At 36.8% G+C, this 106,454-nt stretch overlaps 9 protein-coding genes across 17 annotated transcripts; 5 read left to right on the forward strand and 4 right to left on the reverse strand.

Moving 5' to 3' along the window:
* Positions 1 to 29,333: 29,333 nt before the first annotated feature.
* On the reverse strand, positions 29,334 to 29,802 carry LOC126752915 (uncharacterized). The gene has a single exon (XM_050463956.1). The coding sequence runs from the start codon at positions 29,800 to 29,802 to the stop codon at positions 29,563 to 29,565; it is 240 nt and encodes a 79-aa protein (XP_050319913.1). The 3' UTR covers positions 29,334 to 29,562.
* A 135-nt stretch (positions 29,803 to 29,937) lies between these two features.
* LOC126752916 (uncharacterized) lies at positions 29,938 to 30,379 on the reverse strand. The gene is made up of 2 exons (XM_050463957.1): positions 30,103 to 30,379; positions 29,938 to 30,037 (listed from the first exon to the last, which is right to left on the reverse strand). Exons 1-2 carry the CDS (start codon positions 30,153 to 30,155, stop codon positions 29,938 to 29,940), a joined length of 153 nt encoding a protein of 50 aa, XP_050319914.1. The 5' UTR covers positions 30,156 to 30,379.
* A 4,559-nt stretch (positions 30,380 to 34,938) lies between these two features.
* On the forward strand, positions 34,939 to 35,462 carry LOC126752917 (uncharacterized). The gene is made up of 2 exons (XM_050463959.1): positions 34,939 to 35,195; positions 35,355 to 35,462. Exons 1-2 carry the CDS (start codon positions 35,149 to 35,151, stop codon positions 35,455 to 35,457), a joined length of 150 nt encoding a protein of 49 aa, XP_050319916.1. The 5' UTR covers positions 34,939 to 35,148; the 3' UTR covers positions 35,458 to 35,462.
* Positions 35,463 to 35,612: 150 nt separating this feature from the next.
* On the forward strand, positions 35,613 to 36,068 carry LOC126752914 (uncharacterized). The gene has a single exon (XM_050463955.1). The coding sequence runs from the start codon at positions 35,627 to 35,629 to the stop codon at positions 35,870 to 35,872; it is 246 nt and encodes an 81-aa protein (XP_050319912.1). The 5' UTR covers positions 35,613 to 35,626; the 3' UTR covers positions 35,873 to 36,068.
* A 34,163-nt stretch (positions 36,069 to 70,231) lies between these two features.
* On the forward strand, positions 70,232 to 72,435 carry LOC126752906 (glucosidase 2 subunit beta). Its single transcript, XM_050463943.1, has 2 exons — positions 70,232 to 71,405; positions 71,465 to 72,435. The coding sequence occupies exons 1-2, from the start codon at positions 70,379 to 70,381 to the stop codon at positions 72,079 to 72,081; spliced, it is 1,644 nt and encodes a 547-aa protein (XP_050319900.1). The 5' UTR covers positions 70,232 to 70,378; the 3' UTR covers positions 72,082 to 72,435.
* An 85-nt stretch (positions 72,436 to 72,520) lies between these two features.
* LOC126752913 (ragulator complex protein LAMTOR3 homolog) lies at positions 72,521 to 73,264 on the reverse strand. Its single transcript, XM_050463954.1, has 3 exons — positions 73,074 to 73,264; positions 72,817 to 73,009; positions 72,521 to 72,752 (listed from the first exon to the last, which is right to left on the reverse strand). The coding sequence occupies exons 1-3, from the start codon at positions 73,115 to 73,117 to the stop codon at positions 72,615 to 72,617; spliced, it is 375 nt and encodes a 124-aa protein (XP_050319911.1). The 5' UTR covers positions 73,118 to 73,264; the 3' UTR covers positions 72,521 to 72,614.
* Positions 73,265 to 73,745: 481 nt separating this feature from the next.
* On the forward strand, positions 73,746 to 77,511 carry LOC126752905 (serine/threonine-protein kinase TBK1). Its single transcript, XM_050463941.1, has 9 exons — positions 73,746 to 73,948; positions 74,016 to 75,042; positions 75,115 to 75,266; positions 75,329 to 75,456; positions 75,526 to 75,601; positions 76,070 to 76,194; positions 76,251 to 76,428; positions 76,496 to 76,780; positions 76,853 to 77,511. The coding sequence occupies exons 1-9, from the start codon at positions 73,865 to 73,867 to the stop codon at positions 76,982 to 76,984; spliced, it is 2,187 nt and encodes a 728-aa protein (XP_050319898.1). The 5' UTR covers positions 73,746 to 73,864; the 3' UTR covers positions 76,985 to 77,511.
* Positions 77,512 to 79,399: 1,888 nt separating this feature from the next.
* On the reverse strand, positions 79,400 to 82,084 carry LOC126752904 (conserved oligomeric Golgi complex subunit 5). Its single transcript, XM_050463940.1, has 4 exons — positions 81,991 to 82,084; positions 81,354 to 81,924; positions 80,214 to 81,284; positions 79,400 to 80,138 (listed from the first exon to the last, which is right to left on the reverse strand). Coding segments are annotated over exons 1-4 (2,217 nt in total). The 5' UTR covers positions 81,993 to 82,084; the 3' UTR covers positions 79,400 to 79,565.
* Positions 82,085 to 82,580: 496 nt separating this feature from the next.
* Positions 82,581 to 105,712, forward strand: LOC126752901 (zinc finger protein 473). Of its 9 annotated transcripts, none has more exons than XM_050463927.1 (9): positions 82,581 to 82,746; positions 87,207 to 87,527; positions 91,224 to 91,748; positions 92,352 to 92,532; positions 92,653 to 93,909; positions 95,394 to 95,561; positions 95,633 to 96,370; positions 96,430 to 96,639; positions 98,062 to 105,712. In XM_050463927.1, exons 2-9 carry the CDS (start codon positions 87,327 to 87,329, stop codon positions 98,583 to 98,585), a joined length of 3,804 nt encoding a protein of 1,267 aa, XP_050319884.1. In that variant the 5' UTR covers positions 82,581 to 82,746; positions 87,207 to 87,326; the 3' UTR covers positions 98,586 to 105,712. The 9 variants fall into 9 exon arrangements, with proteins under 9 accessions (XP_050319884.1, XP_050319889.1, XP_050319887.1 ...); XM_050463932.1 differs by having other exon boundaries at positions 87,221 to 87,527; XM_050463930.1 differs by having other exon boundaries at positions 87,259 to 87,527.
* The last annotated feature ends 742 nt before the right edge of the window (positions 105,713 to 106,454 follow it).

The raw sequence follows: 106,454 nt of genomic DNA on the forward strand, positions 1-106,454 counted from the left end.
TTGTAAGGTTTGTAAATATCTTGATAAAATGTTCAAACACTAGATCACTAAGAGGCTCTATAGCTTTCAGAAATTTAATCCCGAGTATAAGCTCTTAGCTGCCACTTCTAAAACAAAATCGCTCGCGTCTTCTTTATGTTTTCTAGAAGACTTTATAGTAAGGAACATGTAAGGAACACTTATCCTTGCTGTATACATTAAACTTAGATTATTGTTGCTATATTCCTTATACTCTCTGTTGCTTCATACGGAGTCAGCTTACACCATACTTGTCCTCGTAGACTTGGTCACTTAATTTACCCCTAGAAGGTACTCATTGTGGAGCTTCAAAGTGTAACAAATCGTAATATTTCTATACGCGTAAACGCTCATAAACGCTTGGCTTAGTTCGATGCAATTTAACGAACGCTAGATGTCGAGTCGAGGTAATTAGGTCAAGATGGGTTCACGCAACGATAAAACGCGCATTAACACTAACTCCGCACGCCAACCAGGCAGCTAAGCGCTGGGAGTTGCAAGTGGGCAGGCGAGCGGGCGAACGAGAGACCATAGTCACGTCAACAAGGCGAGCAACAGAATCCAAACAGCGGCTCAATTACAACTTCAATTTGCCGTTGGCACATTTAATTAAATTCCAACCTGCAACATAGCCAAGAGGCATGGCAAGTGGCGGGCGCGCACATGCGGGATGGCAAGTGGTAAGTGTTGTTTGTGTCTTACCGCCAGTCAGTCATGGACGAGAGGGAGGGTGGGCGCTTGTTTAAAAATTTATGTAATTAAGTGCCGCAATGCCGCTGCGTAAACAAATCAAGTCGCTATGAGCTGAACTCAACTGAATTGAGTTGATTTGAATTGCTTTGCAATGAGTCACGAGGCGGGGCGCTGAACAGTGTCGGGCTGATATCAGTAAACATATGTATATGGGCCCGCAAGGTGCACTAACAGCCTATAGCTGAGCATATTCACATATTTATTCGCTGTACGCACTAAAATAACAATACAACAACAAAGCAAACATAATTCCACAAGCGAAATTAGCTGGCTTCCCGGCCGAACTGACAAGCTAACCGACTGACTGCTGACAGATATTTACTTTAATAGACAATGCAGCGACAACATGCCCCAAGTAGTACACTCTTACACACTTGCTGAGACACGCTTACCAAAAGCAGCCCAAAAAGTCCGCAACCCTTCTGCCACTCTAAGTGTTAACTGTAACGAATCTGTTCTACAATGGATATGCTTTCATCTCTAAGTCTACGAAATCAAATTGTCACTTTCTACAAACGGTAGAAAGCCTATTCGTGTGGCACAGCCACATACTTAGACGCACTTGCCGACACAGCTCGAAGTATGGGAGAGCCACACTGCTTGTGTGCTCCTCTGTCTGACGGCGCTGCTTGGCAACATATTGATAGACAATAATTTGTCTTAATGAAATTTTCGCTATTATTTATGTGATTGCCGAGACGTGGTGCATGTGTCCCAAAGTCCGTCCTCCCAGCGCGCTTCATGTGTATGAATGTGTGTGTTTCCCATACAACGTGTGCTAGTGGTAATTAGTTCATTTTTCACTTATTGGCCACTGTGTTGTTGCCAGCTTTGTTCTCACTTCTCCTACTCCTCGCGTAATACACTTTGCTGGTTATTATCCCGGCCCTCGCCTTGCGTGAGCTGACTGCGTGCGGGTGAGAATCGAAGCCGAAACTTCGAAGCACTTAAGTCAACTTTTGTCCGCGTTAATGGGGTTGGCAACATGAAAATGAAGGCGGCATTCAAGTCGGTGGCGGTGGTGGGAAGGACGGCGACAGATGATGGATGTTTGTTTCTGGTATTGTCGTGTTATTGTTTCTAATTTTCAAGAATTCATGGTGGATGCAGAAAATAAGTGAATGTGTAAACCGAAATTGTATTAACATAATTTGAAAATATGTAACCTCTTAATATTCCTACAACAAAATATTTTTGATCCGACTTTGAACTTCGCCGTTTAATTCGTAATGCTTTTCCTAGCGACACCTCAAAGTGGCTCACAAAGGAAGCGAAGACGCGGGAATGCTGCTATTGCAATGGACAAAGGCATCCTCCGCCAATTTTTTGTTTTGACGGTACCGAAATGTGGACACTGGTAAATTAAAGGATGACTCCAGAGAACAATGGTGGATCTCGTCCAATATGCCGTTCGTTCCGTTTATCGGGCATACGTTCTAGATAAGAGTAAATAAGTTTTATTTTTAGTGAAGATCTAATACCATACAAAGGGTAATTCATTTCGAGGTTCCCTACTTTTTCAAAGAAAAACTACAGAAACTACAAATAGGAATGGTTATTATCATTCGAGAGAACATTATTTGGCATTTCTTTTTTATAGTCTTGGAACCAGTTGCTGCGGAGTATTATATGTAGTTTTGTTCACCTAACGGTTGTACGTATCACCTAAAACTAATCGAGATAGATAGAAGGATATGTACATATATATAAATGATCAGGGTGACGACAAAAGTTGAAATTCGGTTGACTGTCTATCTGTCCGTCCGTCCGTGCAAGCCGTAACTTGAGTAAAAATTGAGATATCTTTATAAAACGTGGTATGTAGGTTTCTTAGTACAAAAAAAAAAATCGAGTTCACAGATGGGCGTAATCGGACCATTGCAACGCCCACAAATCGCCATTAACCGAAAACATATAAAGTGCCATAACTAAGCACTATACATATGAGGATATAAATTTTGAAAAAATAGGTGTGGCCCGCCCTCTAACAAGTTTAATGTATATCTTTCCTCAACCACTAATGCTACAACAACCAAATTCGCCCAAAACGAATATTACAAGAACTCCTACCGATAGTGTGAAAACGGATGAAAACCCCGCTCACTCCCCATATCACGGTACTGTTAAAAACTCCTAAAAGCGCGATAAATTAATAACTACATACGCCAGAGGTATGACAAGGCGTTATACGGGCGTGGCACCTCCCACTTTGTGGTGAAATCCCATTTCTCGGGACTCTATTTCGACTAAATTTAAGCGAAATCGGACAATAACCACGCCTACTTCCCATATAGCACAATTTAAAATTCCACTTGATTAATTTACTTTTCAGTATAAAAATCAAGAAGTAATTAATATAACGCTAAGCTCTAATACTGCTTTTATAATATCCCACTTTATGACCGAAAAATGTCCATATCCAACCAAAAGTATTCAAGCCCGTAGGTACCGGATATGTTGACCTTAGTACCTCGTTCAATGTCTAAAATATATAATTGAAATTCTGGGATAGTACTTCTCTGACAATGGTATGTTTGTATGTCAAAAATGGGTTGAATCGGACCAATATGTCCATTAGCCCCCATACACCTAATATAAAGATAATCGAACTTCGGGGGACTTTTTAGCGCATATATCGGTCAATATGTGAGCTATCTCAATGAAAATGGGCTAACGTGTTTTACTTAGCACTCACTATTAGTTAATAATAGTGTATCTTTGAGCGAAAACTTAATTTACCCTCTATATAACTAATATCAGGATTTTCGAACAACCGGCTGACTTTACTCTAAATGATTAATTTTTTAGTAAGTGACATTTAAATATGTAGTATGTGGTATTGGAAAAAATATATAAAATCTGATCGATACTACCCCAACTTCCATATGTTACGTATAATTATTTTCGTTTTTCTAACGAACCCTAAGGGTCTGTCAGTATAGAAAAAAAAATATAGTACATATATGTATACACAAAATTGCTTGGATTTCGATCCTGAGGTTGACGTTTTACACCTTAAAGTATTTCCCTGGCTTTGATTCTTGTAAGTTGCAAGAGTATAAAAAGTTCGGTTGCAGCCGAACTTAGCCCTTTCAAATGTTGACTGCGGCTACGACTCCATCTTTTGGGTCAAATTTTCGACGACTCGTTAGAACATTTCGACTGGTAAATGGCAAATGACACGCGTCATATTTTACGCCAAGGCCTGAATCGAAGGGATTGTCCGCATAGACTTTAGACTTCACATAACCCCACAAGAAAAAGTCTAAGGGTGTGATACGAGTATAACACGATCTTGATGAGCAATCGACCAGGCTCGTAAGCCTATACTCATGAGTGCTAACGATATTCAAGTTTTTACATATTATCTTATATAGATCTCTAACATGATTACTGTTGGTTCTGTTTTTTCCAGATTGGACAAAGAAGCAAAGCAAATAAGTCTGGTAGTGAACGAGGACAAATCGAATATCTCCTGTCATCAAAAAAACAGTCGTCGCACTATCGACTTGGCTCCCACGTCACTGTTGACAATCATAATTTGGAAGTCGTAGTTAATTTCGTCTATCTTGGAACCAGCATTACCAGCCTCGAAATCCAACGCAGAATTACTCTTTCCAACAAGTGCTACTTCTTACTTAATTGAGAAGAAAACTAACAAAGATCAAGTTCTACAAGTCACTCATCCCCGTCTTACTATATGGTGCAGCAGAATGGACGATGACAACATCTGATGAGTCGGCGTTACGAGTTCTGCGGAAGACTTATGGTTCTTTGCGCATTGGCAATGGCGAATACGGCATTCGAAGAAACGATGAGCTGTACGAGTATACGACGACATTCACATAGTTCAAGGAATTATGAGACAGCGGCTAAGCTGGCTAGTTCATGCGTTCCGAATGAATGAAAACACTCCAGCTCTGGGAGTATTTGACGCAGCACCAACTGGGGGAAGCAGAGGAAGAGATTTCCGTTGGAAAGACCAGGAGAAGAAGGACTTGGTACTTACTTTCATACTTATGGGAAGTGAACCAATTTTTATCCTCTCCGAAATGTGCACGAAAGTCAATATAGGAATACTAAGAAATAGCTCAAATACATCATAGGATTCACAGGTCTCATATGAATACATTATAACGATCGAAAGAGCTCTCATAGACGTAAAGTAGAAATATACCTGTATAATACTGAAACCTATAACCTACGATTTTAGTTGAATACTAGAGTATACCCTGCGCAGAGGAAACATTTTTGAAAGAAGGAAAAATATATCACATAGTTGCTAACCGATATTATGTTAGATAGTAATATTAGTTCATCAGGTGTTTACAATTATCCAGATCAAGAGATGAAGATATTGGAATATTTGTAGATGAAGGCAACAAAAAATACCTCAAAAGATAGACAGTTTATGTCGAAAACATAGTATTCACACGTACACTGACCTTATCTGTGGGAGAAAAACAAGAAACTTATTCAAGCAAACATCAGTAAAAAAGAGAAATTATATACGCTTCTAGGATCTGGACAATTTGACTCTTCCATGCATCTCTCTCTCTCTTTCTACTTCTTTTCTTATTTTTCTTTTTATTTTTACTCATTCTCTAATTTGTCTGAGCAGAAATATCAAGTCTATTATTTCAGTCACTTTACCAGTGAATATCATGAGTTATCCCTGCAACGAGGTTAGGTCACATTTAAAAATTGCAGCTTTCAACGAACTTCCGGTACAAATCAAAGCAAAGCAAATTAGATGCAATACGTGAAAAAATCATCCAACAAGCCATCCCGTCAGCAGATACCAAGCCAGGGACTTCAGCGTTTCATCAGCCTCATGACTACAACCATCCATCACCCGGCAGCCACCCCTAAGTGTGGCCTACATTCAAACGAAAGTAGAAGTATTAACCTCCGGAAATGTACGAGTATAAGTGTATCCCGCAAGCACAAGAATCCATCGGCATACACACATGCATACCATACATATGTACGAACACATATTCCCGCATTTGTATACAATTATGATTGTGTTATGAGCTGTTTTTGAGGATAATGCAAACGGAATTGTAATTGCACAACAAAAACAAAGTGAAAACCAATTTGAACTGTAGTGTCGATGGCAGCAGCAGCAACCCGCACAAAAGACTGGGGCAAAGGTAGCTACCACAAAAACAAGGAGCAACCGAATTGCAGTGTTTAAGAGAACACAATCAAAATGAACGGAAAAGTAAAGTGAGACAATACTTTGCACAATAGTATTCGCGACCTCTACGGCAGCCCCAGGCATGAATCCGATGAATGCTTACGTATCAACTTATGTTCTTGCATTCATTCATTCACATGCATTTATACATATGTACATATGTAGATTCGAAGGCGTTTGTTCTGGCTACATAGACACATATGTACGATTGTTCATACAGCCATTAAGAATTTCTGCAAAAGTGCACTGGTCACATTTGAATTGAAACGGATTTATTTGATAATTTCTACGTGGATTTTATTTAAGATAACCGATAACCGAATTCGGCTCTGGAGCATGAAAAAAACTTACAAGAAAAAATGAATTTCTCTAGTAAGCAAGAAATATAAAATTTCATTAAAAATTTTAACAGATGAAAGCAGATCAGTTATCCCCCCTCTATTTTGATCATTGATTTAAAAGTTGGCAAAAAACTCACCAATGACTCACCAATCAATGCAGAATGCGACGGTGCATTATCGAAGTGCAAAAACCAAGAGTTGTGCTCATAATTCCGCATAGCACTCAAATAGTATTCCTTGTTAACAAAACTTGACAACTTGACCTGTTGTGAAGTAGTTTTTTGGCTTCGGCTCACATTTGCCACCACATTCGGCCGATTGATCGCCTGTTTCCAGGTCATAAGCATAGATCTAAGACACATCGCCAGTAGCAACACGTTTCATAACGTTCTGATAGTCGAAAATTATTGTTTCACAGACTTTAATGCGATGCTGATTTTCGAAAAAATTTAGTGATTTTGGAACCAATCGTGCGGTCACTTTTCAAAATGGTTTTCACCTTCCAATATTCCAATCATCTCTGACTGCTAATCGTCGATTCCCAAGCACTAATTCCTTTATTTTATCGACGTTTTAATCATCAGTTGATGTTGATGATCGTCTTGGACGTGGTTCGTTATAAACGCGTTTCCGACCCTCTTTCAATAATTTGTACCAATCAACAACACTTGCTCGCGACAAACAATTACAACCAAAGGCCTTTTCTGAACGTTGCGGCGCTAGAAATTTGATTCCGCACACAAAAATTTAATGGAGCTTCTTTGTTGAATAATTTTACTCATCGGAAAATCGCCGAATGCACTTTATGTACTTCAGAAAGAGAAGCGTATACTAAACACTAATAATTAGTTTAATGTGACATTTGGCAGAGATGTCGCTGACAGCCATACCAACCTAGAGAAAAAAATTTCGACGAATGGGTTTTTGCTCGAAATTTTAATTAAAATATCTTACTGTCCACAGAGGTATGTGGCATATGGAAGCTGGGATAATTCGTGAACCGATTTCTTACACTTTCGACATTAAACTATAGTAACGAGTGATCGAAATAGAGGTCTCTCGCTATGATAACCCAGTAGTTGAAACCTAAAATTGAAGCGCGTAATATCGGTGACATTTCATTTCAAACAGACGGTGCCACTTCCCACACATCGCATAAATCAATGGATTTATTGAGAGAACACTTCGGTGACCAGATAATTTCCCGTCTTGCGCCGGTTTATTGACCACCAAGATCTTGTGATATCACACTGTTAGACTTTTCCCTGTGGCAATATATGAAGTCTTAAAGTCTATGCGGACAATCCCACTTCGATTCGTGGCTTAGAGCAAAACATCACACTCGAACGAGTCATTGAAAATTGGACTTAATGGATGGACCATCTAAGACCTAGCCGCGGCCAACATTTGAAAAGGCTGACATTCAAAAATTAAATGTCAAAGAATATTCCTTCGAATAATAATTAACATTCGCCATTAAATTAGAAGTGTTTGAATTTTTTCTTTAAAAAATAGGGAACCTCGAAATGGATCACCCTTTATAACCAGTATTGTAAATTTACTTCATAAGACATAAAGTCAATGTGATGTTTAAAGGTCCTTATATTATGCAGGTATGTAAGGAGAGGAAATATTCATCCGATTTTATAGACAATTTTAGACACACGGATACACTGTAACTAGAAAGAGACGCTTTCCGAGTTTCATAAAGCTAACTCAAATATTGACCGATATATGCTATTTTAAGTCAACGGGAAGTTCGAAAATCTTTGTATCAGGTATATGCGGACTAGGTGAACTATTGGCCCGTAAATTACCCATTTTTAACACAAGGGCATTATTATCGGCAAAAGGTTCTCTTCGAATTTCAATAAAAAATCTTACAAATTTGCCATATTTTCAATAAAAAGTCGGCCATAGACCACAGGGTCCACATTTGCACAGTATTTGGAGTTTGAAAAGTTTTAGTTGGATTTCGAAAGTTTCTAGACGTGAGGTGGCGTGCCTTATCCTCATTGGTTCTTGTGTATACAATAGAGTGCAAAAATCAGATGAAATTTAAAATTGTGGCATATGGAAAGTAAGCGCCCTTATTCACACTGCACAATAAGAATATAAATATAGTGTTACGCTCCGAAATCCTTCGAAACTAGAAGAGTAGTTCCTCAATTTTTATAACTATTATATTGTTATTTAGCGTGGTTAAGATGTTAAGGGGGTATTCTCATGTAATCACTTCGAAAATCATTTTTTTTTTTTATTTTGACAATAAAACCTATTGAAAACATGCTGTGAAAAATTCAGACCGAAATTCATAGTATTTGATAAGTTACAGCTCATAGTCGCCGACGTGTCGTAAGCGACTGTCTACCAGGCGCCAAGACAAGTCTGCAGCTGCTACGTTTCTAAACGCATTTTTCTCGAATCATCATTTTCCGAAACTGTCATGGTCCTAAAAAAAAGTATTCAATCGATTGCTTTAAAATTTACATATGTTCTTCTACTCATTTATAGTTATCGTCCTTACCAGAATTGTTTATTTTCGAAAATATTTTCATATTTTTTTAAACGATTTTTAACGAAAAAAAACAAGATTTTCGTGACTTTTTTTTGAAGTTCGACATTTTTTTGTTTTAATGAAATTGATTATATTTGGTAGGTACGATAGCCGCAGAACTACTGAATAATAATCCATTCATTTTTTTTTATTTCAGACAACATGAACAGCCGCTATCACCATGACCAGTGAACTACTTTTTTTTTTGTTGGAGACTACTTTGATTTAAAATAAATATATATTAAAAATGTAAAAAACGAAAAAAAAATTTTTGTACATTTCAAAATACAAATAAAATATATTAAAAAATTAAAATGATTGAATTTTGTTGTCGCATAAAAAAAAATTTCCTAAAAAGTGGTAAAATGTATGCGTTCACATGAGAGTACCCCCTTAACCACTAATTTTCATACTATACAAGTATGAAGACATTCTAGAAAACTTGTTTCTAGCAAGTTTGGTATTCAGTGATGACTATATAAATTTAAATATATGTGACCTGGTCTACAAAAGTGTTTAATGAGATAACAAGAAATATTTTTAAAACTTTTCCCAGCCCCTTTTTTGTAGACCAGGTCACATATGTATTTCAGTCATTTTTCTAAAACATTTTAAAAACTTGTTGAGTTTTTTTTCAATTCTTAGTAATCCCGCCAAACGATTTTCATGAATTATGGCAGCTGCTTTAAATTTTATGTGAGCTTTTACTCACTTTTTGTTCTGAAATGTGAACGCCTGCTCGAAATATACAACAAAAGCCTCTTGATATTTTGTTTCTACTCACATTAATGAGCGATACAGCCATTTAAGCGCTGCACTTTGCTTCAAGTGCCACATTTAAGCTTCACAATGACCAATATTCTTTTTGTCATAATCGCATTTATTGCTGCCTTTATGGTGGTTGTTGTTGCCCATATATATTAAGTTGGTGACCCTGATAAAATGCGAATTTGCCTAGCATTGCATTCGTTAGTGCAGCTTTAACGTCTAAATATGAAGACACCCTGTATGGTGCTGCTAATCGTACCAAGTACCAGGTAGGAAATATTTTTATTGTTTCTATTAAGCACATTCACTATAGTCACACAATTACGCCTGTGGGTTTGAGAATGAATAGTATTTTTATTACTCTGATCTTCATTTTCTGCCCTTAACTTCTTCTCCTTTAATTGTTTAACTAATTCGCTGAATTTCATTTGACGTACACCGAAAAAAATCTCATGAACTTTTGCAAAGTTTCTGGCAATTCTGCCTCTTACCTTTCTGAACAAGGCGTAACAGTAGTTTTCCTTTGAGGGAAAAATGATTATTTAAAACACGAAACAAAGTTATTTCTAAGTTTCACAGTACTCTAGTTAAAGTAAGCTTTTTAAGAAAAAAATACATTTTTTTGTGTGTGTTCAAGCTCTCGGTTAGGCCGAATTGATTTCATCCTATGTAGTACAAATCTTTTAACTTACATTATAAGTCATAAACTCACTTAGTTTCATTACAACATTTTGTTTTTTGTCCCAAATATTTATAATAAAATCAACATACAATAATATATTTAACTTAAAAGATAAACTAACTTTAAAGTAGTATTGCGGATATGAGAAAAACTTCAAGTCGTGTTTATCCTGTTATTGTGTTACGTTATATCATTACCAGGTATAAATGCTCTTTAAGTTTCATTAAGGTACCTCATAGATTGACCAATATATGCGGAACAAAATCAAGCGGTTCATTGAAAACCCTTATAACGGGTGATACAAGTAGAAGTACTTTTTCAATAGTTTTTTTTTTTACATATTACATGTAAGTCGTATCAAGCTGAAATGTCATTTTTGTTCAGTATTGTTTGGCATTTCATCATGGAAAGACTTCGGTAACAGTGAAATGCTCGAACGAACCATCGAAAATTGGACTCAACGGATGGACCATCTGAGACATAGCCGTGGCCAACATTTGAAAAAGATAATCGTCAAAAAATAAATGCCGAAGAATGTTCTTTCGAATGATAATAATAATTCCTCATTAAATTTGAAATTTATGTGTTTTTTCATTGAAATAAGTAAAGAAACTTGAAACGGATCACCTCTTATTAGGTTTATGTAGGCTAGGAGAAGTGTTGAACAAATTTTACCCATTTTTTGCTGTTATCGTTAAATATTTTTTCGATAGGTAATGCTGGACCTCTGAGTGCTTCTTCTTATTTATTGGCGTAGACACCGCTTCCGCGGTTATAGCCAAGTTTACAACAGCGCGCCAGTCGTTTCCAAGTGCAACCACCTTTTCTTCTTCTTTTGAGGCCAATGATATCAATATCACCGGCATATGCCAGCAGCTGTATACTCTTATAGAAGATTGTGACTGTTCGATTAAGGTCTGAAGCTCGAATAATTTTCTCCAGCAGTAGATTGAAGAAGTCGCACTCCCCTCGTCACCTTGTCTGAAGCTCGGAGAGGTTCTTCCCGATCCTGACGGAGCTTTTAGTGTTGCTCAACGTCACTTTACAAAATAAAAAACCAAATATTCTGTAGAAGTACTTGGTTTGGATTGTTCAGTTTGTATGACAGCTACATATATGCTATAGTGTTCCGATGTCGGCAGCTCCGACAAATGAGTAGCTTCTTGGGTAGAAAAGACAGACATACGGACCAGGCTAAATCGACTTAACTCGTCAGCCTGATTATTTAGTATATATGTACTATATATTTACTTGTATCTGTGTAGTACATATTAAAGAGTCTACAATAATTCTTTGTGGGTTTCATGAACTTCGTGGCAAACTTAATACACCCTGTTCAGAGCACAACAATAAAAATGCGTTATTTGTTGTTGTATGTATGCATGTGTACCTCATCGCAGAGTGTATTGAATATTGGTGGTATTGCTTGTTGTTGTATGGCATTTCGATTTGATTGTTTTGTCGCGCACATTTGCATGAAAATGACATTTTTGACAGCTGTCGATCACCGTTATTGCCCGCAACAAACATACAAAGGCCACGATATTAGGCATCAATTGCTCACCAACAAATTGATATTTTTTATTCACTGCATTTATGTATTTGAGTATTATGATTTTTCACTTTGCCCCGCAAGGGGATTGAATATTTGATGACTCTCATTTCGAAAATTGTTTAATAATTGACTGCTTTGCGACTTTATGATTTGAGACCTGCGCCCGTAACATGGAGATTCGTCTCGTTTATGATATGATACTATAAAATATGCTAATTTTCAAGAATTATGATTACGAAGACTCGGCCATGAATTATGCAAAAACAAATTTGAATGTCATTTTGATGAATATGTTGGGAATTGTTTGTTGATGATCCTAATTGTTTTACTCTCACGAGATTTAAATATTCTTCTTCTTCTTTATTGGCGTAGAAACCGTTTACGAGTTTACAACAGCGCGCCAGACGTTCTTCCTTTTCACTGTTTGGCGCCAATTGGAGATTCCAAGTGTGGCCAGGTCCTTCTTTACCTGTTTTCCAACGGAGTGGAGGTCTTTCTCTTCCACTATTTCCCCGGTGAGCACCGCGTCGAATACTCTTAGAGCAGAAGTGTTTTTCATCCATTCGGACGACAAGACCCAGCCAGCGTAGTCGCCGAGTGACTTGGAGAATTTGGTCTTTGTTCATCGAGAATGGACTTTACTTCCCAAGTGCCTACTCAATCCGAAGTGGCACCTGTTATCAAGGGTTATTCTGTGTTCGATTTCGAGGCTGAGGTTGTTTTGATGTTAATGCTACTGAGAACAGCTGCAAATCAAATCCCGTATCCTATAATTTTTGCATCGTTCAATGATTTACGATAAGATAAATCGTTCATTTAACCATCTGTCCGTCAGCAGCGATAGCAACAAAAAAATTTATCTTGATGACACATGGATTTCAATGGCTACTTTGTTGATTGGTGTTAAGATGAATTCCAGATAATCAAATTATCTAAACCTTTAAAACAAAACAGTGACGTAACTAGCCAAATTATGTTTTAAAGCAACGATGGTTTGTTTGATTACATGAGATATTTTGTCTTGCCCTCATTCACTACAAGACCCATTTGTTCCGCTTCCTTCTCCGGTCTGGTGAAAGCAGAACTAAAGGCGCGATTGTTGAGGCCAATGATATCGGTGTCATCGACGTACGCCAGCAGTTGTAGACTTTTGTAGAAAATTGTACCTTCTCTAGCAGATTGAAGAAGTCGCACGATATACATATACAGGTTTGAACTTACTGACATCGTCTAACACATGTAGAATCTAGGAAAGTAGACGTGAGACAGACGCTTGAACACCACTTCTGTTTCTGCCCGACCTTAGGTATCTAGAATCTTCGCAGTTCAAGGAGCTGGATGAAGTATAATATCAGAATTAGATATCAAGTCTCTATTCAACTGTCGCCGTGAACCACGTAAACTTCAGCTCGTATTACTACATCTACCTGTAGGTTTAAGTATGATGCGACAGCCAGTCAGTTAAACCTAACCTAAAAGTTAATGCTTTCCATGGCCCGGTTAGCTTTATACCAATATGTAAATTGTCTTAATGAATCTCAGATGGCATATGTTCTGAAAGCGATATGGGGTTTCAATCCATTTTGTCTTTCTATTTAACTTTAAAACTATTGATCAAAATGTGTTATATTTTAAGGAAATTGGATTGTATTTCTTAACAATAACGTAGTTTAGCATTGAATATGAATAAAAAGGGTCGAGGACTTTGCTCTAAACTTCATAACTCTATTGAGATAATATTGACATCATTATTTCGCTGACCTTTCCTATACACCCTGTCAAGAAAGTATTGGGAATTCTTAATTTAAATCTTCCGCTTATTTGGAAGACAGGTAAATTTTTACCTAGGTTGGTACAACTGTCCTTCATTATGATGCCAAAAATTAGCGCGATCTGTCAAGCAGTGTGTTTACAGCAGCTGTTTATGTCAGTCGACCTCAGTAGTGTTTGTCGAATTTTACAATGACCGAAAATATTGATCAATGTATTTGTGTTAAATTTTGTGTTGCGAACGAATTTTCGTGTGCCGATACATTGAAAATGTTGCAGAAGGCTTTTGGTGAATCTGCTCTACCAAAAACGCGCACTTACGAGTGGTACACTGCATTCAAGGAGGGTCGGGAGACCGTCGAAGACATGCCTCGTTCTGGACGGCCTTTAACGAGTGTGACCGATGATAACAATGAAAAAGTGAAGAAAATTGTTTACCGAAAATAGCCATGTGAGCTTGAGAGAGATTGCCTATAAATTGGAGATGTCACACAAGAGCGTTCTTACGATTATGTGTGAAAAATTGGGCATGCAACGTGTTGATGCAAGACTTGCTCCGATAGAGCTGAATTTCCTTCAAAAAAGGTATCGAGAGAACGTAGCTGAAGTCATACCGGATCGAGCCAATTCGGATCCCACCTTCATGGAACGCATAATTACTGGTGACGAGGGCCGACGAATATGACACTTTTACGAACCAGCAATCATCCGAATGTTGGCCCAAAGGCGCGCCAAAGCCGAAAGAACCACACCAAGGCCGGTCGAAAATGAAGGTAATGCTCGGTGTTATCTTCGTTATTCGTGGTGTCGTCCACTATGAATACGATCCAACTGTTCAAACCGTCAACAAAGAGTATTATCTTGGTGTTATGAGGCGCTTACGAGACGCTATCCGTCGTAAACGTCCGAGTTTGTGGGCCAACAATTCGTGGATTCTTCATCATGATAACGCACCATCGCACAAAACCATCATTGTGAATGAATTTTTGGCCAAACACTCAACAAATATCATTGAGCAAGCACCGTAATGACCTGATGTGGCTCCTGTGACTTTTTCTTATTCTTCACACTGAAATATCCACTTCGGGGAAAACGCTTCGACTCAATTGAAGACATCAAAACAAATTCGACGCGAGAGCTGAAGGCCATCCCGGAAAGTGCCTATAAAAAATGTTTTGACGATTGGAAGAAGCATTGGCACATGTGCATCGCTTCAAATGGATGTTACTTTGAAGGCGATAAAATAAATTTGGTTGATTATTGAAAAATTTTCGTTTTATTTATAAATTCCCGATACTTTCTTGACAGGGTGTATATATGTATTTATATTAAATCATCTTCTCAGATATTTGGTTCAAGAAACGCAATTGCATTCGTTGGATGCGGATTGTGGTAGTATCATCGGACCTTATTTTTTACCAAATGCCTTTATCATCAATAGTGAGGGTTGTAACAGAATGTTGACAAACTTTTTTTCTGGAATTTGATGAAATTGACACGGGCACATGGCATGCAAAGTTTGGCGACTAGTTAATTTCGAGAAATGGCCCAGTGAAATGGCCGCGAAGATCATGCGACTTAACGCTTCTAGATTATTTGCTATAGGGGTACGTTAAACAAAGGTTTACGTCAGCAACGCTCGAAGACAACATTCAGCGCATTATAAGTGAAATGCTCCACCGAGTCATCGAAAATTGGCATAAATGGGTGGAGATACGCAAACGGAGCCCTGTGGCCATTTAGCCGACATTTTGTTCAAAATATAAAAAAACAGAATTCATTTTGACCAAATTTGGAGTGTTTTACAAGGTCTGTCGCAAAAGAAACAGAACTTTTTAAATATAACTGTTTCTGGTGGCGCCTCCTATTGGTGGGTATATGAAATAAAAAGTTTGATCTCTTGTTGACATTTCGTAAAAATTTTAAGACAATTGGATAACTACAATCGATGTTATCGATCAAAAGTGACAGCAGCTTTTGGTCATCGGTCGTAAAATGCAAAGAGCAAATATTAAATTTTGTTTTAAACTTGGGAAAACGTTTACTGAAACATTTCAAATGATGAAAAAAGTGTATGGTGATCAGTGCCTATCTCGTAGTAATGTGCATGAGTGGTTTAAGCGATTCCAAGAAGGTCGTGAGGACCTCTGTGACGATCAGAAGTCGGTCGTCTTCAGAAGTCAAAAATAAAGACAATGCTGATTTGTTTTTACGATTCCGAGGGTATTGTACACCGAGAGTTCGTGCCACCTGGCCAAACGATTAATGCTGTGTTTTACCTTGGTGTTATGAAGCGTCTTTTGTCACGCATTCGTCGTGCTCGACCATAATACCGTGAGGCGGGGTCCTGGCGCCGTTTGCACGATAATGCGCCGTGTCATCAGTCGGCACTTGTCACTGATTTTTTGACAAAAAAAATTCCATATTAACCATTAATTACTCACCCTACTCACCTGATCTGGCATCCTGTGATTTTTACCTATTTGGAAAACGTCATTTGCTCATGAAAGGACACTGGTTTCAGGACATTTCAGCTATTCAAAAGGCGACAACCGATATTCTCAAGAGCATTCCGAAAAATGACCTTAAACACTCATTTGAAATGCTAATTGACCGCGCTAAACGCTGTATCGAAGCACAAGGAAACTACTTTGAATAAAAAATGTAACTTTTGAAAAATATTAATTTTTTGTTGTTTTTTTTTAACAGTCCTGTTTCTTTTGCGACAGACCTTGTATTTCATTTTTACATCACGTCGTTCTTGTTGGTAGCCCCTATATATAATATTTAAGTTAATTTGGTTAATTTTAATATAAATATTTCGCACATGGGTCAAAATATTGAAATGGAACTAAAAAATTTCTAGTATCGATCGTTCTCATATTTACGCTGGTTTGTGCCACCCATTTGGACTTGTGAAGGTAGACCTTAAAGAAATCGATTATGCTCTTTAATATTAAAATGCTTTTGATTATAATTTATTGGCGAATGTTGTCAGTTGGTATTTTTTCTTCTTCAGCAATATTCGCGAAGATACACACCCTCACTGACTCCTGCCTTCAGACAGCATGTTGCTGAATGTCGCAAGCACCCTTCGACAAGTAATCAAAAACCGTTCAGCTTGCGAATGTGCTACTGTCTTATTGAACACGCCTTCCGCTGCAGCTCCTGAAATTGCGTCCCTAGAAGTATACATACGAGTACATACCTGTGAAACACAAGTACTCCTTGGAGTGCATGCACGCATCATCTGTCTAGGTGCCACACCCCCCACCAGCTGATGGCGTTTCTGCTTAGCACGTACCAAAGGCGAAAGCCGAAGCCAAAGCAGAATAGCAGAGATTACATCAAAGAGGTGGGCACCGTGTTGCCAACAGCTGTCACTGCCAGCGGATTGAATTCTAAAGCGCGAGTGGTTTTTCCTAGTTCTCGTAACTCGAAAACTCGCGAGCGGGGTGCATATGTAGGCAATATGTCGGCTTGTAGGTGTGACTTGTAATCACTGTCAACGTGTGATAATGCGACAGACCGAGTGAGGGTACTGATAAATTGAGTGCGCAATGGTAGCGGGAATCTCTTCGGCTGGCTGTGTGACACCGCCTGTGTCTGCCAGTAACAAAATTTGGAAATTATTCATAACAATTTTGACTGTCAGCCCTGCTGTCTGCCATCGCTACTGCTGCCGCGGCTGCCACTGCGACGGTTTTGTTATCAGAGACTTTAATGAGGGTTGCTGCAACATACCGCAAACACAACAACAAGTTAGAGCGTAACGCACAGCCGACAAGCGTCACGAAGGCAGTAAGGCAATCCGCAGTCAGCAGTCGTCATCGGCAGTGGATGGGCAAGAGGAGAAGCAGACAGTAGGTAAAGCCCAACTTTGAATTGAAATGAGAATCTGTTTATTCGAAAATGTTTACCTTTTAATGAGCGAGGGCAAGCGGCGCTTGTTTTCCGTTACGTTAATAGGACAATGGAGAGACTTGTATTGTCCTCACAACTAGGATAACCGTAGGCAGCGAGATTTACAACACAATAAAATACTAATACAAAGCGAATTGAGTATAAAAGTGCAAGAAATAAATATATACATACATAGTAAGTAATTTCGAAAATTATTGTGGTTTCTCGGCACTCAGCCAATACTTGCCTAAGTACAAATAAATACGTATTTGCTCTTTGTAAGTGATAATGATGTCCTAATTGCTTATTTCCTACTCACCACTTGGAAAGTAACTTCCTTTGCCGTTGACATTTTATTTGTTTTGATTTTTGTTCTTTGAAAATTTGCGGCAGGCGAGATGTGACAGCAGTCAAGTAGCATCCGATAACGGAATCCTTGCAAGTGACACATTGGTAAGGACTTCAAAGCACACCTGCGGCGAATTTAATTACATCGCACCAAGGCAACACAGTGTCAGCGAGTATAATAACACGAAGCAACCGAAAAATTACAATTTTTATTAAAGTTTTGAATGAAGCTCCAAATTCTAAGGGCTTTTACACAATTCTGAGATGCTTTCAACCATTGTCGACGAAGTGATTTTGATTATGTGTGAAAGTTCATCACTTTAGCATACGTTTTGGTATTCAAAAAAAATTGAAAGTTTTGATTACAATCATAATTTTTAACTTTTGGAGCAAGAAAGCACCATAGTTTTTTCGAAGCAAAGATTGATTTGAATGTAAGCTGATTTTCTGAAATCTACAGAGCAATTTTGCAAGAACTATTAGGTTGCCTAAGTTCCCTCACAGTTCAAAGCTTAAATTTCCAAATCCATTGAAAGCCTGCAAAACCTTTTTATAATAGTATTGTAATATTTTATCATTCAGAAAAATAAGAAAAATTTTAACAAGACAATCGATTTCAACTATAGGCAAATTTATCTGTAGCGAACTTTTTCCTATGAAAACTTTTTTAAAAGTAATAATGCAAGGAACTATAAAATATTTCGATTTCATTTGAAGAATAAAACATGTTTTTCCGTTGAGCCTTGGGAAAAGCAAGTTGTAAAGATCGATCCATTTTGAGGTTCTCTACTTGTTTAAAGAAAAACAACAGAAGCTTCATACTTATTGGGAATGCTTATTACGGATATCATCCGAAAGAACATTATTTGACATATATTTTTTGAAGATTATCTCTTTCAAATGTTGGCCGCCACTACGTCTCAGGTGGTCCATCCGTTGAGTTCAGTTTTCGATCGACTCGTACAAACAACTGGTATAACTGAGTTATTTGTTCGAATTTTAAACTGAACTAACTATTGATCGTTCCTGGCGAGCGCAGTATTATCTCTGCCTGGGCTCGTTTAGAGAGACTCCTGACTCGTTTGCTTTTTTGTTGTCGAAAATATTCCTGTGGCCGGTGACCCAAATTATGGACAAGTGGAGTTGACTTGATAGGGCTTTCTTCAATCTTAGGGGCCGTCAGTTTCATTACAACAGTAATTAATATATATATGTATATTATATATCCCAAACGCTGTTTTTGTAAATGATCTCTTTATAAAGCCTTCTGTAGTTATTCAGTAGAACTTCCCAGGCCTTCTCTCTGCCTGGTAATTAAGTTTGGAAGACGCTACCTGAGTTAGGCGAACGGATACAAAGAGGGATATCAAAATAACTTCGTCTCGACACTACATTCCATTCAATTATGGACCCGCCAGTATAGATTGAGTAATATCCTTCTGCCCTACTAAACCACTTTTCCATTCACATATAAAGGGTATTCTCTCCTGCAAGTAACTATTGAAATCCAACCGTGGGAGGCTATAATCTGATTTATTTAGATTTGTATCAGGATGATGCAGAATTTCATAACTCTTATGAAAACGTCCTTGGGCAGTTGATGCAAAAGTCTAACATATTAAGCGCATCATTTTAACATGACTTAATAGCCTCGGTAACCCCTGGCCAGACATCACTCTGTATTCCACTTATTTTTTTGACTAAACTAGTTCTACATATCCGAGGCTGTTTTCTTCCTTTCATTAGGGGTTGGGGGGAAACACCCTGCGGAGCAATATTTCGCCTTCCCACTTTAACTCGCTTTCAGTCGTTTTTTCGCTACCCAGAGGATACTTGGTGTAAGACTGAAAGTCGTGAGCTGCTTGATCCATATGTGAAAGAATCGTTTCTGATCACTCCCAACTGAATGGCTCTCCGAGATATTTCCTAACGTGCATGAATTTTTACACATGACTCCATTTTGCTGCTGACGTACGCCAATGATATTGATATCATTAATCTCCGCAACCGCAAGTTAGTTCTCTCTTCTCCAGACTGGATAAGGAAGGGAAGTAAATGGGTCTGTTACTGAACGAGGGCAAGACGAAATATCTCCTGTCATCAAACAAATAGTCGTCGCACTCTCGACTTGGTTCGCACGCCACGGTTGACAGTCATAACTTCGAAGTCGTAGATGATTTTATCTATCTTGGAACCAGTATTAATACCAACAACAATGTCAGCATCGAAATCCAACGTAGAATAACTCTTGCCAACAGGTACTACTTCGGACTGGGAAGGCAATTGGGAAGTAAAGTAGTCTCTCGACGAACAAAGACCAAATTCTTTAAGTCACTTGTCATCCCCGTCCTGCTATAGGGTGCAGAGGCTTGGACGATGATAACATCAGATGAGTCGACGTTACGAGTTTTCCAGAGAAAGGTCTTCCGGATAATTTACGGTTCTTTGCATATTGACAACGGCGAATACCGCAGTCGATCCAAAGATGAGCTATACGAGATATACGACGACATTGCTATAGTTCAGCGAATTAAGAGACAGCGGCTACGCTGGCTAGGTCTTGTCGTCCGAATGAATGAAAACACTTAAGCTTTGAGAGTATAGGATGTAGTAGCCGCCGGGGAAGCAGAGGAAGATCTTCATTACGTTCGAAAGACCAGGTGAAGAAGGACCTGGCTACACTTGGAATTTCCAATTGGCGCCAAACTGCGAAGAGGAAGAACGGCTGGCGCGCTGTTGTAAACTCGACTATACCCGTGTTAGCGGGGTCTACGCCAATAAACAAGAGAAGATTTCACGATGCGTAAGAATTGGCCAAATGATGGTCGCATACCTCCACATGACTACATTCGGTTTTAAGATCCAGTTCCTGCTTAGTTTTCCAAAACATCTTCTACCGTAGTCCTCAATTTCTTATTGGGATAATACACATTGTGATGAGGATAATAGCTTCCTAAACACGCCACAAAACTCTGCGCCTGCTAAACTTTGCTTTGATACCCGCTGTGATGGATGATCAAAAGGCGAGAAATAAAGATATTTTGAGATTCCGTTATATCTGACGCCAATGCGCTGGTAATGTGAGTGTTTATTAGAGTGCATAAAAAACATTGAAAATATGATTTTATGGCACAAAAAGGGTTGCAAGGATATTTGCAGAAAATTGTGAAAAATATGGCGAATGGCGATACAACTTGTGTTGACGTTCGCAAATTAATCTCGACAAACAGCAGACTGATGGATATGACAATATTGTTTAACCCTTGGCCTATCACACGCACACACACTTAATTATTTTTAGTTATCAGTTTTTGCGCCTTAAACTGTGCAAATGCATTTATCTAACTACATGCAACTGTATGTGTTGTATATGTGTGTATATACGTGCATATGTATCACACATTTGCGTTTGGCTGTGATAAATCGCCGGCAATGAGCGTGCAACATGTGTCGGGCAATAAACGCATGGCAACACAAGTGCTTCCATATTCAGCATCATGTGTGTAAGTATGTTGTATGTCTGCATACAACTACACAAACACTTCGCACTGCCATTAATGTGCTTTAAAAATCTCAATTTTTAATGTTTAATCCTGTCAAGAGATCATACCTTGCAGTGTGTGCGTGTATGTGTGTTTTTATAAAGGTTATTGCCACGCTCCTGTTGCACGTGACCGACTGTCAGTTCGCTCATTCAACATACAACGAAGAGAAATGCTCGCAGTCATTTACCGAAGCCAACCGCCCATGGATTTCAATTTGAAAAGAAAAAGTGTGCTTAGTTGAAATTTCAAAAAAAAGCAAAAAAAAAAAAAGAAAGAAATGGCAAAGTGCGAAAAATGTTTATCGTCGCTGTGGCGGAACGTCGTTCGCACAATATGTTTCCTTTATTTATCGTTGTTGTTGTTGTTGCCACCACTATTGCAGCAATTGAAAAGCTAATGGATGCTGGCAGTGCCGAGAGATACACTTGTTCGCCCGCACGGCCGTGCTTATGTATGCGTAAGTGTGCGTGTGTGTACGAGCTTCATCAGCCATAACCGTCACGCTATCGATGGTGATGGGTCGCAACACTGACACGCGGCCGGCCAACAAGGGACCCACAATTGTGTATGTAGCATTATTGCGGCTGCTGCAGGCAGAGATCATAAACCACCATTGTCCTGTCGATGATTTAAAATGAAAATTGCCTTTTCCTCTTTGTGGTTAAAAGTTTCCTTCCGGCATAATGGTGAAAAAGTGGAACTTTTAAAACTACGAACTGGCGTTTGATGGACAGACAATGCAAGGCAAGGGCGTATACATAGATATATCTATTTTACACTCTCGCAACATGTTGCTACAGGGTATAATATTTTTGTTTGTATACTCTCGCAACAAAGTTGCTAAGGAGAGTATTATAGTTTTGTTCACATAACGGTTGTTTGTAAGTCCTAAAAGTCAGATATAGGGTTATATATACCAAAGTGATCAGGGTGACGAGTAGAGTTGAAATCCGGATGTCTGTCTGTCCGTCCGCCTGTCCGTCCGTCCGTCCGAAACCTATAAAGTGTCATAACTAAGCCATAAATAAAGATATTAAAGTGAAATTTGGTACAAAGGATCGCATTAGGGAGGGGCATATTTAGACGTAATTTTTTTGGAAAAGTGGGCGTGGCCTCGCCCCCTACTAAGTTTTTTGCACATATCTCGGAAACTACTATAGCTATGTCAACCAAACTTTATGCTGAAAATCATAAAATGCGTTAACCGACTAACAAAAAACGTCAGAAACAATAAATTTTACGGAAAAAGTGGCAGAAAAAAGCTGCACCCAGACTTTTTTTTAAAATTGAAAATGGGCGTGGCGTCGGCCACTTATAGACCAAAAACCATATCTCAGGAACTACTTAACCGATTTCAATAAAATTCGGTATATAATATTTTCTTAACACCCTGATGACATGTACGAAATATGGGTGAAATCGGTTCACAACCACGCCTTCTTCCAATATAACGCTATTTTGAATTCCAACTGATGCCTTTTCTGTATAATACGAGTATATACATTAGGAACCAATGATGATAGCGGAATAAAACTTTACACAAATACGGTATTTGAAAAATATGTAAATGACTGATAATGAAATCTCGATTATCACTTTATCATGCGAGAGTATAAAATGTTCGGTGACACCCGAACTTAGCCCTTCCATACTTTATCACCTAAAACTAATCGATATACATATATATATATATATATAAAACACGTTTACATAACGGGTGATCCAAGCAGATGAACTTGTTTTCAACAGCCTTTTTATAACAGATGACGCCTGAGTCGTCATGTTATTTTTGTTCAGTATTGTTTGGCATTTCATCATGGAAAGACTTACGTCTGAAGAACGTTATAAAAATGTTCAACTTTGTTACAAAAATTCACGTCCAGTAAAGAATGTCAACTGTCGGTCAACTTATGGTCAACATAATCGTCCTACTGAGCGTATTATTCTCAACACCATCACCCATATTAAGACCTAGCATTCATTAATGGATAATATTCGATCGAATAAACCACGTCCAACACGCAGTGTAGCCATGTTAACCGACCATTGAATGCCTGAAATTGAAACTCGTTATCTCGGCGACATTTCTCACACATGGTTTTATTGAGAGAACACTTCGGTCAACAGATAATTTCACGTTTTGGACTGGTCCATTGGCCACCAAGTTCATGTGATATCCCTGCTAGACTTTTTCCTGAGGGGATACGGACAATCCCGCTTCGATTGAGGACTTGAAGTAAAACATCACGATCGTCATTAGCCAGTTACCAGTCGAAATGCTCGAACGAGTCATCGAAAATCGGACTAAACTGGACCATTTGAGCTGCGGGCAATATTTCAAAGAGATAATCTTCAAAAAATAAATGCCAAGGAATGTTTAATGGATGTGAGGTACCTTAATGAAGCTCAGCTAACATATTTTTTTTCTTTTGTTAGTATTAGTAATATGTGTTAAAACCAAAAATAGTTAAAATATGTGATTATCTAACAGTAATAGAATACCAAATGCAATTGTAATCCATCCACAATTTCATCAAACAATGAACGTTGAACATTTTCGCCACATTTTTATACTCTGAACAGAGTACATTAGAAAATGTTTGATAGTCTCCTCCTCTTCTACCTCCTGTCAGCTTCTACAATAGTCGTTATATGACGTTCTTAGTCTACTGGCATTCCTGCCAATTAGTCTCCGATCTGTATAGTATTAGTAGCCAATGGGTTCTCACATCATTTCTTTTAAATTTGAATAGTTGGCATGTGCGGTCCATTCATGCCACGTTCGGCTGCTCGCTGAGCAAGTAGGGGATTTATTCTACCGGTACTAGGTAAATTTTTAAAATATTTGTAGACTAGATGTCCCTCTTTTCCTGAGTCTAATGTGGTGCCTGTTCTAGTTAATTAATCTGCTCTACAGTTCCTTGGGATAATACTATGTTTTGAAATAGAATGTTAGATCCACAAAGAGCTCAAGGCATTCTTTCACTAACTTAGACGAAACGCTAAGAAACTTTAGTGATTGCAAAGCCGGCTGGCGATCTTTATATAAAGATATATTCCTTCTTGTGAGTACATTTCTTGCCAGAACAATAAGAATATTTTAATTGCTGTGATCTCCGGTTGGTTTTCTTATATCTAGTTTTGCAGAGAAGACACCGCCATCCTCTCTGTTATCTAGTTTGGAACCAACCTTTTAGAATCTTGTTCCCGCCGCTACTGGAGACCAAATTAGATTCAACTCCGTAGGATTTCGAAAATCTGTGGTATTGCGAAGAAACAGGAACTTTTTGCTTAATATTAAGTTTCCCGAAGTTTTTAACACCCAAAAGAAAATTTCATAGAACCTTCTTCTTAATTGGCGTAGACACCGCTTACGTGATTATAGCCGAGTTAACAACAGCGCGCCAGTCGTTTCTTCTTTTCGCTACGTGGCGGAGTGGAGGTCTTCCTCTTCCTCTGCTTCCCCCGGCGGTTACTGCGTCGCATACTTTCAGAGCTGGAGTGTTTTCATCCATCCGGACAACATGACCTAGCCAGCGTAGCCGCTGTCTTTTAATTCGCTGAACTATGTCAATGTCGTCGTATATCTCGTACAGCTCATCGTTCCATCGAATGCGATATTCGCCGTGGCCAATGCGCAAAGGACCATAAATCTTTCGCAGAATTTTTCTCTCGAAAACTCGTAACGTCGACTCATCAGTTGCTGTCATCGTTCAGGCACTATATAGCAGGACGGGAATTATGAGTGACTTATAGAGTTTAGCTTTTGTTCGTCGAGAGAGGACTTTACTTTTCAATTGCCTACTCAGTCGGAAGTAGCACCAGTTGGCAAGAGCAATCCTGCGTTGGATTTCCAGGCTGTCATTGTTGGTGGTGTTAATGCTGGTTCCGTCATAGAAGTTTCAAGTTATATATACAATTAATTTTCATAATATGTTGAGTCCATATAGCTAAATCGGATATGGCCGCATCTGGATATGGATATGGATTTCCTCTTCTCACCAAAACGCTGCTCTTTTGTCGGAACTGCCGATATCGCACCACTATAGCGTAGAGCTCCCATATAAACTGAATGTTCGGAATCGATTGCTTGTATGAAAAGCATTGTCATTTGAAGAGATGTCTTCCTGAAATTTGGCATACATTATTTTCTAAGGTAATAATGCAATCTCCGAAGAAATTGTTCAGATCGCATCACTATATCATCACTAATCGAGATAAATGTCTTTTTACACTTCTTCATTCTATAAAATGTTCAGTCATAGCCGAAGTTATCTCTTCCTTACTTGTTTTAAATAAAAACTTATTAAACAAACTGTATATATGTATGTATGTATTTGCAGTGCAGCAGTGGCGATTTCAAGCGTTTTAATAACTTTTAAAGCATTTGTGTAGCATACTTTTAGGTGGAATTTTATCAAACGTGTTGATGCAATCATGCGGTGTTGCGTAAAGTCCCTCCAGGAAAGTTTATTGCACGCAAATTATTTATGTCAAATAACTATTGAATTGATTTTTTTTAATATTAGAATTTCATTTATGCTACATTTGTAGTTTTTATCAATATTATACATATGTATAATGATATTTTTTAACTTAAAGACATATTCGGTAAATGGGGTAGTATTTTCCCCACCTGCATTGTTTTTGCAAACGATGTATTATGGAAGGTAGGCGTACTGATGATCAAACTTTTCTCATTTTCATACCTCTGTACTTTGCTGGATTTGGGACAAGCCACGTAAAAAATACTACCAATGAAAAGAAGAAAACCGTCTCTGACAAGAGACCCCCATTTGATGACGACCACTGCAAACGTATTAAGGATTACGGTTTAAGGACATGGACCTGAAATGTCCGGCCCCTTAATTGGTGAGTGCCGCTGCCCAGCTGGTTGATGTCCTCGTAAGAGTGAGGCTGACATCACCGCCATCCAAGAAATGGTCCTTGTGGCAATTACCACAGTGGCCATATAAAGAAGCGCAAATTCGGTGTGAGATTCGAACCACAATCCGCATCAAAGCGGAGTTTTTTAACATGTCGCTGATTTGCCCACGCCCACGCCCCGACTGAAGATAAGGACGATATGACCAAAGATGCCTTATAATAGCGCTTGGAGCGCTCCTATGTGAGCTACCCCCGCTACGACGTCAAAATAGTGCTTGGCGTCTTTAACGCCAGGGTGGGCAAAGAAGGTATCTTAGCACTACGGTCGGTAAATATAACCTCCATGATGAAACATCTCCAAATGGATTAAGGCTGCTCGACTTTGCCGGGGCCCGCAATATGGTTATCTGTAGTATTAGATTCCAGCATATAAAAACTAATCAGGGTACCGGATTGAAAAGCCATCAACCAGATCGATCTTGCTGTGATAGACGGACTCGGCCCATATCTTGTTGCAGCGAGGATATGCACCAGCCTCTGTGCAGCGAAAAACGAGCGTCAACAAATACAAATAGGTTCGACGTCGAGAAACATCAAACACAACAGACAGCCGAACGATTTTCTACTTCACTTTCACCCCTGCTCTCTGAGAGCGCTCGTCAACAATTCGGTATGTGGGACGGCATTTCAAGCTCCTTACGTACAACTGCAACCGAAACCATTGGTTTTCGGAAAATTCAAAAGAACAGCTGATACGCTGACCTCGCAAACGTTACACAACACGTGCGGGATGGGATAGATACCGAGAGTTGAAAAGGGAAGCGATACACATTTGCAGACAGAAAAGGAGAGAGGCCGAAATGCATGAGTATGAAGAGCTTGACAAGCTGGCCGACAGGGGTAATGCTCGAAAATTCTACGAAAAAATGCGGCGGCTAACAGGAGGCTTCAAGACCGAAGTATGCCCTTGTAGATCTCCCAGAGCTGATCTAGTGACTGATGCCCAGAGTATACTAAAATTATGGAGGGTACACTTCTCCAGCCTGCTGAATGGCAGTAAAAGTATAACGCCTGAGGAAGGCGAACCCGCGAAGAACTGTTAAGGAGCATTCATCAGCTTCTTTGTAAAATATAGTCAGACGAAAGCATGCCCAACGATTGGAATTTAAGCGTGCTCTGCCCAATCCACAAAAAGGGAGCCACAATCTGTGCCAACTACCGTGGAATAAGTCTCTTAAACATCGCGTATAAGGTTCTATTGAGCGTATTGTGTGAAAAATTAAAGCCCACCGTCAACAAACTGATTGGACCTTATCAGTGTGACTTTACACCTGGAAAATCAACAATCGACCAGATATTCAGTATGCGCCAAATCTTGGAAAATACCTGTGAAAAGAGAAACGACACACACCACCTCTTCGTCGATTTCAAAGCTGCTTTCGACAGCACGAAAAGAAGCTGCCTTTATGCCGCGATGTCTGAATTTGGTATCCCTGCAAAACTGATACGGCTGTGCAAACTGACATTGAGCAACACCAAATACTCCGTCAGGATCGGGAAGAACCTCTCCGAGCCGTTCGATACCAAGGCGACTCCCTAACTGCTGGTGTATGCCGATGATATTGATATCATTGGCCTCAACACCCGTGACGTTAGTTCTGCTTTCTGCATACTGGATAAAGAAGCAAAGCAAATGGGTTTGGCAGTGAACGAGGGCAAGACAAAATATCTCCTGTCATCAAACAAACAGTCGTCGAACTCGCTCTCACGTCACCGTTGACAGTCATAAATTTGAAGTAGTAGATAATTTCGTCTCTCTTGGAGCCAATATCAACACCACCAACAATGTCAGCCTGGAAACCCAGTCCTCCCTCGACGAAAAAAACCAAACTGTTTAAGTCACTCATTATTCCCGTCCTGCTGTACATATGGTGCAGAAGCATGGACGATGACAACAATTGATGAGTCGACGTTACGAATTTTCGAGAGAAAGGTCCTTTGCGCGTTGCCAACGGCGAATATCGCAATCGATGGAACGACGAGCTGTATGAGATATATAACGATATTGACATAGGGCAGCGCTGACACTCTAGCTCTGAAAGTATTCGACGCAGTGCCCGCCGGGGGAAGCAGAGGAAGAGGAAGAGCTCCACTCCATTGGAATGACGAGGTGGAGAAGAACCTGGTTTCGCTTGGAATCTCCAATTGGAGCCACAATAATCGCGTAAGCGGTGTATGCGACAGTAAAGAAGATATCTATCACGATTAGTTTTAGGTGATACGTACAACCGTTAGGTGTACAAAATTATAATACTCTGTAGCAACTGGTTGCAAGACTATATATGTATAATTTTTTTCGTTTGAGTATTGATTTTTACTTGGAAAATCAACAATAATTAATATAGTACTTTTGGGGTGAGTTTAAATTATTTCTCATTTCAGTAAATTGGGAAAATTCCCTTTAATTTAAAAGTAATGGTACATCATCACACTGTCCCAATGTTATAATTTTGTTAAGCGCCAAGAATTACTGATGCTCCAGCTGAAATAGGGTGAATACATATGTATATCCCCGACAGCACTTAAGAACAGTGCTTAAAACAGTGATTCACTTTCCATTCTTTCCTTGATCTGAAAGTATGTAAACGGTAAGTAGTCATTGAATTAGAAGCAAAATTCATGAATATTTATTAAAAGGATGCTAAAAGTAACTTAAAGACCTTTGTAGATGTACTTCTCGTAGTAGCTTCTCTCCTCTTCAAACGGTTTAACTCTACACTTTCTCAATACTACCTTCCTAATGCGTAGTTTTGTTCTATAGCATGAACGAGAGAACATGCCCCGTCTTAGAACAATGGCTCAGCAGCAATAAGAGTAGAATATGAGTTATAGAAGCTTTACATCCAGTTCGTGCTCCTCGGCATAGTTCGTAATTAAGAATATCACGGTGATATTTTGTAGGCCTGAAGAATGCTCTACCTTTATACCTTAAACAAAGATTACTTCCATTTGCCATATGTAATTTTATTGATCACCAAATTGTTTGGTATTATAACAACTTTATAAGTACGTATGTATGTATGTACATGCACCGGTTTATGACTAAATTATATAAATCACATTATGAAAGTTCTTACTTAAAGCTCAACAACTTAGGAAACAGGCTTAACTAAACTAAAGGTGAGGTATGAGGGTGGGGATGGAATGCGAGCTTAACATAGCGCTTCCATGATCAGCAGAAATGCAAACTGTTGAATTTTTCACGATCGTTACGCACCATATTATTATACTTCCATTTATCCTCTGACGGCGACTTATGGCTGCCCCAATTAGTGGCAGTACTCGAGCTGCTCGATGACCGTTGTTCCATGGTGTATTTGGTAGCTTCGGTAAGTGGCTTACCATTCGTGGCGTTCGAGTTTGCTTGATCTGTTGGCGAAATGTGACGTTCCGTGCGCTCGGCGTAAACCATTCTGAAGGATGAGAGTGGAGGTAAAAGTGTATCTTCTGTAATAATTTCCCAGGTATTGTCAAATAACCAAATCGTATGAAGCCTACTGAAGTTTTGCTTGATTGCTCACGTTATCCAAGTAGCCCTAATACGAGTTCACGGTACGTGCTGGATTTGTGTTAGAACTTTAAGTTCTAAATTATTGCCGGTATTGCCGGTGCGTGAGCCTTTGCAGACAGCAAGGTTTTTGGACAAGCTGCAAGCATAGTGATTGGTAATTATACTATTAACGATGGAAATAAATTAATTTGTAATACTTACTGCAAGGTCTTCAGTAGCTTCAGCTTGGTATCCGTGGTCGAGGGTCTCAGCATTGACACCAATCGATTTGACAAACGTTCATCTGTTTAATGTATATTGTTGAGTGCAGCGACACTATTTTTCCCGTTAGCAACGTGTACAGCGAGAGTCTTTACTGCGCAGAAGCGAATACCTGCCGCGTTTGGTTGATTTGATAACTATTCGTTGTACAGAGACTGCAGCGCTGACGCCTTTCTCAGTGGCGCTGTTTCACCTTACTAGAGCGCTCACGTGCATTACAAGGCCCTTAAATATTCTCGTCGTGTTGCAGACAGCCGAAAGCGCCAGCTGCCAGACAACTGCAGCGCCAGCGCTGTTCTAAAGTCGTTGAGCGGCGAGCGGACAACTGCCAGCCGGGCAATGTATTGCATTATGACTATAATTTGGTGTTGTTGTATGCGACGCGTCTCAGTCTTTCCTTTGCAATAACAAATGCAAATCAGACACTCGACTGGTTTCGCAGCGAACTCAGCGCGAATTGCGGTGGGCGGTCAGAAACAGAGCATTCCGCAGCCAAGAGATACGCTGTAGACGGTTCGACGAAATAACCTGCTGTTGCTAAAGCTGCTGCTGCTGCCAGCCAGTCAACCAACCAAGCAGAGTGCGGGCCATTAGCCAACGGCAGGCAATGCAGGTGGATTATTCATACAAATACAACAAAAATACGTGGATTCGGGCAACGGTGGGTCTCAAGCGCTGACAGTATGCGAGGCCTTGTTTTTTAGCAACTGAACGGAAATAAATTTTAACTTCTTAGAAAACCAATAATTGCTTAGTATTTCGGGATAATCGCAAATTATCTAATTATATCAAAATGTTGTATTTTCAATATTAAATTTAGTAATAATATTTCGAAAACTAAATTTTCAATTTTTACCGATATTTTGCAGCTAAAGTCGGGTATATTTTATTTATGCAAATAAAAATAAATATGAATATGTAAGCCAGCAGTATTTCGGATAGCTGCTGCATAGAAGGCCCCTTTCGCGCTCACTTTATTATTATTCAGCCGCATGTGATGAAAGTTACCAGTCGCATTGCATCAGCCATTTTCTGACCAATGAATTACCACACGCATGACGACAATATACAAACACAAATACATACTTACAATAACATTGCATACATATATAGAATCGAAATCACACGTTTAAAGCGTGTGAGTTATGCAAAAATTGGTCAAAACCCAATACCAAGGAGAGAAACGTGTAGGGAAGCATCACATTCAGACCGTCTCATAAAGAACATATAACATTTGCTAGTATACATATATATATATGTATGTACATGGTAGATTTTTCTGTCTGTACTTTATTAAAATAAATTAATAATACGTCATATTGAGGAGTTTTGCCTTACACCCATACAGACATGCCATTTATATTCCGACATGACAAAATCACCATGGCGCAAAGTATATAAAGACAGACGCCCAAGCCCAGCTTTTATGCAAACATTTACCGACTGCTTGCGCATCCACTGCTCAGCTTTTGAGGAACTTTCGCGCAAAATTCACAAAATTCAATAAAAGGCATGGCCACATCATCTGGTCAACTCAAAAAATTCAAAAATAAAAGAAAAAAAAGAAAAAATTTAGACAAGGTTCAAGGTATATTCTGGAAATATAATACTTTGAACTAAACTAACGTTTATGAACTAACTGGACAGCAAAAATATATTCGTTCGCTTTGAAATCATTTAAGACGAAAAGCTCGATCATTAAAAAATAAAATGTCATAACTCAGTATTAATAGTTTCCACAATGCGATCCACAGAACATATGCTGCCTGAATATTTTGTCGTCTGAAGAAATCGATATCTTTCTCCAAATGGCGTAATTAATAAAATAGTTCCTTATAACACAGTCTTAACTAAAAAAGAACCATTTCCACTTTTCTCGGTAAAAAACTTCTTGTTGCTCCGAAATATTTATAATCTACCGAGTAAGCTATTTTCGTACTTCGCGCAAGTTATTGGTTTTAAATATTAGCTGAATTTTATAAAATATTCAGTACCCTTTTCATGACTTAATGAGTATACTTAAGTAATTAAGGAAACTATGAAAAGAAAGAAATGATGTTTGATGGTTATGGAAGGTCATTTAAGCTGTCTTATTCAGTTCTTCTTTTTTCAAGAATGTTTCAAAAAAAGACAGTATACCTCACTATCCGAACTTTTCAAGGATTAGTGTATTTATTCATTAACAAATTGGATGAAATTTCAAAAATACTTTCATTCATGTCCTACAATGACTTGTTTTAATGATAAATGTATGACAACAATTTCGCCTTTACTTAATGCTTGGAAAAAATTGTGTTCTCTATTATCAAATTTTTCAAATGGTTTGTCAATAAATTTTTTAAATAATTTTTTTTTTTTTTAATTTCTGGAATTATTAAATCTGTTTGTTTAAAGTCAAACAACAAATAATAAATCTTTAGTCTTTTTGAAATAAATTAAGCTGAATATTGTGGTTGACCCTTTTGATAAAGCCCTTTCAAACGGGCTTTAAAACCGCGACCGATTGGATACTTGTTCGTTAAAGACGGATAGTATGAAGTGGCGTACGTATCGTAGCTGCGCAAGTAAACAAAAATCAGCTGTTCTTCATAACCGCCAACGTCAAATGTCAATTGAATACGTTACCGTATGTAAAAGTTGAGAGTTGGTCTACCGGATGCTTCTCCGGTAGAGGACGCATTGTCTGTCGCTCTCCATATAAATACATACATTCAACTCAGTTGTCTATTGCATACTTCTCCGATACGGAATCAACGTAACCACTCTGACGCGGCCCTTTATTGCTGGATTGCAGCAAGAAATTAGCTAATGGGTTTGAATGTTCAGTTCGTATTTCTTTCTGTTGACCTCTACTTCTTCCTTTACCGTAGAAGTACTGAGGTCTTTGTGCATATTTTCATTTCGAATGTACCATGCTGAACCCGATATCGCTATAAGGTGTTTCGATAGGAACCTCTGTATTATGCCAATATTGAATGCAAAGTATTGTAATATTATTTTATTTCTATTTATTTCTATTATCTAAATTAAATATTGTCTTCAAACTCTTGGAATCTTCTTCGGAAAACTTTCACAAGTACTTCTTTAGATCCTTAATATCAACTCCAAAATACCATTATTATTATAACTTTTAAAGCAGTTTTCTTCACACAAAAGTAAAAGAACTAGTATTTAATAATCTGTTTTGTTTTTCTTTAGTTAAAAATCTGATTTATATAGTGTTTTACTTACTACTATGATCAAAAGGAAGATCAACGTGCTGGGTACACTATGAATTCTTCCCGCCGGACAAACTGTCAGCAAAGAGTATTATTGGAGCGTCATTAGTCAGTTGAGTTAAGCTATGCGTCTGAAACGGACGGAATTATGAGCGAACAAGTATTGTTCCATTCATCAGGATGTTACAACATGTTATACTACATTGGTTCTTCGTTAATTTTTTGTCAAAAACTCGACTCATATCGTTCGGCAACCACTTCGGCAACCACTGTAGTCGACTTTAAATGTCTCTGTGCAACTTCTGACTTTTTGCTTATTCAGCGAACTCATAAGGCCAATGTGATGCGCCGTTTTGACGCGATTGAGATAAAAACAGAATAGAAGCAGGTCTTGAAACCTATACCGGTAAAGACTGTTCGGACTGTTTTGAAAGCTGAAAAAGCATTGTCAAAAGTGAGTTTTATCGGATGGGGATTACTTCGAAAGGGATCAAGCTGATTTGGAAGAATAAGTGAAGAATTTACATTTTATGAACAAATTCTACTTACTTTCTGAACACAGTAGAAGTAATAACCAAAAATAAAAGACCTGTATATAAAGATGGCAAAGAAATGTTGAATTTGCTGTTGAATTTCCACGACAATACGCTTTACAGAAGAGCAAACACTAACCAAACACAACGTTTAAAATTAAACCACAGTCAGGATTCGGCCATGCGGCCAATCGTGTGGTAGGCGCGCACATAAACCACTCGACAACGCCTCCCGGCGTACGAATCGCTAATTTTATAATATATTCTTTATAATTAGGCCCTGATAAAACGACCCAATAAACAAATGCAGGACGGTCACGTGTTTTAGTACGTCAGAACAACAACTATATTAGCATAAACATGTGTATACCGAACTAGTTCTAGTTTAAAAAAATAACAAAAAACAAGAAATTAAATCAATGACGTGAAATATATACATACATCTATATATATAGGTATATAAAACTGTATATATTACAAAACCACTGAACTAAAAAATCACCTTTTCTCATTGATGTCAGTATTTCGTGTTCGTGACGTACAGTTTGTTTTTCAACGCACAAAACGCTTTGCAGTAAACAACACGCCTAAAAAAAGAGGCCAAGTGATGATTAAGACGGCAAAACTCATCTAACTTGGAAACCAACACTCGATCATAAACTCATGTAAGCATCTTTCACCTGAAATTGCCAAATCAACGAGACATTCTTGCTAATTAGGAAATCCCTCAACACACGCTTAGGGCAGACAAGATGTAAACAACCTGCAAATCAGTCCCGCTACTTCGTTATTGAGACGAAGCGTCTTTGGACCCGCAATTCGTTGAGTTTCGCACGTAAGCTCTTCGTAATTTATGCAAAACGAGAGTTCGTTTAAGTAATTTATACAAAACGAGAGTTCGTTTACGAAAAAATCATAATAAACAAAACTAGTTGACAACAGCCGATGTATTTTTAATTTGTTTTGACAAAACAAAACATGCCACGAGCACATGCCCGAGGCCATTGTATAAATCCGGCAGCTCAACCACGGCACCAAACAGTTCGTTGAACAAAGTCAAAGCGTTAATATCGTTTAAAACCTTACGCGTCTAAAACTCAAAATCAAAGTATCAACTTGAGCTTAAATAAGCTATCAGCAGATCAACCCAAAACACAACCATACACAAAATATTCGAAAATACATGTTAGCATTGAAAAATTTTCGAAACCGATGTCAATTAAACTTGTGTGTCAATGAATAACCGCGCAGATACCAAAGCGAAGCTACTTAACAACCTAAGGTAAGTTCGAGACTCACTTCCTTTAGTCCTTTCTTGGATTTCGAGCTTTGAGATGCACTTGCTTTAGTCCTTTCATGGATTTCGAGCTCTGCCACTCACTCACTTTAGTGCCTTCTTGGATTTCGTGCTAATGAACGACTCATTTACTTCCTTTTGCAGCCTTTCTAAACATCTATCATCCAAACAAGGCGGCTCACGTACCACCAACTGCGGTAATCGCCTAGAATTTGCATTACTAACGCTGCTACAGAACGTTCCTTGAATCACGCGCCACCCAGCACTCCCCCACAGACTGAGCATTAAGTTCTACGACTAAGCTCTACAGTTGCTTCCGTTAATAACCAACCCGGCTCATAGGTTAATACGTCGTTAGTTTTTCTAGTACAACGTTTTTTAAGTAAAAAGAAAATTTAGTAAACAACAACAACAAAATGGTCCAAAAACATCGTTCAGTTTCCAAAGCCACCCTCGCCAAGGATGTGAGCCCGATGCGCAACATGACAATCAACAAGCAGGCGCTCGCCTCGAGTCCCGCCAACGGCATGTCACAAAGCTTCGGTGGCCGCTTATGTGTGCCCTCGGCAACATCGAGTAGCTGCAACAGTGCCGACAAATGGAAATACAACAACATGGTGAACAATCAACGCGAACAATTCAACAGTTTGCACTTCTGCTAGGCGCCTGGCATCCTGGCTCCTCGATAGTGGGTCTCCAAAACTCAAGTTCGAAGAACATTTTTCGAAATTTGACTGGCTAAGGCAGCAAAATTGGCGGCTTCACACATGTTTGGGCACATGACATTCACACATATGTATAAAATATCATCAAAGTTGTTTGTTAGCATTCCAATAAATTATACATTTTATAGTTAAACATTAGAAATGTGTATAATCGTATGTGTAGGACCTGTTGTGATTTCGCTGGCAGTCAATGAATAAGCTGTCATTGACGGCGAGTTTATTTGCATTGCAAATTGAGTGGAAAATAACAGAAACAGCAAGCAAGCAGTTCGCAACTAGTTTTAGTTTGGCGAAAGTCTAGCGGCAAGTGAGCAAAGCGTTCTACAGTAAAGTAGAAGTGGAGAAGATTTTAATTTACTAAAATTCCGCTGCACACAGAGCAGCTAGCTACCACATGACTTAATGTGCTTTGGACCCATTGATGAAGGAAAGCTTTCTTGAATGAAAATCGTTTGGTTCAAAAGCATAATTTCCAACCAGAGTAAATTCATTTGTCGTTACGGCCTTTCATTGCAAAAATAGATTCGACGGAATGCGAATGGACGTTGGAACATTATCTAAGCGAATGCCCAGCCTCCAGCCGGTTGAGATCGCGTCCTACTGGCTTCAACTTAAGGAACACTGGGCAGCTGAGCTAGAAAAAAATTACTTTTGTCACGAAATTCACTGAGTTGCTGGATAAAGCTTAAATTCTTTACCCTCCGGGAGCACTATGAGTCTAATGACGGACCAGATGCAGCTGCCTGCGGTATAGAACTCACGCGCCTCCTTTTTCAACCAATCAACCTACGGTCTTTCAGCATTCAGTTAACGGCTCGTTAGTGTGGAGCTTCGGCGCCTTGAAAATATGCGTTTTTCCATCTTGAGACCCCACTTCGTGTGAAATATTTTTGCAACAGGCCATAACTTCAGTATAGGAAAGAGGAAATAGACGCTGGAAGCGAATTCCGGTGTGTGATGGACTATCTCACTGAATAGTTCCTTCAATTTATGAGTCATAAGTATCATAGGCATTGTCTACGCAAAAAAGTCTATATGTGTAGAGAAGATTAGCAAAGCTTCATTTCTATTAATGAACTAAAAAGTTGTTCGTGATTTCCGTCGTTAATCCCTAAACATTTCTCTTCATTAAGCTAATGTCTAATAGCTTAAAATCTGTATGTAACCACATACATACCTACCATATGTCTTGACACAGTCGTGTGCATAGCAAAGACAACCTCGTCACGTGTCGCATCTTATGCGTTTCTGCAGTGCAAAATTTCTACCGTTATGCTTTTTTCTTTTTTTTTTGGAGAAAGCCAATCCAGCACGCGATTTCGCTTCTTCACCAAAATGGCTGACGGCAGCACAAAGCGCACGCACGCCTGCAAAGTGCAAGCAAATAGCACAATAACAATTGTACATACTTTATATATATTATATACATACATACATATATGTACATGTGATATAGATATGTATGTGCACATTCGATGCGTGCATGTGCCTGTGCATGCAGAAATTTTGCAAATAAATTTTCACTTTGTTGTAATTTTTTTTTTCCAACTGCCACGAACCTTTGCCAAATTAAATTATTACATTGTACGCGCATTATTGTAATTGTTGTTGTGTATTTTATTTTGCAAATCCGCAAAATGGCGAACGCCGCTCATATTTCATTGTTAGTCGGTGTTATTGATGTCACATTTTGCATTGTGCTGAAGCCACAAATTGTATGCAGATTACCAGAGCCACACATACATATCCACATAGAAATATTCGTGCAAACATACTGACATGTATGCACATACATATGTACATATATATACAGTAATACACATATAGCTATGCTTACAAGTATATACATGAGCATTCATATCCATAGGCTCATAGTGATTCATACGATTTCCCCACCTTCGGAAGCTTCACCTTATGATTATTTATACATACACATACACATGTATATAAATACAACATAACCATAAATTATTTTGGAACTAAACCAAAAGTCACATTTATTCCTATTACAAAAAATTGAATTTGGCTTTACAAAAACACATAATTCAAATGTTTCCGGATATAAAATTTAATAAATCTTTATACCAAGTTTTCCAATAGGGTTATATGATTTCTAAGTATTGTTTCGGCCATTTTTAATACGTCATGATCTGAAATTTTTATACCCTGAACAGGGTATACGTAGGTTGCTATATATATTTCTGGCCTAATAATGTAAATAGGCATATTTATCAACAAAACTGGTTTCGTTTTTTTTTGTTTATTTTTTTTTTATTTTTTTGTCGATTGCTGTTTTGTTTTTTTTTATTTTTTTTACGAATTTCCATGATTCGTCACTTGTGACGCATAGATCCATGATTCTTATAAACGTCTTTTGAAGCACCGCGATCGTATTTTTCAGCATTTCTTTACACCAATCCACACGAGCCTTTTTTTGAGCGATTGTCAAATTGTGCGGGATCCAACGAAAACAAACCTTTTTTACGGCCAGGTGTTCATGCAATATCGAATGTATGCTGGTGGGAGAAATGCATAGGCATGCCTCTATCTGAAGGTATGTTACATGACGGTCTTGCATTATCAGTTCACGTACGGCATCGATGTTTTCTGGCAAAACGGCTGTTTTTGGACGACCTTCACGGAATTCGTCTTTGAGCGAGCGTCGGCCACGATTGAATTCGTTGTATCAGTTTTTCACAGTGCTATAGGATGGTGCTTCATAGCCATACAAAGATTTTAGTTCATCGATGCACTCTTGTCGTGATAATCCACGTCGAAAGTTGTGAAAAATGATCGCACGAAAATGTTCACGAGTTCCACGAGTTTTTTTTTGGCCGAGATGAATTTTTTAATTCCCTGTAAATAAAACAATTCACGATTAAATGACAAAACGTTCTGAGTGATGTTATGCTAAAAAATGTCAAACTTTCCAATGGAAATGTCAGATTACACCTGGCAACACTTAGTGTTGCCCTAGGCCAGAATATATACATACATATAGCAGCCCTCGGTATCTATCCCAACTCGCTCGTGTTGTGGTCGATCATAACGTTGCGAGGTAGGCAGTCTGTTTTCTCTTCGCTGCGACACGGCACTCCTCGTCGTACCAGCTGTTCTTTTGCATTTTCCGAAAACCAATGGTTTCGGTTGCAGCTATTCGTAAGGAGGTTGAGATGCTAATCCATAGTTCCCTTATATCGACGCTGGTAAGTGCTCTCAGAGAGCAGGAGCTCAAGTCGTGTAGAAAACTATTCGGCTGTCTGTTGTGATTGCAGCTTTTCGACGGCGAAACTTCTTTGTGACTGCTGTGAGACGTTCCTTGACGCACAAAAAGGGACGTGTGTCTTCCCTGCAAAATAGTGATCAGAGTCGATAATTGCCCTTTGAACGTGCACATGTCTAGAACACTGGATTCATGTCTTCCGCCTATCACAACATGATGGTTGCGCTATTTTCGATCCGAAGATAGCCAAGGAGATGGATTTTCTTGTGCCGGAAGTCTATCGGCCTCGGTCTATTTAGGCATGTCTTGTTATGAAGGCTTAATTTTCCAACTGTTATGCCAAAAACACCTTTACCCATGCCTCGTTTTGAACGACCTTCGACCTCTTCAACTGATGAAAATATTAAAAAAGTGAAGGATATGGTTTTTGAAAATAGTCGGGCAAGTGTTAAAGAGATGGTAAGAGAGCTCGACAACTCTAGCGAGTGCGTTCAAATTATTTTGGTGGATATTTTGGGTATGAAATGCGCTCTTGCCCGACTCGTCCCGTTAAAGCTGTTCGTTTTTCAAAAAGGGTACGATTGTGACCGAATTTAAAGCCAAAAATGAGCACCATCGACCAACCACTGTATTTACCAGATTTGGCTCCATGTGATTTTTTCTTGTTCCCCAAACTGAATTCTATTCCAAAAAGTGCTTATAAAAAGTACTCGAGAACTGAAAAAAATCTTTAGCATAAGTGTATTACATCTGATGGGGATTACTTTGAAGGCAACAAGATAAATATTGATGAATAATTAAATATTTTGCGTTTTATTTATAATTTCCGGGTAATTTTTTGTCACAAAATTTTATTTTATATGAAGTTTTATAATTTATTAAAATTTCAATATTTACTTATGTAAATATTAGATATTTTGCTGAAAAATATAAATTATTATTGCATTTATCCTTATCGATTTTTTATGAACCATAGAATATTCTAACCTGTGTACTCGTATATATTTACAACCATATCTACCATATAATTTACATTACAATGTACATATATGTACAGCATCTGTTATCTACAATTACAACGCTACCTTTAGCGGTCCATTAATTTCCTTACGTGATTAAACTTGCCCAGCAAAGCACGATAATATAATGAATATTAGTTTGTTTTGATTGTATGCAAATTTTTGTTTGTCAGTTTAAATTCAACTTTATTGATTTCAAAAACATATACATGCACATGTGTCTAGCAAACTTGAATGAACCAGTTATTACGCATATTCGATTTAAGTCGCACGGGTTACCGGCTCAGTTGAAACCAAGCGGTTCCAAATTTGCAATTATGAATAGATATTGGTTTCAGGTACAGTGCCTCACATGTATAAACAGATGAATGCATTGCCAATGATGACGCCATCCAATTATAAAATTAAAATCTTAAAAAAAGGAAAAATCTTCTATTTTATTTTTGGAAACTTAATAATAGCAAAAAATTCCTTTCACACAACTAACCTAAAAATTCCATGAAATAAACTCGTTGTTAAATTCCACTAGAACAAACACTGAATATTCTCTTCTGTATGTTAGTAGTTCTAGGTCAGTCTGTGATTAAGCAATTATTCAGTTACGGGCTAAAAGAAAAAATATTAACTATTTCGAAAATTGTGAGACGAATACTTGAACTGTCTATGAGTTAAAAAAATTTTGAGAAGCAAAGTATGATTAATAGCTTTAGTAAAGCTGGTCAAGGAAAGAAACCTAAAAACCAAAGAAAAATTTGTGCTGATAATTGTTGAAGAAGATTCTTTTCACTCGGCGGTAAATGTTAAATAGATATTAAGAAAGGTTTCAGCTGGAACAATTCGGCACACACTTAGAAGCTTCGATTTACACGGTTGAGCAGTTGTAAAAAAGTCGTACATATCCCAAAAAAGAGAAAGAAAATGATAAAATTTACGAAATTTCATTCAGAAAGGCCGCATGAATTTTGGCAAAGAGTAAGGGCAGAATTCACAGTTATAAGTTAACCATTGGTAAACTAAAATGTTAACTATTGGTTTACTAGTACTTAGTATTCACAGAGTTGAGTTTAAAAAACAAAAAAGAAAAAGTTCGGACGATTAATACAGTGCAATCGCGATTGAGGGAACTAATTCGTGCAAGGCCTGTTCCCTCAATCAAGATTGTTGCTTCAACTCAAATTAAGATTTTATACACTTTCTTTTATTATTTTTTGAAAAAAGTTAAATAGATTTTATTCTTGAGATCATCTTTGTACATTCACAAAATAAGAAAGCAAAACTTTATTCTGCTGAAAAAAAATTAACAACTTTTGTTTGCTTTTTTTTTCAACATCACAGCCTCCTCCCTAAAATTTTTAAGAACCATTATATTAGGAAGAGAATTAGTGTATTCTTCGGCCCACTCTATAGCCTTGTCAAAGACTGAAACGGCTTCTGAAGCGGTTATATTGCATTTTTCATTTGGTTCTTCGTCTTCTTCTGAACTTAAAACAGCAACGTCATCCACTATATTCAAGTCTTCAATAGGGTCATTCGTTGAAACCCAAGCAACCAAATCTGCTGTATTAAACGTAACCTGTGGAAACTATTTCTTTGTTAAATTTAGTACTTTCACATATAAAAAATGAGGGCTTACTTCTGGAACTATGCTCTCCAGCAAATTATTTATTTCCGCGTACTCTGTTGATTGTTGCTGAATTGTATTTGAACGTAAGACACTCAAGGGCTTAATTGTTCCCATGCATGTGCCAACATACAAACAGCGTCTTTTAAATTTAAATTCTTTAAATATTCATCTGTGTTCGCTTTTCCAAACGCTGATCTCAATAAATTTGGCTTGTAATGTAACTTTGTCAATCTAATTACATTTTGGTCCATCGGTTGGATCAATGGCGTGACGTTTGGTGGCATGAAGATAGTAAAAATTGATCCACAATCTGACTTTAAGTCTTCTACTCCAGGGTGACAAGGAGCATTGTCTAAAATCAAAACTGCTTTTAATGGCAGCCCTTGTTTTTGCAAGAAACGTGTAACCTGCAAAATGTTAAAAAAAATTTCAAGTGTTACAAAATTGACAAAAAGTTAGAACCATAAAATTACCTGTGACACAAAAGCATGATGAAATCATTCTTTGAAAAGTGATGCAGTCATCCAAGCGTTTTTAGAGTTTTTATACTCGACCGGTAGCTCAAAATTTTTAAATGATCGTGGTTTTTTTGCCTTGCCAATTACCAACGGTTTTAACTTGTGCACTCCACTTGCGTTTGTGCATGCCAAAAATGTCACTCGAGCTTTTTAAATTTTTCTGCCAGGAGCAGTTTTTTCAGAAGAACTTACGTAAGTTTTATCGGGTAAGGTTTTCCAGAACAAGCCGGATTCATCCGCATTGTAAATTTGGTCGTCGCATAAACTAAGCTCAGCCTTTAGTTTTTTAAGTCTATTTTTGAACTCTGGGACTCCATCGGGATTTGATGAAAATTTTTCACCACAGACTTTTAACAGACGAATTCCAAATCTTTTTTTAAATCCATTGAGCCAACCGCAACTTGCATTGAATCTGTTGCTTGATCCGTACATTTCTTCGAACAATTGCTTCGCCTTTACTCTAATAGAGGAACCGCCTATTGGCACATGCTTACTTCTTTGTTTAATAAACCAATATATATATATAGCCTTAATGGACTTTCTTTTGCTGTGCATTTTGGATGCTGCTTTCAAAATCTTTGACTTATTGTTTTTTATTCGGGTTATTGTGGACTTAGTGACTTTATATTCTTTTGCTAATTGCGAACATCCCGCCCCTTTTGAAATTTTCTCCAAAATTTCGGTTTTTGTGTTAAAAGTCAAAAACAACTTCGTTTTCTTTGCCATTTCAAATCAACTGATTTGGTATACGCATTTAAACACAAACATTACACGGCCGCATGCTTTTATTGCATAGAAAAAAGCAAAAAAAAAAAACGGTACAAAACATATGCATTGTTATTTATTTTTTGTTTTTGTTTAGTTGTTTTTGGTCCAGTTCCCTCAACTGAGTACTAATGAAACTGAAAAGTTCAATGAAAAAAATTACGTGTTCCCTCTACCGAGGTGTTCCCTCAATCGCGTGTTCCCTCAATCGCGATTGCACTGTACTTTCTTTTTGGCGACGATTTATAATTATATTTCAAATGTCTTCGATGCGACATCACTTTCAATATCTGATCCAATATTATATTCGCTAGACATTTTAAAAAATTATCAATGAAATCAATTGTCAATTAGACGTTCACAACATCAGCTGTTATTTAATTAGTAGTTAACCAACAGAGATTGGAGTTTAACTAATAGTTTACTAAACATTGTTAATAAGAAGTAGTTGGTTAAGCCGTTGGTATTGGTTAACAAATCACTGTGAATTCGACCATAAATGACATAATTTTTTTCGGTATTCTTAACAGTATCATTTTTCCTATTTCCAATACTATTTCTTCACAGACGAAAGCCAAAACTTAACCACTGTGGTGGGCCGGTAATGGTTTGGGGATGCATATACAACGTATAATGGATCGTTTTCAAAATTATGTTGATAGTACAAAAGAAAATGTAAAGCAGTCACTTTGTGGATTAAAGACAATTTTATATTTTAAGTTTTTTATGTATGAGGGTAATATTAATATACTGCTTGTACAAACAAACTATTTATTTATTGAAATCATTATCGTACATATCATTATAATATTTTGTATATTAATGTATTTTATACTAAACCCTTCAGAATTTATTTTAAATTAAATTATATTGAAAATAGTTGAATTGGCTGAAACCAGTTAAGATCACGTGTTAGAAATAATTTATTTTATAACCACATATATATATATAATACAAAGGTTTTGTTGAAAATCACTAAAACGATGCGTTAATCAACTAACAAAAAAGCGGATCATTTACTGGTCAATCTCACACTAAATTTTACGGAAGAAATGGCAGAAGGATATACTGGATGCCAGGCTTTTTTGAATTTTTTTCTACCCTAACCCCCTCAAACGTTGATTGACAAACAAAAATCCTGGCTCGCCCACTGTATGGACCAAAAACCATATTTTTTTAGGTTCCCAACATTTAACTAGACGTTTTTTCAATGAAACTAAACTTTCATATAATTTTTTTTCAAAAATAACCATCCATTTTCATAAAGTTGACTTTTCAAACTTGAAAAATTCCCCCGGCAAAATTATTATTCTCAGAAACTTTTTTTATTTTTATTGAAAAAATTCCAAATTTCAAATCACTATGTTTAATGTCGCAGAAATTTTTAAAGTTTTGAACTTTTTGAATATACCATCTGATGCCAACTTTTCTGTCGCATAATCAGCTGTTTATTAATATATGTCGGAGTATTGGAACCAATGATGATACAAAAGCGTTTTGCCAAAAAACACAAAAAAAAAGTGATCAGCGATGGAAAAACGTAATAGTGTGATTTATTTAAAATATGTAAATGATGGATAAACACCTTAGTTGAATAAAATTTTTGTTTATCGCACCATCACTCGACAATGATATGGTAGCATGTTCAACGCCATGTGGTCATCACAAGAAACGTCACGTGATATGGTTCCCTTGAAGAACCGACTTGTTCCACGACGAAGTGCCAATAAAACGGCTAAAGACCTGAAGAGACGCAGCATCCGACGATTGAAAAATGACATCAAGCCTTACAAGTTCCAAAAGGCCAATGATCTCACACCGAAGCAGCAACAAGTAAGACTTGAGTTGCTTCGCTCGGCCGAAAGCGGTCAAATTCCGAACATTGTGTTTTCTGACGAAAAAAATTTTCCAATTGACAATCGAAACTCTCAAAACGTTATCTTGACAGGTATATATACGTATACTATATATAATTCTTACTGACACATAAGGTTTGCTGGAGAAACAAAAATCATTATATGTAGTATATGGGCGTTTCGGGATTGTTTCGACCAGATTTTATCTAAGCGCGAGTTTACCAACACCAACATACTATTAACACACATCTCCGAATTCCCCAGATACTAAAAAACTCAATCATTTAGAGTAAAGACACCAGTCTCGGATTTTCGAAAATCCGTGATAGTAGTTATATAGAGGCGATTCGTTTTTTGACCGTCTCAAGTATCCGCTCAAATTTATCTATTTTACACAAATTTAGACAAAAAGATACACTGTTATGAGTAAAAAACGTTCTCTCATTTTTGGCCGATATATGCGGTATAAAGTCATCGGAAGTCCGAAAATCTTTATATTATGTATATCGAAGCTAAGGGAAGTATTTGTCCGATTCAACCCATTTTTGACATACAGACATATCATATTGTCAGATAAGGATAATCCCTGAATTGTATAAGTATTTTAAACATTAACCGATATTTTCGATTAAAAGTCAAATGGGGTCCAAATATTCAGTACTTAGTGGCTTGAACAGTTTTTGTTGGATATGAGCAATTTTTGGTCATGAGGTGACATACACTATTTTCATTATTCGTGCAAAATTTTATGCCGTTATATTAATTAGTTCTTGATTTCTGTGCTGGAAAGTGAAAGAATCAAATGGGATTTAAAATTTTGCTATATGGAAAGTAGGCCTGATTGTAGCCCATTTTTACACAGTGCATGGGAATATGAGCGGAATATGAGAAACGAGTCACGAGATATATGATTTCACCAAAAAGTAGGCGGTGTCACCCTCTTATATCATCTCGGAGTTAAAATTTAATATCCCTGGCGTATTTAGTTTTTCCTTTATCGCGGGTTTAGAAGTTTTTAACAATACCGTTATATGGGGAATGAGCGGGAATTTCAAATTTGAAGAACTAATATGGCATCAGGAAATTAAATGGCATACAAAGAGCAACCTGTGCGGAAGTTACCGAGACTATTAAGTCATGACCGACTGAAGCGCTAAACCTAAGTAGATCAGACTATATCCTCTAAGTTTTTTATTTCAATCGTCACTTTGGGGTGAGGTTACCCCCTAGACGTGAATGGAATAGAGGTTTAGCAAGGACGAGGATACTACCTCTATCTATAACGTCGGATTCAAAATGGACTGCGGAGTTGGTATATTCTTCAAATAAATCAATAATAGATTTATCACTAAAGTATTCATATTTAATAAATTTTAAATTGCTTTTAGACTTGGAGAAATTTGTGTCATCCTTTAGTGTATTTATTACAATATTTTTGTTATAAAAAATATTTGTTTAAAGCAGCAAATAATGACAAATAGCTCTTACCGTTTTTTGTCATGGTGCTTATTAAAAATAATCCCTTTTCTCAATTCAATTAATGGACAATCTGTTACACTGCCTTCACACGCTTTCATAAAATCCTTCGACATCCATCTCGACCATGGCCATCTATTATCTCCCGTTGCGCCTTGTGTTTGTGCCTTGTAATGCCCTTAAATTAAAATGTTCATAACACAATTTTCCAAACAACACAATTTGCAATGAACGATTTTAACGCTGTGATTCGGAAGCAATCATCGCCGTGGTGGCGAGCTGGCGAAGAAACGTCCGGGCGTCAGCAGTCATTAAATTATCACACATTTAACATCAAAACAATTGAAAAGTAGCATAACTCACTGGATGCTGTCGAGCATATGCCATGCTGAATAAGCTGTAAATGAGCCATAAACCGTCCCGGTAGGAATAGACGTTCACCTAGCACATCGCCACAGTTAGTGTGGTAGAACTGTGCTCTAAACAATTCCGACTGACATTCGTACATTCTCTGCCCTTCCTGTCTTTCCGTTGTCTGTGTGCGCCACACTTGCTCAACCACCCCGCTTGCCACATCCACCATACCGCAACTGTTCATCCACTTCAATTCACACACAATCGCATTACAGACCACTTTAGAACTCGAAAAAATCTGGTCTTCGCCATGGCAAATGACTCTGAGACGCATTACAAGTCAAGAACATGGTTATTACATCAGAATAAACTGAGGTTTTCGCCAATACCGTTATTGTCACTGCTTCCCCTTTGGACGTCACTTGACGCGCAAGATGCTGCAACATACATATTTACATACAATGGTCTGTAGTGTGGGCAAATTACTTCGGTGTTGAACGGTTGAGGGTTGCAGTCTACTTTCATATGCAGAGGGTGCAGAGGTCAGGGTGTTGTTATGTTTGCAATGATGTTGTAAAGCTGTTGATGATGATTATGACAGCGTGACAACAGTGTGCCGACGCACGACTCCATATGGAATATGGAATCTGATAAATGCTATATGTGTTTATAGTCGACAGTGGTGTGTGAATGTATTAAATTTGCCACCGTGTTTCTGACACGTCGGAGATCTTATAAATATCAGAATGTCTAGCCATGTTAATGTATATGTAAACTAGTCCATCAATTTACCAAATTGAAATTTTGTCGAATATTATCTGTTGGAATATGTCGATCAAATACAGCAACAAGGTGTATTCCAAAGTAAACAGGACTTTTTGATTTAACCATGGTCCATCTATATATATGTCCAGTGAGAATTTCATGACATTTCAATGATTGGAAGTGAAGTTATTGCGTTTTAAGTGTCAGTATGTTTGTCTTATCGGTGCGAAAGTGAGCTCCGAACAAAGAGCCAACATTAAGTTTTCTTTTAAAATTCGTAAATAAAACTTTTACCGAAACGTTCAATTGATGAAACAAGTTTATGTCGATGATTGCCTATCCCGTAGCAGAGTGCACGAATGGTTTCAACGTTTTCAAAGTGGTCGTGAGGACATGTAAATGACGATCAACATGTGGCCCAATCAAAATCCGTGATCAACGCAAATTCCAGCGAAACTGTGCGTGAATTTATCGAAAATCAACCGAAATCATCATTGAAATTCATGAAAATGGAATTGAACATCTCCAAAACATCGATTTATCGCATTTTGACCGAACATTTGGGCTTACGAAAGGTGTGTGCACGGTTTGTTCCGCACAAATTGACTGACGACCAAGAATTCAACATTCAAAGAACGATTATTTGACCAAAATTCACATTTTAACCATTAACCACTCCTCGTATTCACCTGATATGGCACCGTGCGACTTCTTCCTTTGCGGAAAAATGCATTTTCCCATGAAAGGAAAGCGTTATGCAGACGTAGAGGCCATTCAAAAGGCTTGTACCGGCATACTGGCGGCCATGTCGGCCAACGAGCCGATGCGTTTGGACCGTGAAAGCTGTATTCAAGCAGAAGGAGACTATTTTGAATAAAATAATTTGATTTTGTCGAAAAAAAACCATTTGTTCTGTTTTTTTTTTTAAAGTCCTGTTTACTTTGGAACATACCTTGTATATGTAGCTGCCATACAAATTGGCCGACCCAACTTAAGTTCTTGTATGGAAAACGTTTTTATATGCCAAGGTATCTTCACGATATTCGGGGCATCGCTAAAGACTTCGGGAAATCGGACAACTATAGCATACAGTTGCGATACAAACTGATTGCTCAAAATCAAAACAAAAATATTTTCATATCCTTTTTTGCTGTCAAAAATGCACCAGCGATACCCTTCACTTCGGTGCAGCCAAAGTTAACGTTTCTTGTTTTTATCATAACTTTCCGATTATCACACACTGTATGCACTTCACACTCCCACCCCGATTACACGCGCATCATTACGAGTAATTTAGTTTTTGTTTTACCGTAATTCATTGAATCCAACATCAAACGTAACAATCGACTGTCGACTAATATTGCCCACACTTCGAACTGCTGCACATATGATTCGTCGGCATGTGTATGAATGGGGGTGTGTGTGTGCCGTTAGGTCAATAGTAATACTGATACGATTGTGTCCCACATTGCGTCTAGCAACAATTTCTTGGAACTCATAATGGTAACAGCACCGTCACCACTGCCGCCCGTATAACCGACGCCGACACACTCAATGACTCGCCACATTTGCGATTTGCAATTTAAGGCAAAGTGACGATAAATCATAAACGAAACATCAATTCCAGCACTTGACCCCTGCTGGCGTAATATCGAGAACGTAAACTTCGATTTATCGAGTGTGTGTGTGTGTGTGTGTGTGTGTAGAAGTTTATGTGGTCACAAGGATACCGTCGAGAACGTTTGTAAGTTTGTGAAGCGTGTGTACTTGTGGCCAGAAGTGGAATTATGGCAATATTGCCAGCTCACTTTACCGTTGTACTCACATTAATTTACATACAAATGTCGGTATTTCCTTATAAGCATTTGCGTGTATGTATGCAGGTATGTTCTCTTCAATGGAGCATTCGGAGAACTTTGCTTGGATTGGCTGCATCACGGCCTCAATCAAAAGTTCCAATTGATTGTTTGCGAGAATGTGGTATTTCCAGCAGATTATGCAATAAAAAATCATATTCAGCATGTACATAAGTAGCTAAGTAGGCAGGGTGGACTCAAAGAAAGTAAGAAAATACAAAGTTTAGTCTCATTCCAACTTAGATACACGCCCAATGTGTTACAATTAAATGTGCATGATATATGTACATACTTCAAGTTATCTGTAAAGCTTTTCAATAAGAAACTTTTAAATTTAATTTTATATAATATTGAAAGCGGGCGCTGTAATTATCCAATTTCATTTGCAAACTAGTTCAAGAAAACCAAATAAAATGTTTGAACCTTATACTTGTTCAAATCGGTCTAATAACTTCCGAGATACGCCTTATACTACATGTGGGTTCAACCTCAGTACAGATTACTATTGACAATTATGGAATTCTTTTACTTACAAGAACTTGATTTTGATCGAACAGTTTGTATAGCAGCTATATGCTGTAGAAGTCCGATATCGGCGGTTCCAAAAAAAGTGCAATTTCTGAGGATGAAAAGGACGTGTGCAATATCTCAAAATCTGAGAGACTTCTTGTTTATTTTTATTGGCGTATAGCCGAGTTTCCACCTTCTCTTTCCAACAGAGTTAAAGCTTTCTTCTTTCTCCGGCGGGTACTACGTCGAATACATTAAGAGCTGGAGATTTTTCATTTATTCGGACGACATGACCTAGCCAGCGTAGCAGCTGTCTTTAAATTGGTTGAACTATGTCAATATCGTCATATATCTCGTTGCATCGGCTACGGTATTCGCTGTTGCAAAGGACCATTAATCTTTCGCAAAACCTTTCCCTCGAAAACTGGTAACGTCGACTCATTAGATGTTGTAATCATCCATTCCTCTGCACCATATAGCAAGACGGGGATGACTTATAGTGTTGGGTTTTTGTTCGCCGAGAGAGGACTTTACTTCTCAATTGCCTGCTGCGTTAGATTTCTACACTGACGTTGTTGTTGGTGTTAATGCTGATCCCAGGATAGACGAAATTATCTACAACTTCAAAGTTATGACTGTCAAAAGTGATGTGGGAGCCAAGTCGCGAGTGCGACGACTGTTTATTTGAAGCCAGGAGATATTTCGTCTTGCCTTCGTTTACTACCAGAGCCATTTTCTCCACTTCCTTATCCAACCTGGAGAAAACAGAACTAACGGCGAGATTGTTGAAGTCAAAGATATCAATATCAACGGTGTACGCCAGCTGCTGTACACTCTTATAGAAGATTGTACCTTCTCTATTCAGCTCTGCAGCTTAAATTATTTTCTCAGAAGTCGCCTTGTCTGAAACTTCGTTTGGTATCGAATTGCTTGGAGAGGTCTGAGAGACTAATTCGCGTATATACAGATAGACGGGCGGACGGATAGACGGGCATCGTCATGCTGATCATTCAGATGTATACTCACTATTAACCCCAACGTTTTTTCTTTTTTGGGTGTTACAAACTTCCTGCTGAACTTGATATACCCTGTTCAGGGTATGATAACAGCTCTTTGAGCTCATTAGCATCAGACATTATTAGATGAAATGTCATTCATTGTACTTATTTCTTGATATGATTCGGTCACCAATAAAGTGGTGATTTCGAGTGCTATAGAGATTCGAGTCAACTAGAGAGATGAAGCATTTAGAAGAATAATGTTGAGCGTAAATTTTCGCTAGATATAGACTCATATACCTATGTATATTAACAAAGTTATCCGTACTCAAACAAACCAAGACAAGGTACAGATTAGAATTGTGTCAAAAGTACATAAAGATATCGCATATATGTATGTATTTTGTACGAAATCCTTTAGGTCGAAGTAAGGAAATAAAATTAATGAACATTTCTTCCATTGCGTGTAATCTCTTTTGTTCCCATAATATGAAAAGAAATACTCCATTGCTAAAACTGAAAAAAACCTGCTAATATCATATGAAAGCTCAAGACAGATTTACACATACGAAGTTTCCACTTTCTCTAATTTACTCTTTTTATTGACAGATATTCGACTTTTCTTGCTATTATCAGCCCTTTCCCAGGTTTTGTATGTAGAAACTGCCACTTGTGACATGCACTACATCGACTTTAATAGGAACTACACTATACAGTCATACCTGGTGAATACACACATACATAAGAAATTGCCTATAATTGATAGTGCCGTTATAGACACGGAAGATTGATTAAACTTTGCTGCCAAAAGCGTGTTCCTCCAAATTGTGTACGAAAGTGTACAATTTATGGCGGCACAGTGTTTAATTTATATGAATTTATTGGATGTTACATTAATAACAAATAATAATCTTCACTCAAATGGAATGTGATGCACAAGTAAACAATATCTGACAAGGAAATTTTAGATTGTTGAGGTTATTGATTGTAAAAAAATCAAAGCAAAAAACAAATATTTTTTTTAAATACTGAATGTGTCCAGACGACGATTTTCCGTAAAATGCATAACTTTTTAGAAAATGGGTAAAAATCCAGGTAATCCAAAGGAAAAAGTAGAAGCAGCCAGCTTATAACTTTTCAGAAAGCTGGAGATTTAATCAAGGCTTGGTATGCTAAGTTCAGACGTGGTGAAATGAGCACCGAAGACGGTGAACTCCCAAAAGTGGTTGTTACCGACGAAAACATAAAAAAAAATCTACAAAATAATTTTGGGTGACTACAAGCACTCTAAATATATCAACTGAATCATATCATTCATGAATATTTGGGTATGCTTCTGAACGGTGTTTGGAGATGTTCATGCGTAATAAACCCGAGTTTCTGCTTGAATAAGTGACAACATGTCTCCATAAATTCACTCCGTAGTTCAATCGGCAGTCATTCGAGTAGACTGCATACGATAAACCCGCTTCTAAGCGTGAAAAAAACAAATTTGGCTTTGGATCGCTTTCGGATCCTCTGTATTCTCTAGGTCAGGTCTCCAGCGACTATTTCCTGTTCTCAGACCTCAAATGAATGCTGGCTGGAAAGAAATTTTCGTCGAATGAAGATCGTGCTAGAGGCATTTTTAACCCGATCTATTACTATAAGAGTACATTATGGGAGATATCTTGGAGATTTACTTATATTTGCAGTAAAATATCACTTAAAGGCATTGTGGTCCTCTGGTCCACTGTAGTTCAGTATGTGAGGGCTTAAAAAGTTACAGTTAAGTAGATGACCTAATATAACATAATTTTCTGATAAGCTCAATATTTTTTATAATTTTGAAAAAGCTTAGACTATTTCCCAGACATAAGTCGTTGTCGTTTGGTCTCGAAATCCAATCCAAAATAACTCTTGCCAACAGGTGCTACTTCGCACTAAGTAAGCAATTGAGAAGTAAAGTTATCACTCGACAGACAAAAACCAAACTCTATTAGTCACCCATTATTCCAGTCCTGCTATATGGTGCAAAGGCACTGAGGATGACAACATCTGAAGAGTCGACGTTCTGGAGAAAGTTCTGTGGAAGATTTATATTCCTTTGCGCATTGGCCACTGTGAATACCGCATTCGATGGAACGATGCTGTATGAGATATAAGACGACATTGACTTAGTTCAGCGAATTAAAAGACATCGGCTGCGTTGACTGGGTCATGTCGTCCGAATGAACAAAAACACTCCCGCTCTGAAATTATTCGACACAGTACCCGCCGGGTGAAGCAGAGGTAAAGAAAGACCACCACTCCGTTCGAAAGACCAGGTGGAGAAGGACCTGGCTACGCTTAAAATCCCCAATTGGCGCCAAACAGTGAAAAGGAAGAACGACTTGCGCGCTCTTGGCAACTCGGCTGTAACCGCGTTAGCGATGTCTACGCCAGTAAAGAAGAAGAAGAATTGGACTTCAAATCCAAAAATGAAATCAATGATAATGTGATGCTGGGGCTATCTAGCGGAAATAAAAGCAATGAAGCATGAAAACCCTTTCCAAAATGCATGGTACCTTTAAAAAAAGGCTGTGCATATTGTAGGTTATTTTCTCTAATGGGAAAGAGTAACTTAAACTGACTCCGCAGTATGTATTAATTTCTAAACACTAAAATACCGAGCTCATCATACTGTCAATAATATCACAAGCAGCCTTCTACACATTCGAACCAAAAAGTAGCAGAATTGCCCACATAAAGATTTTCTGTAATTTCGCTTGGCGCTCCGCAGTGACTAGGAAATGCAATAAGCGCCATGCCAAAAATAAATTGATTACTGTCACGGAAATAGCAGTGCACAAAACTTTTCTTCAGCCATAATGCTTTTGCGAACTTCTCGGCAATGGGCGGGTGCCAACGCCGAATAATTGTGGGCCAGGGCAGAAAGTCACTTAAAAGACGCGCTAGGCGCGCACAGATCGTTCGTCACGTGATAAATTGGCGTTAATGCAGCTAAACGGATTTCAATAGCTCGCCAGGTCGTCGAACGAGTGGCGGGTGGGGTGATAATGCCACTGACAATGTCTGCCAGTAACGCCAACAGCGCTGTAGACAGGCGTCGAGTAAAGGATATTGAAATGTTGAGTTGCGCTCAATTTGCGGAAATAAATATAATTTCCGGCCTAATTCATGTTATACCCATGCACGTCTACTGTTGGCCTGCCGCTGTTTAGTTTGTGCCTAAAATTTATACATAAGTCCTGATGTGATGTGCAGGTATTTTGCTGCACAAACTGAAATTACGTTTAGTAATGAGAAATTGATTTGGCCAAACTTAATTTAAACATTTTTACATTACAAGTTCATTACCGTAAACTATAACCAAATATAGTAAATAAACTGCATTCTAATATTGAGTGCATTTAGAACTGAGTGCCATTTTTTAACGCAATCGGGTATTTAGAGCTAGAGGAAGATCTTGACTAATTGAATTATCTTGTGACTTTCCTCATTTACAATCGAAAACATGTTTAAATGCAAATTTTATGAAGATAACGCCCATACTGACCAACATATTCGGCACAAAGTTGGCTGGAATAACGAAAATCACCAAACTTTTTCTGGGAACTTCCATATTTCTTTATGGAAACGATCAAATCATTATATATTATCATTCTATTATTTCCTAATTTTACACAACAGAGAGTATACGGTAAAAAACAAACAGGAAGTTGCCTTATAGTGGGAATATAGGACTAAAGGTAGTATTAACACCGAATCGAATTTATTTACCATGACATATCATTACCAGAAGTAGATCATTTCTCAGATTCATTATAACGGATGATCAAAGTAGAGAAACTTTTTTTTCAATAGCCTTTTTTTGACAGATCACGCGTGAGTCGTGTCCAGCTGTCATGTTATTTTTGTTCAGTATTGTGTGACATTGGAGAATGGAGTCATGTGTAGAAGTTCACGCAAGTAAGGGAAGTTCTCTGATTGCCATTCACTTGGAGTGGCCACAAACGATTCTTTTACATATGGCTCAAGCAGCTCTCGACTTCCGGTTCTACACCAAGTATCCTCTGGATAGCCAAAGAACATCCGTTTGAAGGCGAGCTAAAGTGAGACGATGAAACATCACCCCACAGGGTTGTGCGTGGATGAAATGCAAAATTTCCAAGAGCCTCGGATGAGTCCAAACTCTATAAGTAACTCATTATTCCCGTCCTGCTATATGGTGCAGAGGCATGGACGATGACAACAACTGATGAATCGACGTTACGAGTTTTCGAAAGAAAGGTTCTGCGAAAGATTTATGGTCCTTTGCACGTTGGCCACGGCGAATATCGCATTCGATGGAACGATGAGCTGTATGAGATATATGACGACATTGACATAGTTCAGCGAATTAAGAGACAGCGGCTGCGCTGGCTAGGTCATGTTGTACGAATGGATGAAAACACTCCAGCTCTGAAAGTATTCGATGCAATACCCGCCGGGGGAAGCAGAGGAAGAGGAAGACCTGCACTCCGTTGAAAAGACCAAGGCTTCGCTTGGAATTTTCAATTGGCGCCACATTACGAAAAGAAGAAACGACTTGCGCGCTGTTGTTAACTTGGCTATAATCGCGTAAGCTGTGTCTACGTCAGTAAAAAAGGAGAAAATTGGGTGGCATTTCATCACGGAAAGACTTATACTTGAACAACGTTTACAAATCGTTCAACTTTATTACGAAAATTTGAGGTTCTGTAAGGAATATGTTTCACGCGCATAACTCAACTTGTGGTCAACATAATCGGCTTACTGAGCGTACTGTTCGCAACACCTTCACCCATATTGAAACCCGGCCCATATTATTGAATAATATTCGCAGCAACTCGGACTGATGTATGAAACGACTTGGCGCATTTTACATCGAGATTTTAAATTGAAAGCGCTTGAAAAGTTCCAAGAAGATCCCACCTTTGCGAGCCAAATTTTCTTCAGCGATGAAACCTATTTCTCACTCTAAGGGTATGTAAACAAGCAAAATTTTCGCATTTGGGACGAAGAAAACTCTGAAGGGATTCAATAGCTGCCATTTCATCCAGAAAAACAACGGCTTGGTGTAGTTTATGGACTGGCGGAATCATCGGTAAATATTTTTTTAAAAACGTACGAAACCGTCATTGGTGACCGTTATCGCGCCATAATAACCGACCATTTGGTTTTAACAAGACGGCGTCACTTCCCATACATCGCATCAATTAGTGGATCTTTGAAAGAACACTTCAGTTAACAGATAATTTCACGTTTTGGGCAGGTCTATTGGCCACCAAGACCGTGTGATTTCACACCGTTAAACTTTTTCCTGTAGGGATATGTAAAGTCTAAAGCCTAAACGGAAAATTTCGCTTCGATTCAGGCCTTGAATAAAACATCAGGCGGGTCATTTGCCAGTTATCAGTCGAAATGCTCGAACGAGTCATCGAAAATAGACCTCAATGGATAGACGATCTGACGTAGCCGCGGCCAGCATTTGAAAGAGAAAATTTTCAAAAAAGGGAACCTCGAAAGGGATCACTCTTTATATACAAAGTGCGTTCCAAAGTAAACAGGTACTAATAGTAACTTTTAGAATCTAGCGCCCCCTGTTGACGCCATCTATATGTCGACTGGTACGTTAGAATCTGCAATCTTTATCGATTGTCCAGTGAGAATTTGATGACATTTCATCAATTGGAAGTGAAGTTATTGCGTTTTAAGTGTCAGTATGTTTGTATTATTGGTGCTAAAATGAGCTCCGAACAAAGAGCCAACATTAAATTTTGTTTTAAAATTGGTAAAACTTTTACCGAAACGTTTCAATTGATGAAACAAGTTTATGGCGATGATTGCCTATCCCGTAGCAAAGTGCACGAGTGGTTTCAACGTTTTCAAAGTGGTCGTGAGGACATAAATGACGATCAACATGTGGGCCAATCAAAATCCGTGATCACCGGAAATTCCATCGAAACTGTGCGTGAATTCATCAAAAATCAACCGAATTTATCATTGAAAATCATGGAAATGGAATTGAACATCTCCAAAACATCGATTTATCGCATTTTGACCGAACATTTGGGCTTACGAAAGGTGTGTGCACGGTTTGTTCCGCACAAATTGACTGACGACCAAAAATTGCTCAGAATCCAAAATTCGAAGGACGATTATTTGACCAAAAGTCACATTTTAACCATTAACTACTCTCGTACTTGTATGTCAGCTAAGTGGTATATACTAATGTAGTCCGATCTGAACAACTTCTTTAGAAATTGCCTTGGATAATAAACCATGTCAAATTTCGTAAAGATATCCCACCAAATAAAAAAGTTTTCCATACAAGGACATGTATTTTCTCAGGAGGATGGGGTCATGTGTAGAAGTTCACGCAAGTGAGGAAAGTTCTCTGATCGCCATTCACTTGGGAGTGGCCAGAAACGATTCTTTTACATATGACTCAAGCAGCTCACGACTTCCGGTCTTTGACCAAGTATCCTCTGGGTAGCCTAAGAACATCCGTTCGAAGGTGAGCTAAAGTGAGAAGGCGAAACACCCCTGCATAGGGTTGTGCGCTGGGTTTGGGACCCGCCACGTAAAAAAACACCCCCAGTGAATAAGTATAACCAGCCTCGGATGAGAGACCCCCCTTTTGATTTATGAAATCTACATATATGTTATAGTCATCCGATGTCGGCGGTTCCCAAATAAAAAGCTTCTTGAGTAGAAAAGCACCTGTACAAAATTTCAGATCGGTATCTCAAAAATTAAGGGACTCAGGTAATTTATATATAATTTTATAAGGTCTACGACATTTCCTGCGTGGTCGTGGACAGTGCATAAAAAACATACAAGTTTCAGTCAAGTTTGTTAACTATAAAAATATCAGATTAACTTTAAAATATCTATGTAAGGTATAAAATCACAATCCAAATCGATCCATGGCACCATTAACATATTTAATATGTTCAGAAATATTTTTTGCATCGGAGCGCAATGGACTCATTTTAAATAATTGTGTATACTTTATTCATTGATTTCTTTGGCCTTCTTGTCCATTTAATCTAAGCGCCAACATTAGTATAATGGCAAATCCTTTTCTCATCCACCGTTTACAGATGTGTATGTTCACCGTTACTTTTTAAACGACTTAAATGCGTGTGCAGATACATATCTCTTGGAGAAGCTAGTCAATTCACTTTAGAAAAGATTTCCGAATTCGGCGCGTGCACATGCAGTTATAACAGTGGTATTAAAGAACGTTAAACGGCCACACCCCCACACCTCAGCCCACAACTCTACTTTAAATAAACGCACCTTTCAATTGCTTTTATAAGGAACTCATTTGGGAAAACGTGCGAAAATTCGCATTTATTTCGACAATTTCACACTATTTTGCGAACACACTCGTTGCAGCAGAGTGAGGGTTCCGGGGAAGCTGGTGGGGTGGCATCGAACGATTGGCCATTTGATAGGGTTGAAGTGCGCACTTATTTTACAATCGGTTTTGTGTGATACATATTTTTTAACTTTTTCCTGTTTGCCTTTGTATTTTAAAATTCCAAATGTAGAAAATGGCAATAAAGCTGATAAGAAGGCAATGAACGCTGAATTTGGCAGGAGAGATACTGTAAATACAATAGCATACTTGGAAACGTTTATTGTGCTATGAAAGAGGAATTTTTTTATCTGGCTATTAAACTAATACTTTGCCATTTTCAACATCTTAAATCTAAGTTACATATATACAAACTACATCTGTCGATTCATACAACTTAGTACCACATTTAAGTATTAACTGGTGTCAAACTGGTTTTTGAGCTGTGCATTTTATCAGTTATGGGTTGTAAATTATCTAGTTGAACTGATGAAAACTTTATTCATTCGTTTATTTTCAACTACACAAAGAAGTATTTGAATTATCAGAAATGTTACAACTAAAACTTTTATACATACATATGTATATATGTAATGGTCATCCACTTCGATATTCCCTACTTTTTTGAAGAAAATATACAGAAATTTCGAATTTAATGGTAAAGTGTTTATTATCGTTCTTCGGCATTTATTTTTTGAAGATTATCTCTTTCAAATGTTGGCTGCAGCTACGTCTCAGATGGTCCATCCAAAACGTGAAACTATCTGCTCACCGAAGGGTTCTCTCAATAAATCCATTGAATGATACGGTGTGTGGGAAGTGGCGCGGTCTTGTTGAAACCAAATATCGCCGAGATAACGAGCTTAAATTTCAGGCCGGTTATCATGGCGCGACGATGGTCGCCATTGACGGTTACGTTCTCACCAGCACCATTTTTGAAGAAATATGGACAGGCAGCCCTTGAATCTCTTCAGGCTGGTCTTCGTCACAAATGCGCCAATTTTGCTTATTTACATACTCATGGAACCAGAAATGGGCCTCATCGCTGAACTAAATTTGGCTCGAAAACGTCTGATTTTTTTGAAACTTTTGAAACTTTTCAAGTCGTTCCATACGTCAGTCCGTGTTGCTGAGAGAGACGCCGAATCGACTCTCCACGATCTTCGTGTACATTCTCAGCTACGACTGTTATATTTTCTTCATTTCGTGCTGGACGTGGTCTACTTGGTCGAATATTATCAATTAATGAATGCTGGGACTTAAGATGGGTAATGGTGTTGCGAATACTACGCTCAGTGGGTCGATTATATTGACCATAAGTTGAGGAAAGCGCGCGAAACACATTTTTTACAGAACATGAATTTTGTAAAAAAGGTTGAACAATTTGTGAACTTTGTTCAAGCGCAAGTCTTTCTATGATGAAATGCCAAACAATACTGCCCAAAAATAACGTGATGACTCTCGCATGATATGTTAAAAAAAGTCTATTGAAAAAAGTGTCTCTACTTGCATCACCCGTTATTAAACGAGTAAGAGACCGATATATGCGGTATAAAGTCAACTAGAAATTCGAAGATCTTTCTATTAGGTATATAGGGGTTAAGGTAAATATTGATCCGAATCATCACATTTGTAATACACAGACATACTACTATCAGGTTTCTCTCTCTTAATTTCAAGTATACATACTTACATACATGTATGTATATAACAAATTGATCGATATTTTCGGTGAAAAGTCAACTATAAGTACGGGGCTGACATATTCGGTCCCTAGGGGCTGGATCAGTTTGTGCTCGATTTGGATAATTTCTGGAAGTAGGGTGGCTTACTTCAAATATCCCATTATATTAACTGTATCTTGATTTATATACCTATATTCTAAAAAGTGAAGGAATCAAGTTGAATTTGAATTGTGTTATATGGGAAGGAGGATATCGTCCATTTTCGCACTGTAATATTTCGTTTTTTATATGAGAAAAAAATTGTCGAAAAAACGCTGTTTTTTACCCGAGGAAACCCATGTAACCTCTTAAGATATCGTAATTATACTCTCGCAGCAAAGTTGCTAAGGAAAGTATTATAATTTTGTTCACATAACGGTTGTTTGTAAGTCCTAAAACTAAAATAGTCAGATATAGGGTTATATATACCAAAGTGATCAGGGTGACGAGTAGAGTTGAAATCCGGATGTCTGTGCGTCCGTCCGTCCGTCCGTCCGAGCAAGCTGTAACTTGAGTAAAAATTGAGATATCATGATGAAACTTGGTACATGTATTCCTTGGCTCCATAAGAAGGTTAAGTTCGAAGATGGGCAAAATCGGCCAACTGCCACGCCCACAAAATGGCGAAGCCATAAATAAAGATATTAAAGTGAAATTTGGCACAAAGGATCGCATTAGGGAGGGGCATATTTGGACGTAATTTTTGGAATGTGGCCCCGCCCTCTACTAAGTTTTTTGTACATATCTCGGAAACTACTATAGCTATGTCAACCAAACTCTATGAAGTCGTTTCCTTCAGGCATTTTCATATACAATTCAAAAATGGAAGAAATCGGATAATAACCACACCCACCTCCCATACAAAGGTTATGTTGAAAATCACTAAAAGTACGTTAACCGACTAACAAAAAACGTCAGAAACACTAAATTTTACGGAAGAAATGGCAGAAGGAAGCTGCACCCAGGTTTTTTTTTAATTGAAAATGGGTGTGGCGTCGTCCACTTATGGACAAAAAACCATATCTCAGAAACTAATATAGCTATGTCAACCAAACTCTATAGAGTTGTTTCCTTCAGGCATTTCCATATACAGTTCAAAAATGGAAGAAATCGGATAATAACCACGCCCACCTCCCATACAAAGGTTATGTTGAAAATCACTAAAAGTGCGTTAACCGACTAACAAAAAACGTCAGAAACACTTAATTTTACGGAAGAAATGACAGAAGAAAGCTGCACCCAGGCTTTTTTTTTTAAATTGAAAATGGGCGTGGCCTCGCCCACTTATGGACCAAAACCATATCTCAGGAACTACTAGACCGATTTCAATGAAATTCGGGATATAATATTTTCTTAACACTCTGATGACATGTACGAAATATGGGTGAAATCGGTTCACAACCACGCATTCTTCCAATATAACGCTATTTTGAATTCCATCTGATGCCTTTTCTGTATAATATATACATTAGGAACCAATGATGATAGCGGAATAAAACTTTACACAAATACGGTATTTGAAAAATATGTAAATGATGGATAATGAAATCTCGATTATCACTTTACCATGCGAGAGTATAAAATGTTCGGTGACACCCGAACTTAACCCTTCCTTACTTGTTTTTACTTAAGTTATTGCTTGCACTGGCAGGCGTTCGAATAGACAGACAGTCAGACTACTTATTTATATACATACATAAGTATAAATGGTCACTTTCATACATATATAAATAAGTTTATATCTAACTCGATTATTTTGATACAAACAACCGTTATGTGAACAACACTATTATACTCTGTAGCAACAAGCTGCAAGAGTATAATAATCGTTCTACATAGTACAATTGCAACTTTACGTGCGCTTTTGCCATTTTATCTTCGTAATAATCGTCTATATGTGCTCGCTATTTGCCGAATTATTGAAAATTTCGAGCATACTTTTACTTTACAAAAAATTCAAGTGCCAATAAGACAAAGAACCGCTCGAAGTAATGAAAGTACTGCTGCCTTTAAGGCAAGTGTTGCTGAAAATGGCATTTTGTCCATTCCAAGACGTTCTCAAGAATTGGGATTGTCTCAAATCAGAATCTGGCACATTTTAAGGAAGGATTTGCGGTTACATCCGTATAAAGTTGTTCTCACTTAAAAACTGAAATCATTGGACCACCGTAAATGTCGCGAATTTGCTGATTTTTCTTTGGAACAACTTGTAAAAGATAACTTTTTTTAAGAAAATTATCTTCTCCTACTAGACTCACCTTCATCTGAGTGATGCGGTAAATAAACAAAACTGTCGATACTGGTGCGAAGAAAATCTACGAATTATTCAAGAACAACCATTACATTCATCTAAATTGACAGTTTGGTGTCTAGTAGAATCAACGGTCCGTACTGCTTCTTTTGAAATGAAGCTGGTGACGCCATTACTGTCAATGGAGAGTGGTATAGATCGATGATAATCAACTTTTTATAGACGCAATTGGAAGAAGTTTTTTTTTGTTATTACAAGAAAAATTCGATTCGATTATTTCAAGAAATTGTGACATTGAATGGCCTGCAAGTAGTTGTGATTTAACATCATTAGACTACTTCCTGCGGCGTTATTTGAATTCTCTTTTGCTTAAGAAGTGGAGGCCATTTGAATGATGTTATATCCAGAAGTTAATTGCATCGATTGTACTTTATCAAATAAAAAACATTTGATTTCCCTAACAAATCATATCACATGTAAAAGATACTTTGTTTAGGAATACTCCACCATTTTCTTTCTTTTTTTTGAAAAATTTTCGTTTTTTTTTTACTTTTCGCTAGGTTCTATTCGGATCGCCCTCATATTTCATTGAGGTGAAAGCAGACAATATCCTAAATCTTAGTAAGGGTTTAATTTTCGCAAACTTATTGTAAGAAGACCTACACCAAAAATATTGTTGTTAAACTTTTTCTTCATGCATTCTTTTTTTTCTTCTCGTATTTTGTCGCCAGTTGGAAATACCAAGCGGAACCACACCGCTCTACACCAGATCTTTCCAACGGAGTGGAAGTCTGCCACTTCCACCAGCGGATACTGCAACGAACCCCTTCACAGCTGTAGTGCTTTCGTCCATTCGGGCAACATCAGCTAGCCAACGTAGTCGCTGTCTGTAATTAGCTAAACTCGTACATTTAGACGTCTATCGTCTGCGATATTCGCCATCACCTATAGTATGTTTTCAGCGCCATAAATCTTCGTTTCTCCCGAAAACACCTAGCACGGACTCATCGGATGTCGAAATCGTCCACACTTCTGCACTACATATATAAGAGAACGGGAGTTATGAGCGATTTATAGAATTCGGTTTTGGTTTGTCGAAGTAGGATTTTACTCTTCTGTTGCTTACTCAGTCCAAGGTCGCACCTGTTGATAGTTGCTGTTGTTAATGCTGGTTCCAAAATAGACGGAATTATCTACAGCCCTAAAGTTATGAGTGTCAACGGTAAAGTAAGAGTCAAGACGCGAATTCTTACCCTTTATTAGATTACAGAAGATATTTCTTGTCCTCGTTCACCACCTGACTCACTCGCTTTCCTTTGTCTAACCTGGAGAAAGCAGAACTAACGGCACTGTCGTTAAGGACATTTATGCAAAATATTGTACCTTTTTTATTTAGCGCTACGGCTTTTTTTATATTCTCCACCATCAGGGTAAAGAAATCACACGGTAAGGAATCGACTTGGCTGAAATGATATTATACTGACTAATAATTACTTCATTAACATTCGAAACATTAAAACAAAAATTATTAAATTCACTGTTAAAATATCGACAATGGTTCGAAGTGTCTCGAAATTTTAAGGACACACGAAACTCACTTGCATCACTTGGGAGAAAGTTAAGAAATAATAATTAAATCTCTCTAATTGGATATTCGTTGGTAATATTATAAATATTTGAAAGTCTTTCACCATTCCCATTGATTATTTCATTTGCAACAACTTTGCTTGACACACCAGAACCATCGCCGAAATGCATCGCTGTGCCGCTTAACAAATCAAAACGAAAAATTTCATTAAAGTTCTATCAAATAAGAAACTTTTTGTTTGCCAATATAAATAATAATAAAAATGTACAATTGACGGCGCTTTGCTCTAAGTCAGGAAGCAGCTTTCATCGAGCTTTCATCGCCACCTGTGCCAACCTATAAATATTCGACACTTGCAACGGAGGAAGGCACAATTAGAATCACTGGAAAATTAAAAGAAAAAATAATAATAACAATAATAAAAACAATAATTAGCAGTCGCAACGCAGCATCGATACTCGTAAAACTCACAGCGGGACACGGAGAAAAAACCGTTTCTTCGCTTCGGCTTTTAAATGCTAGTATGGTTGGTTGTCTTTGCTTAGAATCTTTCCAGAAAGCCAATCACATGGCGTCAACAACGCCATCAGCCCCAAAACTTTGGCCAAACTTTTTATCTTGCACGTAACTTTTACTAATTTACTGTTACCGCCAAGCGTCGTGCATACTAAACAGTCACCGATACATACACACGCATTAGGATATTGGAGACTCTTTGCTACTGTAAATAACATCTTCTTTGCCGAATCAAAAGTTAGCCCACGATAACGCACAACAACTTCGCGTAACAATTTCATTGACAATATTAAAAATTGTATCGCTTTTTATATTTTTTTTAGTAATGTTCTATATGGTAAAAAACACAGTCGGAAAAATATTTCGAGGTGCCAGGAAAATTGTTTACTAAAAAACATAACATGTGAATTCAATTCTTTGATAGGAAAATCAAAAAATCTTCTACGCTTCATAGCCAAAAGTTCTCTGAATGCAAATGACAGAAAAAAGTTACTTTTCGTTGTTAACTGCACCGCGTATACGAAGAAAGTCAAAGATAAATTGAAAACAGGTAAGTCGAGTGCAACCGAACATTTTATACTTATTATAATATCGGAAGCATCATTGAAAACCATTTTGAGAGATAATTTGGGCCTAAGATTTGCTCAAAAATCTCTCATTTTTTTTTTCGAAAAACAGCGTGACGTTAACGTCTGTGAAGCAATGCTTTCCGACTACCAGGATGTCATGAAACATATCATTACTCGCGATGAATCGTGGATCTATGCTTACGATACGAAAACAGACGATCAATCGGCCGAATATCGTGGAAAAGCTGAGCCGAAAAACCACGCAAAGCAGGTCAAAAATCAAGTTGACAGTTTTCTTCGATTACCGAGATGTGGTGCACTTCGAATTCCTTCCGAACAGCCAAACTTTCAACAAGGAATACCATTTGGGTGCTAAGCATCGTTTGCGCGAAGCTATTCGAAAAAAGAGACTGGAATTATGGGCCGATAGCTCTTGATTTTTGCACTACGTTAATGCACAGTCGCATACTGCATTGACTTTCCTGAGTTTTTCGCCAAATTTTAAACGAATATCGTGCCACAATCACCGTATTCGCCTGATTTAAGTAGCGCTGTGTGACTTCCGGCTATTCAGCAAACTCAAACCACCGCTCCAGGGAAACCGTTTTGAGTTCAATTGAAGATATTAAACGTGAATCGCTACGCGCGTTGAAGACTATTTCGGAAATTAATTTTAACAACTGTGGCGAAGATTTAAAAAAATTGGAGTTAACCAATTTTTGAGTAACTTCACTCGAAATTATCCTCCATTCTTCAGTCGAGGCATTCCGCAAATAATTTTTGAGGTTACGAGTCTTTTTCCAATGTTTCTACCTACAAAACAACACAAAATCCAAATAGGATTGTGATCTGGGGGTTGAAGAGGTGAATTCAACTGTTTTGGGTTATACCATCATACCCTTTCTTTGACAACTATAGCTGTATGCTTCAAGTCGACGTTTTCCTGATTTTTTTTTACATTTTGTTTTAAGTTCTCGTCTAATATTTGAAGATATTCTCTGCTATTCATCGTAGACTGAGCAAAAACTAGATTTCCGGTGCAAGCAGCCGACATGAACCCCCAAATCATTATAAGGTCTCCCTCGTGGTTAACAGTTGGAACAATATTTTAGCAGCTCGATATTTCGAGTTTTCCAGATCTTACCACTGTTTTTTGTGAAAAATAATATGGGTAAAAAAAACACTACTTCGTTGAGACAACTAAACTATACATTTACCCTAATTCCTCTTCCATGATATTTCTAGCCTTAATCAAAATATTCCCATATAAGTAACAAATTCAAAGTGTTTAGAGACAACGAATGATGAATTTTTCGGCACGGATTTGTCATAAACCGTTTACCTTGCAGCTCACTCTTGAGTTCGATCACTCAATTGTTAATTATACATAAATTCCAATTTAATAGTTATGCACTTATCTTTATTTCTTACTCAAACAACCGATTATAACTCGTAATTCAAGTATACAACTTCTTTCTTATAGCCCTTTACTAAGCAACACTCTAATTAGAACTGTGTCTTTTGCACAATCCAGCCGCACTTACATATATAGTAGATTGTTACCAAAACATCATCCCTAGAACAATTTGGCAACTATAAACTCCGCTATCGAGTTAATTCTGACAATTTATCGTCGATTCGTCACACTGCCCTCCACCTAAGTCTGATCGTCCCTATTAGACATACATACATATTTTCAGTACAAAACACATAACATTTATGTCTCTCATATCGTCTTCGAGAATGCTGTTAACTTCTATCCTTAGTCGCCCTTCTCTTCTTCTTCTTCTTCTTCTTAATTGGCGTAGACACCGATTACGCGATTATAGCCGAGTTAACAACAGTGCGCCAGTCGTTTCTCCTTTTCGCTACGTGGCGCCAATTGGATATTCCAAGCGTAGCCAGGTCCTTCTCCACTTGGTCCTTCCAACGGAGTGGAGGTCTTCCTCTTCCTCTGCTTCCCCGGCGAGTACAGCGTCGAATACTTTCAGAGCTGGAGTGTTTTCGTCCATTCGGACAACATGACCTAGCCAGCGTAGCCGCTGTCTTTTAATTCGCTGAACTATGTCAATGTCGTCGTATATCTCGTACAGCTCATCGTTCCATCGAATGCGATATTCGCCGTGGCCAACGCGCAAAAGGACCATAAATCTTTCGCAGAACTTTTCTCTCGAAAACTCGCAACGTCGACTCGTCAGTTGTTGACATCGTCCAAGCCTCTGCACCATATAGCAGGACGGAAATTATGAGCGACTTATAGAGTTTGGCTTTTGTTCGTCGAGAGAGGACTTTACTTTTCAATTGCCTACTCAGTCCGAAGTAGCACCTGTTGGCAAGAGTTATGCTGCGTTGGATTTCCAGGCTGACATTGTTGGTGGTGTTAATACTGGTCGCCCTTCTCTTATTGGAGTTAATTTCATCCATTTTCTGGAAATCCAGTTTCCGGCACAACTCTTGAAATGAAGCTGTTGCGATATTCCTTTCTTGGTCACAACGTAATTCCATTGGTATATCATTTCTTGTCACCTACTTGTAAATAAATACTTCCACTACTGCCTCAGCGTCTCGATTAGGAATCGGGTATATTCGTGACAATTCGCTGAGACTGCCAAAACATGTATGTTTCCTAAATTGTTGGTGGAAGATGGGCCCTCTACTCCTATGTCAATTCGCTCAAATGGCGTACCGAAATTATACTGCTTCATCTGGCCAAGAGTCCTCGACCAAGACCCTTTAGATACAACACACACAGAAAATTTGGCAATCCTCTCCATAGCCGATTGACGACAATCAGCTCAATATAACTTTCGCTTCAATTTCTCTAAGGATGTCATTATTCGCACGTGCCCTCCAATGGTACCGTTGTGCAGCTCGCTTGGAACTTCGGGACTTCCAACCTTCGCAGAGCTCGAGTACTTTGCCCTTACTCGATGCAAGCAGCCATACACAAACTTTAAACTGCTCTGCTCTGCCCAATATGCTTTTGTGACTCGGCTTCCTGCAGCTATTACTCCACTCGAGCTACATTTGTTCACCTCCACTTCATGCATTCTTCTTCTTTACTGGCGTTTACTGTATTACACCTTGCAAAACTGTATCTTCTTGCAAAGTCTTATTCACTTCAGCCTTAAGTTCATTTTGCTCTACTGACTAGGGGGATCTTTGTACTAATACACACGGTTCCTATTCCTCCGATTATAAAGACCTTTGCACTCGTATACACGCTTCCTGCTCTTCCGACCGCTCTTCCTGCATTGATATATGAGCCCCATGTACTTCCAACTCTACTGACGGATGCTCGTCAAATGCTTTCATCGTAGCCAAAATAACCTCTGTTGAACACTGAGTCTCTTCCTTAAACTGTGATTTGGTTGTTTCTTCCTCTAGTTCCTATTGATATATATGTATATTCGTCAACATTAAAGTTTTCTGCTTCCTTGGCCTCACGTAACCGTGACTGTAAATCGGACTTTAAGACATTTGTTGCCAAACCCGTTCATGCAGCTTCATTTTCAGTCGTGGAATCTTCAGATCGCTAAACTTTGCATTTTCGAATAATTATGCCTTTGTGTATTTATTTGACAATCACAGTTCTATGTAACGGATTTTTCAATAGGAACGCTACAAAAGTTGACCTATGGGGACTGTAAGCGACGCCTAATTTTTCCCGCTATTTTGGCATTTATTTTCAGTAAGGTTTGCCATTTCATTTCATTTCAGAAAGATATACGATCAAACAAGACGAAATTATTAAAATTTACTACCGAAATTCGTAGTAAGCGGCCTCAACTTTAAGTCATAGCACATTGGTAACCTATTAAATAACAAAAGTATTTGTTACCTTTAACAGACTGTAAACACTCCAAATTGAGAAGAATTAAACAGGAGGTTCTGCAGAGTGGTGTCTTCTCCCCGTTCCTGTTTAATTTCTACATTTCGAAACTGCCTCACCCACCAGAGGGATTTTCTATCACCTCGTACGCTCATAAACGGCTATATCTCTGACCTTTCTCGCTTCTTTTCTGTATAGGTTCCACTCTCCCCAATAAATCCAAAGCGGCCATATTCACGAACTGGACAAAGAATTCCAGACTAGACTTTAACATTGCAGTCGATAACGTTAAAATTTAGACTGTCCTAAGGCTTTACGCGTGGCACTAGACAGCCTGTGCTCCTTCACTTCTAATACGACTGTAATAACTGCCAAAGTACAGAACCGCAATAAAATCCTCATGTAAATAGCTGGCATCTCATAGAAAAAAGACAAAGAAACGTTGTTGGCAACATAGGAGGCAATCGGCCGACCGGTCCTAAACTACGCCGCACCAATTTGGTCGCTTCAGACATGTCAGAACACTACACTCCGAACTATAACGGAATGCCTCGTGATGTCTCTATGTTGAACACCTACATGCTTGCAGTTAGGGAACATAATGCACTCCTCTCCAAGCATTTCTGCTTTAATGTTTTTACAGAAACCATGCCTGCAGTCGACTCTTTCAAGAGAAGCCGCTTCATAGGAACAACAAGAGGTCTTTCCTTGACTACGTGGACGACATGAAACAGTACGCCGACCAGACTTCGGACGCAACTAAGTTCAGACCCGCATTGACCGCCATTCACACCTTCACCGGCGCCTTTTCAGTGGATTGCGTGCTTGGAGTCGATCCATTACCCGTTGTAGACAAGAAGCACGATAAACTAGAGAGACCCCAACTTATCCAGATCCAAATAGTCCCTGCATAACTTTAACCACATCTTTGCATGCCCAAAAAGCCCTACTCATCTGACACCCTTCTCCCTATGGTCCGACCCAGTCGAAACAACACGTTTCCTGGACCTAACAACATAAAAACCAACTTCCCCAGGCTTCCAGAATTATTGATTGATTTATAAAAGAGGAATGCACCGCGACCTTATGTCTATTGTGGAATCATTCCACTCAGCCTTGATGCTAAAGGTTACATTGAACTTCTTGGATAGGTTAGCGGTTTTGGTAATGCTGTCCCTTGATTGATTCCCCTTAGGAGAAGGGCCAATGCGTGTTTTTAAATGTACTTACCAACAAAATTCTGAACAATTGCCGTTATAACAAATGCGTATAGTAAGTAAGTAAGTAAGTATACCATATATGTATATCTTAAATTGTCGTCTATAATAAAACATAAATAAAATATTTGATTTAGGAAATCCCGATTTGCATTCCTTAATACATTGATATTTCTATAATAATCGATAAACCTATTTGTCGATGGTTTATCTAAATTTCGTGTAAATGTCAAATAATTAACAGAGAACGTAAAATAAACGTTCTCTTTAGTAAACGCCGGCATTTGACATTTCTTTGTCCTCTTCATACATTTTACCTCCTCCTTTGGGTCGTAATACAAAAAATTAGTGTAATACCACGTAAGCCCAATCAACTAACTTTGTTGTCTTGGTTAAATTGTTAAATTAGGAAAATGTATCAGTTGGGCTTAAAAAGCTTGCAATTGCAGCTGCTTTTATTGGCAATAATAGTAACGTTATCCGTAGCGGACGTCCCTCGACCGGTAGGTGTACCGCTATACAAGGCCTCATTGTACGCTCCTCGCCCGGACAAAAGTTGGGTATGTCTAGATAGCAAAAAAACAATTCGTCATACACAGATAAACGATGATTTCTGCGATTGCGAAGACGGTAGCGATGAACCAGGAACATCAGCTTGCCCAAATGCTGTTTTTAATTGTGAAAATGTTGGATTCCGCCAACAAGACATTCAAAGTACACGTGTGAATGATGGAATATGTGACTGCTGTGACGGCAGCGACGAATGGAAAGATGGTGGTAATACATGTGCAAACACTTGTTTAGAGTTAGGACGTGTAGAGGAAGAGATAAAACGGTCATTAGCAGATTTACATAAGCGCGGTAGTGAAAAACGAGCAGAACTGATTAGCAAAGGTAAACAAATGCGCACCGAACGTGAAGCAAAACATAAAGTGCTGCAACAAAGACGCAATGAGCAGGAAGCAATTAAAGCAGAAAAAGAGCAATTGAAAAGAAATGCAGAAGCCGCTGAAGCAGAAGCTCTAGAAATATATAAGGAGCAACAGCGTGAAAAAGATGCAGCTGCGGCCGAGGCCGCAAAATCACAAGAAGATTCACAGACCATGCGCTATGAGTCTGAAGCGGCATTTATTAAATATGATACGAACAAGGACGGTTTTGTGGAAGTAACTGAGTTAATGGTAGACATGACACTAGATCGTGACCGCAATGGTATTGTAACTGTTGAGGAAGCAAAGTATTTCCTCGATGAACGCGATCGCATTGATTTAGATTCATTTTATGATTTGTCGTGGCCACGCATTAAACCGCTTAAGATGTTAGCTGAAGGTCTTTTTAAACCACCAACTGTCGAAGATGTTGAACATCCAGAAGAAGACGAAGGCGATGAAGAGGGTCAGACGGGGCCTACAGGATCAGATCAACTCCCAATCGAAGAAGGTAATTTCTCAAATTTCTCCTTGAATATGAATTATTTTTAATTGTAATTTTATTTATAGATCATGAACATGAAGGTGCCTACGGAGAGGAAGACCTCTATGAGGATGAAGAAGGTGAAGCTGATGTTGGTGTAGGAAGTGTGGCAGACGCAACACACCCGGAGCCTGATTATGATCCGGAGACTAAACATTTAATAGATCTGGCAAACGAGGCTCGCAATGCTTACTCCGAAGCTGAGCAGAAAGTACGCGAAATCGAAAATGAGATTAAAAACATTGCAGATCAGACTTCAAAGGATTATGGGCTTAATGAAGAATATGCTGCATTGGACGGCGAATGTTTTACATTTGAAGATCGAGAATACCTTTATACTTTATGTCCTTTCGAACGTGCTTCACAAAAACAACGCAGCAGTGGGCATGAAACTAATTTGGGAAGCTATGAGCAGTGGATTGGAGATGGTGATAAAAAATACCAGAAACAAAAGTATGCCCACGGTACTGCTTGTTGGAATGGACCGCAACGTTTAACAATTGTAGACTTCAAATGTGGTCTTGAAAATGGCATTAAATCTGTAGCAGAACCTAATCGCTGTGAATACAATTATGTGTTCGAAACACCAGCTGCTTGTGATGGTGTGGTTGCAGACGACACTCGTCAACGAGATGAACTCTAAAATAAGGTGAAAAAGAGATACAAGTGCTCACATTCATATTTTGAATGAACCTTCAGTAGATATTTATCCACATGTGTCTAGTGTCGTTTTAATTATAAAGGAAAAAAGTTAAGTGTAAACTCAATGTATTTAATAAATGTAATTTATACTGAATTCTAGGATCATCATCAGCATTCCTTTGATTGTAAATCATACCAGCAGGAAATTTATTTGTACACTTTTTATAATATATTTGTAAGTTTAATTAGTAAATATTATCCACTTGTATTAACTGATATAATGATCAACATATATAAAATGTAATAATTTCCTGATTGAAATAAAGTAAATACTTCCGATCGCCTATTTACACAACTATGCCTTTCCATGATTAATTTGAGTAAAATACATTAAACATATTTGATTTTATTACAAAAAAACATTCAAGAAAAACGAAGTATTATATATCAAGAGTAGATTGAAAAATATATATCATAATGTATCGAATGTATGTACATATATGCTTTTAGAAAAGTGAAAAAGTTCAAATATGATTACGCTTCATTTACGGCCAATTTAATGTCCTCTAAGTGTGCATCTAATTGGTGTTCTAGAGCTAAAATGTGGCCTGTATTACAGTGCTCACCACCAACAAAAGTAAGAATCAGTGGCAATTTGTTCATTTGCACTACCTGTAAATAAAATTATTAAATTTATTAATACAATTACAAATGCTACACATTTTTTTTGACCAACCTGATAATTGGAATACATCGATATAATTACTTTGTTACGCCCCAAACCCAATTTTCCTGCTTGTTCACTGGCTGTTGCAAAAGTGGGTATGAAGGAAGGCATAAGCGCGAAGTCAACATTCTTATCCTGACTTACTCGTAGCAGTGGCACTCCATCTCTGTCTGTAACTTGTATTATATAGAGACCATTGACCCTTTAGCGATTAAGAAAATAGCAATTTATAAAAGATAGCGCACAATGTATTTAAAAGTACGCACTTATGTAGTAGACCATTGAAATATTTCTTCACTTCATCCGTCATATTTCACGAAATCCTATGAATCCTGCGAATCCTAGACACAATATTTCACTTGCAAAAGCTAGTTTTCTAATCAAAACAAATCACAATTCGCATTTATGCTTTGACCACTTACTAATTGGCATATCAGCTGTTAAAATAACCAAATAGAGTTCCCGACTATCTACTGTAGAATGTATACAACGAGTTTTGTCTTTTTTACCATGGTTACCATAACTTATTAAATTACTGAAATATAGTAAAATCTAGAAAAGTTATTGTAACGTAACATTTTTCACTGTGTTGAGTTGGGGGGAAGAAATTTTCTTCGATGTAAACAAATATTTCCTTCCGCTGTGCAAAATGTAAGGTAAAATTTTGACATTTGAAACTGAAAATCAACGCAATAGCAATCTGTGAATTTTTGTTTTGGTAATAAAATTATTAAACATAGTTGTAAAATGAATAAAATGTGTTGAAAATTTGTACTATACTCATTAAATTAGAAAAAATGCATTAATTTGCAAATTGTTTGTTCTGAATTAAACGATATAATCAAAAGAAAAATTAATTTCTTTTGAATTGTGTCTCCTTCAAATTTCTATCGTGATCGATTTTCTCGATAATTTCAGAAGTATTTTTCACCACCATTGACAATAATTTTTCTTTTCTGTGCATCATTTAACAACAAAGCAGATTTGTTAAGATTTTCTTATGGAAAATGATGTTTTAATGTTAGAGAATTAATTAAGAACAAATAAAACAAGAATAATGGCTTTTCTACGAGGATCCCTTAATTATGTGTGGTGCACTACAAGTGTACTTGGAAAAGGAGCAACTGGGTCGGTTTTTCAAGTAAGAAAAATATTGCATATTTAACTCGGGGAGTCACTAAAGATAATGCGATAATATTCTCAAACAGGGAGTTAATAAAAATACTGGCGAATCTGTGGCAGTGAAAACATTTAATCCATACAGTCATCTGCGGCCACCGGATGTTCAAATGCGCGAATTCGAAGCACTAAAAAAACTACATCATGAGAATATTGTCAAACTATTAGCAATCGAAGAAGATCAAGAAGGCCGCGGCAAGGTAATTGTTATGGAATTATGTACCGGTGGAAGTCTTTTCAATATACTCGATGACCCTGAAAATTCTTATGGACTACCAGAGAATGAATTTCTATTGGTGCTGGAACATTTATGTGCTGGAATGAAACATTTACGTGACAATAATTTAGTGCATCGCGATTTAAAACCAGGGAATATAATGAAATTTATTTCGGAAGATGGTCAAACAATATACAAGCTAACTGATTTCGGTGCCGCACGGGAATTGGATGATAATCAAGCGTTTGTTTCACTTTATGGAACAGAGGAATATTTACATCCTGATATGTATGAACGTGCTGTGCTACGTAAACAAATAAATCGTTCATTTACTGCAAATGTGGACTTATGGTCCATTGGTGTCACTCTTTACCATGTAGCAACTGGTAATTTACCATTCCGTCCTTTTGGCGGCCGTAAAAACCGCGAAACAATGCATCAAATTACCACAAAAAAGGCGTCAGGCGTAATTTCGGGTACACAACTATCCGAAAATGGACCAATCGAATGGTCGACTACGCTGCCATCATATTGCAATTTGTCCGAAGGTCTCAAGACATTGGTAACACCGCTCTTGGCTGGTTTGTTAGAAAAAAATCGAGAGAAAACCTGGTCGTTTGATCGTTTCTTCCAAGAAGTAACATTAATTTTGCGTAAGTTCGTTTTGCATGTTTTCTTCACAAATCGCACCACTTCTGTGGAGGTTTATCTCGAACCAGACGAACAAATTGATAATTTTCGTGAACGCGTATTTCTACAAACTGAAGTACCAATAGAAAAACAAATACTTTTATTCAATAATGAGCATTTGGAAAGAAAGGTGACGTCTTCTTCCATATGTAAGTGCCTACTCAGCTGTTCAAATAAACTTTCGGTTATTTCAATTATAATTTATTCTTTTTATTTTATAGCTAAAGCTTTTCCTAAAACTACAGCAGAAAATCCAATATTTCTATATAGTAATGATGACAATAATGTACAACTACCCCAACAATTAGAATTGCCAAAGTTTCCAGTATTCCCAACTAATGTGTCGGTTGAAAATGATGCCAGTCTTGCTAAGGTAAGTTTTTGCTATTTGGATCTGAGTGCATTTTAGTGTTTATTTTATTTATTTATGTTTAGGCCGCTTGTAGCGTTGGGCATGAATGCAAGAGACGTATTGACACCTTTACATCCATGGATATTTTAATGAAGCGTTCCGTAGAACAGTTCATAGCAATGTTAATAACAACTATAACTTTACTATTAAAGTATGTATCCTTTTATATTTTTGTAGCTGAACTTGCATTTAAAATTAAAAATATGTATTTTTTTTATAGAAAAACCAAACACTTGGAGAATCTGCTGACAACAACACTTGATTATGCTGATGCAGTTAAACGCATTGGGAATTTAGTAAGTATACAGATATAATGCGTATGCAATGTTCTGATATAAGTTTCCCACGAAGTTTTTGATAGATGATCAGCATGAAGAGCTGCGTCAATTTTTTTTTAATATCGATCTGAAATTTGCACACGACTTTTCTTTTCGATATCCAATTTCTATATCATATAGCTATCTAACAAAGTGAACGATCTAAAACTTGTTCTTGTAACGAAAACTTTTTTATTTATATTTCCACGAAATTTGCCATGGATTATAGTCCAAGGTAACGGTGTATTCTTGAAAAAAACTCAATAGGACGACTATAATATACTATTAGCTGCCATAAAACTCACCTATCAAAGTCAAATTCTTGTGTGGACTCTTTTGTATTTATGAGTTGTATAATGCAGCCGAAGTTAAATTTTTTTCTTATTTCTAATTAATACATTGTAGAGAAGTTTTATGATTTCATCTTATTTCTTTTTTTTATTTTAGACAAAATCGGACAATGAACTCAAACCAATAGTTTCGACTCTGTATGATCTCAAGCCCAATTTCGATGACGCTGCCGATGTTATAATGCAAATGTATAAACACTTCGTCGCTGAAGACGCTCTGAAGTGCGTACTTATATATTTAAAAAAAAAAAACTAAATTAAAAAGTTTACACTTTTAGTGATCAGTGGTCATCTGCCATGCACGGCAAGCGGTGTCCTTGTCGCACCAGGGCCAGTCCACGTGCGAAGTACTTGGTGGAGCGGCTGCGTGATTCCTGGCAACATTTGCTACGTGATCGCGCAACACGTACGCTTACCTACAATGACGAGCAATTCCATGCTTTGGAAAAGATAAAAGTAAGCGATAAGATAAGCCAACAATAGTAATCTCTTATTTTAATTGTCATCGCCTTCTCTTTGATAGGTTTTTCGTAATGGCGATCGCATCAAAGCTTTGCTAATTGATGACGTTAAACCCGCCGTAGCGCAAATGGCCGAATGTCTCGCCGATTGGTATAAACTAGCACAAACCGTCTATCTTAAAACGCAGATATTGGAAAAAGACGTACGAGACTATGAACGTAAATTGAACGACTTACGTGATGAGTTGTATCATTTGAAGTCGGAAATGAAAGTCGATGAAAATAGTAAAGCGTCTACAAACAATAATAATAAATTATCAAAGAACGTACAGAAAAGTCTAATTAAGGTATATACATTCTCATATATACATATATAAATATATTTCTGTAAATGTATAATTATTGTTTTTTTTTTGCAGAAAATTCACAAACAACACGAAGAAGTTTTACAAATAATGAATCAAAATGCAATGCTCATTAATCGGCTTAAAGAGTTGGGCATTGATTGCAGCAGCGTGAAGCAGTTTGAAACTGTGCTAAACAAAACGTAATCAATATTTTATTGAAGAAGTAAGATAAGACTGTGAAAATAACTACACGGACTCGGGTTTATAATTTTCATATTCTATGACAGTTTTCATATATATATGCATACAAAAGCTATTTACATATTCCTAAGCGAACACTATTTCTATTATTTTTTTACAGTACATGACAAAATATTATATACACTTATTCCATATTTGATCTTTTTTCCTGAGTCCTGAGTAAATCTGTTATAGAATATGTTTTCAGTAGACTTTGAAAAACATAGTTGCGTAACCATTTTATTGAGTCCTAAAATATCCAAGGACATCGCTTTATTAGCAACTTGTGAATCCAAATTAATGCTTGTTGCAGAAGTACCTTTAATTACGTATGTATGTTTTCTAAATTTCCGGTAGTTAAGTATGTATGTATGAACGTAAGAACATAATGAAATATTCTTAAAGTTGAATTTATTATAGCTTTTAATTAAGAAATTTTTGTATTCAAACTATTTTACCCAAAGCAAAACAATAATGATATCAAATGTGAACGTCTTATCTTATTATTGGTTATTCACTAGCTAGCACGTTGAACTTTGCTGATCTCTTACAATTAAAAGCGTAAAAAACGTTGACTTCGGTTCCACCGAGCCTATAATAATCGTTGTTGTAGTGGCAGAATCCATTCATTAAGCAATTTCGAGGAATGGTGCTCGTTGACAGTCCTTGATTGGACAAAAATCTGGATCCGTTCCGGTTACTTAGACCTGACTGGCGTCGGAACGGTTAACCACTAGCAATAGTAATATCACGTATATCAAAATGGCACATCAAGTGCTAATTGAGCCCGATAGGGCTGCACTCCTACCTACCTAATATCACGTAAGCTATTGCATGTGGTCAAAATTCTGGAGATTCATCCTACGTATTTCGAGCTCGACATCGCAGGGCCATATAACTTGTGGTTCACTACCTATAAGTCTGAAGGTCTGAGCATGTCTTGAGATGATCCCAAGTATTGAATGTGTTGCACCTAACCGAGCTGGTATTTGGGTTGAGCCTTTTACCTCATAACCAACAGAAAACTTTCCACTGACCGACATATAGTCAAAAATTAAAAAAATTATCCAAAGCTGGGCAATAATGGCACATTCATGAGTTTTACTGCGCCAATCACTTACCTTCGCGTACTCGAGAAATATATTGGCTCAAATGATACAAATATAAAGGGTGAAAATTGCAAAAGCGCGTTTCATTTACAAGGACATGGACGAGTTCTTGGTCTAGATATTTGCAATAAGGGCGAATTGATAGAATCTGGATCAGAGTGGCGGAAAAGTGAACTTATAGTTGTGAAGGTGGAGTGGATTTCGGAACACCTTGTTTGGAGTCGCAAAAAGGTCATTCATTGCCATATATAAAGAGGTAATAGTGTTGAACATAGTCCAACCAACACCACAGTCCGACAACTGCACCTGCCGTAAACGGATGTCTCTCCAACCTTTCTCGCTTCACGGAACCTTTCACTCTCCTGCACTAAATTCACAGCGATCATAATATTGCAATCGATGGCATTAAGATTCCGACTGTCAATAACCTTAAGATTTTACGTTTCGACAGCTTGTGTCCCTTCACTCCTCACACGACGACGAGAAAATCCTCACGACACTAGCCGGCAGCACATGTGGAAAAGACAAAGAAATATTGTTGGCAACATACAAGGCAATCAGCTGGCCGGTCCTTAACTACGCCGCAGTGAAACGCAAAGCCTTAGACATGCCAGAGCACTGCACTCCGCAATGTAACGGGACGCCTCCGATCGAACATCTACACAGTGAGAACAGTATGCTCCTAGTTAAGGAGTATAATGAACCCCTCTCCAAGCAGTTTCTTTTGGGATGTTTCCGCAGAATCCATGGTATTGCAATTACGCTTACAGAATGTTTTGACACATCCCTAACTATAGCAACGACAACACGGCTAGTTTGAGCACGATCGTGTTAGCGTGGTCTGTGCAAAATTCCAATAAATTAATATGAATTGCGCTAGCGGCATCTGGTATCCAGTTTTTGCTTTGGTTTCCCTTAATTGGCACTCAACGTGGAATACATACTATCCATGCCAAGACCGGCATTGGTTGGTCATGAGGATCGTATAATGGTAGTTTTTCACACTTTTCCACCCGGCACACTTCAGCATTATATATCGGCAATGCTAATATAAACTTGCGGAATGCAGCTACGCGCACACAAACATATTACTGTACCCTTCGTCTGATATGGTCATATTTTTCCGATTTTGGTTCACCTATTCTTTCTGATTCAATGCACATGTCCTTTTCTCCACAAGATGCTGCTCTTTTATCTGAATTACCGATATCGTACCGCTATAACATATAGCTGCCATACAAACTGGCTGATCAAAATCGAAATAAAGATATTTTTATAAATGCCCCTGCGAAAGGCATTAAGCTTCAATGCAAACAAAGTTTCTTCTTATTTTTGGTTATGTTTTTCATACAGCATATAATTAAATTAATGTAACAATTACAATTAAACGAATTAAATAATATTACGAAATTGAGCAGCCTTACCACTCAATTATATTATGATTTTAAAGCCTTTTCAAAAAATTCAACCATTAGTGGATACACATCATCATACTGTTCACTCTTTTTCCTTCGAACTTGATCACGGTAACGTTGCAATGCACCTGATATTAATTCTAACTTTTCACGGTCCGATGTATGCCCATCTAACCATTCCATCAAACGTTCATTCGACCAATTCGCGGTGGTATGCGGACTCTGAAGTTCGGCACTGGCATGACCGAACAATAGAAACAACACAATATAGCTGGGCACCAGTGAATCATTACCAACACTTTGCTTCACCAATTCTTGTGGAGGTTGTACAATTAAGAACGACATTGCACGTAGTAAGCGAGCAGAATTTCCCAAATCTGGCAAATTGGAGCAAATCGGCTTAAGTGCTTGTTCCATATGGTTGCAGTCATTATTTAGACGGTGGCGCCCGGCATCGCTGATTGGACGCAAAATGCTCATATTGTGCACAAATAACTCTATGCAACGTTTAGACAATTCATAACCACACTTCGCCACCATCTCTTTATCTTCGAAGGGGCCAATATGATTCTGCCAGACGCGGCTAATAAATTCCTGTAATGCAACATATTACGCAATAAATAAAACATAAATATTTTTCATTACTAGCAATTACAGAATGTTACGTACCTGCAACTCCTTCATGTACATTGAAGGGCCGACAGTAGATATTTTTTCGGAACTAAGTCCTGGTTCACGATGCATGCTAAGCAGTATAATACTAATAGTTGACAAAATTGAATCCATAATCTGCTGTAATATGGTGCCAATTAATATATTTGTTTGTTCCAAAGATTTCAATATTTCTTGCTGTGCCGAGGATTTTGATTTCGAAAATTGCACGTTCAAGTCGGCTAACATGCGACGCACGGAGTCTTTATAGTAATACAAAATATTCGCCAATATCACATTCTGTGTTTGCTGGAAATTTGGAATGTCAACTACTTGTTTGGAATCGGGACCCAATTTGATTTGTGACTCCAATTTAGTGCATAAATCTTTGCCACAAGCTATAAAAACCGCTCCAACGGAATTTGTTAAGCGCGCGTCTATTAGAGCAGCACTTAATTCTGTAGAAGCAACTCGTATAAATGCATCAACTGTTTCATTTGATGGTAAGTCGACACCAGCGAGACAAGCTTTCATATTTGCGGCACACTTGCTTATATAGCCCACTTCCAATGAAGAGAACATGTCATTATCGAACAGAAATTCACCGTTCAAACGCTGCTCGAAGCCACGGGCTGAGGTCAACAATTTTGCTAAGCCTTCTTGCAATGTTTGCGTTACATGAGCTGGACTCTCAGTAAACGTTTTGCGTAGTAGCTCTTGCACTGCAAACCAAAAATGGTTATGGACATCATATATTTCTGTTGAATCGAAGCCAAATTGTCTTATTTGATCCAAAGCGCGTTTTAACAAATTTACTTGTTCACAACTTTCATAAAGCTCTTCATATAATAGCCAGTGTAGTGATTTCCAAAATTTGGCTCTGAAATTTTGAGTCGTGGTCAGCATAGGTGTTTTTCCAGGACCACGAACTGTGCCACTAGGTTTGGGGGAAACGGTGTTACCACTTTTGGTCAAAACGGTAATATCCGTCCCAGCAAAACATTCTCTAAGTGATTGTTCTAAGTCGGAGATGTACGTTGCTACCAAGTTATCTAACGACTTTTGCAGTAAATTGAAGTTTTTAACTATCTAAGAAAATGTGGAAAATTGATTATACACTTTATGCACTGTGAGTGTATAATAATTTTAAGTTATTACCTTTAGAGCATTAATTACTAAAGCTTCATTCCTTTCCTGCAGACCTGTTACAAGTTGCATTTGTGTCAGGTTTCTTAACTTTTGTCGAGAGCTTATAACTTCGGCTCGAGCATTTTGAACGAAATCAATTTTTTTCAAATCTTCGTCATCAACCAATTGTCCAAGTTCATAATGAAGCTCTGCTTGTTTGAGCACATCCTTCGTAGAACGTAGTTTTGCTGTCAGTGTAAGTAATGTGCCGGCCGACCGCAGAAGGTGCGACAACTCATGCAATCGTCCCAAAATACGCGTTTGGTTATCGACCTGTTGGTATTGGGTATCAATTTGAGATTTCAACTTTTGTCCAGTTCCTCGAATTTGTTCCACATCGTTAGCTAAAGTATTGAGGGCAACATCGAACCGCCCAGCATGTGTTGCCTGCTGAAGTAAAGCATCATGTTTTTCGCGTACTTGGTGATGTAGATCGTCATTGACATTTTGCAAACGTCTTGTAAGTTCCTGAATTTGCTCCTGAATTGTCGTGTTGGCATCTATATTCGTGATAGATTCGTCATCTAATTCCAAATTAGACCTATGAATGATAGATAATTAAAATAACTATAATATTATACGCAACAGCGTTATGGCTAATAGTTACATTTGAGCTTTGATTTGATACAAGTATGAAGTATACAAATATCACAGATATTCCGCAAATTTGGTTTGCAAATCAAAACAGAATGAAATACGGGATAAAATGTAAATAACATTACCAGATGATTTGAATTTTTATTTAATAATTCTTTTCAATATAGGATTGCCAATGGTTACATTAATTAATATGGGAAATAACATATAATTTGTCCAGCTACGTAAGAAACCTAACAAATCAAACCAAAATTTTATTATAAATATTATAAGGCCAAAAACAAATTTTTTATTTAAATTTTATTATTTTATTACTAAAATTTTCGTTATCAAAGATATAATTATTTCTGCTTTTTAAAGGAAACATTTTAGGAAAGTTAGTTTTTATTTTTTAGTAAGCGAGATATCTTTCCACTTAGCTGAAATATAAACTAAAAATTATGCCTTACAATAGAACTTATAATATTTGAATAACTTGGGCCTAAATATTTCCGTATTTGCATACCTAGGTGTGTACTAAACAAATTAGTAATGTGTGGCAACTTTCTATAGAACAAAAGCTTTAAAACATATGGCACCGTTCTTAATATTTGGCAATCGTTGAGGAGTTCGGGTAGAATATTTCTCGTTGGAAAAGTCTGAACTTTTATTTTATTCTGATAAGAAATTTAATTTCAAAACATTACAAAAAGCTATCCAAGTATAAAAGTGATAAGTGAAGATTGTGTATAAACAAAATTTATGCAAGAGTGTGCAAAATTAATAGGTATAGTTTGAAAAAATAAAGATTCTTATATGAATTTTCTGAAAGTGAAATGACACTTTGAGAAGACAAGAGTTTAGAACTATATTCGAAGACGAAGGTGGTGGCGACGGCCATTAAGGAATTCGTGAGTTTGAGATGTGTTAATTCGTCAAAACATCGTCGGGATTCGGTTAAAGCTAAACAAAGTGTCGCCAGTAGAGAGGAGTGGTGCTTGGGAGTGCTGCCAGATGTAAAAGCGTAGCACTGCCTTAAAGATTGGCGCATATTTTAGCATTTGTTTACAATTGTTTATATTTGAAAAAGTGGGAAAATTAAATTTGAGTGCGTGAAAATGATAAAAAATAAAAGCTCAATGAATGAGTAATAGTTTTTATCCAGTTATTTCACCTAATGTTTGCTGTATCCGCAAAAGTGAGATTTAGAAGCAGCAAAGTGTATTTGAAAGTTTTATGTAATTGTTTTTAAATAAAATACGTAGTATGCATTAAAATTAAATAGTAAGTAAAATATATATTCCATATACCAGCAATGAGTAATGTTTCATATTTAAGTTAAATTAAAAACATATGCTATGGTTGTGTAAAGAGCGCGTAACCGCCTTCTCATCGCTCCTCCCAAAATTTTCAATATGACCTTTGTGGGCATGCGTCGTTCATAGCCGCAGAACCGCGGCTATTCCATTGAAGCAGAGAACATAAAACATATGTATATATGTTTTATGTCTCTGATTGAAGTTGCTTATGTAGCGGCAGCGAATGACGCTGTGTGCATGTATTTTGTTGTGCTATCTAAGAGTTGCTGGTCGGGTAAAGAGAGAGCACAATGTTTATGTCTGGTTGGAAATATGAACTTGGGAGGGGATGTGTTTTCTAAGAAGGGTCAATATGATTTATACCCAATTAGCATTTGTTTATAAACAATAAATATGGAGGCGCCGATGTTTCTAAAAATACAAATAATTAATATTATGCTTCTCTTTGAAAGCTATGTTGAATGTGAATGTACGCATTTTATTTCAATTGATGCTTTCCTTAATTAAAAAAAAATGTATATATTTTAATTATGTATATAATTTTTAAAAGTTTAACCTAGAATCCTTAGTATCCTTACAAGTGTTTAAAGTTTCCTCTCAGTTTATTTGAAGACCAGTATATCACTTTACCAATTGGATTGTGCCGCTACCTTTCCCAATAAGAAACACAGCACTGTTGATTGGGTAGTGGCCCCTCACTTTTCGTTAATCAGAATCTGTGTAAAAGCAGTTGTCTGACGCGTCAGGCGCAGCGGCCGATTAATAGGAGTGCACTAAATTGAGCGTCAATCATTCTGGTTGTACGTACATTTGTTATTTCTTCGTTCTCATCTCCCTCTCAGCAAAATCAACGTTTGAAAGCCACTATGCTTACCGTGTTGGCGGCTGAGGAAATGGCAGCGAATTCGATGAGTTCTCTTCACTTCTCTCCACCTAATTCGGTTCAGTTGATTTCAGTCTACGCACCTTAACTCGTCGTCTCACCTCCGCCGACGTATTTTGTTCTATTCGGATTCTTTCTTCCTTGTTTTTTGCTTGACACCAAAGTTCTTCCCCTCTAAATCAAGTTAATTCAAAAGTTATTCTTCAATGGCATCCCATTAAGAAAAAATATATTCGAATATGCACAGTGGAGTGAATAATTTGTTTATGAAACTTCTAAATGTGCATATTAAATGTTTTTAGAAACTTTGTGTTAAAAAATGCAAGTCTTAAATATTAGCTAAAACTGAAACTAAAGCACAGATAAATGTAAAATGTATCGTCGCATATAAGTGTAAAGTGCAATATTTTGAAAATCAAGTGACTCGTAATCAGCTCGGAATTTGCAATTGTCATAATTCTTGTAAAGTGAAGCGAACAAATAACCAAATAATACATACATAAGTATGAATATAGATTTGGAAGAGGCGAAAACTTAAACATTTACGTACAGAAAAGACGACTTATTAACGTCATCGTGTCATTCTGGTAATTGTAAATATGTATCAGGTATTAGGTTGAGAAGTGTGTGTGAGTGGGTAAACGTTCGGCTGGCTGGTTGAATGCGAAGCAATTGGGTTGGGGAAGCAATAGCGTATAAGCGAGTTTATGAGCGAGTGAGCAGGCAGCGAAGGCAGGGTTGCATTTATGCGGGAATGAAATGAGCTTTGAAATATACCTAGGCCGTGCGTAACAAGAAATCGACAGCCCGATGCCTTGCCCGCGAATGCACAATTTGACGTACAAACATACATACAATTGTATATACATAAGTACATTCTTGCCGCCATATGGATGTTATTTACTTAACATACTCGCATGTAAAATTATATGCAAAATTTAGTTGAAATACATATGTACGCAATAAATAATTTAAGCTTTGGAAAAGGTTCTTTGTTATAGAATAACAAATATTGTATGGACAGAAGATCACTTTTGCAGTGATCTGATAGAACACGAACAATGGTGATACTCTTATTGTATTAAAATATTGTGCTGAATGTATTTGTTTTTGATAAATGTAAATTTGTTTTGATAAAAATTTACATTCAGGTTTTTGGTGGGTGGGGGACGGAGACGTCAAGGTCAGGGAAAGTCAAACAATTTTTTGACACTTGTATTGTGTTTGTAGTTTGTTCAGCAGAAATATGAATTATGAACTAGGTAGATAGTAGTAGTATAATATTTTCAATGTTTGTATCATATTTATTATATTAATGGTTAAACTTAAAAAATTAAGCATTTTAAGTTACGACAGATGGAAAACTGCTGCTTTGCGCAAAAAAATGTATTCTATCCCTTCTCAAATCTCTATATCTACTTTGCAATCACTTTGCCCCACCTTCACCTCGACTAAATTTCGTTTTTTATTTATTAAACAATTATGAAATGCACTCTAATTGAGTATAATGGAAAACGAAATCAAACGTCTGAACAACGGCAGAAGCTCATAGCAATAGAACGAACATTTAATAGCTCAGTCTCAGCTAAAACTCAACATAGCAGTACGAAAGCACGAAGACAGTGGATTATGAAGATAATTATGACGATGACTATAACAAATTTGGGAGAGGGAGAGAGAGTGCAAAGAGAATGAATGAACTTTAATTAAATGAGTAATAAAGCAAACGAACTTGATTATACGCCTTGGATTGAATATTTCATACGGTTTTGTCAATCAACTATTCTGCTTAATATGTGTTTATTTATTTACTACCTTTAATTTTTAGAATTTTCAATTCATTAAGTATACATACATATGTACGTACATATGGTGGAAATAAAATAATAGAAATTCAAAAGCGCTGGACAACAGATAGGCAATATGCGGGCTGATGTCGTGTCGTCGTTTTTGGCGAAGGGGTCGGAGTTCTGCATTACTGTAGTAGTATTTTATCTTATTGGCATTAGTGCGGTAAGGTGTATTTGTTGTTCTATTCTCACTTGATGCGGCGGGGCATTGGCAAGAGCGAGAGGAAGCTTTTTTTTTGTGAATAAAGTCGTAAAGAGAGCAAATTGGAAGTAAACGCACACATTCAAACCTACAAATTTTGCTGATATGCATTCATACACATCCAAACGTAATTGCATGCATTGAGCAAGAGGAATGGCAAAATATAAGAGCCGAAAAATAGATCGAAAGGGGAAAAAGGTTGACGTGAGGTAGAGGTGTTATGTACGGTGGTCACGAAGTCGCAGTCATTTAGGCGGTTTTTAATTTTTATGTTTTTTTTCTTACTATGTTCATAAAGTAAAAATCGGTCTGTTTATGGTAGGGAGTAGGAAGATTACTTGTAATAGTTTCTGGATACAATACAGAACTCAAACCTCGATAAGTGCAATTATTAAATTTTTTTAGATGCCTAATCATTTAGTTGCACGGATAATAGTGGATATTAGAATTTACAAATCCTTCATATTGTCATTGGTCTTACAAGTTAAAGTCATTTTGCAATATTTTTGGATGTTTTAGTTTTTCAAGGATTGTTAATTGGTAAATTTTGAGACCCTTGCTATCTATGATAATATGCATCCAGAGAACATAAAGAAAAATAAAAATTTTAGAAATCGTATGGCATAAATATGTACATAAGTATATCCCAACAATATTCCCTGTTAATGTTAATAATGTTAACAAAGCTGTAATTACAGATTCCTTTTTGTTAAAATCAAAAATAAATTTCACGGGGTGAATTCCATCGTTGTTATGAGAAATATTGAAATATTACAAATGTTCGCCGACAAACCTGCACCTCCTCGATCTTTTATGTTCTCTGGTGAATCTTTATAAAATAATGACCATATATACATGCATACATACATACATCATACATACATATGTACATATGCATTGTATATGCATAACTAACGAAAGACGAAATAATAAACAATAAGTATATTTATGTACATATGTACTTATGTATAATCGTACAATACTTTTTAATAGCAATAAATTTCAAGAGTATATAAAGTTATATAATATTTAAATTCAATGATAGTGCACTGCACTTCAAAATATTATCGAAGATGTTCGCCATGCAGAACAGAATTCTGTGGTGTTTAGAAAATGAATAGTGAACATGCAGCAGTAAAAGCAACTCCTGGTGAGTCAGCGAAAGCCACAATTACTGTTGCCACTGCTAATGAATTGAATCGGCAATATCAACAACAGCAACGACATTCACCACAGCAACATCTTAACAATTCTCATCATTTACATCAACTGCAATTACAGCAACAACAGACGCAAAACCAACAACTAAACGAGGTGAGTTTTTCTGGCAAATAATAATATAATAAATCAGTGTCTGTGTTTATTTCTTGCCAACTTTGGTTAATATGCTTTTATAGTAAAATAAATATTTGTTTTGTTGGTTATATTCTTGTTTGATTTATATTAATCACTTCACGTCTACTCACGCTGTAACTGAGCTTTATAATAATATCAATAACAATAATTATTTGCATCGTCCGTCTCGGATTCTATCTCATATTTCATATTGCACTCGGATTCCATCTCATCTTTGCATAAATTTATGTTTAATAATAATTGAAGTAAAAAATAAAAATTATGTTTTTTTAATTTACATTAAATTAAATGTATCGTAAATAAATCTTAATAAATAAATCTCGGACTTACAAGTTTTAATCTGAATAAGTATTAGAGAAATTTTATACCCTGAACAGGGTATATTCAGTTTGTCACGAAGTTTGTAACACCCAGACGGAAGCGTCAGAGACCCTATAAAGTATATATGTATATACATAAATGATCAGTATGTTGATTGCCGATTTAGCCATGTCCGTCTGTCTGTATATATACGAAATAGTCCCTCAGTTTTTAAGGTATCGTTTTGAAATTTTGCAAACGTCATATTCTCTCCAAGAAGCTGCTCAATTGTCGGAGCTGCCGATATCGGACAACTATAACATATAGCTGCCATACAAACTGAATGATTGGAATCAAGGGCTTGTATGGAAAACTTTCTTTTTGACGTGGTATCTTCTCGAAATTTGACATGGATTACTGCTTAAGGTAATAATATAATCTCCGAAAAAATTGTTCAGATCGGATTATAGCTTCCATACAAACTAAACACATATGTATGTAGTTACTAAAAGAAATGTTCCTGTGAAGGGTATATTAGCTTCGGTGCACCCGAAGTTAACGTTTTTTCTTGTTTTTAGTATTGTTAGTTGCTCGTGTTTCACACCAGCTACAGCGACCGCCAAAATTGAATACTCATATACATACTTATATAGTTGTAGCGCTTACCGTAATTACGTACATAGGGTTTTATAAAAATTACGACTAGCTTTACAAAAATTTATTGGTTCAGAAATATATCTACATATAAACGATACATACACATGTATGTACATATGTATATGTACATATGTATGTATGTACATATGTATATATAGATACTTAATAGAGATTATCTTCTTGAATTTATGAAATGTCTGATCTTATATTAAGTAAATTTATATTTAGCAATTTAGATGAAAAAACTTCTTATAAAAACCAATTTTATGTCTATCCATTTGCATTTTGGTTTTTGAGAGCGGTCAAGAGAGGCGAAAATTCGATTTTATTCAAATAGCTTCATTTTTTTAACTGATTATTAATACATATTTAATCAATTTTGTTATAAACAATATATGTATTTCATTGTAACTAAAAATTCTCACAAATTATTTCCCCCATCTAGTTTTTTATACATATTTGAATTTAATTAATTTACTCATTGTTTCACTTCCATATCTTTCTCTATGCGTTTATGTTTAGCAGTTTCAGTTCACCTTCAAAATAATTTAACACATTCTAACTTTAAAAATATAATCATACTTTTATGCATACAGTATATTCAAATGTAGTTTATATAAATTATTAAATGTCGCTTGCAGTCTAATTGTCCTCTCTCTAGCCTTATTCAACCCCCTTCTATTCGTTTAGGCTACGAAACATTTTGCAGCGCAAATCCTTTGCTTACTAAGAAACTCTCCTTACATATACATATGTATAATTTACCCTATCACAATTAAATGAATGTTCGTGCCTTTTGATTAACGCCACACCTCATCTCTGATTCTGCTCTTTCTCTTTTTCCACCAAGTCCTTTTCATAACGAATAGTTCTTACTTTGCCACTGCTGTCCTTAGCTTTTAGTGTTTCTATTCAATATGGCAAAGGAATTTGTGTTTCGTTGTATGTGCGGAGTATAGCTTACCATGAAATGTCTTGGCCCATTTTATGGGATGGCGCTCCCATTTTGCGATAATATTTTTGTTTTTGCTGCAGTTTTAAATAGGTTTGTTCTTATTGAAGATAATCGTTTGTTATAAATGCTAAGATAGTCTTAAATCAGATACTTGTATATATATGTACATACATATGTATGTAAGTATACACGAATTGTTTAAATGTACATAATATGTATGTTGTTTGTAACCAGCCAGATTTGTATGGGTGGGTCCTCATACCATAAAGGAGCTGCTTCGCAAGGAAGAAGGAGCAGACAGAGAGAGGAATTGGCAAAAACTCCAAAGCACGCTTCATGCGAAGTTGCTAATGGAGGGTTATAGCTTTGGCAGGTTTAAATATGTAATCAACCTGAGAGGGTACAATAACCCTATGTTTGCGGTGCAATCTTTGTCTATTTATCTTACGTTATCTTGTTAGGAATAAACAAATGAATCTTCAATTGGACCCAGGCTAACAAAAAAAAAAATACATTTTCACCTACTATAATCCAATTTTCCATTTACGGTCCGGAATTTTTGGTTTTTCGATTTAAGCTCATTTTTAGAGCGTCATTAGCTATATTGTTGGACAGTTTTGACGTCATATTCATAAACAGATGCCTCGTCACCAATAATGAAGCGTTTGATGAATGTTTGGTCCTCAGGGATGTTGTCAAGCATTTCTTTTTTGAATTCGCCTATATCTCGTTTTTGCAAAAGATTTTAATCTTTTACCTTTGACATGCTTCATACCCAAAAAATTCAACGAAATTCGTCGATTCGATCTGTAATCTCTCTATTGCAAATACGATGATTTTCGTGGAACACACTTTTCGCGTCGTTAACAGCTTTAAAACACACACTATTGACACATCAGATCAAACTTCTCACGAATATAAAAAAGATAGTACTAATCTAGGAATCTAGGATTTTGTATCAAAAATATGCAATGCTTCCATGCTTTCATATTCGGTCCTTAATTAATTTTTAATATTTAAGAACCGATAAAATGTCCTAGTTACACAAAAATGTTACCGAATTTATGTACGCAGACGAAGCGATAATACATATATTATAAAATTGACATCAGCTTGAACCACATCCATATACTTACATAGGTAAAATATTATCGATATTCATCTAACAGATAATCGTAATGTCATGAGCTTACATAAGCTTCTTTTAATGAACTTCTTGTAGCTATTTTCATTTGACATTTGACTTTGTATGGATTTCTCTACTCACTTGTATGCATTTGTGCCGTATGTTGTATTTTTGTGTAATATATGTATGTACATAAGTATGTGTGCGAGTATATTTGTGGACATGAAATATTATGCATTTGTCTAAAATCTCACTTTACCTGTGTATTAATTCATTTGCACTCATTTGTAAACACTCACATACATATGTATATTGGACGATGATTTTTGAGAACAAATTTTCATACGAGCAAGCAGACGCATATACTTACACATACATCTACATCACATATACACAACCATTTGTGGATATACGTTCCTGCATCTAGAATATTGTATGTGCTAAAAGAGCTGTTGGTTGGCAAACAAATCACGTGCATATATAAACGTATATGAATGTTATGTAGCTTACAAAAATAATGCCAAAAATAACAATTTGCATCCTAAATAAGAAAAGAAATCCTTTGAGTCTGAAATTGTGATATTTCATTTTTAAAAGCATCCACAACATGTTGCAGCCACAGCAAATCCGAAGACAACAAACAGCACAACAACAACAATTGCAGCTGCAGCCGACGCAGCAACAGAGTAATTCAATGTCGTTGAGCAATGCAAGTGGTGGAGTTGGTGGTGGGGGCTCCACTGCCATAGTGACAGCCCCCTCCACTATAGCCACTGTACCCGCTGGGACAGCAGGCGGTATGGTTGGTGTTGCCGGTAATACCTTAATACCACTGACAGCCCCAGTCCAACAGCAGCCAGTTTCAATAGCCACTTTGACGGCGGCGACAATTGCGGCCGTTGCAGCTGGAGGTGGCACACCAACCACTCTAACCGCGACGCCAGTAACTATCGGTGGTCTTAGCATAAGTGTTACGAATCCTGCAACTGTCGTTACTGGCAATATTGCTGACACAAAGATAGGCCAAACATTGCAACAGCACCAACAACAAACGCATCAACAGCAACAAACAATAAGTTCAACTGGAGACACATTAGCAACGGCATCAACCACAACTGCACTATTGCCAAATGCACCAAACGTAAGAGTTTTCCGTCGTAGTACAACAACAATACAATAAATGAGCAAAATTAAAAATTCACTCACTTACTCACTAGCTCATCATGCATTATCAACCAATCACCGGTTCATTCAATGCGCACAATCATCGAAACAAAAACATAAACACGCAAAAATCAACACTTTGGAGTTACATTAAACGTCCGCCGCTGATTCTATAGAAAGTTTTATAAGAAGGGCCATGCATTCTGCATGAAATGTGTTGGGTTAGATTACATAACATAATAATTACAGCGAAGGTTTATCAACTAATATTCCGCAAAATATTTTCGAGCTTCCGCTTGTAGATCCATAATTTCCAATGCACGACAAACAAAATTCTCTAATGACCCGCTTGCTGGTTAATCGTTTTTTGTTTTCAATAATGGCTTAAATGCAAAGATTTACTATAATTTACCTTCTATTACCTATTTTCTAAGAGTTTTCTGTTGACTTTCATTCATACAATCGCACTAATCTCATTTAATTTATTTTTTTTATTGAATACAGCTAATTTTATTTCTCTTTCATTTTATATATAGTATGTACGTTTCTATATAAATTATCTATCAATTTATTTTTTCAGTTGAGCAAATATTGGGTCGTTTCAAATGGTCAAGCGCTTCCCTATAATATTTTGCCAAATGGAACAATAATCACACAACATCAGCGGCAGCAAACGACGGAGCAGGATACACATACACAACAACAGGTTCAACTTCAGCAGCAACAACAGCAACAGCAAGCTAATGCATTACAAATTCACGGTAATGCAAAAATTTGCAATTTGAATTTTTCTTGCTTTTCGTGGTCGATTTGCCAAAAATAGAGTTTTAATTTATTGTTGCCTAATTTTATTAGTCTTAATGATTATTATTTTTTTGCAGCTGCAGTAAATGCCAGCGATGACAATCGACAGCAACAACAGCAGCATGTTTCGCAGCAGCAACATGTAACTGCCGCTGTGCAGCAGTCACAGCAAACTCAACAACAGCATCAACAGCCCCAACAACAACAACTCTTACAACGAGAGAATATTAAAGAGGAGAAACCATTTTTAGATAACGGGAAGTTAAATCAATCTTTAGTTATGCAACACGTAGGCGCAACAGCATCGTCCGCGCCGACGACGTCCGGTGCTACTACCATAACCCTAGGTGCGCCGAAAACCGAAGTTAAAGACGATGTTGGAATGGGCAAACCGCCTATTGAAATGTATAAAGTTAACATTGAAGACTTTTCCCAGCTTTTTACCTATCATGAAGTTTTTGGTAAAATTCACGGTGATGTCATGAATCAGGCTGCACATGCAGTACCCAATCCTGCACCACCACCACCGCATGGTAATGCGAGCAACAATGCTGCAGTTGCGGCCGTTGTGGCCAGCGCTAATGCTGCCGCTGTCGCTGCTGCTGCGGCCGCGGCAGCCGCAAATACAACGAGCGGTGTTGTGGCCCCCACAACAACTACCAATCTAACGACGGCAATCAGCACTAGTGGCACTACCACCGCCCCTGCAACGGCTGTAACAGCAACCCCAACTGTGACCGGGGAGCTACTGATGCCAAAAATGGAGGGTGGCCTACCGGTTGTGGATCAGACAACAACCATCGCGCTTGCTCCGGATGGCACTCCCATCGCTACTGGTACACATGTCTGTGACATTTGCGGCAAAATCTTCCAATTTCGCTATCAATTGATCGTACATCGACGTTATCATAGTGAACGGAAACCATTCAATTGCCAGGTTTGTGGACAGGGCTTCACAACTTCACAAGATTTAACGCGCCATGGGAAGATTCACATCGGTGGACCAATGTTTACGTGCATCGTTTGTTTCAATGTATTCGCTAACAATGCCAGTTTGGAACGGCATATGAAACGACATTCGACCGATAAACCATTTGCATGTACGATCTGCCAGAAGACATTTGCACGCAAGGAACATTTGGACAACCACTTTCGTTCGCATACGGGCGAGACACCTTTCCGGTGCCAATATTGCGCAAAGACATTCACGCGGAAGGAGCACATGGTGAATCATGTGCGCAAACACACGGGTGAGACGCCACATCGTTGCGATATTTGTAAGAAGTCCTTCACGCGCAAGGAACACTATGTTAACCACTACATGTGGCACACTGGTGAGTGGTGGGGCGCATTAAAAGACAAATCCCCTCTTTAACCTCACAATATTTCATATAATTTCATTCACGTCATTTATGCAAACAATGAGAATTTATTACTGGAGTGGTTTTTATTTAGTGCGTCATGTATAATTTGCAAATCAGCTCCAACTGCTTTAAGTTTGAATGAGAAATTGCTTTGTCTGTTTAGCAGATGCCAAGTAAGTTCAATTCTTATTGGATAAACTCTAAACTGCAATCAAACTAGATAGGTGTACGAGTTTGTTCACATCAAGGCGACGCAAAGCAAAGCATAGCAAAATATTGGGCAGCTCTTATCATTTTACGCTTTGCAGAGCAACAGTCGCCATTTTTATTAGAGAGAAGCATGGAAAGCAATACTTTCATTCTAACAAACACTGCGCTTTATTGTTAAGGTATGAATTGTCAAGCAAAGCGAGGAAAGTTGTATATGAATAATTCTCAAAAAGCAATAGACTACGTACACATACATATGATTTATTAATTCTAATTCTAAAGTTAATCTAACATATCCTTGAAGGACTGCCAAAATAACAATTCCAATTGTGTTTAAAACACGCGAAACACGAAACTCTTTGATTTGAGGAGAGTGGGCTGTCAAAACTAGCATTATTTTATAACATTTTTTAATGATACCACTTTTGAAAAAAAAAAAAACAGATTGGGACATTTTGCATTTCGATATTATTTTTAGAAGGTCATTACCCGAGTAGACTCAAATGCATTCATATTATAAATAAATATCGGTTTATTACGCAGATAAATGACATAAATTTTTCAAAAGTCATGTAATGTATAGCAAAGGGACAATACAACTCATAATAAAATATCACAATAGTTGGTATAGCAAAAATACTTTAGTTGCACATTCAAAATTATTTGTCTTGCTTGAAATTTAGTTTCGTACTGAGTTTGTCAGTTATTATAAGCCGATTTATTTCTGGCATCTCGCCTTATTGATATCAGTTGTTCAAAATTCCCTGATCTTCATCGCTACCAACATAATAATGGAACGCGTTTGAGAGAGAATTTTGAAAAAATGAGAGTTGCTCTCATCACATCATCTTTGATCCTGCAACCCTCACGCGTCTTATTTTGAAAATACAACACTGTGTTTAGTATATTTTAAATATAATAAATTGCTTGAGGTTTTGTTAGTCAAGACTTTAAAATAATATAAATAATGTTTCCATTTTATTCTCACGATGTTTACAATGAATTTGTTAGGATTAAAAAGGAAGAAGAGGAACCATCCTTCTATCCCCCACCCACCACTCTAAATAATATTGTAAAACAAAGTGGTGTTGAATTTTCAAGTAAATAATTGTCAAAAGTTACCTTTAACTACGTGTGTCCAATTATAAAACATTTCCATTCTTTAGCACCATTTCATAAACACAATCATTTAAGTGCAGATACATAAATATGCTAAACAATTTTGTTTTTTTTTTTTCTTATAGGCCAAACACCTCACCAGTGCGATGTATGTGGCAAGAAGTATACACGCAAAGAGCACCTAGCTAATCATATGCGTTCACACACTAATGACACACCATTTAGATGTGAGATATGCGGCAAAAGTTTCAGTCGCAAGGAGCACTTTACCAATCACATTCTCTGGCATACCGGTACGTATACTTTATACCAGTGAAACAGTTGTTATGATTTCCAAAACTAATCCTATAAACTCAATTCACAGGCGAAACACCTCATCGTTGCGATTTCTGTTCGAAAACATTTACACGCAAAGAACATTTGCTAAATCATGTACGTCAACATACCGGCGAATCGCCTCATCGTTGCACATATTGCTTGAAAACGTTCACACGCAAGGAACACCTAGTAAATCACATACGTCAGCATACTGGTGAAACACCGTTCAAATGCACCTATTGCACGAAGGCATTTACGCGCAAAGATCATATGGTGAATCATATTAGGCAACATACCGGAGAATCGCCGCACAAGTGCACATACTGCACAAAAACGTTCACACGAAAGGAGCATCTGGTAAATCATGTGCGTCAGCATACTGGTGAATCTCCTCATCGTTGCAGTTACTGCAAGAAGACCTTTACACGCAAGGAGCATTTGACGAATCATGTACGTTTGCATACTGGCGATTCACCGCATAAATGCGAGTATTGTCAAAAGACATTTACGCGTAAAGAGCATCTAAACAATCATATGCGCCAACACTCCAGTGACAATCCACATTGTTGTAATGTGTGCAACAAGCCATTCACTCGTAAAGAGCATCTCATCAATCATATGTCACGTTGTCACACTGGTGATCGTCCTTTCGCTTGTGAGACTTGTGGTAAGTCGTTTCCACTCAAAGGAAATCTGCTGTTCCACCAACGTAGTCACACTAAAGGACAGGAATGTGAACGTCCGTTTTCATGTGAGAAATGTCCCAAGACCTTTATATGCAAGGGTAAGAGATTTTTAAAATTCAATAAAAATTGTGAGTATATTAAGCTATATTTCTTAAAGGTCATCTTGTCTCGCATATGCGTTCGCATTCGGGCGAGAAACCACACGCGTGCACATTATGCAGCAAAGCTTTTGTTGAGCGTGGAAATTTGAAGCGTCACATGAAGATGAACCATCCCGATGCGGTAATGCCTCCTCCGCCGCAGCCTCATCCGCAAATCCCAGCTGGTATACTGACGTCAGTCAAAGAGGAAATAAAACCAATATTTCGTAAGTGTTAAAATGATTTTAAAAGCGTGATATTAAGTAAAATAAGATATCCAACTGGAGCAATAAATATGTTTAGTGCTCTTACGGTGCTTGACACTTTTGGTTGCTAAAACAATTCGGGGGAAAATAACTTTCAAATTTCCTTATAAATCATTCTTATGTTAACAGATACCTTAATAATTTTTATACCCTGAATGGGTAGTTTGTAACACACAAACAGAAACGTCGGCGACCATATAAAATATATAAGTCGGCATGACGATCTAAGTCGATTTGGCCATGCTCGTCTTTTTGTCCGTCTATATACGCGAACCTAGTCCCTTAGTTTTTGTGATATCGATCTGAAATTTTGCACATGCGCATTTGTTGGAACCGCCGATATCGGGCCACTATTGCATATAGCTGCCATACAAACTGAACGATCGAATATGTTTCCCTGCATGTTCAACTTTTTTATTGATTGAGATTTCTTTACAAAATTATCTAAGCAACGGTACAATCTCCAAACAAATTGTTCAGATCGGCCTACTGTAGCATATAGTTTTCATACAAACTGATCTTTAAAAGCAAAGATAAATATCTTTTTGAACCCTTATCCTTATATATCTTTGTTCTATTAGAAATGCACCTGCAAGCGTATTATAGGTTAGGGTCACCCGAGCTTTACGTTTTTTTTTCTTGTTTTTCCAAAGTTCAATTTTATACCGGAATTCTGTACTGTGATACAGGCACAAGTCTCTAAAATTCAGATTTTAAATTAATACTGTTTTTGTGACTTGAGACGATTTTGCAATTCAGTACGTGACAGTTACAAAATCTCTTAATTGAAAATCAGCTCTTACGTTTCATTATTTAAAGATGTACATATTTACACTTGAACGAAAATATATTTGTCGATAATAAATATGACATTTTCTATAACATAGTCAAAAGCAAAATGACCAATAAAATAAAAATATACAAATACCATATTTAAATTTATTTTTTTTTTAACTTTTTCGTGTTTGAGTTGCTTACAAAATATCGATTACAGTCGATTAGTAGCGATGATGATCTCTATAAGTGACTTGTCAATATATTCAAAATGGCAAACAAGAGTTCTTTTTAGCTTTGTGACCAGCTAACTATGAGGTGACAAATTTGAGACAATATTTTGTGACAACAGACTAGAGACTGTGTTGTGAATAGTAACTTGTCACAAATTATGATTTTACTTCAAAATGTCTCAAATAGTCACTAGAGATTGCTTACTGACTATATACTATATACATAGATACTCGACTGGGTCACAGTTATTTTTTCATTTTTGTTTTAAATTATTAATATTATTGTTCATGACGTTTTTTAGCAAATTAGGGATTTCATTTAGGATTTTAATTTTGCTAACAATACATAATTATGAATTTTCACATTTCCGCTCAGTTCCTCATCAAACACCGACCATGCACACCATCCAACAAATTACATCGGGCGCAGCTGCGGCAAATGCCGTGCAGTTGGCCCCTAGTCTGGTGCCGTTGGTTACCTCAACGATAACTTCGCATAATAATCAGAAGCCGCAGCAGCAGCAGCAACAACAACAGCAGCAACAGCAACAACAGCAGCAACAAGCACATCAACAGCACCAACAACAGGTGCAACAGCAGCAGCAACAACATCAACAGCAGCAGCAGCAGCAGCAACAACAACAACAATTACTACAATTATCCATACAACATCAACAACAGCAGGAACAACATCGCCAACACCAGCAACAGCAACAGGCGCATCACCAACAAACACAGGCGCAAGCACAACAACAAGCTCATGCACCACAACCTCAACCGCAACAACCGCCACCCGTGCCTATCGCACTCATACAAACCGATCCGGGCGTCTTGGCGCGCGCCGCCATGCAACTGCAGCACCTGCCAGCGAATGTTGAGCAACATCCGGTGGTTTACTAACAGCAGCATAATTTCACACACTGGTGAGGCGCGTTGACGGCAGCGTTCAATAATAATAATAATAATAATAACAACAACAATAATGTTAATGATATAAGCGAGGTGGATAGAACGGTGCTGAGATAAACGCGAGGCTGCAGCTGCTATTACCCAGCCACAATGGCGACTGGGGCTTAGTAGTGCAACCGAGACTGCAAGTTGCTGACGTGATTGTGAAAAGGCAACATTTTATATGGCGCGTAAGCATTAAAGTAAGACGGAATTCGTATAGTAAAAGAAGTTTATTTTTCTGCACATATAATATTTCTAAGTTTTTAATTTAAGTCATTTACATATACAACATTAACCGTGCTGCATTATTGTACGCGCGCATATATATCTTGAGTCCAATATTAAGAACACGAGCAACATTTTTATTACTATATAATTAGAACATAAGTTTAAACCCCAACATTTAATTTGAAAATGAAGTCAGATTGTCGCTAAAATATTCAAAACCTCGCGACACGCTGTTCTCCGCTTAGCATAAACCTGAATTAGTGAGCAATTTCTTATTCTATTGTGTTGATTTGAAAACTCTATTTTTAAGCTTTACTTTTCAGCTTTACTGTTTATTTCGAACTTTTTATGTTGAAAGTCCCGAATGGTAGTTTTGTGCAATATGACGAGTTTTCTAAAGCTCTACTTTTAAAGTAGCGGCATTTATTTTTACGTAAACAGTGTTTTTCACGCTTACTTTATTCAGTTTCATGCTAAGCTGATTAACAGCGTGTTTGGGTAAAAACGATTGGATGTGTGCTGAATTGTGAATGTAACATTACCTAAAAGTGTTACTTAAACTTTGTGAAGTGCCAAATTTGAGTTGGCATCATATGTTTCAGACATTAATAGAATTTGTAAATTACTTTTTTTATATTTTTAATAAAAATATGCTTCCAAATGCTTTATTTATTTTAAATCTTATTAAAAATAAAATAAAAATTTTAGACACAATTTCGATTAAAAATTTCCAACAGGTTTTATGTGTCACATTTGCGATAAAATTATTGAATATGTACTGACAGATATTTTCGAAAATCATGTTCTCTTCGTTCTACGGTTTCTTTGCATACTATGAAGAATACAAATCGTGCCATCCAATTTTATATACCTTATATGCTTATATGTTTAAGATACATACATACAAATATGTAAGGTATCGACGGGAGTTGTATATAATACAAAGCATACATACATATTTAATAATATGATTACATATATGTATAAAGAAGTATTTTGAAAAAAATCAACAACAAAGTGTAGTGAGGTTGCGATCTCGATATTTGTTTTCACCCCGTTTTATTTTCGACTCGTTAGGTTTTCCTTATTATCTGCAGCTAAATGGTTTATAATTTTTCTGTGACAACCATTTTTAATTAAATTACAATTTATTAAATATTTAAAAGTAAAATATAAAGAGATACGCTGTATTATTCGCATTTTAGAAATGAGTAAAATTAAGTGACTCTCAAGAGAGACGAGTGGTAATTAGCATAACAGAGAGAGAACTATTGTCATAATTGACTTTGATTTAATTTTTTGTTGGATAGAAAATTAAGTATGATATGAAAGATAAAATTAGATGTGTAGTAGTATGGCTTTAAGCGTAGTATATGCAAAAATTGTAAATTAAAGTTAAACATTTGAAATTCGGTATTACTATTATTGATGGGAGAAAAGTAAGAGAAGAAAAATTTAAATATGTACGCAAGCCAGCATAAGAACGTGTACAATTCCAAATTAAATTATTCATTTACATGCAACTAGAAATTAAGGCAGCAGCAATAATAAGCAAATATTAAAAGAAGTCTAAAATAAAAGCCTACGAAAAAGTTTTAAAGCGACAACTTAGTGAACATTAAAAGAAAATCATTAAATTAGTTATACATACATACATGCTATACATACTTTATATATACATATATATAAATATGTTATTGGATCCGTTAATCATAAAGTAGTTGAACTAACTTGTAGCACACGTACGTACATATACACAAAAATACATAACATACATACAGTTGATAAAAAGTTTGTTTCCGGACTGCAAGTGACTCTAGCTACCATCACGAAGAAGAATGCGAAAATTGACAAGTTACTCAAACAAAGTGCGAAATAATTGAGCAAAGGCTCGGGGAACTAGAAGAAATTACCAAGGAAATATCATAATGTTCTTTTGTGTTAAAAACGCTTTTTCAGTAAAAACTTGTCTGACTAGTGATGCTAAGCAGTTAAGAAACAAACCTATTGTAAATCACAAAAAATCATCAAAATGTAAACAAGAAATTCACAACAAAAATATTTTCGTAAGAAAAAGCACGCCCTCAAGCAACACAAATTTTTAATTTGCCTATTTTATTTTCATTTTTATTTATATTCTCTTTTAATTTTTATTTTTTAATTTTCTCTTTGATAATTTGATGTCTAATAACATCATATTTATTATCTTCTCTCATCTATGTGCTACATTATTATTATATTATGACTGACCCAAATTTAAATTTCCACTTTGAAACTTCAACTGGTGCAGAAAGTATTCACATAATAACTGAAATCATCGATACATCATTTACATACATACATATTTATCAACTGCATAGACACAAATAAAATATATAAACTAACCAATTATACATAGCAACTGCAAATATGAAACTAAACATAAAAATTAAAAATAAAAATAAATAACTGTTAACGCTTTAATTTACAATTAATCGATACGCATAAATAAATGTACGATAAAAGGATAACGGATAGTTATTAATAAGGCACCATACAAAGGTGGGGTTTGATTTTTTCGTATGAGCAGCAGCGTTAAGGAAGCGTAGTAAACAATAACACCAGCAAAATATTTTGTAAGAAATAGCAATCTAATGCTTACATATATACACACATTACTAATAAATGAAATAATGCTAAAATTATTGCAAACATAGCGTTAGTTTATAATAATATATATATATATACATATATACAATATACACTTAAGCTCATTTACTAAGCTAACAACTAAAACAACAATGATTGTTATTAAATGGGTATAAAAGTAATGCAATTAATATATACTAATGGTTAATTACAAAACCAAAAACACACAAAAATATAAAGATCTTCAAATACATTATTAAGCGCGCTGAGCGTTCGATAAGCATAAATGCAAGGGTGACAATGAAAAACATATAGGTATTAGCTATTAATATGCAACTAACTTTACACAAGCACTAACTAACTAGAAGCGTTGAAGAGCATAGACATTGTCGCATGTGTAAACGCTTAAATAATGTAACTGCATAGTATTGAACATGGACATATTGGTGGCTACTTGGTTACAATACTGGTACACTTTGTTGGTCGCAAATAAAATTCTTATGAGCAAGACGCTTACACGGTAAAAAATAAGAAAGCGCTAGCGCTTTTGTACAGTTTGGCCACCTTATGTACCAGCGCAAAGTTAAGAAGAGTTAATTAAGAAATGATAATGGCAATGTTGAAAGTTTGATTTTGCTTTGTAAATGTGCATCATTTTTAGCGGCTTCCAGAAAAATGCGTAATTGTCAGCAATTACAAAAAAATTAAAATAAATGTATGCCAATCAATAGCGCAGTCTACTAGAATGTGTATGAAATTACGTTTAATACACTGAAAATGTATAAATAGATACATATGTATTATTATTAAGAAGAAGAAAATTATTGCTGATCGCTTTGTCGCTGATTAACATATTTAAAAATATATATTGGAATTTATACTTTAAAAAAGTAAAATATCAACCAATTAAAAAATGCATATATATATAACAGTAAAAACAAAACATAATTAAAGTTGTAATAATAAGAAATAGTAATAAAAACATATCCTTGTATCAACTAAATCACAGTTTGTCAAATGAAAGCAAAAACTAACATGTTTTAATAAACAAAAAATATTGTAGCGCATAAAAAATAGAAATGTATGCACTGTTTTAAGTTGAACTCTTCAATGAAAAGCTTACAATATATCGTTAAACAATTGCAACAACAGCAAGAAATAACAATTGCTATAAACATAAACCTTACTATATATTTTAATGCACTGCAATTATATATACATACATATATATTTGATTTGCTTTTGAAAATAATATGATCGTGTGTTTTATTTATTTCTTTTGTGGTTTGTAATTTTTAGGATTTTTTGTTGTTAGAATCAGGTTTTATTTCTGTTATTATTTAGTTGTTTTGGCGGCGAATTTATGACATTTGTGGTTTGTTTACATTACACACAACCAGGGTTGCGAATTTTAGATGCAAAATTTTTGGATTATTTATAAGATTTTTCTATCGGAATCAAAAATTAAAAATTTAATTTTTAATCCATGATGTTGGGATTAAAAAATAAATTTTTATTAAACATCTTGGAATGAAATTTTAATGCTAAACATTTGGATTAGAAAGAGAGAAAACATTTTTTACTGCAAAGATTAGTTGACAGCTAGAGTGAAAAGCGCTAAACGAGTAAAGATTTAAATAAATAGTTTTTACTGTAAGTTATATCTGAAAACAATTTAATACAAATACGACAAAAACATTAAAAATTGGATTTGCTCTTTAATATATAACCAAAATTGCAGAGCACCAATTATGCAAACGCGGAAAAACGAAAATTCTAAAATAGTTTCTTCGTAAATTTTTAATAATAACTTTGGGATTAAAATTTTTTGTTTTTTCTTGTTTTTTCTACCGAGTAGGATTAATAATTAAAAACAAATTTTAAAAATTATAAATAAATTTTTAATCCGATTTTTGAGATTTGTTTTTTTTTTTACTTTTCAATAACTTAGGATGAAATGGTTTTTTGTTTTTAATCCGGTATTTGAGATTAAAAATTAAAGAAAGAGAAATATTTTAAATTAGATTATCGGAATTTAAATTTATTTCTTGTTTTTTTTTCAACTCGGTATTTAGGGTTAAAAATTAAAAACAAATTTTAAAAACTAAAAATAAATTTTTAATTCGATTTTCGAGATTTATTTTTTATTATTTTTCAATAACGTGGGTTGAAATTGTTTTTTAATCCGGTATTCGAGATTAAAATTAAAAAAATATATATATTTTTAATTAAGATTATCGGGACTACGAAATAAAATAAAAGCAACAATTCAAATGTTAACTTAATTATTTTATTAATGCATTATTTGCAACCCATCACACCACTAATACGGTAAAATTGTGGTAACTATCTGTTGACCCCTGTCTTGTTTTGTTTTATACTTGTAAAATCATTTTTTTTTAAATATTAATTATCAGTGACAATTATTAATTTATTACAGACTCAACAACACAACATTATAATGAATCAAATAAAAAAAAACTAAGGGCGAAATAACCATGCAGGGAACAATTTTAAATTGTAAACTTTTACTCATAATATTAAAATATTAACAAAAACAAAACAAACAATTCAATTAACCGAGACAAGACAATGTTACAGTGTGCACTCATTAGCCGCAGAAAGTAAGAACACCCTTATTTGCTAATATTTACTTGTTTCTAACGTAGTTTCTTTATATAACTAGCTGAGATGGCTTAAGTGAAGAGATGTATCAAGTATTTTACATGCAAAATTCTACTATTCTATTCATTAACATTTAATTTTTGTGTAAAAGAATTCAAAAACTTTCCATTTCGTCGTAGAAAACTATTAAAAGTAATACCTTAGTCCAAGTTAAGAAAAATTTAAAAAATGTAAGCATGTCACCTAAAGTGATAAAGACTAAACTCTTCTTCTATGCAAATACTATAATAGTATTTTTTCGGAATTTTATTTTAATTTTTTTGATGCCCAAAAATTCAAACATATTTAACACGAAATATCTCAACACCAATAGATGACAAGTTAACTTTATGGTGAGAAGTCTCGATATTTGTATATTGGAAGCTTTAAATAAGTAAAGAGTAAACACTTCTAATGACACGCTTGGAGAGATCAATCCAAACAAATTAACTGAAGCAAAAGCGTCATGTTTCCTATAAGTAAATAAAATGCAATAATCGCAACCTACATACATACATACATTTATAGGTGAGTAAACGCCGTAAATAATATAGACACGTATACCAATAACAAAACATAAATCAATAAACATTTGATAGACAAACAAAGAATAAATTAACATAGCCGAAAACAGCAGCCACGTTTTTGAGAACAATAAGCAGTTGAAAGCAGTAATATATAAGCATGCCTACATACATACAATACCTTAATATTAAACTCATACATACATACATACTTACATTAATTACAGCAAGAAGGCGACGGAAAGCATTATATATAAATTATATACATATATATATATATATTATATACAAAAATATTCACAAATATATCTATATATATATATATATACAATCGTATACATGACAGTATATACATTCGTATGTATACCCGATATATACACATAAATATACATACATATATATTTGAAAATTACTCATTATATAAGAATGCAACTGAAGTATACAGTAAAGATTCAACATAGAGTAGATAATAATGTAATAAAAAGAAGGAAAAATTCAAAAAAAATAAAAATAAAAAACAACAACAAAAATAATATAGTAGCAACGTAGCAGGACCATAGAAAATACCTAACTAATCTGTAATCAGCAAGGATAATTACATACATACATAAGAACATATTTTACATACTTAAAAATCAACTACCCTTACACAACAACAAACAGCGACCGTTAAGAGAAGCCCCGTTTAATGAATTGCAAATGGCAGATTTGGCAAAGAAATTGAAATTGTAAAATGACTTTCACAAAACGCATGCACACACACATCTACATATAGTACATACAAATACATATAATTTCATAAGTATTTGTAAACAAACGAAATAAATTGAAATTGTGGAGTTGATAGCGAAGTGGGCAATGTAAAGTTATTTATAAAATATCACACACAAACACACACATGCATGCAAATTAGAAATACACGTAAATTAACACAAAAATGATGTCGAAGGAAAGTTTAACGCAACACATGAAAAATAAGCAAGGAAATATTAAATATGTAAAAATAAGAATTTTAGAAAAATGTATTGAAAATGATTGTTTTATTTAAAATTGGATGGTTTAGTGCAGGGTATACAATTTTTTCGCTCAAAGACAAGAAAATTACAGTTTTAAATAATTTTTTGCCTGTAAATTATTTTATTTTACAAAAGTAAAAACATAGCATCATTTAATAAGGTATCGATCGACAGATATGAAAAAAAAAAAATAGTTTTAAAAGTAATGGCTGTTTGTGTTGATCCTGCTGCAATCGAAGCTGTGACCATCACTAAACCTTTTAAAAGATAAACTAGTGCCTGATCGAAGCTTTTTTAAATTAACAAAATTGCGGCCTCAGGAATTTTATTCCAGATTTTAAGGAAAAAATTAAAAGTTAATTGTTTACAAAGAAATTTAAATAAAAAATCCAGCGATCAGGCACTAGGCTTTAATGTTGTTTTGTTTTTGAATCTCATTTAAGTCTACCAAGCGGTTTCGGCTACAGTGGTTACCAGTTCAAAAACCATAGTTTTGAGAAAAACATTTGAAATTTTTCACAAACGTTCTCCTTTGCTAATTTTGGAAAAATATTTGGCGGACTTACTTCAAAATTTCAGAGATATTTCTAAGATATACCTAGAGAAACTGCAAAAGCACATATTTTTTGAAAATTCTGATAACCACTAACTGATAAAGAACATGCATCAGCTTCTTTGTAGAATATGGTCGGACGAAAGCATGCCCTGAAATTGGAATTTAAGTGCGCTCTCCCTAATCCACAAAAATGGAAACCCCA

Source organism: Bactrocera neohumeralis, chromosome 3, assembly GCF_024586455.1.
Source record: "Bactrocera neohumeralis isolate Rockhampton chromosome 3, APGP_CSIRO_Bneo_wtdbg2-racon-allhic-juicebox.fasta_v2, whole genome shotgun sequence".
NCBI classification, from domain to species: Eukaryota; Metazoa; Arthropoda; class Insecta; order Diptera; family Tephritidae; genus Bactrocera; species Bactrocera neohumeralis.

Excerpts from the sequence above, each read along its gene's own strand:
- LOC126752917 (XM_050463959.1), top strand. The coding sequence starts at position 35,149 with ATGAATAACCGCGCAGATACCAAAGCGAAGCTACTTAACAACCTAAG. Across the intron at positions 35,196-35,354 it reads AAGCTACTTAACAACCTAAG|CCTTTCTAAACATCTATCAT; the intron begins GTAAGTTCGAGA and ends TTCCTTTTGCAG.
- LOC126752915 (XM_050463956.1), bottom strand. The coding sequence starts at position 29,802 with ATGGTTTACGCCGAGCGCACGGAACGTCACATTTCGCCAACAGATCAA.
- LOC126752913 (XM_050463954.1), bottom strand. The coding sequence starts at position 73,117 with ATGACGGATGAAGTGAAGAAATATTTCAATGGTCTACTACATAA. Across the intron at positions 73,010-73,073 it reads TTCAATGGTCTACTACATAA|GGTCAATGGTCTCTATATAA; the intron begins GTGCGTACTTTT and ends TAATCGCTAAAG. Across the intron at positions 72,753-72,816 it reads CGATGTATTCCAATTATCAG|GTAGTGCAAATGAACAAATT; the intron begins GTTGGTCAAAAA and ends TTTTATTTACAG.
- LOC126752901 (XM_050463927.1), top strand. The coding sequence starts at position 87,327 with ATGAATAGTGAACATGCAGCAGTAAAAGCAACTCCTGGTGAGTCAGCG. Across the intron at positions 92,533-92,652 it reads TAATGCATTACAAATTCACG|CTGCAGTAAATGCCAGCGAT; the intron begins GTAATGCAAAAA and ends ATTTTTTTGCAG. Across the intron at positions 93,910-95,393 it reads CCACTACATGTGGCACACTG|GCCAAACACCTCACCAGTGC; the intron begins GTGAGTGGTGGG and ends TTTTTCTTATAG.
- LOC126752914 (XM_050463955.1), top strand. The coding sequence starts at position 35,627 with ATGGTCCAAAAACATCGTTCAGTTTCCAAAGCCACCCTCGCCAAGGAT.
- LOC126752905 (XM_050463941.1), top strand. The coding sequence starts at position 73,865 with ATGGCTTTTCTACGAGGATCCCTTAATTATGTGTGGTGCACTACAAGT. Across the intron at positions 75,043-75,114 it reads GGTGACGTCTTCTTCCATAT|CTAAAGCTTTTCCTAAAACT; the intron begins GTAAGTGCCTAC and ends TTTATTTTATAG. Across the intron at positions 76,195-76,250 it reads GTCGCTGAAGACGCTCTGAA|TGATCAGTGGTCATCTGCCA; the intron begins GTGCGTACTTAT and ends TTACACTTTTAG.
- LOC126752906 (XM_050463943.1), top strand. The coding sequence starts at position 70,379 with ATGTATCAGTTGGGCTTAAAAAGCTTGCAATTGCAGCTGCTTTTATTG. Across the intron at positions 71,406-71,464 it reads TCAACTCCCAATCGAAGAAG|ATCATGAACATGAAGGTGCC; the intron begins GTAATTTCTCAA and ends TTTTATTTATAG.
- LOC126752916 (XM_050463957.1), bottom strand. The coding sequence starts at position 30,155 with ATGCTGAGACCCTCGACCACGGATACCAAGCTGAAGCTACTGAAGACC. Across the intron at positions 30,038-30,102 it reads AAGCTACTGAAGACCTTGCA|CTTGTCCAAAAACCTTGCTG; the intron begins GTAAGTATTACA and ends CTATGCTTGCAG.
- LOC126752904 (XM_050463940.1), bottom strand. Across the intron at positions 81,285-81,353 it reads TAGTAATTAATGCTCTAAAG|ATAGTTAAAAACTTCAATTT; the intron begins GTAATAACTTAA and ends ACATTTTCTTAG. Across the intron at positions 80,139-80,213 it reads TGTACATGAAGGAGTTGCAG|GAATTTATTAGCCGCGTCTG; the intron begins GTACGTAACATT and ends GTTGCATTACAG.